Raw genomic sequence first — 144,179 nt, forward strand, 5'->3', positions numbered from 1 at the left:
GTCGATCGAAAAATTTTTCCAAGAAATGACGTCAAATTCTCGGAACCTCTGAAATTCTTAGAAATGATGTCAAGTTCTCGGAATCTCTATATTTCTCGGAAATGACGTAGAATTCCGAGTATTTCTATATTTCTTCGAACTGACGTCACATTCTTGGAAATTTCCAAGTGAATTTCGAACGAACGAAACTTTCGGCCACAAATACTGCTTTTTTTTTAGGAGAAAGGAATTTTTACACATTTATCGCATATCTACCATGCTCCTACTTAATTTTTTACATTCTTTTCGTGTTGCTACTTTTTTTAGAGCCGTAAAGTTTTTTTCACAATTCACGTAAATCCAGATTCTTACTTTTTGCACACTTCTCCTACCATGAAAGCTATCATTTTTTATGCGTTTTTCATGATTTTTTTATTTTTGAAGAATTGAAGCACTGTATTTTTATTATTTGGTTTATCTCGATTGTTTTTAATAACCGATTGCATAATATAATCCACCGGGTTTCCGAATAGTGTTATCTGTTGTACATTTTTTATGAGTGCACTTACGAGTGCAGCTTTTTCAGTGATTCATCTTTTAATCAATGCATTTTTTAATATTGTTAAAAACGGACGAGATAATTTAAGGAGAGATTAACATCGAAATTCCTTGACCGATAGTAAAATTTTTGTCCAAAAAATCGATTGATTATTAGGAGAATATGATACGATAGGAGATTGCTAAAAAAATTTTTGCTTACTCACCTATTTTTTTATCGTCTATTTTTTAATTTTGAAACTTTATTTTAATAATTTTCCTAATTCTTGGGATACTTACCTTTTATAATTATTTCTTGCAATGAATGTTTCTACGTTTTTGCAATATTTTATATTTTTTTGGTATTATTTTTAATTCTATATAATTCGGATAAATATTGATTGTTTTACATAACGTCATATGGCTATTGATAGCAAAAATTCCTCTATAAATTAATACTACATATGATAATTTTAATGATAATTTTACATCAATAGATTTTGTTTTAAAAATTAACTAATTTTAATTTGATTTCTTGCAATATTCTCAAGTTCTATGGAAGATATTCTTGATTAAAAATCTATAGAATCAAAATAACCAGCGTACAATTCTCCGTTTAATATCATCTACGTAATAAGCAGATGAAATTATCCAAAGGATAAAAGACTCTGAATCGTAAAGGCTGCAATATAAAAAAGAAATTAAGTTTCAGTAACGAATATTTCCATATTTCTGCAGTATGCTCAAAGTCTCAATGACCGCAGAACAGCCAATGGCCAATTCCATCGAGCGCCGCAAAGTGCAGCATCGTATCGCCTTCCAAAGCCGAACGTTTGATTCATCCGACCGCAAACAGTTCCAGCCTCCAGCCACAAACCATTTCTTCCACAATCGATAACCCCACTGACAAAACGAAATCGAAAAATATCTATCCTGTATGGCTCTCTCCTCTTTGTGCGCGTCCAATATATTGTACACCGTGCACTTGTACATTACAAAATCACTGGCCGTTAGAAATTGTTCGTGATAGAGTGAAGACTTAGGTCGTTTGAAAATGATCCCAGTGCACGAACCAGTCGATTTTCGTGCAACAGGTGTGCTAACCTAGATTCTTAGGATAGATGTGGAAATAAAGCGTAGTAGATGATAAGAAAGTGTTGTTGTATGTGTTTGTGTGTGAGAATAGATAATTTTGTTGTGATTTATGCGAGTGTGTGCGAGTATTATGTGTGTACAATATAATAGCAAGAATCGATGAAAAATAAAAAATTTCTAATCGAATTTTTCATTTTTTATCGATTTTGACTGTGGTTGTATAAAATATATATGCACGAAAAAGAACTGTAAAAAAATTATTTATAATGTTGAAAATTCGATCCCGTGTGATTTGTGCATGAAAAATTGTTAATTATGAATTATGTGTCTGAAAATAGGAAAAACAGGAATATTAAGAGGGAAATAACAACAAGAGAAATAAAACAAAATATAATTTATTTTTCAAATAAATATACATACAATTTTTACATTTAATTTACATTTAATTTCGATTACATGTATTATTTTACTTACATATTTTCCACATTCTTCAAAAAAAAGGATATTTATTTATCCAATAAATTGCCGCTTCCCAAATCCAAACGTTCCAAAAATTCTTCCGTAAGTCGTCCATAAGACAATCGGTTTTCCCATAAGACAATCCAGAAAGAGGAGGATCTTGCCGATAAAGGGATTTCCAGCGAAAAATTTCGGCGAGGTTCCATCTGCAACACCTGCTTACCGGTGGGACAGAGGTTGAGGCAAGGGGCGATATCCGGCAATTTCGGTAAAAGGGTTCGCCTATATAGGAGGGCGGTGCACCTGGTGACGGCTAAAAGCTATTTTCCCGTAATTCACCAGGCCGTCTCTCCCTGGTTCCGACGATCGTACACGCCAGCAGGCTGTTTCCATCAATTTTCCAGGCGACGCCGGGTCCGTGGCGACCCTGGTTCCGCGGCAATAAGTCGTAACTCAGCCGATTCCGCGTGAGAGGAAGCGGGAGAGAGGCTGACCCAGGATGGCGTGCGTTTACGACACAGGGAGGACGACGACCGCTTTTGGATGAATATTAAATTGCCAAGCATGCTCTGGCTTCGTCAGTTGAATTTGGCAGAACAATACAGACTGATCTTATTACGTTTCGAGTGGTTTGGGACGGTTTCGGATGGTGTGGGATGGAGGAGTATATATGAAATCTGATGATTTAATATATTTCCCCTCTTTTGCGTGAAATCTCTCTCTGAATGCCGTGATTTTGTTGTGTTTGAAGTGGTTCGGGATTGTTTGAATTAAAGATGGATAGCAGGTAAGTTTCATTTTTTGGTATTAGGGATTCTTGTAGATTCTTGTAGATCTTAGAGTGAAGATAAGTAGACAATCCTCTTCTTTCTTTAACACACGAATAATTTAAAATAATTATTATCATTAAAATACGATCTTGAATTTTAATAGGAATAGTAATCTATTCCAGTATTCGTGCAGTATGAAAAATTTAATAAATTTTCAAAACTTGCATTAAATTTCATTCTCGTGCATCATTTCATTAATTTCCACTATTGTACAGATTTTTAAAGTTCAACCAGTGTATCTTTCAAAGAATCACAGCATCAAGCTCAAATGATAATCGCAAAATGATAATCAACTCTGTTAATTGAAGTTACGCATTGCTATTGCTGAAGAAATCCACGAATACGTATATATAATTATCATCATTAGTTTCCAAATGATGGTTAGCTGACGATACGAAAAGTGTTCATTAACGCTTTGAACGTCGAATAGGGTTAGCGAACTTTATTAGTGCGGATGCGCTATAGAACGAGGGTCGCAATGACTTCCTCGTTCTCACTGATCGCTCAACTCGCCTTCTTCCCAAGCAGATCGACTAATTTTCGCACATGACCTCAAACAGTTCATTACGAAGAATTTCATTTTGTATGTATTTATATATATATATTTAAATAGAAATATTCATTTCAATTTTAGTTGCGTTATAATAAATAATAATTTCATTTGATAAATTTTTTCTTTTCGATGATAAGGTTTATGTTAATTTCAGTTTCCATTTCGATATTTGCATATGATAATTGGACTTGGAGATTTTCTTCCAAAACAAAATACATATATAATGAAATAAATCTTCATTTATTTTTCGCCTTTATACTTCCTGTTTTATAAAAATATTAATCCGATAAATTTACAATTCTACCAATTATTTAAATTGATTTTAATTTTTGCTTTTTAGATAAAGAGATTTATGTTAATTTTAGTTTCAATTTTAAATTGATATTTGCATATGATAATTGGGCTCCGATCTAAAGTTAAATACTCATTATAATATTTAATATACGAAGCCTTTATTTATTTCCATTTATTTTGCATTTTCATAAAAACAGTGATTTGCATAAATATCTATTCAGTTACAATTTTAATTATTATTTTTTAAAATCAACAATGAAAGGAAATTAATTATTTAAAAATTTCAAGGAGTCCACTTCAATCACCTGGAAATAATTTAAAAATCATTTAAAAATTTTTAGAATGATTCCATCTTAAAAATAAAATAAAAAAGAATTTTCTTACCTTTAATTCGATATTTATTATTGGCCACGAGCGAATTTTAACGAATTAAAATTGTGGTCTCTTTCCCTTAATCCAAATTTAATTTTCGTTTAATGCGGAAACGAGGGAAAGGGTTGGCAGATCCGTTTCGATGCAAGCGACAAAGCGGAATTAAAAGACAAAAAAGCATAGACCTAATTAAAGTCTGAATCTGCCTCCCTCGAATGGGACACGTTCAACAAAATGTCGGAGGCCATTGTATTGTTTCGTTAACCCCTTCCTCTTCAACGATCCTCCCCCTCCCCACTATTTTTCTTTACTCGTTCGACGAATACGATTTTCTTAATGGAATTCAATTGATTCTCTCGCAAGCCTCATTTTGTTTAATTGTACCGACGATTTCTTATGCAACTCCATTCCATTTTACTTTCTTGTTAGAGTTAACAACTCGAGAAGTTCTTATGAATTCCGCTCGAGAAATTATACGAGAACGATTCGTTGATCTCGTTTCTTTTAAATGTGGAGATTGAACGTGCGAGTGGAGACTTTAAAATTGATAATTGAATATGGAGAAGAATATTAGGATCGTAATAAATATGAATCTTCGTTCTTCGATTACAACGTCAATATTTTTTCCTCGTCAATTAGTGGGATAGCAAACTAAAATAAAAATATTTGTGTTAGTATAATAATACAGTGCGCGGTTTTAATTTGATAATCGAGAAATTGTTCGATTTATCAAAAAAACTACCTTCAAACTTGTTAATTTTCTAATAGCCAATTAAAATAATAAACCTTTTATATTCGGTATTATAATTAATAAATAATTCATTGAATCTTTTAGATTTTGGAAAGAATAGAAAAATAATTCGTTCGAACGAAAACAATTATATTCATCGTTTAATTATTCACGAGTGAACAAAAGATGTTATTATCTAATTACTCAGTTAAACCAATGATATTTCCCTACAAACAACCCCTTCGTCAACACTTTCCTTTCCTTTCTCTTCATCCCGTCTTCGCTTTCCCAACCTTATCCCCGGTAAGGTATAAACCATCCCCTTAAACCTTCGAAATTAATCGCGCAATCCTATTGCGACAAAAGTAAGATCCGACTTCGTGGAACAGTTGAATAGTTCCTCTGTTAATAGGTATCCGCTTAAAACACGTTAATACAAAGCAGATATTCCGTGACAGAAGGCGAGGGAGAAGGGAATGCTAGATTCTGAATTCTAATCGAGGAACAAAGACGAGGTAACCTGCCGCTTCGCAGCCTATTGTCAACGGCGAATGCAAAGAGGAACGAGGAGTAATTATGAATCGCTTAATCACGATTAAATAGTAAAGGATATGCGAAGGAATTTCTATTGACGTTTCTTCGATGTAAGATGTAAACGGATGTAAACTGCAAAATTACTTATACGAATTCGTATTTCAACGAAAAATTGTATTCTGATTTGATGCAAGATTTTTAAAATATCTGTAACTGTAACATACAAAGAATAAGAAATAAAATATATCTTAATAAACACAGATTGAAAAATTAATATTTAATACTTACAGTTTTGCAATCTTCTTTATGAACAGTTAGTGTAAATAATAATCTCGAATCATTTAAAGATCATAAAGTTGTATTAAATCATTAAACTCTTTTTTTCATTAATGAAATGAATTATTATACAAGATGAATTATTATATTTTATCAATGAAGTACAGTCTACTCGTAAATAATATAATCGTTCGTGGTTCATCGTCCATAATATATATATATATTTTATTTTGCGTAACGAGATTAGCCTGCGTTTGTTTTTCTTCAACCTTCGTTATTTCGATTCGAAATTCTTTCTGATCTCATTAATTCCACGCGAAATCCATTAGTCGCGTCGATACACTGGCTATGAAGATAGCAGAAAGGGCGGCAGTCAAAGGCCAGCCGGGTTGGTTTCAATGATATTGAACGAACGTAAAACGCGAACTGCCCTCGAGAGAGAGATCCAATAGAACCAAAGGTTGGAGACGGGGTAGTTGCTCGACGAGCCTTGCCTCCAGCGATATTTTTTTCCCTGATATTTGTCAGAATGAACGATTCTAGGGATCGAAGTACGTCTCGTTCTTCTTTTTTTTTTATGGATTATTAGCTACATACAATATAAAATTAAATTTCGTTGCACGGATATATACGTATAAAATTGTTTAAATTTATAGTATAAGTGGTATGTATAATTGTTTGATATTTTCTGATGAAAGTGTGTTCAAATGTTTGATTTCAATGGAGGAATAAAAAATATGAGAATAGATCCGTTTGTTTCGAAGTAAGAAGAAAAAATAAAAATTCGAATATTGGAAATTGAACGAAGACTTTGTTATTTTAGAATTTTGAAGTATAAAACTTGTTTAAGGGTGTGAAAGAATAAAAGACTCTAAAAGGAAAAATGTAAATTCGAATGATGAGAAATGGTATAAGACGATGAAAGTTCAAATACTTGAAAGAGGAAAAATTTGAATGTTAGAACAGTGGGAGAGTACGAAGATTCAATTGTGAAAATACGAAAAATTCCAACGTTTAAGAAAATGAAAATTAAAATGGTTGAAAGCGTGAGAAAATGAAAATTGAAATACTTGAAAGTGTGGAAGAATGAAAATTCAAATATTAGAAAGTCTGGAATTTTGCAGATTTATCCATTTTCTATTCTACATTCTCCTCTTCTTGATACTTATATACTATATATATTGCAAATTCATTTTATGTTTTCTTTTATAGATATCAACTTAATACGTTCTTCAAATCTTCAAAGAAAAATATATCTTCAATATTTCGTTTCATTTTTCTCTCACAAATAAATGATCGTACGAAAGAAACATGCAGGATAGCAATTTCCATTTTATCCGATAAGTACCTCATTATTACAATAAATCTCACAAATGGGACTAAAAATTAAAATAAAATTCTTTCATTAAAATTTATAAAAAATTCATATTAAATATTACTATATGTTCTTTGAATCTTCCTTCCTTTGAACAATAGTTTTTCACAATTTTTCATTATTCGTGCTTTCCTTTTATTTCTTAAAGAATTATCCAATCTTCACTTCTTTTTTAATTAATTTTATTTTTCCTGAATAATTTTATCTACAAAAATATTAAATTTCTATTAATTTTAAATAAATAAATTTCCAAAGATTATCGATCAAACTGATTTGTATTTTTCTTTTTTTACACGATTCTTTCTCGTTAAAAATAGATGCAGAATTTATGCGACCAATGATGGTTCCAGGACGGGAAATCGGTTAATGGAATGAGCTACGAATGAATTCGAGTCGCGGCAATTGTGTCGATGGTGGTACAATGCTCGTTCAGTCTCATAGTGACTGATTTCTCTGATAGTGTTTGCGTGCATCGGCCGGTAATTGTTAATCGCCAAGTGTCGTGAACGCATTAAATTGATTGCCAAATAAATGGATTATTTTGTTCGGTACAGCTCTGCAATCGTATGGACGACATGGCGAGCGGAATATTTGCGGTGGTGGAAATTTTTCTCCACATGTCGTGTTTAAACGTTGGATTTGTTGAAATTTTTGTGGAATTTAAAATGAAGAGGGAAGGAATTGATTAAAAGTGGTAATAATTTTAAGAAATATCGATAATATTTAGAAATTGGAAATAGTCTCAATCTAGTCTAAAATCAACATTTTACTATAGCTATGTAAATTATGTGAAATGAAATATCGATAAAAACTCGAATAAAAATTTCGAAATATTTTCATTGGAACACACATATAGCTAATATAAGTTGATGAGATGATTATAATTGATACGTGATGATTAATTAATACTTTTTGGATGATGAATAAAATCGATACTATCTAAAATGACTTGTAACAGAAATTTACTTTATAATATCACTTTAATGCATCGTGTTATTAACCGTTCAAAAGTTATAATGATGAAGATACAAGAGATAATTAGTGATATAGAGGCTTGAAATTTTATAATCCATCTCGAGTTACACTTAATGCACTCATTTAAAAGTATCATTGTTAAATGTTTAAAACATTGCAAATATTTTTTATTACTACAGATTTAACGTATTGATTCAATATAATTTATAACAAATTTTTAATCACGAGGTAGGCATCTCTCGTTAATTCAACAACAAATTCATTAAAAAATCACGTCCATAAAATAGAGTTCGCTTGATCGCAATTATTTAAGTGATCAAAGAAATCAATTCTAAAAAAGAAAAGTGACACCAAATAAAGCGACTAAACCTCTTTCAATATTTATGCGCTTTGAAAGCCCCGGTGTTGACAAAAAACTATCCGATAAACTATTAACAAGCCTACGAGGATACACCGTGCACCCTGTTTGCCATTATCGACGTTTCTACGTGGACCCACGCCCGGAGAACAGCAAACTTAATTAGGCGGGTATTAAATTAATTATCGTATAAATATGCTCGACGAGCCAGGTGCTCGACGTTGTTGGTGAAAGTTGTTACCCTTTTCTCTCTAAAAGTTCGGAATTTTGAAGAGGAATGTTGAAAAATCAACCCTCGACGATGACGTTATTACGACTAAAATTATTTCGAGAGAAATGGTATTAATAGGGAAATTGTTGACATTTTCTTTTATATATAAATTTTTCATTGTCAGAATAATCTGTGAGACTTTTTTTTTTCTTATACGTATTTAAATGATTTGTAAAATTTATTATTTTTTAACAAATAAATTGTTTTAAAAAAACAATAAAAACTGCAATATTCTGCAATTAACAATTTTAAATTATAAAATCTTGAATAATAAAATTGATTTTTGTTTGCTTGATATAATTAAAATTATTTTCTCTTTAAAAATGTATCGCTTCGAAGAAACCGTATAAGATTAAAAATTTTATTTCGAATATTATTCAAATCATGATGTTATGACAGCACGTTTAAAAAATTTAAAAAAAATTTAAAGAAAACTACATCCTAAACAATCATTTTCTTTTCTATTTTCAGATAACAATTTCTATAAAATAATAAAATTATTTTGTATCCATCGAATCTTGTAACACAGCGATAATTATTTCTTATTGAAATATGTTACGTTTCAAAGAAAATACGTGTGATTGAAATTTTTTATTGAGGATAATCCTGATATTTGAACAATTAACCACCGTCATACACGTGCCACGTTTATATTTCTATTTTTCTTTTCTATTTTCTCCTTTGATTTCGATCGTGATTCGCAATTTTTCTTCCCAGCCAATTATCAACCATTTCGAAGCTTTGCGCTTGGTGAAAGCAATCGTCGAACGAGCTTTTTTTTCCAATCGTCACCGACGTTCCGTTTTTGTTCGCCTTCGATTGCCATCGATTCGACTGCGATTTCGTTTCGACGACGACGGACAATGACAATAGGAAGAGCTCACTCCCAACCTATTTCCAATCCTCCACCATCCACCATCTTCGCTCAGAGGCCACTGTTTTTAATTGTTAATCACAAAAGCGTCACGTTACGTAGCGAATAAATAAATTTCTGACTGTTCAATCAATTCTACGATTCTCATATTTAACTGATCTCTTTCCCGTTTCGATTTATAAAATATGAAGCGAGAATATTATAAGATAAATTTACTAATTACTATTAAAAAATACGAAATTTACTATTAAAAACTCAAAAAAAGAGTTCAAAGAATCTCCAATTTTTCTCTTCATCTCAAAAATTCTCAATTTCTCCTCAATTCTTCGAAATTCCTTTTCTCAATTCGCGAATTGCAAAGGTGATCTGAAAAAATTGTGGCGTTACTTATAATTTTACAAATCTCAAAGAATTCCCCTAAATTTCTCCCCGCCCTCTCGTAATTTCCCAAACGATGTTCCCTTCGAGTTAGCTCAAACCTGCCCGCAAAAACAGCCACCAATTAAAAGCGGTTCGCGAAGAGTCACGCGCCTCTCCGCCCCTCGAACATCCCCCTCGCTGGGCGACGAAATGAAATTTCCTTCGTTTCCACGGTGGCGAAGGAATCAAGGAGAGGAGGTCGAGGAAAACCGGGCCGCGACTTAAATAATTCAGTCGCGAGGCCTCCGACAACTTCCTCCGCCCTCGGGCACGGTTCCGCTTTCGCCTTTTCGCATTCCCTCCCCCATCTTGTCCCTGAAGGGGACGTGACTCGCCAGGGGTGGAATTCAGATAAGAAAATCCTCGTTTTCCATCCGAGGGATATATATTCACGTGCTGCTGTCGATGAGCGGAAATATCAAATTCGATTTTCGCGGAGACGAGCCACCCTTGTGTCACGCTTATTCTCCGCCTTCATCTACAACCCCTTGGATTACGATCTTCTCTCTTTCTCTTTTTCTTTTTCGATCTACGGAAGATCTCGTGTGAGTGAGAAAGAAATAGAAGAAAAAAATGTATAAATTAAGCTGTTCGATTCGAGGCAGGATATAGTGCTAATTATTTTCTTGAAAGATATTTCAATAATTTAATATTGCGTGTTGAGAAGATGGCAATCGTCTGTGATTACTTTTGGATCGGGATAGTTGTATGTATTATTGTTTAGGTTGTGGGTTATATTGGTAGATTCGATAAGATATTCCATATTGTTGTAACGAAACATCCAGTATATTTGACTATCTAATTTTCTCCATCTATTTCGTTTTCTCTGGCGTTGTCATTAATGCGATCTGCGCGAGAACTGGCGAGCGTGATGGAAATTTCAACGTGTCGGGAAGCAGTCGATTCTGGTACGATGGCTGGGGTCGATGAAACGGAGAACATCATTTCCCTGTGAATACAAATAATACCGGGAGACGTCGAGTACATGGGCCCTTCGTTTGCCGTGAAAAGAGATGGAGGATGTGGTGTTTGCCTGTGAAAATTTATCGAGAATCACAATGGTTTTTGATCGATTGACTTGATATTGTTTGGGTTTGTTGAATTCGATTCAAATGTATCAATACTGCAAATATTTGTTGCCAGATGAAAATGACAGAAGAAATTTTTTTTATTTTGAGATGGCTTGAGAGAAATTAGGGTGGTTTTTTGATTAATTGGTTATCGCGTTATTTGAACTTGCTGAGAAGAGTTTTCATCAAATTGTTGCCAATTTATAATATAATCATAGTTATTATAATATATCATAGAAAGCCATTATAGAATATATCATAGAATCCATTATAGAAAGAAAGTCCATTTTATACTTCAAATTATATTTGCTGTAATAATATATAAAATATTTCCTTCTTTTTCATAAATAATCTTAGAATATAAATGCTGTGCTTGATTTTTATAAAATGTACCGGTTAAAAAGTAAATTTCTAAAGAAAACTCCATCTCATACTAGAAAATCTAGTTTCGTGAAGAAATTTCTTAGTAACATAGTTTCTCGATACAGTTTAATGTAACTTTCAATTACAGCATGTCAGTAGTTTAATTCAATTTTCCCAGCCACGCGTCTTCGAATGCTCCCAAAACTTGTTTCCACATCGATAACCTTCCAATCAATTACAAACACCAACTCGTACACCTTCTTCGAAATTCCACAACGCAATCCCAATCTTAATCCTATCAACAATTCTTCCATACCCCCCAACCCTCTTATATAAGCACTTCGCTTCATCATTCGATCGATTGAAGATTTAAATTGGAATTCCATCAGGTTTCCCGCCATTCCAGCCTCCATTTTCGTTCCAGTTGCGCTAAGAATTCATGAATAGTTGAAACAGCATATTCACAAACAATTATAATCGAAACAAGTTTCCAGAAAAATTCGTGGTTAAGGATTTTCAAGGAATAACGAGATTCGAACAAAAAATAAATTGATGTTAATAGATTGTATTCAATGAGGAAGAATATTATAAGTAAAAATATAAATCTTTCATTATATTAGTGATAATCTATTTTTGATTATTGCAATTGTTACAATTATTTAATTTTAATAATCACCAATCATTTCTTTTCTATATTACATTGTCTATGTATTATAAAATTATCAGTAGTATGGAATTGTTATTAGTATGGATTCATTATCATTTATCATTAATATCAAATCGTTATTATTATTGAATTATGGATAATATTATTAACGAGGAATCTTCAAGATATATTTAATATATGGAAAAATTACCAATACCGAGTTTTGATTAATCTGAAATTATTACTATTATTAGGCCCAGATTATTATTATCGAGTTATATATAACCAATATCGAACCACAGTCAATATTCAGTTGCAATCAATATCGAATCATCGTCAATATTAAAACGTCATCAATATCAAATAATCGTCTATATTGAGTCCAATATCATTCCATTCTGCACAATGCTATTATTCCCATGCACAATGAATCAAATAACAAAGAATTATTCAATAGAATAATTACTTAAAAAGTTAGAGTATTGCTAAAATCTTCAATTTAGATATGATTTTAAAAACATCTTTTTGAATTATATTTATAACTTTCTATCTCTCTTTTAAACAATTGCATATCATATATGAAATAATTTTCCTAACTAATATATTAAATTTTCTTGAAATACCTCGAATGACCAGACACTTTTATCACCAATTTTAAATCTCAAATATTCTATATCTGATGTATAATAATTTTTTCACAAAATTTTTCATGCTGCAGCATAAATCTTACATAAACATTATCCACTTATGAAATATTCCATCTATTTAATTCTACAAACGAAGCTCGAATTTGCATCTTGAATTAATATGGAACGCTTGACTCATCTCGCCCCTCTCAAATGACACAATGGACCTCGTTCTGTCAAGGGTCATATTGTAAGCTCGATGGACCGCGCGACTTTAGATTCGATAGGGATGCACATGTCGCGGATCGTGACGGACAAAGAGCGTGAGGGCGACGAAACCTGTTACCAAACGAAAATTACGCTCACCGAAATTTCTGCAACCCCTGCGGTTGCAATGTGTAATGTGTCGATGATAATTCGCGAGGGTAACGAGATAACAGGATTTTGCATTCATGCTTTGCCTAATTGAATAAGTGATCCATGATGGAGATAAACTTTATTCCGATTTAGTTATATCGTATATTTACGATATAAGTGAGTTCTTCTGTAAATATGTAAAATATTTTATTTTACACTTTCTCACTTTTAATCTTTTAGGAATTTATAAGTTCCTTTATAAATATTTAGTGAAAAAATATCCTTTATTTTATTTCATGATGAGAATATTTTTATTTTTTTGTTTAATTTTTATTCTGTACGTGAGAAGTAGGTTATATTGTTTTTTATTTATTTTTAATCATTCAGAAATTCACGAATGTTCAATAGAATTTGCGGTTAATATAAATTTTAACGCTCGATGTTAATGCATGTTAACATTTTAGATACGAAATATATTTATGGAATGCCGTTCGAATTGCTAGTATTTTCTGTTCAGAAATTATTCGATCTGCGTGAAATAATGGTTCGATAGATGCCTAATAAAATTCTAAACCAACAACAATCGAGAACAAAAATCGATATTAAATATCCAAATAATAAAGCCAAATAATGATTTAGTTTAATTTGAACAATTTTGATCGAAAAAAATAACAAATTTTATATTTCATCTTAAGAAAAGGAATACTTTCATCATATGTAATAATATACATGATGTAATAATACATGGATATAATTTTAAATATTAAAATCTTACACAATTATGTAAAAATGTAACTTGAAAAGTATCTAAATATTGATGTGGAATGTTTAAATATATCCATTTCAAATTTTGAGAGGAAGTAATGTACTTTATTTACAATATAACTGAATGATATATAACGACACAATAAAAATTGTCTATGATAATACTACTAATAAAACCAGCTGCGTCGCCGAACCACGGAAAAAGAGTTGTTTGTGATAATTTACGAGATGATTTATCTCTGTGCAACGAACATAAATCATACACGGTAGTTTATTCTTGAAACAATGATAACTGTAATTAAGTTTTTATCCAAGAACACTTTATTCGAAACAAGCAATTTTAACATGTAGTATGAACATTTCATCGTATACAAGTTCATTCAAAATTATTTGACTTATAATATGATTGTTCCAATATCTGGTTAAGTAGATTTTAATAAAAATATATAATAATAATAAAAATTTATTAATATTCGTAACTAAGTTAAATTTTAACTTTGATTTCAATTTGTGAAATCGACTGGGAACCATTAAATGGAAGAAGCATTATAATATGATGTTTTAATATATTCCGTACGTGTGTGAAACGATATATTAAATCGATGAACATTTAATTTTACCTAATTTACATATATGAAAATTAAATGGCAGAAATTACAGTCATAGAATGTTTAAAGAATAAATTATATTCCTCTTTACATTCTTCTTTTAAAAGAGAAAGAGAAATTTTATTTTTAAATTCTCAATTATATTTCTAAAAAAAAATCCAAGTCTAAAATAAATGATAACTATGTAAATTTTTTCCATATTTCTAACTTTATCGTCCCTTCTTCGTTAAAAAGAAGATTAAATTCTCAATCAAAAAAAATAAAAAAATCATGAAATTTACGAATATAAAAAGCATCCATATGAACTCTATATGAAATTTCATACTCAAAATTCACGAGAGTTTCACACACAGATTCACCGCACCTTCAAAATTGCAAAACATCATAATACTATATATTACATACTACATGTACATTGCAATAACAAAAAATATTATAACACATGCTACACATTACATAAAAGACTCGACACGCACTATGAAAATCCACGAGAACCTTGCACATCGAAAAATTCCACCACACTTTCGACAAATTAGAAAATAGCACAATATATATAATATATACGAAATCATTTATGAAAATTCACACGAAATTCGTCTCTCGACACCCGTGCACGATGAGAGTGGCACGATTCCATTAACGCCTCGAAAATGGGGTAAGAAGGCATATAGGAAACGACGCAAATTGAGCGCCGCGGCAAACTCGATTTCTGCCGGTAATCCAGGCTTCCGGTTTTAAAGGGTGGTTCACAACGGCCGGACTTACGCGTCGTTGACGCTCTCCCGTACTCGTGGACGGGATTAAAGGGTCCCGTGGCGCACGAATAATTTTCAACGATGCTCGCCACCAACCATGGGAGCCGGAAGATTAATAATTCCTCGGCCAGCCGGTGAACCGGCCTTAAAGACGAGCAGCCGCCCTCGAGATCGTTCTCCTTGAACGAGTCATTCTTCGAACGTGTATTGGTCGTTAGTCGATCGTCGATGACGATTCTATTGTTCTTGCGGATGGAGGAAAGAATGGAAAGTATTGTTCGATCGAGCGAATCTTGGTAATTGTGAACCTTGGATGATAATGGAGACAGATCCATTAAGAAAGAGAGATAGTTGCTGAGAGTAATTGTTCTTTAATAAAGTTGATTATTTTTTAAGAATTTTTACGTAATGTTTTTACATGACGGAGTAATTGAGCGTGAAATCTTATGAGAAAAAGTTGAAGAATTATCAAAATCCTTGTTTTCGTTTAATTTCAATAAATTTATATTTTTTTTAAACGAAATATATCTAATTACAAAGAACGAACTTGGATATTATGATTGAATTTGGATAAAAAAATTTTTTTTTATATACTCAATAATTTATAAGATTAAAAAATTTGTATATATAATACTTTTCCATTTTTGCATTAAACTTCATATCCATATAACGTTATAATGTACATATAAACTATTTTAGTGGTTTTAGTTGATTGAAACGGGTTCTTGTGATCACTGAATACGATTGCGAAGTAAATGATTTGATTGGCAATTTCGACGATGCAATATTCATCGACCATAGTGGATTTTGTTAAATTTTCCGCGTGACATATTCTATTCGTACTAAAACGGTTTCAAATTTTCCAAATTATTGCCACTCAATTCCAATTACCGAAACTCGTCTATATGTATCTACCGGTAAACGATTCCTGTTTAACGATTTATTACTCGAAAACACATGGCGATATCATTGACAATCTCTGCACTAATATTCCATATACCTTCCATCATGATATTCAGCTATTATATCATTCTGTATATTCATTTTCCTATTCCCCATTAGAATCAATTGTTTAAACGTACAATTCACAGTTGCATAAATAATAGTTTCAAGGAATTTAATAATAACTTAATAAATTTATTCCTTTTTTTTACCAAAAATTGCATTGATAAAAACAAATGTAATTACTACAGTATCAAAGAATCTTCGTAAAAATTTCTAAAAATCCTCCAAAGATCTGGAACGATAAATGTCACGATAAATGTTTGCAATATACATATACACATTGAGATCTTTGTCCAATTAACATTCACAACTTTTAAATATCCGAACAATTATTACTCAATCTTTTTTATAATAAATATAATAAAACGTGCCATCGAATCATCGTAAAAACGTTCAAAAATCCTGAAAAAAAAATCAGAACGTTTTAAAACACTCTTCAATCACAACGAGATCGATCCACCAACACCAATTCCATCATCACCCGGTCGGAAATACCATACGTTCCCGCGAAAGGTCACGCGACACCCAACAGCACCCATGACTCCAGGAGGATCTCCCCCGATCGTCTCCAGCTTTCCATCCGAGCGGAAGGTCAATCCCGACGGTTCGAAATTTCGGTCCGGCCCCGGACTACCACGAAATTAACTGTCAATCTCAATTCCATCCCCGCTCTGTGCCGCGAAAAGAGAGACAGAGGGGAAGAGAGAGAGAAAGAGAGAGGGAGCGCCTCTTTGACACGACTGGTCCCACAACGGCCGCGAGATATCATGGCGTGGCCAGCATCCCTCATCCCCGTTCGCGGGTGTCAATTAGAAAGCAGCCGGTGGTGTCTGCCAGAAACGTCAGTCCGACGTTACACGCCTCCTTTTCCCGTCAGGCTTGATTTAATCGAAAAAAATTCGGGATATATCGGGGTCATCGGACACGCCTAGTTTCGAACAGGGGATGATTTCACGAGATTTCAATTCTTGTCTTTCTCGCCTTTCTCGGGGATCTTTGATCGTCGATGAGGGATAGATTGTATGATGTAGATGTAGTAAATAAATGGGATGGTGATTCGTGATTCGAGGGGATGGAGGTATGGAGGAATCTGTGATTCGAAGCGTGAACTGGGATAGTATTGGAGAATGTTGATATTTCACCGAATGGTTATATTCTCCGTGTTTGCAAATGGATCATTTTACGTTATAAATTGGAAAATTGTTATTACAACGAAACAGTTATTATAATTGTTTATTATTATTATTGTTATAAGATATCAAGTATTGTAATTGCCTATTACGTTGTATAATGTTTGTTAGTTTATTCAATCTTTATTTAAATTGTTATCATTGAAACAATCGATCAGATAATCGAGCGATAATGTATGAAATAGGAAAGATATTATCTGGTGCTTTTAAAAGCGTTTTCAAAGATACTACAGACGTATGGATTCATTGGAAGAAGTTGAACGATGATAGATAAATAGTGAAGAGTCTTCGATATAACATTATTAAATAATAGTTATTAATATCCAATATCAGCACGATGGAATAATTTTCAGTAATTGTTATATCGAATAATAATAGTATTAAAAAAAAAAAATAAAGTAACAATTGATATTAAATAGATATCACCAGTATCGAGATTCGCTCAAATAATTTTCAAAAAGTCACTTATCCATAAAACGAAACTTCCTACAACGAAAAGTTATTCGACCATTTCGACCTATTTCGAATCATAGACTCCCTATCACGAATCGCCATCCACCCCCATACTTGACACGCAGCCACGCGTATCTCGAAATCGGTGACACGATTTATTTGGACAGAGAAGAGTCACCGTTGGTACAGATGATTGACGGAATTGGGATTTTGGGAGTTTGTTTTAGAAAGGATCGTTTTGAATGGCGCCAGCCTCGGATTAATAAAATCGTTTCATTGCATCGATTGTTGTTCCTAGACGCTTCCTGTCACTGCTAGATAGCCAATGATTGAATACCAGCAACACGAGGATGAACTCAATATTCTATTTCGAGATTATAAAACTAGAATTTCGTATTAATGATAATTCAATATAGTAGCTCGTGAAAATATTTTAAACGTCATTTTTAGAAGGAGAAGATTCGTTTAAAAATTTTATTTTTTAATGAAAATTTATATGTATGCAAAGTACATATAAAAAATGTATTAAAATAATAATACAAATTATTATTGAAATTTTGGCATTTCATCTATTTACAGTGATATTTCGATAAGAGAAAAAATTACTTTTTACAATATGATCCATTGTGTTCTATATATTCGCAAGATTTCATTAAAAATAAAAGATTACTCATCAATATTTCATCAAAAGATTAAAAAAAAAAAAACTTTCACGAAACGGAATAATATAAAATATAATTCCGTTCTTTATTTGTAAAGTATAAAAAGTCGAAGTTCATTTGCAATTTGCGATTTAAATTTTAAATTCTCGTTCTCGAGCAAAAGACAATTCAATTCTATCTTATACTGAAACGGTATTTTAAATTATCTTTTCGCAGTTAAATTAAACTTGGTTAAATAAAAAAAAAACTAAAAATTTAAAAAAATTCCTTGCAATCTGAAAGCTTTAATGAAACTCTGGTCATGGGGAAACTGTTCGCCCCACGGGTTTTTTTAAGTTTTTATTTAAACGGCCAATGAAAACATGACAACGTCAACAGCCAGATTCTGTAGTTTCCTCTCTGCTGAACTTATCGACAGTTCTAGATGAAATCACTAGGAATTTTCAAAATCATGGAGTTGAGATCCTGTTTTTTTAACGAAGTGACGTTTAAAACAACTTGATATTTTTCGTATGAGTTAAAATTGAAAGATTCTTCGCTTCGCTATCGAGAAAAAATACGTAATTGATTATCACAAAAAATGAATTTACCAAAAGTGAATTTTAAATTTTCTTCATCAAATATCCACATATTCTTTCTTTTAATTAAAATTTATTTGATTTTTTATCACTTTGTATTTCTTAATTAATTTATATTTTATCAATTAAATTATTTAGTTTATTATATTATTTAATATAACAACAATCCATCTTTCTCGAATCTTAAATCAAAACTCGATCATTTTCTCTACGCATTACTGTGACAAAATAAAATACCCAATCAATAATTCCCCATTTTCTTAGCCACATGACGTCAATCCTAAAAACACAGAAAGATCTACACGCTTATCATCCGTTCCACGAATGCTCGACTGGAGTGACGTGGATTCGAAACTAAAGAGAGCAATCAAATCCGAACAATAAAGAGAAGAAACGATGGTGGAGGGAGAGAGGTGCGTCGAGAGAGGCTGGTGCCTTTAAAGGATGTATCGAGTTAATGACAATGATGCCATTTGCATCTGGGGCTACGAGGAAGCGGATAAGTGCATCTCGCAGATGAGCACGTAGGCGATGGTTGGTGCGGGATCGTTGCACCGGCCGATAATTGAGACAAACCTCTGTCCTTAGGTCATCGTGGAGGACTTCCAGCTGAGAATGAATTGGCAAACACGATAACTAATGGCTCGTGGGTCCCTAATGACGGTATCATTTCTTTTCTCTCTCTCTCTCTCCCTCCCTCTCTTATCCCTTTTGAGGACGACAGGTAATTGGTACGGGCGTGGGTGGAAAACTACTTGCGAAACGATTTATTCGAGTCAAAAGGGGGGAGATTTTTTCTTTAAATTGTCGATAGCGCTTTTTAGAATTTTTTAAAAAGTTTCTTCATATTATATTCACGATTTTCAAATAACACTGAAATATATGATAAACGATATTACGGCCTCGTAATTTTTGAAATCGTGCTGGATAAAAGAAAACAAAAAATTCTTCGCACAAAGTTTCTACAAAAATCGTTAAAAAACATGAAACTTACTCCCGATCGAATCATCAAATCCTTTAAATAATCGTTCAACAAATTTCCACATGGCAGATCCATTTTTTCTCTCTCTTTTTTCTTCTTCCAACTCGCCAAGATCGCGTCGATTCATCAAGATTTACCATGGACCTGCCTCGATCCACCCCCGCCTGTAACGACGACTGCTCGATTTTTCATATTCCCCCTCCCCCTTGGCCCTCACCCTTCAGAACAACTGTACACCTAGACAAGGCCTCGACCCCTTCTCGTTTAATACGGATCGACGTCAACAGCCTATTTGGAACGATTCATACTGGACGTAGGGCTAGCTAAATCGGCTCCGTTCCACGCTTCTGCGATAAATTTCGGGATGCAGCATATGCCGGAGGGGGTGTGGTCCACCCCTGACTGACAGTGTACGGGGAGGGACAACGGTTTGATACGGTATTCGACTCGAGAGACGTGCGAGTGACGAGTCCATCGATGTGGAATGATCGTCGTGACCGTCGTGGATTTCGATGGTTTGATTTGACCGTCTTTTGGATAATGGATGATGGGACGGGGTATAGGTTTATAGGCTTTGATATTGATTCGTTGCGTTAGACGATTGAATTATTTTGTTTGACGTATCGATCGCTTAGGATTGATAAGGGAATTAATAGGGGATTCACAGTTGGATGCAATCGGATGAATGCTTTTGACTTTTGTATCATTTTGGATATCAACTCCCAATGAATTTCTTTTTAAATGTAATGGAATATTTATCGATGCTGATATCGAGTCAAAAATTATAAATACTGTTCAATTTCTAATTTCAATAATTTTCAGTAATGATTAAATTAAACAAGCTTAAAATATATAAGTTGATAATAAATATCGACAAATAATAACGATCTCTTCTTGAATTTTTTCCGAAGAAAAAAATAATATTAACAATTAACTCACTCAACATCTTGCTTCGATAAATTTCGAATCCACTATACGTATTTCCATAACGTAAAACGAATTTCTGGTCGAGAAAATACCAGTGGAATGGATCACGTCGATTTGTCACGCTGCCATACGATTCCAGGATAGAAAATATTCGACAAAGATCGACATGTAAATCGTGACGAATCGAGAAAGGCTCGAACAGGCTCGTACGCTCGACGAGATTCCCGATATGGGCTGATAAGTACTTGAAATTGGGGAGAGACAAGGGACAGTCCCTCCTGAATTACCAATGCTCGAGGATTAATCGTGACTCATCATAAATTTCCATCATCAGGATCTCTCCCCCTCCTCTCTCTCTCTCTCTCTCTCTCTCTCTCTCTCTCTCTCTCTCTCTCTCTCTCTCTCTCTCTCTTCGTATTCTCTGGAATAACATAGAGGAAAAGTTTAGTGGAAGTTCGAGGTTCCTCAGCTGGCGACGATACAAATAGGTCGAATGTTAGGACAACCCCCGTTTTGGAACAGGGTGGAGTTCCTTTTAAGAGTCGAATGCATTGGTAAGTTGCGGGAACGTCTGTTCGCCAAGTTTCTGGTGGAATTGGACAACTTTTGCCTCTGCATTGTGGAGGTTTCGTCCGAGACCAGAGATGAGCCGGATATGCTCGCGAATGGGTTTAATGGTCTTCTCTGTTCTCGATTTATGTGATATTGGGAAATGTTGCGGGATTGTTTAAAACTAGAATGACTCTAGATTATTTTTACGTCGACGAGTTTGAATTTGTTCTCTTTGGATATGAGTTGAATTGATTTAATTTTCATATCTTAGTAGTAAATAAAGTGGTAATGAAATAGTATATTGTTATATGATATAAATATGTAAACATAATACATCGTAATAATGTACGATGCATGATACATAGTATTATAATTAATATACAATGGCAAATAGATCAATATTTTGTCAGTTTCATATAGTCTTTAATATTTAAAAAAAAATTAGATTTTGATTATCTACGGATTTATACTTCATATCTTGATATTTGATCGTATCAATACGAGTAAAAAATATCGAATTTCATTTTTTTCGAAACATTAAAATAACATATAACTTCTCTTTACGTAACTCACAGAACGAATCCACCGCAACTTCCATCTCTTCCATCTTTATGGAAAAACATCTCTCGATACGTCAAAGAGAATACAATTTCCTTGCAAACCGCGTTCCAACTCCGACATTGCACACATCAGGTAGCCACTTCTCTGTAAGCTTGAAAACGCATCGATTCGCTACCGCTTACAGTCGATTTCCGGGCTTTGGTATTATCTCAAAAAGTCCTGTTCTCGAGAGAAAGGTCAGAGAGAGAGAAACAGAGATGGAGAATTTCGCAATATTATCGGGAAAACTGTTCGAAGTGGAACGAGAGAAAGAGGGTTTGGAAGCTTGGAAACCCTCGTTCGAGCCGATATATCAAAATTACTCGTGGGCCATAGCCCTACGCTCGATCTTGGCGAAGGGTGGCCTTCGTACGGCTGATGGACGTCTAATCCCTAGCCTGGAATTAGCTGGAGACCGGTGTCGTTGGAATTAACGCGGGAGAAATCTGTTTGCTGGGAGAATAAAACCGTGTGGAAGGAATGAACTACGGAATTTTATGAGGCCAGTTTGTACGAATGATCCAGAGGCTATGGTAAATGGTCCATTTGAAAATGGTAATCTCTTAAACGGTTATAAGAACGAGATAAAGAAAGTTTTTACAAAATGAGAATGATAAATTTTATAAATTAATCTTCTTTGAAAAAATTGAGAATAGATTTAAAAAGAGATTATTAAAATATTCAATTGCTTGAATAATTTGTGTATTTTATATATATTTTCAATTTTCAAAATTGATAAAGATGAATAAGAAAGGAGTTAATTATTGAAAAATTTGTCAAAGAGAAATAAGTTTACGATTAATATAATGAAGCAAGATCAAGCAAGTTTGAAAGAAAAGTCAATTTCTACAGTTACAAAAGTAAATTGCAAATGGGAAATGAAGTTTAACGTAACAATATATTCAAGGGAAGAAAAATATTTCTCTGTATAATTCTCCACCTTTAAAGAAAGTTTCCTGTTTAAAGTGAATCATAAATTATCAGAAATTCAGAATTTAAGATAACGAGAAGTTCAATATTTGCTTCATATTTTTTTCGAATAAATATTTTTTCTAGAAAAGAAAACACTTTTCTAATAATAAATGTTTATTCTTTATGAAGGAAATGAAGACTTCTTCCCACATAAATATTTTTCTTTAAAATGAAAATCGAACCGATATTATGTTTAAAGTGAAACTCTAAAAGATTAAAATTTCCATCTATTCAAGAAATGTAATTTTATAATAAATTCATATGATTCAATAATTATTGAAAAGATAGAGTACAAAAAATATTTAATAATCTCTTTTTAATAAAAGATTACTTATTGAAATTTAATTTCACAGCGTGAAACTAATTAAATAATTAAAATTAATTCGTAAAAAAAATTGATAAACATCATAGGAAAAAAATCATCCAAAATTTTATTTCAATTTCAACGAGCAAATTCTCCACGCAAAAAATTCCGCAATCTGGTTTTCGCAACTCTCGTTATCAATTTTTCAAATAAACATTCATAAAATGATGGACTAGCTCATATTCGTTTTAACGAGCTTTCAAAATTTTTCCACTCTATAGTAACGAATACGCGTTAATCTTTGTCCTATAAAAAAAGATGAAAATGAAAAATGTAATAGAGAATAATTCTGATTATATTTCAAAAAATATTGGAAGTTATTGAAATAATCTTATTGAAATGAAATAATATTTTAAAATTTATTTGCCAAAATTTATATTGCTTACTTTATTTATATTATTTTTTGCAATTACTTTCTTTATTTAATAAAGAAAATACATAAAGCAAAAAATATAGAAAAAAGAAAAACGAAAACATTTGTTTCAGGAAAGTGAGTTTTTATCCTTTTTTGATTGATAAATGAATATATAATTAGAAGGTTATTTAAGGGATAAAATATATATATACATCTAATTGAAATACACATAAAATCAAATAAATATTTGAAATAGTTCATATAGAAACAAATTATTTATGAAATCAAATGTGGTACAAGAAATAGCGAAAATCGATCTCCAACAATATCGAGATATCGATTAAATATCAGATATAACACGATTTCTAGTACTTCACACCGATCAAACCGTGTTGCTAATAATATGTATATATCGTTATACAATACAGAAATTATTAATAAGTAAATAATTACGAATAACCGTACCTTTCTCACATTATCTGACAAATAAGGAAATATTTTCGTTCGAATATTTTTATTCCACTTTCAAATTACTAATATCCAGAAGAAAAGAAAAAAAAAGAGAAAAATAAAAGAGATAGAAACTCGACACATGAGGATGAAATGTTATCAACATTTACGATGAACTTGAGCGTGAGCTGATAGATATCGAAGCGTTATCATCGTTGTCTGGTATCTCGTATAAAATAAAATCTGTTCTACTCTCCCCCTCCTTCTCCCTCCTCAACGATATCGAACCAACCCCCTTCCTGAAACGCAACAAACAAAATCTCCACGATTCGCGAGGCAAAGAGCATTCTCTATCTGGCCGTTCGCATTTCACAAATAAATACATTTTCCCATCGACGCGTTTTACCCGTGTCGTTGAATATCATTAATGCCATTCGACGCCATTTGCCCGTGTTCCGTTTCGTTTGCGTCATCGAGCGAATCGTAACGTTATCCATCTCGAATTACTCTCTCTTTCTCTCTATATCTCTTCTGCTCTCTTGTTGCATGAAAACGATTGGATCGTGTAAACGATTGAACGTTAATTACGGGGAAAAAATTAACTGATGTTTTTGGTAGGGTTAATAGATTTCTGTTGAAATTGAATTTGAAAAATCAGCCTAAAAAGTATGACAAGAAAAATATATTTTTATCAAGAAATTTTCTTTAAAGAATTGTTATAAAAATTATTTTATTCTATTTATCTTCCATTTAAAATTAGAAAATCTAGCCTGTTTGTATTGCTTGTTCCTAACAAGCAGTCAAGAAGAGATATTTATTAAGAAAAAATTATTGTAAATGTTATTCTATTCTTCATCAAATTATCGAAACTTGAAAGATGATGCTCGAACATTTCTCAAATTATTTATCAAAACGAATATATATCTTTTCATCTTTATAAAACTCCAATACATTTCAATTCGTTCACGTACCAATCGTTCTCAATTTCATTCACCATAAACTGAAATTTCGTTTAACGGGCGTAATATTTCCTCGCGGCACTTTAATACAATGACCACTCGTCGAAGACGACACGTGCACGAATACATATTCGACGATTTTTCGCTCTTTGAACGAAGCAGTGACCCCATGTTTGCCAATAATTTTCGATCGGCCGTTGAAACGGCTACGTGCCGTGTATATCGTTAAAAGTTTATCAACGATTTTTCCCGTGTCGCCTCGAATTTCGCCAGCGATACGAGTGTTGTCGCGGCGAGAGAAAAATAGAGCGCGAAATTTCCACTCGTTGCTTCCTCCAACCATCTCATCCCTATCTACATTCATACGTGTGTACATCCCGTGACCAGTTAAAAATAAAAACTGGAAGGAATAAATATTAAGCTAAAAATGTTTGAAAATAATTTTGCATGAAATAAAAAAAGTTTTATTAAATATCGTTAAACTAATATAATAAATGCTTGAAGTTAATCCGTGTAAAAAGAAAAATCGATAGATAAAATATTCAAAATTTGATTTTAACTTGTACTCATCTAAAATTTTATTGTAATCTTCGTAGAGAAAAGTAGAATAAAATTTCAACTTTGCATTGTATCGATGAAAACAATGGAAGATAAAAATAAATTTATTCTACATATTCTTAATTTTAACTGAATCTTTGTCCATGAAAAAATAAAAGCATTAATAAAGAAACTATATCTACAGCAAAACAACACCGTGTAACTACGTTATCAACTTTTAAAGGATAACATAAAATGAATAAATAAAATAAATAAAATAAAAATAAAATAAAAACGAAGAATTGGAAAAATTGGAAAAATATGGGATAAAAAGAAAGAGAGAAATTACAGAGCCGCGAGAAAATTCATATCGAATCAAACGCTCCGGGACAATCCATCGAAATGACATTTGATCGGCGAAGCAAACAGAAAATGGTCTCTGCTATCGACCCATTGTTTCTATACGTGTATATACGTATATACGTATTGCCTGACTTTTTGGGAGGGTTCAAGTCGATAATTCTTCGTCAAACAATGACGTCATCCGAGATACTGTTCTTTTGCTAACGTCTCTGGAGCAGGACGGTTAATTGGCCGACCGTTATTGCACCGCTTGACGACCAAGGAGGACCGCCTTTCCGCTTGCAGCTTTCTTTGCGCTCTGATTACGAGCGGACCGGAGGATTTGCCGATGGGAGTCGTTTCAGGACGAGATTGAAAAGATTGATGAACAAGATTCGTGCTGGTAGGATTCTTTCTTTTTTTTTTTGCTCCTTCGAGATTTGTTTGCTCCTTATTAGGTTTGTGACTCGTATTAATTAATAATTATAATTGGAATTATATGGAATCATTATTATATTCATCTGTATTGTATATTGATTGTGTTTACTCAATAGATATGAAAATTGTATCTATTTTTTCAAATGATGAATAATTTATTAATGATAACGAAATATATTATTGGAAATATAGAAGCTCTATGAATTTTATGTTTATTATGTTATTGTAAAATATTAACGATAGAATCATTAATTTATCTCTCGTCGTGCAAGAGATTTATCATTTTGATAAATAAAATTTTTATATCTATAAAAAGTATTGTAGTGTAATAAATGTTTTAATTCTTCGTTTCACAGTTCCATTAAAAAATTACAAATTTTTCCACGAATACTATGTCACTTTTAACAAAAGATGGAATAAAAATCGCACGTCTGCATAGTGTTTCGCGAGTGAGCGCGAACAAAGGATTAATACGCAACATTTTTTCGGTGGAAATGTTTCGTGTGCTTCAGAGCAACGCGAAAGTGGTGTAATATAAAAGTCCCGAGCGTGCGCTCGAGATAATAACAAAGGCCGAATTAACCGTTTGCGCGGAAAAAAAAAAAATCCATTTCTCCTTCGAACGCGTCGAAACAAACGAGGTTTCCATCGTGCCAATCCAACAACGTTCTAATCGAAATCGATTACGCGATTTCTCCATTTCGCTCGAACGAACAGGAATGGGCTGATAACTTGATAATTCTTCGAATAGTCTCTCGTTAATTATTTATCTCCAGTGAAGTGATCGAGATTTATTCTGATTCATTTAAGATAAATAATAAAAATTATATGTAATAAATGTGGATAATAATTAAACCACGATACTCGTCAATATTGTATGATACAATTATATTTTTTGTGTATAAAAATATATTCTCATAAATGATTTTAAAGAAATTGGATAATAAATTGGAACATAGAGAATCGATACAATATTACCATAATTAAAATTTTACCGAAGAGGAATTTAATCAAAGAGAAAAATGGAAAACGCTTAATTCTCTGTAGACGCGAAGAATTAATTGAATTTAATTTAATTTTAGAGAATCATTTATACTAATTTATTATTATCAACATTTATATTCTTATTTGATTTAAATTACGTAAAACTTAAAAACTCGAAACCAAACTCCATATCGTCAAAGGCAGTAAATCGTCTCGCTCCCCAAAATCAAAATTCCCGTTTTCGACGATAAATAAATATTTTTTTTTCATGATTCGTGGCGAATGGTGAAAAATGGAAAAGTTCGTTCAAAGAGGGGAAATTCCGAGCAGACACGAGGAATTAATTTAATTTAATTTAATGAGAGAGTCGAACGAACGCACGAGTCGTAATTCACGCTCGTTCCACCGGTCGAAACAATGGCGGTTAGCGAAGGAGAAACAGAGAGAGGTAACACCGGTTACCTCCCGCGAAAATCGTCGTCTCTCGCTTTTGACGATGTATCATTTGGCGCGTGGAACCGGTTGAATTTCAAATCGACTCGGTGTCTGGAACATTTCGAGATGAATACCGATGCGACCATGGTAAAAAACGTTTTGAAACGAGTCGAAAACGATACGAAACAAACGATGACGCCGATTGGAAAAGGAATATATTCTGGAACGAGTGGTGAGGACCAATTGAAGGAAACGGTGTCGATGATGTGAAACGAATGTGAGGAAGCGAAGTATGGAGATTGAAATTGTAGGATTTGGTTTAATTCTTTTTATCTGGAATTATGTTTGAAAAGGTGAAAAGGAAAATTTTGTTTGAGGGATTGAAGAGTTTTGATTGAGAAATGAGATTTTGTTTGAAGAATTGAAACGTTTACATTGATAACTGGTGCATCGGAAATTGGAAAATTTTATTCGAGTCATTGAAAGGTTTAAGAAATTGGAAAATTTTCGATTGAAAAATTTTATTCGAATAAAAAATAAATTTGAGAAAATTTTGTTCAACAAATCAAGAGTCGGGAAATATTGTTTAAAAAATTGTGAGATTTTATTTAAAAAATAGAGTAATATTGGTAGATATAGAAATTTCTAATGGAAAAAGAATGATAGAAATAAATAAATAAAATCGACAAATCATTTCTGGAAAGTTTCAAAATGTCTACCTATAAGTTTCCGAGTTGAAATGCACACTAGATCGGAAAAACAGGGGTAGTATTTACCCCAAGCCGCGAACACAGGAATAAACTCAAACAACCGAAACTACTATCATTTATTAGTACACTACTGTACTACTTCCAAAATACAATTTTACGGTCCTATTACTTATCTTAGAAACTTCTCCACTTATGAACACGTGCCACCATCGAAATAAACGAAAATATAAAATGCTAAACAATTCTAACACAAAATAAAAAGGAAAGAAGAAACTTTCTTCAAATTCTATTATTTACGAATTGTAAAATATTATTTCAAAAATTGAAAAATTCAAGTTATTCGAAAAATCGATAAATTTCATTTCAATGAGAAAGATAAATTAATAATGGAATAATTAATAAAAAGAAATTAAACAAAGAAAAACCAAAATAAATCTCGAAACTATGACACTACTTTTAAAATTGATGAGAAAAGAAATCAGAATAGTGATGGATAAATAGGGTCATCTGTATGTAGCAAATTAGGATACTCATTCTCCAGCATGTAGTAAAAGGTGAAGGCGTGTCTTCTTCGTTAAGATAACGCGCCAAGAGAATATATATCGAATGTCGCTTCCTCTTTGCATATGGGAAGCTCGCCTTCCGGCGACGTTTGCATAAAATTTCACGTGCCATTCCTGAGAACAGCTACGTAAGGATGTGCCCTCGCTAGTTTCAACGTTTCATCCATAGGGAACAACCTTCCATCGTTTTCATGCAACCAAGAGTGGTGATGCGTATTCCAGTGGAACATTAGCCCGCGGTTAGACAGAAAATTCGATTTTCGAAAATACGCTTTTATACCTCGAAACTCGAGATGGTAATACGGTTGATTTATGTGAAACTTCACGTAACTGGTGAAAGAAATTTTATCCGTGGTTCAATGGTGAAATTTTAAGAAAGAACGATGAAGTGGCAAAAGGAATAGATGTCGAGTTTTGAAGATTTATCGATATTTTTACACCAAATTATCTTAGAAACAAAGGAAATTACTTATGTAAAATAATATTATTCTAATGTAATAAGATAATAGTAGAAAATAAAATTTTTTTCATTGAATTACAGTAAAAAATTTAATGTTTCTATCAAGAATTTAAAATAATTAGAATTGGTTAAAATATGTTTAATAAATATCATTTAGGAAAATTCTTTTTAAAAAAATTCTTCATTAAACAATTCTTCATTAAACAATAATGGAGAAACAACAATACGAACGAAGTATTGGAAACATAATTAGAGAGAGAGAGAGAGAGAGAGAGAGAGAGAGAGAGAGAGAGAGAGAGAGAGAGAACTTAGAATACAGATAATCTTGAAAAAATTTGGTATTTTTGTTACAAAAAATAAATTCTATCTTTTACTAGAAAAAAAAAAGCAGAAAATTATTCCAAAATGAAGATTAAAAAAAATAACAATTGGAATTTTACATTGAAAGTTTGGAATTTAATTCTATGTTCTGTAAGAATTCTCTATTCTACCTGGTACAAAGTTACAGAACAGAATTCTATTCTAAAATGAAACTCGAAAGACAAAATTACATTCCACGTTGCATCTTCAAATTTTCACCCTGATAAAATTCTACCTATTGAGAAGATATAAGTTCCCTTCGTTTCGTAGAACACTCAAAGAATGATTGAAATTAAGAAGAAAAAAAAAAAATTCGAAACTAAAATTCACGGATCAAATATTTCAGAATCAAAAACCCCAGACTCCGATCCCGAAAAATATTACTAAAATCCACGTATCTGGGTCGACCTAGCAAACAGCGTAGATTGCTTCCCCATCGATCCTATCGGCTAATACTCGTATACATCAAGGAATAGTCGAACAATGTCAGCGTGAAATCCATGAGATCGTCGAAGTCGAATACTAAAAAATCTCCACCCACTGGTTATCCGATTCGAGGAGGAGAACGTGGAGGTCCCGCAGCTTCCACGAAATTAAACTTTCCGAAGGGGAGTGAGAGAGAAAGAGAAAGAGAGGAGAACCGAAAAGTTTCCGCCGCGTTTGCGAAAGAAACTCCCCCTATCGCGATTCGAGCGAATTCGCGAAACAAATGAGGAAAAAGCGGTGGCCGTGTTCAAACAACGACGAGTACCCTGATAAACAGGCTGGTTAAGAAGTAAAAAGAATCTCGAGAACTGGTTGGAAAACAGTCGTTCCTCGGAAAAGACGATTCTGTCCGTTGCAGAAGATTTACTACGGTTGTTAATTTCCCCAATGACTCGTCCACCCCGCTGTGAAACGATCGTTCAACAAATGAGTTTTTCATTGATCTTGCAATTTTCTTTTATTTAACATTATTTTATTTCTCTTCTTTTCAATTTGTTTCAATAGCACGTTATATGATATACTCTGGATTTTTATTAATCCTTTAACTAGTGTAACTGGGTTAATTGGTTCCTTTATTTCGCGTGGTTTTTATTTTTGTAATAAAACTTTGATCTGAATTCGATTAGGAAATATATGAATAAACGTTAAAATTCTTATCTTGTGCTTTTTAAACGACGAGCTGAGTTAATTGAGACATCTTGTAACTTTTTATTGAGCATTTCATCCCTTTTAAAGCAATCAAAAAATTATGAAATTTAGTTTCAATTTTACCATTACTTGACTTGACTGATCTTTTATCGTTGTATATTTTTATATAAATTTTATTTATATTTTATTTAAATTTTTATATTTCTTTCGAGGTATCCACTATTTATTCGTTTGATTCATGTTCAATGTTTATTTTATTACCGATATCGACAGGCGTGTTTTATTTCTCTTTTCTCCGAATCTTTCTATCTTTTCTGTTCAAGCAATTTAAATTTATATAAAGAGATTATCTAGATATATTGAATAAGTAATTTAAATCGAGTCACTGTTTTAATAATATGTATACGTATATCCAGATAAAAATTACGATTATTAATATTTCCTTAACAAATATTATTTTCTCAATTGATTCTTTCTTAAAAAACAATCGATAATTGCCACTGTATATTTTCGAAGTAAAAAGAATTACACGCGAAAAAAGAACTCGATTGTCTAAGTTGTTTAATTACTTTAATTCCTGTTCGTTTTAACTTCGACATTATATATTTCCGCGCTTTATCCTTTCTTTTCCACGTTTTTCATACGTTGATTCTCCGCTTCTGTCGCTTTCTTCGTTCCTCTCCGCGAAACTTCGTTACTTCATTAGTCCCCTTTTCGATCTTCCCTCGCGTTTAGTCAGCGTTTCATCTGTCAGTGTCAATTAACCGTTTAATTCCTATCCCTCATGTCCCATTCTATCCGTTTCCCTTTAAATTTCACTTGCTCTCTTTCACTCTTCGCTAATTCGTTTTTTTCTCTTCCCGGTTTACCAACTTTAATATACCTTGGACACACATGGATCCTGTTATTTGTTCAATTTTCTGAAAAATTCATTATTTCTCGAGTCATTCTAATTTAATTTCAATTTTCTTAATTCAATTTACTTTAATTCTCCTATTTATTTCTTCTATTTTTAAATGTTCATTAATTATGTAACTTTTATAATAAACAATTATCCCCATTTTATTTATCTCTATAATTCTCCGGTGTATTTTGCTTTCATTTTCCAGTTCCACAGGTACACTTTTATCTCTGGTCTATATTTTAACTCCGTTTCCTCCGACTCTTTGAACTCTCACTTTCAGTTTATCCGTTCCAACCACCTTTTTCCAGACCTTCCCACTTATTACGCTTTTTCCTCCCTTTGCTATAACTTCTTTTCTCTCTACTCATTTCATTAACCCTTATCTTTAATCGCAGTTCATCTTCCCCATGCTCTTTCTTCGATGCCGTTCTCAACATCTTAGTTTCTTAGATTTACTTGATAGATTTTCTTTATCTTTCAGATTATTTACACTTCCATTTTCAATAGTAATTTGTCTTATCTATATATCATTTATATTACAAGTATAAAATTGATGATAAATTATATATTTTCAACTCCAAGAAATAAAAATGATTTTCAAAATGATTATACGTATAATATTGTGCTCTATCCCTCTCTATCTCTATGTATCTATCACAATGTAATCCATTCTTTACCATTTCTTGATGTTTCTCATTAAAATTAATACAAGTCATACATTTTCAATTACTTTGAGAAATTAAATAACAATATATATAATAAAACATAGAACCCCTTTCCACTTTCTATCACACTTTTAAAAATACATTTCTGCTCTCACAAAGAATTGAACAGAAAAGAATAATTTCATGAAATACTTTTCCATCAAAATCCTCCAAAAAGAAACAAATGAGATATCCAAGACGACACTTCTTCCCTCCACCCCGCATACATAATCGAGGAGGCCCAGTAGCAATAACGGTCGATCAATCATCATTTACAGCACACATCCTGCCACGCGCTTGAAACTGCGGATTCTTTCGTCCACGCAAAGAGACCAAAGGTCCCTAGAACGCGTCTAACGCTCTCGATTGCGTCCTCGGCGTCCATTACGCCGGATCTGCCAATCTTCGGCCCAATATATAAACCCGGCCCGCTTTATTTGTGTACACACCGTGTGTGCACACGATCTGCTCTTTCTCTCATCGCGGACAGTCGGCTGCAACCACGCCCTTACATAAACAGTATAATTGCGGGGGCGTTCGAGCGAGAATACGACTAGCCATTCGACCCCTCTTTTATAACGTTGTCGCGACGATACGACTCGGCGATGAGCAGAGGGGAGGATACCTTCCGCCTCGATTCGTTTTTCCTTTTAGATCCTAGTGGAGGATACATGCTCACGATACTGCTGACCGAGCATGCGATGATCTATGAATTTCTTCCGAGGGGTAGAAGATGATATGGGGATGATACGTGGGGAGTTGATACGAGTTTCTATTTTCTCTTTTCCTTTGGCAGAGAGATTTTTACGGTGAAGTGGTTACGCGATGATATTTAGGTAATTTTTCCTGGCCTTCTTCAAGTGATGGATATTAAAATATTGATTTTAATAGAAAAATAGTTATAAATTGTTACATTAATTTCTATGCAATATTTTTGGGAAATATAATACGTTAAAAGGATAAATCAAGAATCTTCCAGAAGCTGATCTTCTCTCGCCACGCGGTGTAAACTCTAGTTATAAGCTCTTCATGGAAATTCCCTTGATCTTGCTTGTCACGCGCTACTTGAGTCTATGCAAGAGAACTCACTCTCGCATGCAAGTATCTATACGAGCTTAAGCTGATATACTTATTATCTCCGTGCTGCTTCCGTGCTTTTTAGATGCCGTGTTCACACGTCATTAAACGATTTCTTCGCACCTTTTCTTACTCAACGTTTTCCCTTATATTTCTTTTTCAGCTTTAGGATTTAAAAAAACTAAATTTTTTAATTCTCAATCAAATTTTAATCCTGTAGAATTTCTTTGTCTCTACATTTTAATAATAAATATTACGAACAATTAATCAATTATAGATTGTTTACTGATACGAAATTTAACGATATTAATAATTTAATTCAATTTAGTTATATATTATAATTATTTTTAAAACTTTTTACTTATCCAATATCGATATTTAATATTATTCGTGAATTCATATATAATTCATAAATTAAATCCAATAATTATATTATTTATGTTGTTGCCACAGCTAAATAAATCACGCATAACTTTTAAAAGAAAGTTACTAAATATAAACCATTCAAATAAAATATGAAATATAAACTTAAATCACAATGGATTAACTTTCTCGAATCAATCACTTCGATTTTATACGTTTATATTATACTTGTTCCCAAAAACAAACTCCCCATTCATAAATTCAGAATCTGAATATAATATATACCAAAAAAAATATAGACCTATCTCACAGTGATTTTAAGACCGACAATAAATACCAATGGAGCGTAGAGCAAGATAAATCATCGACGAATCGACTATAAGCGCGAATAAACCCGCTTTCATTTTTAATTAAAACTGGCCACGAAATTTTCCATGCCTGGATAAAATCGCGTTTCAATCCTTTCAGACCCGATATACAATATTAATCATTCCCAAACATGATTTTAATTATACTATGAGGTGTCTGCACGACGGACGACATGTAAAATGAAAATTCGTACTCGAGTTTCCGCGTATAAACGTTTATGCAAACACACGGTTAGTCCTTCGAAAAAAAAAAGAAAAAATTGAAAAAAAAATGCGAGAGTGGCGCAGAAATTCAAACACAAAAAATCCGGTGTACGTAGCAAAGGGAAGCGTGTCGTCCCGTAAAAATCGCGTTTCATACTTTATTCAACTGTATTCATGGTGTTGGTAGTAGTAGACGATCGAAACGTAATTAAAAGAGGAATAATTAATCGTCCATAAATCGTCGATATTGATGGAGTTTTTTAATACGATGATCGAATATGACGGTTGATTTCGAAAATTGTTTTAAATTTCAAGGGAATGGAGAGACTGTTCACATTACCAAAATAAGGGATTGAAGTCTTCGTAGTTTGGAATAATAATGACTCACCTGAAACAAAAAAAAATTTTTAGTTAGTACAAAATGTCAAATGATTATTAAATTTATGCGTGTTAATGTGCTAAATATTCGTAGCAAACTATTTAAAAATAGTTTGAAAAAGAGCTGTTTATAATCCAATTACGTATTTTTCATTTTAATAATACAAGGATATTTTATTAATATAATCATTATTTGAATTTAATTTCAAAAGATCTCAAATTATTTTATTTTACTTATACCAGCATTATTCACTTTTTGAATAATAAAATTCCTCTAAAATATAAATAATCAAATCTTGAGTAATTTCTTCACACTTACCATAAATTCATCCCATTCTTTTATTCTCTTTCCCACCAGTATATAATCTCTTTCAATTATAATAATTTATTTTCTCCAAGATTAATAATAAATATCCTCCCAATATCCTTTCCACATTTATTTCCATTTTTCAAATACCGTTTTTCACAAACGAGCCAATGATTTCCCCATCCCAACCACATTCTTCTCTTCTCGTTTCCACCCACTTTCCACCCATTTTTCTTTTATTTATTCCACGTCAGAAACGTTTAAAAAATCTTAATGGAATTCGAACGTGCACGGGATACCTTGAAGGTGTATTTTACGAATCTACAGGTTGTAACCTTGTTCCTCGATTAAACCTCTCCCTCGGGTGAAACCGCGCGAGGACTAAAATACCACCCCTTTCCAGAGGCTGCCTGTTCCAACGTTTCGCGTGTACTTATCCCCGTCAAATCTGTACGAGATTTTATTTCACCTTCTTTCACACCGTTTCCTTTATATCTTTCCCACCTGGTTTATTTATTTATTCCCCTTTTGCCTCGAACGAGGGTGGTTTATCGTTTCACCTTTTATTGTCGCCTTTTTCTTTGAAGTCGTTAAAAAGGCGTTTAATAAGTCCTCGAATTATTTATAACCACCTTCGAGAAGAACTTATAAAAGGAGAAGAAAAAAAAAAAAGGAAGAAAGTAACGACAAAGTGGGATAATTTTGATCGCTGTGTCTCAATTTTTCTTCTCTTTTTCTTTTTTTTTTTTTTTTTTTTTTACGCTACGTTTAAGGCTTAAGATTTTCTTAAGAGGATTTTGCCTATGTGTTTCTCAGATTTTTGAATAAAAACGAGTTTAAAGGATGAAGTTTACAAGATAGTTTACAGTTTGGATGAAGAACATTCGAGAATCTTCTTGTTATTAATGTCACTATGAATTTAAATGTTATTTTATAAGTTTCAGAAATTATTTTGTTATGCTTTTCCTTATTATATTATTATAACTGATATATTATTTGATACTGATAGTACTATATAGATACTGATTATAGTATTAAATATATCGTTGTAAAATATAATACGATGTGTATAATTTGGAAAATTTAGATAAAAAATAAAATTAATTGCATATTCTTGATTATTCGGAAACTATTACTAACATTATAATTTTTTATAAATTATAATGTTTATTTAATATCTTCGTTTGATTTTATGCCATGTTTTATTTATTCGTCTTCATTTCTGAAGCTAGAAAACTTTCCTAGAAGATACAAAATAAAGAGAATATCAAACAGACGTGGAAGTAAACCAGGATAGACTTGTTAATTTTGCATAGTTGGCCCGCCTAAGTAATCAACAACTTTAATCGCAAGTTATGGCGCTATATAATGCAGTTATTCCTTTTATCTCTCTGAAGGCGTTATATTGCTTGGGTGTAATAACGTTATCTACTCACAGCCACCTCCATGGAAATCGTAACGCTTCCGTAATGCTACACCTTCCGTTATTTAATTTTATAACTTTGTTCTCATCGAGGGAACGTAAGTTGCCATTTTGCTTTAAATTCGCTCTCCGTCGAAGAAAATTATCAAATTATTATTACGTTTAATATCAATTACGATGATATTTGTATCGTGGTGTTAAAATTGAAGAACTTTTAGAAAATAGAGTTTTAAATATAAAGTTGGAAAAATTTTAATTAAATATTTTTATATTCCAGCAACATGAAATTTCATATGGAGTGATATTAAAATGTATCTTTTAACGTGTTTTTTCCGTAATATTTTCGAGTTGCTTGTGAGCAAAAATATATATTAAAATCACGTATACTTTAGATTGTAAACATTTAACACAACATCAAAGAAAATCTCGAGTGTATGCTTCTATTAAAAAACAAGTTATTATTTATTTTGGATATGTTTGAAAAGAATATTTTTGTGTAACTTTATTGAAAAAAATTTTCTAAGAAATACTAAATCATACAAAAAATTTTAATGATCTTGAAAATTCGATATAATAATTTTCAATCATTCCTAACATTCATAATTTTGAACAAAAATTTATTTTGAAAAAAATAAGAATATTGTGTATTATTACTTCAAATTAATCTCCAATATAATGGAAGAAATAGTTTCACGTAAACATATTTCGCCACTTAAAACATCCATCGACATCCACGCACAGCACAAAAGAGCCATCTCCCCCACAAAAGAGTCAAAACAACAGTTACTTTCCCCATCAAGCCTGAAAACTTGCAACGAAACTTGTCAAAAACTACCATGGAACAGGACTATTACTTTCAGCCGTAGCTTCAAAAACACCCGAGAACAATGCACCTCCAACCCCCCCCCCCCCATGTCAACCGGAATAAAACAGTCTCCAATTACCCGTGCACGTTCACTCCGCCAGTCACGAGTGAAAAGTAAAAAAAAAATAAATAAAAATAAAAAAAAAAGAATTTTTATTCCACACGTCGCGTATTTCATCTTCGAAGCGACCCTCCACCCGCCAATAAAGCGAAATAGCAACGCCACCGGCCCCCGTGCAATCCCGACGTTACTTGAAACACCTGAATTCGCTCGCCGATCTCTCTTTTTTCTTTTTTTTTTTTCACTCCCAACCCTTCGCCAAACTGCACACGTCGGGATTAATAAATCCACTTTCTCCACCCCCTCCCCTCCCCCTGCCGCGTGCATTGTTTCCATTTCGCGGTAATCGTGATTCATGCGTGCAGATATTTCGACGAGCAAATCCGATCATGCTCTCTCGCCCCGTGGAAAACGGACACGTCTATGTTCAACTCGCTCCTCCTTTTTTTTCTCCTTTCTTTTTTTCATTTTTTTTATTTTTTTATCCACCACCCCCTGATATCTCTCTTCCTTTCCACGATTTCCGTGACGGAGGTTTCCTGGAGGGGGTGGAGGGATCTTCTTTGCCCAGGAAACGGGGCGCCAGTGGATGGTAATTAAGGACGGTTACCTCGAGGAGGTAGGGTTAACGAGCATCTGGCTTGGTGGATGGGCTTCGACGGATTCTGTACGGGCCAAGGTAAACTCTGAACGGTTAATTTTGTTCTCCAAAGGAGGGGTGTGTATGTGTGTGTGTGAACTCGATCGGAGAAGTCGAATTGTGGAGTAAGGTTTCGTTGGAAGGTTGATCGAATGGTCTTATGGGGTTGTGGGGGTGGAGATTGAGATATCGGTTGGTGGTATTGTCGCTGAGGAAAGCTCGCTTTTGAAATGCTTTGTGGGATATGATGTATGAAGCGATGGTGATCGTGCGGAGTGTTTTGTGACAATGGGGGAAATTTATTGGTTGTGGAAAATTGGTAGTAGAATTTGGTATATTTCGAGCGAAATTGTGATCATTGGGAAAAATATCGTGTTATTATTGGGCATGAGTATGGAGGAAATATTGTTATTGGGTACGAATATGAATACGAATATTGTATTGGGAGTAATTAATTATCAGTAAGTGTTTATTAACGTAGAAATTGTATTGATATTGGAAATAATAAGTGATAGTTTATGAGATGTAGAAAATATTTATTTATAATATATACGGTTGTACGAGTTATGAAATGATATAGTGATTTTTTTATCGAAGCTAATTATTTGAAAATGTATGATGCTTATTTTTAGAGAACATTAAGTTTTATTATTGGCTAGAAAAGATAAAAAAAATAACAATGTATTTAAAATATGTGTGTATATATATATAAGTATATGTAAATTCGTTTAAAATATTATCTTAAAATTTATCATTTTTTGTGACTAAAAAAATAAAAATGAATATTTGAGAGAAACGAGAGACACGAAATTTCCAAAATATCGTTATTGAATAAATATACTCGAGCAAAATGAGGATATATATATAGTGAAAAGTTATAATTTAATATCTTTGAGAATAACAATTTTAATCAGAGAATTTTTACCATATTTCCAAATAAGTTTCTTTGTTTTCAATGCTTAAGCATGCTAGTCTGTACTACTACGAACAAATTTTTAATTACATTCACAACATTTTAATTAATGTGAAATTTAAGAGTAAATTTCACATCCGAGATATGAATTTTGCTTATTTTTTAAACATTCCAAAACTGACAAAACAATACACATCAAAATAATCTATACAGAGTTGTCATTAACATTCTATTGAAATATCTACTGAAAGATATATGATGCCATTATAAATTAAAAATTTAAATAACATAAAAATTTTGCATTTTAATTTATTTTCCTTTTTACATTATTTGGTATAATTGAAAAAAAATTGTACGATATTAAGTCTGCTAATACATTAAACATTCTATATCCAAAAGTAATACAAGCTATAGAAACCAAATAGAAATAGAAGGCACAATTGCAATACTCAGACACTTCACTGTCACACTTTTAACAAGAAACCAGCCACCGAATCGAAACAATTCCCCGAAGTACTTCACAAGAATGGAAAGACAAACTAGAAAGACAAACCATTCTGCCCTTCTGAAGGAAGCACTGTGATTTTCTACAAAGGTGGTGGAGATACGATAGCATGGTGCACGACGGCAAAATGGTAGCAAGTCATTTCTGCGGCGATACTTCACACGTACAACCACCTATTTTATGTGGCTCTTGCAAAGGATTGAAGATTGAGAATCACGAGAATTTGTAGTTTGAAAGACACACAATTTTATCTTTATAATTTCAATCGAGGAAATAGAGTGACATATTTCGTATAAAACTAAATAAAAAATATATATATTATATATATATTTTCAAACGATTCTAAATACTATTATTAGATTTTTAAATATTCCATTGTTTACAAAAAAATTTTTTTAATTATTTATGTTACGGAATATATACATCACAGTATATTAAAGTATAATTATATCTATTTTAAGTATTGATATTTTGTGGCTTTTTACAATTCAAAAGAAAATAAAGAAAAAAATTGTAAATATCTAAACATATAGTGAAATATAGTATAGTAGAAAATACTATGAAACAAATGATTAAAAAATAAACTTCTTCCTTTACTAAAAAAAAATTACTACAAAAAATAAAAAATTCTTTCCCAATAAAATTATTATCTTCAATATAATTGAAAAAACTACAACCACATTATTTAATCCTTATAATTAATTCAATCAAATTCTAAAGAAATAAATTTTGATAGAAAATTATTTCACGCTAATTAAATTCTGAATAAATACATTCTGGCTAATTAATTAAATTCTGAGAAATGAAGTAATTCAAATATACTCCTACATGCTTACATTCATAAAATCAACATGATTTCCGTTTCGATGGATGGTCCCCGAGGTTCTTTCACAATACTGCACCGCGATATCGAATTGAACTCTGACCAAGCACAGCGACCCTTAATTTCCTGTTCGACTTCTTAATTGCACGCTCGATGCTCGATAACGGTGCTCTTACAAAACGAAGCCTAGCATTTCCATCTTCAATGTGTATAATCCACGTGGGGACTTTGTGTTTCTTCTATTCGAGAGAGGAAATTCTATACGCGAGATCAAAGGACTGATGCATCTGTTCGCCGGCGAAAAACTACCCCCTCGAGTCGAGCGCTCGATTTCTGGATACGAAAGGAGCAGATAGAATCTCTACGAATCGTGAATGTTTCATGGCCATTGCATGCCCATTTAATTAGAAGCCGCATTCGAACGAATCGTAATGTTACGGAGAATGATGATAGGGTGCAATCGTTGTTGCGAAAATGTAAGGGCAATTGAAAGAGAATCGTGAACATGAATGACAAAGTGGTGTGATTCTTTTGAATCAGTAAATAATTCCAAGTGGGCTTTGATTCTATATGTATATATATTTATAAATTTATTTTTTTACTTGAGGAAATGTGAATTTTTTATTTCTATCGTTTTATTAAAATTCTTTAATTTTTGCAATCCTTGTTTTTTGAACTCGGAGAAATTATTATTTATTTTTGAGTAAGGCGATTATGCATAGGACGCGTTTAATTAAAATTCTGCAAAAGTTGAATGCGAAATATCTTTCTTCGAGAGAGATTGTAAAAATTAATTGTATGTTAAGAATTTAATTACAAATTCTTAATTTTCGTTTTGAAAGAATATAATCGTTCATTATTTGTTTTTGGAAAATTAATTGCATATTATAGAATTTGAGTTCGTGAAAAGAAAATTACAAGTATAATGATAAAAGAGAGAAGTAAAAAAAGTACATAAGGCAAATCCTGGAATTCTGAATACTTTCTTTGAAGTAAAATAGCAAAGTTAACGTAAAACTTAGTTTTCATAAAGTTTTAAAGAATATTACATAATTAAATATTGCTATAAAGCTAAGAAAAATGTATACATATAATTTATGAAACAAGGAAAAAGATAAATTGAATACGGACATAACTTTTTACAATCTTCCTTTTTAAATTATAAAAAATTCAAAAATTCTGGAAATTCAATTGAAAAATTGTTATATTAAATTACTATATTAATTTAAGAAAAATTTTCAACGATATAAATAAAGTAATTATTAAGAAAATAAATTCAAAGAATGTAATAATTAAAAGATTTAATTACCATTTTTTTCAGGGATATTTAAAAGGAAATAAAATAGTCGATAAACGTGAGAGGATCAGTCGAACAAACGGATGAAACTTTATCTTCGTATGTTCTAGGTTCATTTAATTTAGCTCGTTATAATGTTTCATACGCGATATACATGCGTTTCCTCTGTTCTAACGTACACATTTAATATTGCATTCATGCTAAAATCGACTAAGCAATGCCACTACACAAATGAACATAATTCTATTTCACCAGTAAGATAAATAGTATTTGCAAAATTTACAAATAGATTTTAATTATTATCAAATTAATTGCAATTAATAATCTCTCATAAACCATGTTCACATTTTCAAAAAAAAAAAAAAATTAAAGAAACAACAAGTTTCGTGAAATAATTGAATAACCAATAAATTAAATTTAATTTAATATTACATACAACGAGGATACTTAATTAAATTTTATTAATTAAATTTTCATCATCAAATTGCAATCCAAATTATCTGTTATCTTCAAAACAACCAAAATCGAACGAAACAATCTTTTTCGAATTCTCTCTAAACAACCCTTAAACAAGCATCCAAGACATCAAACCAACCTTTCACAACCTTTCACTTTTCCTAAAAGACGTCCAAATAATTCGCGATGTCTCGAAGAAGATCAAAGCGAGTCGAAGCCACCTGGCTATCCTGTCGAGGCTTTAATTAAAAAATTAGCCTCGCCTTGGTGCTTCATCAATGAAAAAAGACAGAATCGACGCAAAGAAGTACGCTTCCTGCCCCGGTGGTGGAGGTACATCGATGTAAACGGCGGCCAAGGGCACTTTCATTTAAAACGAACTGTATCCACAGTGAGAAAAAGAAGAGAGAGAGAGAGAGAGAGAGAGAGAGAGAGAGAGAAAGAGAGACGAAACAACCCAGTATGGGACGCGAGACCGCTAATCCAATTTGTGACGAGCCGTTCCTTTAATCCTTTGCCACACACAGCTTCCGGCGTAACCAAGTTTTTCAATTAAATTTCCTAGGCTCCCGCAAATCCCCGCTCGACATCGTTTCACCCTCGATTTTCCCTCATTTTCGCCTTTTTACATCCTGATCCTATGATAGGTATAGTAATCAAAACTCGCTTTACACATTTTCCAAAAATATCCATCGCGATCCGTTTTTTCCCAAACGATTTCAGTACAATAACTGGAAATAATATTCAACACGATCAATCCTTCTTATACCGTTGCGAAAACACATGCAAAAATTGCGACACTCCTTCCGTAATACAGTTTAATAAACGTAAACAAACCTCGTATACTCGCTAATGATTTACATCACACTGTTTTTGTTGTCATTCTCCTATCGTAGATAAATTTCGAAAACTATTATAGAACGATATATACTCTATATACTTTTGCTGACAATCGTATCTAAATTTTCACTTTCAAATATTCGAGAAATAAAAATTCACAAATAAGTATGTCCAATTTTAAAATGAACACAGTTTTCATATCATATATATACCTCTCCATATATATACCTCTCCACGTTTGTCCAAAGAACGGACACGCGATCGTGTCACCACGATCAGACACGTCTCGTGTATATTGCACAATGAGGACGGTGATATACACGTGGTCGATTGATCGATCGTCTATCGTGAGACGAAGAGAGAGAGAGAGGGAAGGACAGGTGAGGCAGAAGGGACAAGATACAATTAAGCCCAGTTTACATGCACGCGCACCGGAACCGTTCCGGGAACTGGCCCGTAATTACTGACCAGGAACAGTCTTGGCCTGCTAACTCGAACAAGATAGCATTATAGGAAGGCTCGTGGAACAACGTTAGTAACTGGTGCTGGTAAGCACAAACTGCCTCTTAGAGGCAGGAGCTAACTCCCTAACTCGTGCTGGGACGTGTATGCTCGTTGGTTGGAGACAGTGGAAGGGAGGTATAATTTTGGGTGGAGAAATCCAGTGTAGGGTAGTGAACAGTTAACGCGATACATTGGGAGAGGATTGTTAGATGTGTTGTAGAAGGCTTTCGAGGAATCGGATGATTTGTTTGGAGTCGTTGGACTGAGTTTGGATAATGAATGTGACTATTGTGGAGAGAGAGTTGTGAGAGTTTGACTGTGGGAGTAAAAGGAGGGTGTGATTTTTTATGACAGGTTGGAGGATTTTAGAACTTAATGAAATGCGAAAAGAATTAAATTTTGAAGAATTGAAATGGCTGAATAATAAAATAATAAAAGGGATGTGAATGGTATTGGAGAAAATTGGATAAAAGTGTAATTTTTTAATACGAAGAAGTTACATCACGTTTCTTTTGAATAATGTTTGAAGATTCATTGAGAAATGTGAATATTATTAAGAATAAACTTATGTTTTTGTGAAAATATAAAGTTTTTAATCGAATTGATCAATTGCATAGAAATGTCAATGAATTTTTATTTCTATGATAAATTGATGAAAGAGATATATTTTTATATATTTTTTAGAGTATCCTAGAATAAAAATTTATTTTTATTGAACATAAAAATAACATATTATTTGCAATGAATGGAAAAGAAACAAATTGTAAAATCAGATTTGTGGGTTTTTATTCGCTAGCTTGTTTGAAAAAGTGGCCGTAATCCAGAGGGATTCGAAGCCCTCCCCATCGCAAAACATGGACGTTACTCACTTTCCTGGCAGAACTTTGTTGGTGGTCTCAACTTTTTTCGAACATTATTACCACCAGAATATTTGTCGTTTTTTTATCAAAGGAATTCATAATATCAAAATTTCTTGACGTAATTACTTGAATAATATTTCGTGAATTTATTTTATATTGTAATTTCGAAAGTATATATATATTAATTCAAAAAAGAAAAATATCTGAATTCTTTCACACCCTCAAAAATGAATATACAATAAAGATAAAACAAATGAAATTATATAAAAATTTACTTTCGAAATTACAATATAAATACAATGTCTAGAATATATCTCTCGATGTATCACGAAGATAAAATATTATAATCGATATGTAGAATTCATAACTTTCCATCAATATTCCCCATAAACTATTTATAATCCCCTTGACCAAAATCATGGCTGGCGTCCAAAACGGCGATAATGTCGAAGTTCATGTTTGGCCAAGTGAACGCATCAAACGGAATCCTCGAGGAGCAACCACGAAAAGCCCAAAGGACACGAAGTCAGCATTAACTGCTCGACTACGTCCTGTAAGTACAGATACGGTCCCCACGGCCCAGTAAGACATCGACCACCAATTTTCGAACCCCAACCTGGTTTATTTCATTTTATTCGGCCAACTTCGGACCAACTTTGTTCATTATATTCGACGTGGTTCACCGTCCACCTCGTATCATTTAATGAAACTTTTAATTCCCCATCTCTCGGCAACTTGGTACGCCGCGAGCAACCAATTGATGTCGTCCACGTGCGAGAAACGTATTTTTGGACGAGGATATAATGGGAAATTTAATTTTTTGAGAAATTGAAATTAAATTAAGTTGGATATTCCAGGAATTTTTTTGATGAAACTTTTAATACGTTAATTGGGAATTGAATTAAATGAAATATTTTTGATTCTCTTTGATAATAATTCTTGATAAATTGAAGTTGAATAAAATAAAAATTTGATACGTTGAAAATTTTTCAAGAATATTTTAATTTTTTTCATCGATCAAATAAAATAACGATTAAGTTAAATATGAACACTGCTGTTAGAATTTGAATGTCAAAATTCGAAGTAAAATAATCATCTTTCTCGAAAGAATGATAGAAACATTCCAGATTGAAATTAAATTATGCAATAAAAAACTACGTATAAATGAATTAACGAATTCGATATAGATAAATCTTATAAATGTCTTGATAAGAATGAAAAACAAATAAGAAATTGGTATTTATAAATCTAATAAGTTATTCAAAAACTTCAAAGTAAAATAAAAGAAAGAAAATGATAAAATAGAGAATATTCTTTTTTTTTTTTTTTTTTTTTTTTTTTTTTTTTTTTTCATTTTCTTTTTCCTGTTGAATTTCATTTGGTCTATTAAGAACTGCGATAGTTCCAGATAGGCTTGTGAAGATGGAGAAGAAGCCGAGTGAGCTGGATGAGAAAAGTGACTCAAGGTTAATAGAAAGGCTTGGTTGAGAGCAAAAGAACTTTGAAGAAAACTTGTTGGAGCTGGCTGAAGAATACTCGCGGCGTTCCACGTTGTGAAAAACATTGGTTCTCGGGCTTTGCCTTAATACTTCGACGATCCCGAGATCCAGAGAAGACATATGGCTTGTTATTTTAAGGTATATAAGAATTTGTAGCGATTCCACTTTCTAATGTTCTGTATATCATCAGAATGGAGCAACTTTTATCACGTTTGACCATTCGTTTCAATTTCGAGTTTTCATTTCATTTCTCACAATATACGCAAAAAATATTATTATTTGATATTTGCTAATTAAACGAAGAAAAAAATGTAATTTGTTCCCTATTTTCAAACGTACTACAAATTAACCAATTCAATTTTAATTTCCAACGCTTATTAAAATCCTTTACGACGCTTTTGAAAATATCATTACGAAATTTTTAAATTAAAATATAAAGTAACTTTTTCCTATTCTACGTAATATACAATTCTATAATAGTAGCTGTAAATCCATATCATAATATCAGCAAAACGTGTTATTGCATAACTTTTTTAAATAAGATTAAAATATAAAACGATATATATATTTTTCCTCATCCTCTATGCAATCCATAACAAATATAATTTTATATTATCCACCTCGCCAAAACCAAATTAACTATCAATTAAAATATCCAATTTTAATATCATACAATTTTCATTTTAAAAATAAAATAAATTTATATGATAAAAGTGTATGTTATAACAATACAATCGTTGTAATATCATATAATATTATACATCATTAACAACCGTAATCCTTAACATCACCCATCCCCTGAAACCTGACACCATCGAAAAGAAAAACTCGTCAAAATCCCGTAATACACATCATTTCGAACATCCCCCAATTTCACAGCTAATTGGTAACACGATCTCCAAAAAAAAAAACTCCCCACGAGTTGGAGAAGGGCTTGGAAAAATTAGCGTCGCGTTCAGATCTTGGCAACAGTTGTCCGCCCGACCGGAAGCAAGAAGTAAACGCGGAAACTCTCTTGTTCCGTGGCGGGAACAAGCGGCCATAACCGGTGGCGCTAGAAGCCTGAGAAGACACTAGAAAAAAAGTACAAGTGGAAACGTAATACACCGGCTTTGTGTCTGCGCCACTCAGACTGTCGGCCAAAATCATCCCTCTACAACATCCCTCTCTCTTCCTCTCCTCTCTACATCACTCTAGATCTTCGCCCTCCTTGTCCCTCACAAGATCCACGTCCCTGCGTACCCGAAAGCTTCTCTCGGCCAGATTTTCCCTCTCTTTCCCTACCCTATTCTCTCTACCTCCCACCACCAAACCTCCTTCCGTTCCAACAACAATGACACTATAGAAAACCGCGAGGGATAATACGCGAGACCCTAGACAAAATCGATTTCACCCCTGGCCATGCCCATAGACAGGCCCTTCCTCCTCCACCCCCTACACATAACTCACTCTCTCTCTCTCTTTCTCTCTCTCTCTTTTTCTCTCGATGCATCACCTTTGATTCAGCGAAATTCGAGACGTCTTTCCACGCCACTCTCCGCTATTGTTTCACATGGGAAGAGCGGACGAAGGGGTGGTTTTATCGAGAAATTCGAAACGACGCTCTCCTCTCTTCAACCGCGGCCACCCTCCTCTCTTTCTTCTTCCATCGTCTTCCCTCCCCTTCTATTCGCGCCTCTTTTCCTTTCATCCCCTTTTTCTATTCGATTCTATTCCCTCTTCTCAGTTTCCACGCTTTCCTGTCACGTCACTTCCTATATCCTTTTCCATCCCCGCATATAGCGCACTGTTCCTTCTTTCCTCTTCTTCTTCTTCTACTTTTTTTTCCTTCCCTGGAACTAGGTCGATCCTAGGAGAACAGGATCGAATTTCCACCGATGCATTCGAGACGAAAATCCTTTTCTCGTCTCGTTGCTTCTCTATTTTATCGTCCTGGACAGGATGAATCGGGTTGGTGGTGCGGTTTGACCTGTCGCCGAGGAGAACAGGATCGGTTTAAATCGAGAAAGTGGTTGGAGAGGTATCGTGCGAATTCCACCGGATATTTCACTCCTGTTCGGGTTGAATTTTCCATTCCTGCCTCTCTTTCCCTCTCTTTTCCAACAACCGACACATGTCGCGCGGAATCTCGAACGATCGGAAGTCGATTTGTGAATCGTGATCGAGATTGCCGTGGATTTTATATATGCAAACACGTCGCGCGGGCAAATTTCGCGTCGACTGCTCCCGTCAAGTTCAGTCACCTCGAATTTATTTTATCGAGGCGAGAATTCATGGGTAAAGATACGTTTCCGTGTTTGGATGACTGGAAGATGTAAACGTAGGATGTATCGATTATCCAATTGAGCAAAGTTTATTTTTTTTAGCATTTAATTCCTTTCAAGTACGCGATATTGCAGCATACAAGGAATGTACTGTTTTAGATAGTTATTAAGTAGATAAATGTATATTTGTTTTGCGTGGAATAAGAAAAATAATTTATAAATATTGTTCACTAATAATTGATAAATAAGAATTTTTTCTTTACACCTAAGAAATTTAATCACGAAGGTGTTGAAGTTGTATATAATTTCACTGTTTACTTTCTTTATTTACTTTTTTAATTAATTAGTCTCTCCTAAGTATCTTATGTATAATTTATGTATAACATCTATCTGCGTATAGCACATAGGGAACTATGGGAAAACTGAATTATGCTAATAGATTATGATCGTCTACAAACAACTTGTCTTCCCTTGAAATTTCCACTTTAACAATTTTGCAAAACTGTGTCTTTGCTGGCAACTTATTATAATATTTATCTCTTTGTATGATATAACATTATATTAATTAATTCGAATTATTTTATTTAATGTTAATTTATATCGAATTAGTAAATAAAATTCAACTTTAAATACAATTTTGCACCACTTTTGAAGTATAATGAGATAATGGAGGATTACGTGAATTTTCAAATAATTGCATTAACACGTATTAAATAATTATTAATTTATTATAAGCATGATTATATAGCAGAGAGTCGCAGCGACATCAATAATGCATTTGAAGATTACGAGCTATTTTCATTCTTTACAATTTACATTGTAAATTTTAAAATATATGGAATCATCATTATTAGATAATAATTTACGTATACTTTTGTATCCTAAATTTTTTATGGATACATTTTCGATATTATTTCTACTTGTTTATTTTAACGCTTTCGTTTATTTTAACGCGTCATGGTACGTGAAGCTACTGCAAAGTAAATGAATTTTAAAAAATGAGGGGAACCGTGTGAAACTTCTCCATTAAAGCTTACACGTTTTATAGGGCGAGTGAAAATTAAGGAAAGCTTTCACAGTTTAATTTACCTAATAATAATTTGATGTAATTACTCGCGCAAAGATAGGTGATTGTTCATAATATATTTTTCATAATATAAAAATTTCATGGTATAATATACATATTTTTCACTCATCTTCTAATCAACGATAATGATTAATCAATCATCGTTCCCAATATATGTTATACAATACTTTAATACAACATCAATTTATCGACTTATTTTCATTATTCCATTCCTTCAACTATTCGAAAAATCCATTTTTCAATTTCTTCCTCTCTTAACGCCTCTATCTTAACCTTTCAAAATCTTTCAAAATCGATCTGTCAAAACGCCAGCCTCGCAAAAAATAACGAATCACGTCACTTTGGAGAACAATCAACATTGTCATCGAATATTATAACTCAATTTATACGCAACTTTCAATCCCCCACGCGTCAGTTTCCCTTCTAATCTTTCCACACAACTTTAGACACAACACGGCCAAGTCGTATCCCTTCTTCTCGATCGATTTCCCATCGACAAAACCTATCCAATAACTGAAAATCAAGGAGTGGATCGAGGATGCCCTCTACGGCCACCCTCTGCCACGAATTCTCGACAGTGTAAAGGTCATTATCTGGAGATAGAGTCCAGTGTCGCATCGTGTAACAATACGTGCACACCACCACCAACAGTTTCGCATCACGCGTGCTTGATAATACGCGTCATGGGACAACGAGCGGCTTTTGCAGGCGTGAATCGAGAAACTTGACAATGGAGCGGAGAGAATATAGCGTTTGCGTAAGAGAGGCTGTTATACGCGTCGGAAATAGACGTATTATGCGATGTATTCGAGTGTGAATTGGAAATGAGAGAGTTTCGAGGGCCACTCGATGGGCTATGCGTCAGCATATGTATGATGGAAAAAGTGGCGAGAATGGTTGGCCGGTTTCTTGAATCGTGAGGGAAATTCTTTTTTTTTTTTTTCGTTATTGATATTGGGGTACGTTGTATCTATATGGATTGTACGTATTTGCTCGGATATTTGTTTGAAAAATATGACACGGATGGTGGTTTATCGAACACTTTTTTGATTATTGATAATTGATTGGACGAATTTTTGATGAATATTGTATTTGTTTAAAATTTGTTTAATAAAAAAAAGAATCGTCTTTCTCCCTCTTTTTGATATCTTCTTCCTTGTGATACGTAAATATTTCGTAAGAAAATTGATTAACAATTGAATTAAATCGTAGTTTTCATTTCATAAATATAACGAGGATACGTAAAGACACATAATATTGTATCAGGTTATCTACAATATAAAAGATACGTGATTTCTGCAATTCACGAGGAATCGCACAATTCACACGAAGGGAGAATTTTTCTCCAAGACAAGAAAATATGATCTCATTGCTAATACTTATAGAACAGATTTTTAACATTTGCGCTACAGTTCATTCTTATTGTTCATGAATAAATGTTCAGAGCGAATGGAGAATAGTGATTTATTTATTGAATATCTTTGCTACCTGCGAGAGCAGTTGTGCAGTGTAGAATGGTATAAACCTGCGGTATTAACGATCCTCTAGATAGTACTATGGTTAAATTTATAGCTTCGTTGGTTCAAGATAGATATCTCGTGCAAGTTTAAACAATATTCATACAGTATATTCTGACGAAACTCGATTACAAAGGCAAATTCGATATAAGGATCAAAAATTTTAATAAAAATTATAAATATAAAATAAAACGTTGAATTTTTAAAAACAAATTAGACCCTCATTTTAAAAACATTAGAAATCTCTGTTTCTTTTTTTTTTATGTAAATTGGTCGAGGGAATTAAAGCAGTAATTTCAAGAGAACAGGAAATTCTTGTTTCTTCGAAAGATTAAATCCACCTTGCCGAGGCATATATATATACTGATTCTCTCGGTTTTATCATGTAAGAAAGATATTTCCAAGCATAAAATTGCACTGTCACGCAAACCAAGCACACATCGTTCAAATAAATTATGCAGTTCCATGAACAAAGAGCAAGAATAAGGAAGAGATAGCTTCGAGTGCATTACACATATTCGCATCAAGATCAGATCCATTTCCTATATCTTCTTTTCAACCTTAGAGAAGAAGCTCTACCTGATTATCATTTTCGAAACCGAAAGAAACAAAAAAGAATATTCGAACTAACGGTTGTGTCAAAATTAAATATTCAAGAAAATATAAAGCTTATCCTATCTATTTCGAAAAACTCAAGATAAATTCTTGTATCTGGTTTCAAACTCTAAATAGTTATATTTAGAACAAATGTAATTTCTGTAATTTAAGCATACGAACCAAGAAAAGTTCCAATTCTATCCTCTTTAAAACCGAAAGCCAATCAATCATTTAATTCCAACGCATTTCCAAGAATTCATCTTTCGTATTAAATACTCTAAATAGATGGATCGCTCCACGGATAATTAGATCAGATCCATCTCCTAGATAAAAACCTCATCAACCAGGAAGAAATTCTTCGTCTAAACCCTCCTCGAAACCAAACAATGACCCAACTTCCCACTATTATCCTCTATATTTCGAACAAAACATCCACTCGTTTCCATCACTAACGCAATTACTTTTCACGAACCGCCAATTCTCTCACTCCATCCGAACTTGGACAAACCCGGCATCACGAATTCCTCCATCGTCAAAGGAAAAACAGACTAATGGAACAAGGTCCAGAAAACTCTCGGTCAAAGGATTCGGAAACGAGTTCACATCTGAAATGCGTGAGAAGGGAAAGGGAAGCGAGAAAAATCCTCGACGAAGGAGGGGGGGTAAGAAAAAGAAGAGGAGGCTCTGCTTTTTGACGTCACGCAAGATAGACCACCCCCTCGTCCTCTTTACCGTTACCAAGGATGTCCTCGAACCATCCCCTCCAACCCTTCGGGAGCAAAGGAGGGAGAAAAGGAAGGAAGGAAGGAAGGATACGAGCAGGCAACCAACCAAAAGGACACGCGGAGGATATCGTTCGCTGCCTTCTTCCACCATCCGCCAACCGGTATTGATCCTGTTTGCCACGTGGCTTTAGTATTCGGCGCGCAAACTTTCGCGAAAACGTGTCCCGCATGCCTGCGGCGCCCCATAATTGTAGATTCAAAGGATATAATTCGAAAGAGAGACACGAGAGAGGGCGCGCAAGCTGGACCTGGAGGGTTGTGCGGCGGGAAACGAAAACGGGGAACACGTTGGATCCCTGGGGATTTTCCTGGATCGAGGAGGAGGGGTGGATATCGCGGAGGGTGGCCGGAAACGGGCGAATCACCAACGCCCTCGGCCTCTTAACGAAGTGAAAATTGCCGGTAATTTTTTTTTCACCCTCGATCTTCGATCCTGTTCCGTCTAACCTTAGGACAGGCGATTTTCTTGCGTGGAGGAGGCTCGGATACGTACGTGTTTGATGTGGGTTTTCCGGGTATGTGATAGATGAGAATGTTTGCGTCGAAAGAGAAATTTTGTGGCGACCAAGTTGGTTGAATCGACTCTGATTAATTAACGCTGGGATTTCTAATGCTGGAATGGATAAATATTTTATTATGTTAGATATAATCGATCGGTAAAATACAATAGGATTGGTCGAAAATTTTATATCAAATATAATATTCCAAGTAGAAAAATAAATAGTGAATCTATATTTCTTGAATAAAATCTAATCATATTAAAATAAATTCCATCATAAATTCTATCGACTTCAAATTTTTCAAAGAATTTGGAAGATTGAAAGATTTTCTGTAATTCTACTTGCAAATCTATTAGGTAAATATTTAAATTTTTAAATTATGGAGCTGAATTTCTTTGCTACCCATGCATACCATCGCAGATGTCTTTTTCCAGGGAATTTGTAGGAACACCCCTGATCAACTAGATGTTCCACGGCGTCGTCCACTTTTCCGCCTGACAAGGTTGATTCTTAATTCGCGCGTCGTCAAGGATACGCCTCGAGGAGGATGTTCTTCCCTCTACGCTATCATCCCCGGAAAAGTGGGATTATTGGGCCGTAATTAACGTTCAAACTCTCGAGCATGGACTTATTGGCTTACGGTTCGATAATATACAAGGGCTTCTTCTTGGATTGGTTCTAACTTCTTCTTAAAAGGATAATGGAATTGGATGTATCACTATTGCTCGTGTCGTTAAAGTTACAGCAATTTCAGCACTAATATATATATATATATATATATATAAGAGATTCTCTTCAGAGAAAAAATTTTTATATCGTTTGTTTTTAATTACAAGTGCTACTTTACATAATAATTTACATAAATTAATATGTAATATGGTTACTTAATTTCCTGATCTTTTAATTAAATATATTAAAATTATTTAAAAAAGAGATAGTACAGTACAGTTTTCTCTAAATATTAATCCTAAACCATCATCTTTCATATTCATATCAAAATATTTAAAAATGCACAAGTATAGAAAGCAAATAAATCATACAAGAGCTTCGAACCAAAACATTTAATCGTAGCAACATTTAAAACGAAAACAAGTTCTCTATTTAGCTTCCATTTCCCCTCACATCTCTAAAAATACAAATTTACATAAACCTCTCTCCTCGGTTACACACATCTGTTACTAGCTAATACTCCCTCTGAAAAAGAAATAGAGTAACATTTCATCCGACTGGAGACAAGCCGACAAACGGTTTGTTTAAAAGTGAAACACTTTCTATGCAAATGTTCAGCGGCCAGGAGATTACGGGATTACTCGCGTGTGAAAGCACGAAATTTCGCGTATATCCAGGTGATATCCAGGTTGCGCAAAAGGAACACGTGTACACAGGCCACCGGTGAGCGAGCCGGGGTTGTCGGTGCCCGATAAGGCGAGTCAGCTTCTTTTCGACGATGGGGTACACCCTTTTGTGGAAAGCGCGTGGCTCGACGTTGAAAAAAATGGAAAGATGACGGTGATACGAGGCGGTGGGTTTACGAAACAGGTAGAAAAAAAAAAAAAGAAAGAAAGAAAAAAAAAAGAAAAAGGAAAGGGAAGAAGAGAAAGAGGGAAATCTGAGGGAAGCTGACGGGCATTGTTCCGTGAAAAATGGAGCCATGATGGAGGCTGGTCGCTGGAATATTTTAAGGAGATTATTCTGCTACTTTTTCACGCCAAGGTTAATGAGCGTGAAATGTGCTTCTAGATAACCTTTCTCCTTTTTATATTTTTATTTTTTATTTATTTTTTTTTTTTTTTTTTTTTTGCGTGCTGACCTTTGTTCGAAAATATGGAGCTTTAATTATGGCAAGACCTTTGTTTTAAAATATAGTTAAGTTTGTCTATGGCCGGGATAAAATATTCGAGGAGGATGAAGAATTTAAAAATCCGAAATTTTAATCCATAATATGGAACTTGTTTCGTATTATAAAATAAATAAAAAAAAAAAAAAGGAATAAATTGAAAAATGACGAGACAGTTTCATGACATCTCGCGTAAAATGGAATAATTTTACAGATAAAAAATCTGTTGGCCGATAATTCGAGTGATATGAAAAGTGATATGAACATTAAATTTCTGTTTTATAATCCCTGATCCATAAATAGCCTATCAGTTTAATCGTATTACACGTTCTCTGTACCAAAAACTTTTTATAAAATTACCTTACTTTCATTCATGAAAATAACCTATAGAAAAACCTATAGAAAATAAAGAACCTCGATCGTTTCATCTTCATCCGACAAGTCTAAAAAATGTCATCATCCTTAATAACCTAACGAGATAAATCATCCGATAATGCAATATATTACACGGCAAAGCGGTATGTTCTAATGACCATCCCATCCATATAATCCCTAATTAAGCCCATACCTGTCATACCACCGAGCAATTAACCCCTCTTGCTCTCACTCCACACACGGCCTTGATTTTCACATCTATAAAATAATCTCGAATAAACAGACAGCACAGACAGCGTGTCGCAGACATTTCCCTTTCCCTTAATTTAAATGAATATATCGAGCCTAGTTATATATACATACACCACCACTCATACCGTTATTTTACACGTGCTTCCATCAGCTCTATTTATGGACGAGGAGAAATCTCGAGAGCCCCTCTCCCCCTCCTTTTCTCGCATCTGTAAATTTCTCTTAACTAAACCTCGGAAAATTCGATTTGGTCGGAGGCACTTTAAACCAGAACTTACGTAAGTTTGGTAAGTTGGGGGCGAGTAATGCCGCGGGGTTATGCAGTCAGTCGAGATACTTACTGTGCTACTTTGTTTTCACAAGAGTTGCAGTTTTGCAAATAATATCATCTCAGACTGTTAATTTACCCCGCTCGCGCGGAAAAGAGCACAAGTTCTCGTTAACCGGCTACATTTCGAATTACATCTTCGCGTACTACTAATACATAGGATACTATCGAGCAAAATAGTTCTCGAATACGAATCGTTTTATTTGTGCACTATGTGAAATTGTATCTTTCGACGATGATATTAAATTCCGTTTTGTAATTAATATAATATAAAGATAAACTTATATTAAATTGAACATGATCATCGATCAATTTCGATCAACCGCGTGTTTTAAATATCAAATTTATTTTAGTCATTTATTCGTATATACGTGAAATTTGATTCCTTGTTGTCTATGATTATGTGTATTAGAAGATTTCGTTCCGTAAATATTGATATTCATTCATATTAACAATAACGATTTTAAAATTTCTGGATCAATACATGATATTTCTGCTTAATTATATTCCTGGGAATATTGTTTGTTTAAAATTGAAAATTGCCTCTATTATTATTATTATTAGAATATATCGCGAAAGAAGTTGCACAATTCCCTTGGGATATTCTAAAACAATGGAGAGTTAACAACTGTACCCGAAAATGGTAGAAAACGCAAGAAATATAGATCTTGGAAATTAAATGAGACGTAAAGGAGACAGAAGCTCGAGTTCCTGTTTCAACGGCTTAGCAAGAAGTAGTAAAACAAACACGAGGAAGAGAGGATATCCATGTAACAAGGATAAGTCGAACAAAAGGACATTTAAATCTTCCCCTTGTAATTGTGAATTGCTACATATCCGGTAGAGTATAAGCAATTAAGCTGGTTTTACAGGTGTGCGTTCGACAGTGACGAACAACCGCGCCCAAAACTTGACAGGAAAGTAATTAAAGATCACGACGAGATTTACGATATTCACGGTAGGACCGACTAACTGGCCTCATAAAACATAGTAATCGAACTTCGTTCGAATCTTTGTCAATCACCATCGTCAAATGTCGCGGGAAATGCCATCAAACGTCAGGAAACGCCTTCCAATTTTATTGGATATCACGAAATGTCTCCAATAAAATCTATATCTTTCAAAATTTCGCGTAATCACTTCAGGAATCGGTAAAATTTATATAAACGCGTTGAAACATGATTGTTAATAGATTGTACACTGTTAAAGTACTATTAAATTGCCCTGAAATGTTTTTAACGCGAGAGAATCCGCGTGGATTGAATCGAATGGAATCAAATGCCGTGAAATCCATTCAAACGCGATAAAAACCTTTTCGAAAACACGGGAGATGAAATTTTAATAACAAAATCCTTTCAAAAACCAACGAAATTCCTCTAAAAACGACGAAATCCTTTTCAAACGCTGTGAAATCTTTTTAAAAATAGAACGATATTCCAAAAACTGTTCCCCAAAATCGATAGAAATTCTTCAAAATTCTATTTCATTCGAATCGTTACAAAAAAAAAACGCTATCAAACGTCATCAAACATCGAAAAAAATCAATCGTTCGAACAAAGATCCACTGTGATTAAGATTATCTCATTTCAGATCCTCAAGATCAGATCGTCATTGAGACGTCCCCTCAAGGATTTGTTCGCTTTCATCCTCGCTCGATGGCGTTCGAATCATCTCGAATCAACGCACATCATCCACCAGAAGAGAAGCCTCGCATGATTCGACTTGCTAATTTCGCCAGGTGGATCGGTGCAACGAACACGGGGACAAACATTGACTCTGGCCGGGAGCAAACACATTCCGCGAGGGCAGCGTGTCCTCTTTATAAAGGAAAGGAGCAGATAAAGCTGGGGCTGAAAGCTGCAACGGTGGAAGGGGTCACCGGCTCATCACCGGGAACTTTTCACGGGGGAAAATTCTTTCTCTCATCCAGGAGAGGCACAAAGCGAGCCTTCTCTCATTTTTCACCGATCTCTTCAAACCATTCGAAGACGTTCGAGTGGGAGGGAGAAGAGGGGAAGAAAGAAGACGTTGGAGAAAGAATCGCGATGGAATTAGACGAGAGGAGAGAACAAGGGGACCCGTCGCTTGTAATTCTCTCAATTACCAGCAATATCTCTCCGTTATCTCACCGTTAGAGCCAAGAAAGAGGAAGAAAAAGAATAAAGAAAGAAAGAGAGAGAGACTAAGGAAGATGACATCGTTCGATGAAGGAAGAACCTGGCGAGAATAAAAGACGCGTCCAGGTCAAAGAAAAATTTCATTTCTTTCTTTCTGAGCCGAGTGGATGCTTCCTGCTGAGAATCCTTGGCTACTCTTTCTTCGTTCTTCGTGAGACGATAAACGTGAGACACGAGAGGAAAAAGAGAAGGATCTCGAGGGAAAGTTTTAGCGCGCTTGTGAAAGAAACTGTTTTCTCTCTTTCTCTTTTTCTCTATCCTATCGTGCAACCACCACCAGAGAAATTCCTTTTCACCTTTTCACATCGGTCACGGTATCGCCACCTTCCTCGTACTCGACGATACATTAATTCTATTTGTTTCTGACCGGATAAGGGAGCAGGATAGGAAGTTCCTTAACGAGAGAGACACGAGCAACAACCATGCCACTGAACAACCGAGAAATCTCACCTCTTGGGAAAGTGGTTCTTTCTCCCTAGGAAGTGACGAGGACTTTGGTTGACAGATATAAATGAAATTGAGAAGAATCCAGAATAATAATAACGTTTAAGAATTTTTTATTCGCAAATTTTTATTCTTGAACTTATTCGATTCAGACAAAGAGAAAATAAACTCATTCGTTGAGATTCTAAATCGAAAGTGAATCATGAATGGAAGAACATCGAGAATAATCGATTCTAATTTTAATTCAAAAGTAGTTGAGTGTATCAAGTATACACCCCCATGCACTCGAAACGCGTCAATAGCCTGAGCGTTTCAAGTACCTTACGAAGAAATAAACTGAACGACTGCATCGATGGTGTTTCTCAAGATACATCGAGCGTGCAAGCTAAATCTATACAATTTTACCGACGAAAATAGTATCGCGTAAATATATATTAATCTCGAAATTTCACTCCGAATTCTGTGATACTATTTCTGTATATCGAAATGTTGTTGCTTTGTTATTTTGTCAGCTGAAAGAAAGACAATAACTTAAAAAAATCGAATAATGATAAAATTGTACACCTCTGTGATTTATTACTTAACGATCGTTCTTCGGTTTATAAATTTTGTTAGAATTGTAAATATTCGTGATAAATATTCTGTTCCAAAAATGTGAAATATCCAAATAAAATATTTGGATGTAAAGTCAATCTACGTTGAAAAATATAGAAATCAAATTATTTATTAAAATTTTTTGAATTAAAAACAATAAATATAAAAATAATTCTTGCATGCAATTAAATTCGAAAAATTCAAAGAAGATATTAAAACATGGTAGGAAAAAGTAAAAAAAATTTAATTAGTTGAATAAAAATTAAATCTTTTAAATATCAAATTTAATAGATGTAAAAAAAATTCCTACAAAATATTCAATTGAAAAACACTTTTTGCGTGAAATATGTAAATGTGAAAAGTGCGAAGCAATTAAATAATTTAATTCAAATTAAAATATTCCAAATTAAACTTCGATATAACTGAAAATTGTTGAGAATTTTCAAAATTCCACGAAACATACAATTTTTTCATCGAAAGCAAAAAAATCTCTGCGAACCTTTGATAAAAAAAATCAATAAAATCCCAAAGACTATAAGAGCCACTATAAGCCATCGTAGGTATAAAAGCGAGACAGAAAAGAGAGAGAAGAAAAAATTTGAAAAATACCAAACAATTAAAACCAAAATACTCTAAATTAAATACTTAACAAAAAATCCAACAAATAACACAAATAAAAAATTCTAACCAAATTTTAACAAATCAAAAAAATTCGCATTAACGAATATATCTAAAATTTCGAAAACGATAATAAAATCACTCAAAGAATCCCGAAAATGGATGAAAATAAAAGCCAATAAAACCGCAAAGACGATAAGAGGCACGTAACTTGTGGTCACGAGAGCGAGACAAGACAGGAATAGAGACAGAGAGAAGGGTTGAAAAATTTCAATTTTTCCCTCGGTCGAGATCTCTCGAGAGTCAGAGCCAGTTCCTCTTATACACGGAAATGCCTCTCTTCTTCACCGTGTCAGGGGCCACGAAGGAGACGATTGCAGAGGGGGGGATAGGAGGGAAAGACGGCGAAGAGGAGGGCAAACGGTCATGGAATTGCGAGATTTCCTGGTTGCTCGAGTTACAAACGCTTTGTCCCAGCTTTAAATCCAAGCGGTTAGTGTCATGTTATGGAAGCAACACCACCCGTACGCCAATTGTAACTTTTGCGTGCACTGCATCTCATCTCTTTTATTTTACACCTCGTGCCTAAAGAGGGCGTCTCTCTGATGAAGAGAATGCGTTTGACCCACCGCATTCTCTTTGTTTTTTTTTCTTTTTTTTTTTTTTTTTGCAAATAACACCACGCGTTTCACTTGGATTTAGATCGTCCATTATTCTTGTGAGTTATTCGTTCCCCTGATATTCGAGCTTAAAAATAGAAATTGTGTTAGGTTAGAAAGAGGATTTCTCGGTTGAGTGTTTTGAACTTTGATATGCAAAGTGTCTCTACTTATTTTTGGCCAAGCCAAAAAGGGAAAGGTTGTATGTCAAAAATAAAACGTAATGTTCTATGTAAATAATCCAAGATATAAAAGATGAATAGAAGAATTTCATTAGAAGAAATAATTAGATTAATTCAAATATTGTATCTAATCGAAAATTTCAAGACTTTTTTTATTTCTTTAAATTAAATCATATTATATCTCTTTGTGTAAAACCATTATCCAACTTTCACGTTGTTTACCTTATTTTTTTAAATAAACAGTTTCGTATTCCGCTTTCACTTTGAACGCAACTAACTTTTAACCATATAAGAACCATGTAAAAACTTAATGATTTCCATACAATGGAACGAGCTAGTTTCTTCGAATCTAATATAATTAAATTAAATATGGACAAGTGATTAAACATCTGGAAACATTTTCAAAAGATATCTGACGAAATGGTATTTATAAGACTCGAAGATTTGCAAGATATGAAAGTAGAACACGTGTGCTCGTCTTTCTGGGGTGCAGCATAGAGCGCAAGACACCCCTATGAAAGTAACGCTGATTTGTGTAGGGTGCTCGTAGTATGCACACGTCCTAGAAAGCACGAACAAGCGTTGTTACGAGCTCGAGTAATTTTCTGCATCTCCACGATACGAGCATTTTATACACCTTGGCTGTATTCGAGAAGAAAGGATTATCATTTTGAAGATACGCGGTTATGACACGAGTTCACAGAAGAGTGACTATATACATACACGTGTTATGCGAAAATCATCTAATCTGTCTATTTTTAAAAATTACCAAGAATTTTATTTACTCTTTGAAACATTTTTTTCTTTGCTATACACTTCTGGTTGAACTGAATGGGATTTTTGTTTCAAGAAATAGATCAAAAACTGATAAAGAATTAATCTTGTCTTAGTGTTTATTAGAGCAGATAAAGATGATAAGATAAAAGAATTGGCTGTAATCAATTTATGTAATAGATTATGATGTATCGAGTTAAAATGAAATATATTTTGTATATTTCTGATAGATATTTGTCCTAGAATGGATGTTTTTGATTAAAATCTTGACCAATTTTGACTAGATTTCAATTATTCCATGTTGAATCTCTATTATATTTTCTATATAGAAGATGTTATCTTAATAAATATCAAGGTTGATTGGATCTTGGTCAATTTGCAATAAATCTCCATATCCATGAATGCATTACACAGTGATTCTTATTTATAGAGCATATTCTATTAACCTATTATTGCATATTAACTTACATTACACACGATACTCATTTTAAACTAAAAGAAATACGACGGTACACAATTATATTTCATAATAATCTTTCGTTATCTGGATAAAAGGATTGGCCATATCTATTCGTACCTATCAAATTAATTAGCTCTCCTCTCCTTCATCATTCAATTCCTTAACTCCTCGATATCCAATAATACGATCTAAGGAGCTGTTATAATACTTCGCCTATCGAAAGTCGACGACATTTTTATTACGTGAAATATGTAAAACCATCACGTTTCACGCGGGCAAACCTCCGATATCCTATAACGTCACTTTCGTCCATTAAAGGAGAGAACCTATCGATTCTCGATAACGTATTCCCGGTCCGGGTAATTTGTTATTCATATCCACGTTGAGACGAGAAGCTGCCCGCTCTCGAGTACTCGTAATTTAATACATGGCGTTCGTGGCGAAAACGAAAAAAATCAATCATGGATAACTGAAATTTCCCCAGGTATAATATCTAACGTTTCAGGATTTTCTCTCCTCGTAAATACTCTTAAATTCGATCTACGATCGAGAATTAAATTTCATATATAATGGATGATTCTTCTGCATCGATAGCGTGGAAAACAATTTGAGAAGAAAGTGTAATAGGGATTGGAAAGTGAGGATAGATTCGAGGAATGCATTTTGTAAGCATCGATATGGTATATGGACGCATTCCTAATGCGATAGAAATAGTAGGCGGGCGAGAGTTTAGAAAACGGAATATCGCGTGAGTATCGCGAACGTGCTATGTTTGGAGAAAAATTCGCGGAGAAATTAGAATACCTCCGTGTAATGTTTTCTAGCTGATGATGAAAGATTGTATTGTTTAATCCTTTAATCAAAAGAAAATATCGATATAATAGATCAAAATGATTTCGATATCAAAATGACGATAATATGAACTATTTAATTAAATTCAGAGAAAAATATTCTCTCGAATGTTTAATTATATAAAAATTCAAATATTTTTTCGAATGAACATTTAATTAAAATGTATATACACATATTAAACACAAGATATGATATATATTTCACAAGCTGAATTGAATATAATAAAATACGACATCTAAACGATTTAACAAAATATCTGAATTAATATTCTCGTTCAAAAATCATTTAAAAAATAGTGAACGAAATAAAAATCGGAATCAATATAAGAAACGATCAAGAATCGAGGCCGTAAAACAACGAATAATCTCAAACGTATTCAATTCGCAGGTCTTCCACTTCCTCCATCCACTTCCTACTCAAATCTCGACGAGATGGCGCACTTTTACGGCGCCATCTCGTCGCTCCATTTCTCACAGACCATTCCAACCCAGTGACAAGAAAGATTCTCCTTTGCTATCGTCGCTATCTCATCCTCCACATTTTCAAAAATTCACTTCACAATGGCCAAAAGATATAACAAAAATAAATGAATAATTAAATAAAAGTTAAAAATAAAAAAGACACGTTTCTACAAAAATTCTGTGGATGCATCAAGCTACGTGGCAAGCTATTCATTAATTATTCATCCCGCGTTTCGTAAATGCCGCGCGTCTAGCTGCGGGCCTGGTAATTTCAAAAACGAGGAAAGGCCGCCGTTTTTCACAGTTTCCTCTCTCGAGCTGCACCACGTCGACCAGGGAAATCGCGTAAACGATGCGCCGTGGCGGACGCCAGTGTCGCGACGCGAGCTCGTCCGGATTTACGCAACATGAATATTAAAAGCGCGACCAACACCACTACTCGCTCGAGAAGCCACTTACGATTTTTCCTCGTCATCGAGTCGCCTCGTGATTTCTCGACCGTGTTTTCTCGTTAAGGAAAATCGAGATAGTTTTGAGAGTTTTGACTGTTGAGATACGATGGAAGAATGAAACTGGGATGGATGAACGGTTGTCGGATGAAATTGGATGATTCGGATTGATAAGATGTGGTCTTGTTTTGAAGCTTATTCTTGTTACCTTGTTCGAATTTTATTATTGAGTAGTTATAAGCGAAATTAATTTCTATTCTAGAAAAAATATAAAATGAATGAAAAATGACGAATTCGAAAGAATTTTCTTTCGAACTTGGGAATATGTTCAATAATTTTAAATATAAAAAATAAGAAATAACTTTTAAATGTATGAAGGAAGCTTTGAATAAATGATGAAAGATTTTTTAGAAATAAAGTTATCCAAAAAAGAACATCATAGGATATTGAATTTTATGAAAAATTCCAAATAATATATATTTTTATATTTTAATTTTAATTTGAATTGTTCCTAGTGTTTCTGAAACAAACTTGTACTGCTTAATTATCTGCAGTAAATATTCGATTGCATGAATTATTTGTTATTTGACGAACTCTTGATATATTTATTTCATTTGGATATTTGTAAATTTACATGTCTGGCTCTGTAACGTTTAAATAAATGTACCATTTCATCGTTCCTTGTTTAAACGAACGCCATTTTGTAAATACCACACGAAAATAATATTTCTTTTCTCGTAATATTGTGAAAAAATAAAAAAAATCGTAAAAATCATACTATATTAATATTGACAACCCTTAAGATATTCTAACTTGAGTAAATTCTGAACCACAATCATTTTATTATTTGATCAATAATTATGCTCGAATTAATACGTATCTATTATTATTTATTTACTTGACTAATTCATCTCAAGTGATTGTTAAATATTAACTTTCAATATTAGTTTCAACACAAATATTTGATTATTTCTTAAATAAATAACTCAACTAATCAATTTAACAATATTAAAAACCATAAAATATCCACAAATTCTAACTATATTTTAAAACATATTTTAAACCAGGATACCAAAATGGCGTCGAAAATGACGATTCCTCAGAATATTTTTCCAAACCTTCTACCACGCACTCGACAATTATTTCGTTTGTTCTATCGCAACAAACGAACACGTTCGACGGATGAACGTACGAGATACAAAATATCCATAATTAGGACATCAAAATGGTGACGAGAATCCCTCGAAAATATTTTCTCCCAACAACAATTCAGTTGTACCGATTAAACAAAGCTACCCATCAATTATTTCGTTTGTTCCACAGCAATCAAAGCGGCCACAAAGTTGCATAATAAACGCGTTCGATGAAGGGTGCGGGATACAAAGGCGAAACGCACAAAGCTGCGGGCAAAACACTGCGGAATTATCCGCCAGTGTTTTTCCAAGCGCCGAAGACTTACAAGGGATGAACTCGAGGGACGAGTCCTACACGGTGTACACCCCGCGGGGGTGGAAAAAGGGGGATGAGCACGCGAGAGAAGCCTGACAAATTAATTGAGAAAGCGAGACGACTCGAGGAGGAGACACCGCCACGGAAACAACCCTTCAATCTAAATTCAATTATTTGCCAACCCCCGCCCCCGTATCATCGTTCGAAAATCCTATGCAACAAGGATGGATGGAACGATATTCGTGATTGAAACTGATTTGCCCTTCCAAGGATCAGGAAACGGATGACAATTGTTTTGATTCGAACGAAATTTCGTGCGATTTCAAAGGATTGCGCGTGTTTGCAAACTAGGCTAATGCTAAAGTTATTTATTCAATATTTACGTGATTATTTTGCGATGGTCATTGATGGTCATTCATTTACTTTTATTTAAAAAAAAAAGAAAAATGAAAATTAAAAAAAAAAAGATTGTACTCTTGCATCATATTTCTTATTTTTAACGTGTCTTTCCAAAAAAAATTCGAATCAACTTTATAATATATTCGTTGAACCAGAAAGAGCGTAAGAAAAAATTTGTAGAAAATTATTACCCCTAAATTTCAAATTTATCACGACTTGCATCGAAATACCCGCGCGGAACAATAGAGAATGGATTGCTCTATAAAAATGAAATACGAGCAAGAAATCCTTTCATTCTACTATTTTAAAAAATTTAAAAGACCGGGTAAAATTATTAATGTACAACCTGTTGCCATTCGATCAATAATAAACACTTTATATCTACTTTATATTTATTTTTATATGAAGCTCTTTTCACGATCAATATTTCAATACTTCTCTTTACCGTTTCCAATTTTATTGATTGCATTTGCTTTTTCATATAAGCTTTCGAGAAGAAAGCTGACGATATTATTGACGATACTAAATAAAAATAAAAAATTCTGATAATGTACTCAACTTGAAATCATTTCGACAATATTTAAAAAAAACAATATAAAATCACAGATATCTTCTAATTCCTAAAATTTCCAATTTAATAAATCTTTCAAAGAAAAAATAAGCTCTTCTCCAACCAATTTTCTTTCGATAATTACAGATTCAAGAAAAGGGAAATGGCAACAGTTCCATCCAATATGTTTCCCAAGGGAATGGAAAAATTTGTGTCCACACAAGCGTGGCTCGTTAGCGTCGCGACGTCGACAGCCGACGCCACCTCGAACACGTGTTCTATGTTCGCCGTTGACATAAATATACATGGATATGGTAAACAGGAACATGTGACGTTCTAATCTGCGTGAAGACACTCCATGTCCTATATCGCGGGGTTTACAACTTGCCATGCGACTTCGCCATGGATCGAAGTCGACGAGGAAGTTTTTTAATCAGCGAGGTAACATATAAGTCGAAGCCAAGGCTCAGGATTTACGATCGTCCTAATTCGGGCCATTACTCTCGCGAAATGACGCGACTATGGCCTCAATTGCCAGAGTATATACCCTGTGGTGTAAGTATGGATCTCGTTCGGGGATACGTCGATTAAGAAAATGCCTCTCGAGTATACTTCATTGAAAAATTCATCGTGGTCTATTAAGATGATGAATCTTTAATGGTTATATCGTGTAATAAGGATTATGAGAAGGGGGGGTTTGAAGGGAAATTGGAATATTTATTGGAAATTTGATGGACTCGTTTGTATTGCTTATTGAAGTAAAAGGAAGATTTTTAAAAAAAAGATTGTCTATAAGACTATCTATAAATTTATGGAATATAGATGTATAATATTTCTAAATTGTTCGTTCAGTTTCAAAGAAACTGAGTAAGATAAAACATGAAATACGAAGTTGTTGAGTCTATACGAAACCGCAAAGATTTAATTTGCCCAGTTCAGCTTTTCACTTTCATTATTCGTACACGGTAAACACGTTGAAAACAATTACAAAGCAGTTTTCCCGACTCGTGCAACTCTATCCTTTGTAAAATTAATTGCTGGAGCCTGGTAAATACTGTGTTCGGATCAAAAGAATGAATCCACCAATTTCCATTGCGATTATCACCAAATACACAGATATACACAGTGTTTTATATTAGGATTAAAATTATTAATTTAATTAATCGATTAATATTTACGCTTGAAATATACTCACTGTCAAAAATTGCTTTCGATTTAAAAAAAAATTAATTTCTTTTCTTTACAAATACAAACTAAATATTAATCGTTAATATTTAATCAATGTTAAAATATTGAATTAAAAATTTATGAATAATGGATAATAGAAAATTCAATAAAGTGAGAAATACAAATTTATATTAAAATGAAACAAAATTACTATCGAAGATTAAACTATTGATCCGGTATCCTAATATCAACCAGTACTAAACTGAATCGTTATATGAAACAGGTTATACCCTACAGGGGAGTTGAAGACCTCCTGCTAACTTCATAATAGGGAATAGGGTAGAAATTACGTATTTGTAAACTGTACTCCGTAAAAATTAAACAACCTCCTAGCAAACACGAAATTACTTTGGGGTCTGATCATAGGAAATTAAGGCAGACAAATTTTTATTCTTATAAAACATCTCGTGAAAGATAGAAATTTAAAACATACATTTCTTTCAATTCCTTAATATTATCGAAAGAAAAACAATACCTAATCCTCAAATTAAACACCCCCTTTTCAACATTATAAACTTGTTTTACTTCTTCATTACTTAACTAAGATATCCTCCAAAGAATTGTCACGAATTTTATTAACACTTTGTGACACACAGATTATAATATAAGTTTAACACTAATGAATCGAACTCTTACCAAACACTAACATTTATATGACTATACACAATCAAAAAGCTAAATATATCTCATATCAATCGAGGTGTCACATAAGAAATCAAGCAGTATCAAGCTAAAAAGATGGCGGGAAAATACAAAAAAAAAAAAAAAGGCTTGAGTGCATTTCTCTGTCCCGGATGACAACAACACGAAGCGCATAGACGATCGACTCCCATGGGAGAAAGGTGGCTAGAGAGATCCGACGAAATTCCACGAGGTAACGCGCGAGGGGTAATCCATCAAAATCAACCCCCTCTTGCTGGACTCTGCGCTCCTCTTACCTCACCAACCCCTTTTGTCTATTTCTCTCTTTGTCACGTGGCGTGACAAGATGACAGGGTGTCGCGAGAGGGCAGGAATTAAGCCTCTATTCAGAAGAAACGAGCCTGTGTCCGAATTACGACCCATTCACCCAACGATGACTGCTAGCTTTTTGATCCTGGCCCACCGACTGCCTATTAATTGTAATAAGCCGTTCTTCGACTTTCTTCTTTCTTCTTTCTCTCTCTCTATCTATTCGCCCTCGTCGTCTCTCTGCTCTCCGCTCTTTGTTCGGTAAATATTTGCAGTCGAGTTCAAATAAATCATCCCTTTCACGGGGCGTAAGTATTTGGGTTTAAAACTGGGCTGGATAGAGGGTGTTCTTGTCTTCTCGCTTTAATTCCTTCGATAGATGTTGATGGCGCGGGGCACGGTGTTTACGAGAGGAGTGTTTGTGCGAGTGATTTGGAGAACGACTGCTTTTTTTTTGAGAAAGGGGAGTCGAGAAGTGGCGCAAGTGTGAGTTTCCAAAGGGATTCAGGTGTAGCGAAGGATGAAGGAGGATTCTTTATTTTAAGAGTTGAATTAGAAAATTGAAATACTTCTTGGAATATATAATAATGTTGGTAATGCAAGAGTTTTGGAACATTTGTTTTGAAATTTCGTGATTCACAAATAATATTAAAATTGTGAATATCTTTTGGAATAATGAATGTTTAATTATTATGTTTGTAAAAATAAAATTTCCAAAATTAACGAATAATTGTTTCGTTGGTAATTAAATTGAAAGTGATTATTCCCGTATGACAATTGGGCAATTTTTTATCGTACACACGCCTCTCTCATAATTCCATCGCACTCGCTTCGAATTAACACTACGTAAGTGTCTTCTTTGCATAACAGGGCGTAAAAACGTTGTTTCAAGTATCACAGCTTGAATAATACGCGTTTACTCGTGTCGTTGGCCCCGATGTTTTGTTTCACGCCGTACTTTTTCTACTATAAAAATGTTAACGAGAAACATCGAGTCGTAAAACTGTTTGATTATACTATCTCAATGCCTGCTTTATTAGCGATACGTTAATTCTGGTCACATGACGTTGCCGATGACGTAGCTTCAATGCCGATGCTGTCTTCTTATCCTTGCATTTTTTTTTTATTATCGTTGCTAGAAATAGATTATTTATACTTTGATTTTATAGATAATTTTCCATAAGAATTGTTAAAAGAAAAAAATAGGAAAATTAATTTTTAAATAATGAGATCGCGTTAAAAACAAATTTTTCAACATATACGTATTTCTAATCTAAATCTAATATTTCTAATAATAAATATTAATTACGATTTAAAATAAAAAATTACAAAATCGTGGATTAAAACTAGCTAATCTCAACGATTTTCTTGTCGATACGAGACAATCCACCCCCCGTTCTCGGGCCCAATCTTACCAATTATCGCTACAATCAGTGAAAACTATTTGTTTTCAAAGTTTCGCCATTAATAAATTCGCAGATTCGAGAAACCTTTCGGAAAACTTTAACCATTAAACGAATTTATACCGGCTAAAGAGCTTTATATTAAACGCGTAAAGCAACAGGAGTTGGATCGATAAAGCGAAGATATTTCACTCAACGTTCACCCCCGTTTACTACGAGGCCAATTAAATACCGTTCAATTCGCTATATAACGTGATATAATTAACATGTTAACGGGAATTATTTCATTTATAATTCAAGCTTTTGTTTAACCGTTCGTTAACGTTTCATTACTCCTCGTATGGATTCATTATCGTATTAACTCATCTATATCACATGTTGAAATGTATAGTGTTTAATTTCCCATTGCATTGGATTATCGAATATTTATATTATATTATCTATGAAAGAATTGAAGATTAATTTTTAATTAAAATTATATTTTTTTGCTATTAAACAATTTTCTAATATTTAATATATACTAAATTCATCATAGATACGATCATAGACTTAAATGTTGAAAAGTATTTCTCCATTTTTCGAAAAATAATCTTAAAACGATTTAATCATAAATTAAAAATATAAAGAAATTTGTTTTAATAGATAAATCTTTCTCTCATTTGAATTATCTACATTAAAGCTTTTGAAGATCAATTCGAGATTTTATCAACTTTTAATGGAATAAAAAAAAAACATTGATCAATACCTACAATGCAATAAAGTAATTTTGATTTAAAAAAAATAAATAAATAAACATTCCTCGAATCGCGCCAAACATCAATTCATCCTTTAATCACACGTCTCCAAGCATCTCGACGAAAAATTCACGCCAACAAACATCAATTACCAAGCTCCCTGTGCATTAGTCAAAGGTAATCAGTTAAAGGCACACCTATAAAATCTTCGTATAGGACATAAAACACCGTCGAAAATCAATCCGCTTTGCCCGTTCGCGCGTTTCCGGTAAACCAAAAGCCAGACACCCTTTCAACCCTTCACCACTATTCCACTCTAACGTAACAAACATACACATCGTCAAACACTCGTTTCGCTCTACAAATATATATATATATATATATTATATAAGAATAATTCGTTTCATTTATTCGAGGATTATATATCGCGATACACCCTCCAACCCCTTCGTATAGCGGATACGGCGTTGTTCATTAAGCGAAATTTAATCCCCATCGCGGTGCAACGATGCAATTAATGCGATAAGCCTCGAAAAATACCGCTGCGAAATTAACCGAACCCAGGAAGGGAAGAAGCGAAAGAGGGATTATGGGAGGAAGAGGAGGAAGAAAGAGGGTGTAGAGATCCGGATGAACGTTTAACGAACGAGGTCTTTTTTCTTTTTCTTTTCTTTTTTTTTTTTTTGCTCTCCTTTTCGACGAAACCGGAGAACAAGGGGTGTGTTTCGATGCAGAACTGGCGCTCGATGCGTCAAAGGGAAAATAAACGATTTTACTCGATGCGTATGAAAGAATGGAACTCGAGAAGACGTTGCACAGGGGTTGTTGTATATGGGAATTTGATTCTGATATTTCATACAAATCCTTCTGTTCTTCTATGCAGAAATTTCGTTCTTAAATAGATGAAATTGATATAGAAATTAATCTGATAATTTTAAGAAATTGATTTTATTTTATATAATTTCGATATTTCGTGAAATGTGTCTATTGTAATGATTTCGATTCTTTCATAGATGGAATTGAGGAATAGAAATAAATATATATTTTCTAAATATAAAAAATATAACAAATTTTCAAGAATCGCAAAAATAAAAAGTTTATCTTATAATTTCTCCAAAACGAAAAAATATCCATCAATTCAAATATCGAATTTTATTCTTTCGTATTTTCTAACTTTTATGTGTCTCGCGTAGAACACATTCGAAATGGACAATCGTCTTTCACGAATTGCGTGCCCGTTCCATTTTTCCCTTGGATATCGAACGACCGGCCAACACCGGTCGATTAATCGGGCAACTCGTTCGCGAAAAAAGCACGTCTCTAATAGAGGTTGGATCTTGTACAATCGTCGAAAGCGGGACATGGTTAACGACACGTGAAACGCGAACCGGCAACGATACTTGGTGGAGGTAAATCGGCCGGTCTGAAGCAACCAGGACGTAGGAAAACAAATCGTCCGGCAGAATAGAAACTCTTAAACTCTTTTCTAGCTAGGAAAGATTTACTCCGAGTTCTTACCATTTTTTGCGTTATGGTTATGACCGGTTACTTGAGAGAAATATTTCATAGAAATGCATCGTGAGAAACCGTTTATAGTTTGATGTCGCTGCTTGGAGTTTATATTTTTTTAGATTCTTCTTTTCCTCGATAAAATGGTAATAAATAAGATAAATAAATAAAAATTCAATGAAACGAAGCTCTCTAGGATATTTTGGATAGTTTTATATTTTAACGCGATTCGAGGTTTGTATGAAATAGCTAAAGGAAGGGATTTAATATTTTAAAATTGCAAAGTTGAATTTTCCTTTATTTGGCATTTAAACAAAAATGCATTTTTAAATATATATTTTTTTATCTTATAAATTTTAAAATGGAATATTTTATTTTTGAAGAAATAAATATATTAATATCGATAAAAGGAAAAAAGGAGACTAAAAAATTTGTGTTGTACATCAAATATTTACTATGAATTTTTAATATTTTTTGTTTCCATCGAGAAACACCAAAGTCATTTTTCATTCATTATATTTTTATGTAGTCAATATTTAAAAAATATCCAGAGAAAGGATACGATACAATTTGAATTCGATAAAGAACTTGAATTCAATACAAAACACTTTCATTAATAAAAGAGAAATTAAGAAACTCAAATGTATATTTCAATTATAAATCGCTGTATATTGAGAAAGGAAGAATAAATAATCATCATCGCTTAAGTTTAAAATTAGCGATCTTTCTTTGATCGTTCTCTGCAAATAAAACGATATATTATAAAATATCTATGTCATCTCCATAAGGGTTAAATTTCCTCGAGAGCAAAATGATTTATGACAATAGTTAAACATAAAATGAAAATATCCTATTTACATGTTTTACATGTAATACAGCATGTACCATGCTTTATTAAGTTTTACAGCGTAATTCAGTTTTACGATGCAACAAACGTTTCTTATTTCTCGAAAAATTAGGGGTATTAACCCGTGTTAATACCTTCGATTCAACTTAATTCCATTGATAAATAAAACAAGGATTAAATGTTAATTAGGATGAGGAGTAAGGTATTTTCTTTACTTGCAAATGAGATATGGGATAATATAAATTCTCGAGAATATCAGATATCAGGGAATCACGTTGCACGCACTATTGCCTCATGCAGAAACTATGCGAGCAGGGCGTATGCAAAATTCTGGAAAGCCGAGAAATTCTCACAGGTGCCCTCACATTCCTCGCCACGCCTATTTAAGATATATTTAGTTGGAGAAATCATAGCTGAGATAACCATCTTAATCAATAAAAATTTTTAGAATCGTAGAAAACATGCTCCTTTTTTTTTTGTAATTCTTAACTTATTATTATTATTTAAAAAAATTTCTGTAGAAAAATTTGTTAATATTAAAGTTGAATGTATTTTAACAGTGGAGAAATTTTGAAATATACCGTTCTCCTAATATTTTGAAGTATTAGATCCTCTTCAAATTTGGATCTAGTTTCAAACTTCAATAAAATATTAGAACTTCTCAAAATACCTCCTCTCTAATTTTGGTAATTTTGAAAGTTTGAAATATTAAGTTCTCCATTTTTGAAATATTAAGCCCTCTTTAAACTTTGCTATAATTTCGAATTGTAATAAAACGTTATGGCCCTTGTTAAATTTGACTGTATTTTCACATGTTAATAACGAAATTTTGAAATATTGATCCTCCGCAAATAATGTCAACGTAATACAGTTCGAAAAATGGTATATCACATAAAGCTTAAAAGTTTTCCAAAGACCATCCATTGCATCGACAATTTCGACACATTTTACACCAGTAAAAAGTTTCGCCACCTGTAACATCGGCCGATAAACTGTCTACAGTCTGTCACGCGCATATTGCGCTAAAATCGGCCGCGGCGAAAGGGTTAAATCCGTAAACTGAAATGCACTTTGAATACCATCAACTTTCTAACACACTACACGTCCGAGCTTTCAAACTATTCAAAAACCTGATGTCCATGAAACACAGGACTTTCAAACTTTCAACTATTCCAATCTTTTTTTATAAAACTTTCGCTCCACTTGTTGCATCTCATTGCACCGGATAAATATCAAAAATTGTTTGAATTTTCTTATTATATTTGTGAAATTTTCTATCAATTTAATGTAATAATGATAATTATGATAATTTGAATAAAAAAACCTTTTAGATAAATTTATTAAATTAAAACTTGATTCATATTCTACAAGATTGTATTTTCTTATTCTTATAATTACACAAAAATATATTTTTGATATAGATTGAAGAACAAACATTTTACCTATATTTCAACCGCAACAACTCTCTTAACAAGGTAAAAAGAAAAATCAACAAAAAGCTAAAAACAACAAAGTATTAAAAAATCAATTCCAAAAAATACAAAAAATAAAGAAAATTGTCACGACAATGATTAATAATAAAAACAGATTCGAATCGCGAAAAAAACAATAAAATACAAAAACGATCAAAGGATCAAAAATTTCCCGTCCGATAATCGCTCCGAGAACGAAAAAAAAAATAAAAAAAAAATAAAAAAAAAATCAGAAAGAAGAAACAACGGGAGGAAAATGACGAAATAATTCGTTTACAACGTTCCACGCGCGTGAGCTTAATCATCGAAGCGATTGCAAGCTGCTTTCGCGCCCGTTGGATTTTCGATAATTGCGAAACTCGTTCGACTGGCTTGTCGACGTTAATTTATTAATCGCGTGGATAGGGGTGCGCGCGGGCCAATCGCGAGGCCCACTGCGAGCGATGTACGGAATACAAGTTGCGGTTTCATCTGCACTGCTCGATATTAAACGAAATTAGGGGTGGAAGGAGGAGGGTGGAGGCGCGACCGATGGCCGTCCAGAGGCTCACGAATTCCATTTCGACCGATCCGCTAATCGAATTTTTCCCCCGCACAATGGTCTGGAAAGGGATTTTAATGATATTACATCGAGCATTTCACGGGGTGAAGCGCGGGGTGGTTGGAAACAGGATAGGGTTTAAGGATCGTTTAAATTTCCGCCTAGACTTAGAACAGAGACTTACAAGCGTCCCTTCTTACTCTGAATATTGATTTTTCTGTAATATCGATTTGGATGAGGGTGATTTATCGGGCTTCAAAGGGGATGTGGTAAGGGTACAGGTTTGAATACCAGTGAACTGAGAAAGAAACTTGTGGAACTTGATGATAGAAGGCTTTTGATAAATGGGATGCTTGTTTTTGATCCCCGAGTGGCGGGTTGAATGGTTAGGTTTTGAGGCCTTCGAGGAGCGTGTTGGAAGATAATTTAAAGCTCTTGTAACGTGTCTTATGACTTGGAAATTGTGTAACTTTTAATCTTGAGTAATAATATGTGATGGTTGGTTGATTTTAATAGGGAATAATGCAAGAATCGTGTTAGAAAGTAATTTAAATTTACGTAACATACCTTGCGATTTGAAAATTCTATGGTTGTTAATTTTAATTTAATTACCTGTTATGTTGGTTAATTTTAATGCAGAAAAATGTACATTACTTTTTATAATAATAACACGCTTAGTAGTTTAATTTTAACGTAGTTTTAATAGAGAAAATATAAGTTAATTTTCATATTAATAACAACACTGTGAAATTTTCAAGTTTTATAGTTTTTAATTTTAATTTAATAAAATTTAATGTAACGTTATGAAAATTGTTTAATTATACTTGAGCTTTCCTGAATCTCCTTGAAATTCACTGTGAAAGAATTAATTAATTATTTATTTCTTGTTTTTAATTAATCGAGAAATATTAAAAGTAGAATATTGTAAATTGATATATCCTACATTAATAAATTAATAAAAAATATAATTAATAATTATACTATTTTCTCTTGCATTCATTGTCACAATATTTACGTATCTAATTTTAAATTAAACTTCCCCACAAAATAATATTTATTATTCCTTCAGCTAAACACTGTATACATTATATGACACAGGATCTCTACGAAAGATGGACCAAAGTTTGTTTTATCTGGTTGTTTTGAAGAAAAATAATTTAAGTAATTTAGATCTGTCTGTTCAACCGAGAAGAGAATCGTTGGAATAATGATAACAAAGGGCGAAGAAGCTGAGGAGAGACGACATAAATTCGAAAACTTTCTTACTTTCTTTATCTCCGTGACTGATTAACCACGCAGATTTTAATCCAACGATAAAGTAACGACCGATAAATTATAAAAAAATAAGAAACTGCCGCTTAAAACTTCGATAAAATAAAAACTTCTCGATGGGATCAGAGAGTAAGATATTGAATTTGCGATTCTTCCTTCGAGGCCAACTTTTACCAGCCAACTCATGGTACAATACTACCATTCGAAACGGGATTCTACAAACAAGTTTCGGCAACACGAATCTGTTACAACCTTTTCAATAAGATTAAATCCAGAGATTCTTACACACAGAATAGTTTCCTCGTGAAAGTTCACTACTACAGTTCGAATCTGTTACAGATGCTTTGATCAAACGAAATAAAGAATTCGATGTCTGCGTTACTACGTCGTTGAATCATCTACAAACTTCTTAACAAAATTAACGACCTTCCTTTTATAAAGTGCACTTTTAAGATTTCTGTAACGTGAATCAGTGTAAGGGAAGAATTTAATTGGAATAATTCGATTTATTGGAATGAAATTTTCTTCCTTTCTTTAAAATATAAGTAGTTTATGACAAAAAATGCAATTTCTTACGTCGACGACTCTTTGAGGAAATGAAATCAATCTTCAACGTTTCAGCATCTTTTCGAATACAATTTTCTCTTTTCTATTACAACAAAATAGATAATAGAGCACTAATTTTTAAACATTTTACGATTTTATTCTATCCATGTATCATTTTAAAATTATAATAAAAAAAAAACGAAACTTTGAACGTTAAAAAGAAATTCAAATAATCACAAAGAATCAACCTGATCAATTCAACGAGAAATCCCAATCCCGTCCCCCAATAAAACAATAAGATAACCAAGAGAACAAGAGGAATACACGAAGAAAAAAGAAAACTATCCTCTCTCGAAACAATTCTACGCAATTCTATCTATCCCGTTCCAGGAAAAGAGAAGAAGCCAAAAAAAAAAGAGAAAAGAAAAGAAAGAGAAACACTCGTTCCATTCTTACCATTCTTAGAGAATAAAAAAAACAGAAAAAAAGAAGAAAGATCCTCCTTGCATCTTTTCACGAGGACACAGGTACTTTGGAGAGATCGTAGGATCAGTGTCTGTTAGGAAACACGCAAAAGCGTGTGGGCCGAAAGGGGTGGCCCACGTGGTGGCAGAGAGCGAACGTCGCAATTTTCGATCGATTCGCGGACGCGCGAAAACCCCTGTTTTATGCAAATCTCGCTGCCCGGTACCAGTAATAAATTATTCGCTCGGCTGAGTCCGTTTATAGGTACATAGGTTCATACAGCGCGGTAGGGAAGAGCCCCCGGTATTATTTGTCGCTGTTGGCGCCGTAAATGCGACCAAATATTTGCCGGTAATAGCCCCGGGCAAAGGATAAATATTTATTGGACGTCACGAAACCTTCGTTGCAACCCGATGCGCTCGATATCGCTTTGGGGGGAGGGAAAAAAAAGAAGAAGAAAAAAGGAAGAGAGAGAGAAAGAGAGAGAAGAAAGAGGTGAAAAATGGAGAGGGTGGAAATATACAAGGTGCTGTGGCACGAAAAAGAATTCTACGTTTGGCCACGTTTTCGAGATAATTTGGAGATATGAATATTGCTTCCGTTTTCTGGCAGTTATTGTGATTTTTCTTTTTTAAATTGTTTGAACTTTTGATGTATACTTCTATAAGGGTATCTTAAAAAATTTTAGATTATTAGTAAAAATCTAGTGGAAATTCTTTTATCTTTTTTTAACTATGGAGTTATAACTAATTTTATAAGTAACTGTATTAAAATTCATTTTAATATAATATTTTATTTATGAAAAATCTCACTTCTTTCAAACATTGAATATTATTATCGTATTATGGAATCGGCGAGTACTTCGTATTTATTATTATTCCATACATAATTCTGTATTTGATACATGAATAATCGATAAGCCTTTTACCTAAACGATGTACATTTCAGATTAAACAAGAAATGTAATTCAAATTATTCTGCAAGTACACGCGATATTGCATTAAATTCTATATAAATAAAAACAGAGTATTTATCAGATGTATTTTAAACGTGCACCTACTCAACTTTTATTTTAACTAAATTATTCATCAAAATTATAATTCCATTTTATCTTAACCTATTTTATGATTTATTTTATGATTTGTGTATCTGCCTCTTTTAGAGATTAATTTCTATTGTAGAAAGAACGTAATAATAAAATGAAATATAATACTCTTGGAGATTACAGTTCTTTCCACGCTTCGATCATCACGTTGCTTTCATATTTCGCTCTATTTTCCTTTTTTATTCTACTCTTTCTTCGCCGCATTACACGTATTATCTAGAACCGTTACCTTGCCATCAAACCGCTTTAATTATATATCAAAATACTTCGCTAACAAATTCACAAAGAACTTTTAAGATATCGATTTATGTAACGTATCAAATATACTCAACAAAAATTATCATTATTTAAACAAAAAAAAAAGTCATTTTTAAATAATCATATTTTTTATTCAAGCGAGCATGCGAAAAGCATGCTTACTTCAATTTTAACAATAAAGGAATAATAAAATGAATTCGTTAATTCCAATATCTATAATTAATTTCCAATCGGTCCAATAATTCCAAACAAAATGCCGATTCGGCCACCCTTCAATTCAAAAATCCCCACCTTCGATAATCCCCAAAGAAACAATATCACCCCATTAAAATCTCGAAAAAGATTTAGCCGCGGAAATCACGAGTAAGCTCATTATTTCGTGAAATTCTCCAAGCGATCGTGAAAAACCAACAACCCCACAACACGCGCAATCGTTAAACGGTTCTCTCTTTATGGAGGAAGTAGGGGGAGAGAGACGAGAACACGAGTAGGAACAAGCAAAGGTAAAAGAAATGAAAGGCGGGAAAAAGGAAGAAACTTGGATCGATGGAAAAAGCACTGCCGTTATTTCCATCGGATTTCTATCGCAGAAGCTGAACGAGTAACCCGTGGAAATTCCATGAATCCTATCGCGCGTGACTGATTCACGAGAAAAAGAAAGAGAGAGAGAGAGAGAGAGCGTGTCTCCCTCTTGTCGAGAGATCGATCGTCGTTGGATTCTGCATGAATGAAGACACGTCACGTCGATTACGACGATCGTGGATAAAGAGAGACGTATACATGCGTAGAGAGATTGAATAAGAAGAAGAGAGAAAGAGGATCGGTCACTTGTCCCTGAACAACAATGTGCAAACCGGTGACATTTACCAGCTCGAGTGGTATCTCGCCATGTACTTTAATTATCTTGACTAAATGCATCGACCAAACATCTCTCTCCTTCTCTCTTCTACGCTCGATGATAAGATGTCTCTCTTTCTCCCTCGTGTATCTCAACCAATGAACAGCCTCGAGGCGGCTTTTTATCCATATATATACGTTCACTGGTGCGCGAACATAGAAGAAAAACGGAGCGAAATTCAACGTGATTTCCTTCTTCCTTCGTTTCCTTCCCTCTTTTTTTTTTCCCTCCCTGTTCGGTTGGTCGAAACGAGAAAAACTTCTATTTCCAGGCTTTTCATCAGATAACCGGTGGAACCGTTTATTACCGGTTCCCTGCTAATAAACGATCCTGATTTAAAAGTCCACCCCAGCTGCTATCTTCTTTTTTTTTTTTCTCCCCTGGTTATCTTAGTATCTCGAGATAAGAATGTAGAGAATTATGGAGGGGCCACGAAGATCGCAGATTCTACTTAGAATTTAAATAGATCTTCAGACAGTGGCGTGAGCAGGTTGGGAACAAGTCGATGCGATGGTATTAACCATACGATTTAAATACGAAGAGGAGAGATTGTCTGAACGAGTCATCATAGGTCGTGTACATTCTCTCGTATTTATGAGATGTATTGTTATGTAATGTCGTTTGGATAAATAAGATAAATGAGGTATCTCGTATGTATTTGATCGTTTAATACGAGATATTAGATATCGTAATTTAAACAGAAATAGAACGAAATGCACAACAAATTATTCGTTGAATTTATTTAATATTTCTCTAAAATGCTGCAAAATAAAAAGTTACAAGCTCTCGATATGATTATAATATAATATAATATTATAATCAATATGTCTATAGAGGGAAAGTGATAGCTAGATTTATTTCCGAAATTAGTTAAATTATGAAGAAATTATGTAAAATTCATTTTTAAATTTGTAAATATCAAATGTTAATAATTTGAAAATATACAGAATTTCTTTTATTCGTGTTAAACGTCTATCTATCTTTTTAAAATTCTACAAATGTAAATCACGTCACGTAACAAAAATAACCAAAAAATGTTACACTTTAAAAATACCTGTAAAATATCCTATATTTACACGAGATATTTTGCGAACTGAGTTTTACCAGAATCTATGGCAGACATATATTCTGCATCTCAATGGAAAGACACGCGACATATATATTTACATATCTCGCTTACAATGTCGTATGAACGTTATACACAAGATACCTGCTCCCAAAGCGTCACATAAACGACATTGCATCGCGAGATATCGCACTTGTAAATGTAAAAGAGTTAGCACGTTTATTGCCGACGTCGTTCTTCCTTCCATGTGATAATAAAGCTATAAATTCTAAAGCTCGAATAAAGCAAATTAAAAAGAATTAATAAAAATAATAAGAAAATGGTAAGATAAATAAAAAAGAAAATAAAATAAACACGAATCGAAAGAGTTAATATTTTCAAAATTATGAAAAACTTCCTGAATCTTTTCTCTTGTTATTTTATACGTGTATAAATATATACTTAAAAAAGTATATAAAACAAAATAATTTATAATTGATTACCAAAACCAGAATTGTACTAAATTTTTTTATAGAAAATAAAAAATAAGTATAATATCCTGATAGCATATTAGCATATTCTATGAAACATTGTGCCTGAAAAAGTGTGACGTGCCACTATATCACTTAAGGTGTTAAATATAAATCCTAACGGTCTAACTATCAGGTATTCGTGCTGAATCGCGATAATCTTAAACATCAAACGTTATCATTTAAACGTTATATCTAAACAGATTCAGAATTCAAAACCGTGAAGAAAACCAAACGTGTGAATGACACGATAATTTCACACAAGAATTTTGAAGATTTTTGATTATTTATAAAAGAAATAAAATGCAAAGTAACAAATAATAAGAAAATCTACAAGATATAAATGTATTCGTAGATTTTTGGATTGATAAAACATCTTATACATACACAAAATATAAAATAAATATTTCCCTACTAAAGAAAATTCACAATTATTATCGAATAAGGAACACTAGAACTATTACATACTAAATTATCTAAATTCTATCAACAATCCAGAATATCTTCTTACCTAAATTACAAAACGTACTAATAAATTTCACGATGCACTATTACGATCATCTCGACGATCCAACCATCTTAAAACATCGATCACAATGTCGAGGAGGATCCAGAAGATCGTAAATAAAAATAAAAAACTAAACGTATGTTTCGGATTTCACGGTGTAACAAGCAGTTTTAACGAGTCGCTGACCAACTCATACATACTCACACACACATACACACCTGGTGAAAAACGAGCACAAACAAAAGTTCAGGCTTGGCCAGCTCGTTATCGTGATCTAGCATTCTCCATTGATCTATCCTTTGGCTCGAGGCCCCGTTATTCCGATTCCCATGGATGGTTCGCCGCGGACAGAGGCCAGCAGCCCAGTTCGTTTTAATCCAGTTCACGCGAAAACGAAGCTAACGGAAGTGGAAGGGGACGAGAGCATAACCGAGAGGGGTGTCACGGGTGACCTGTCGTTTTAACAACGAGCCCTGCGTGAAGTCCCATTACCGGGCAAGGTGGATGGATCTATCTGGCTTCGAGGCATCCCCGACAACAAATATAGACGTCTTATAATCGTTCGACATTATCGTGTACCGTGTCGAGGCGAGGAGGATTCAATGGGGAGAAGTCGGGGTAGACAAGGTCGCTGGACATAGAAAGATTGATGGACGGGGTATAAAGTGGTTGACGTTATTTCGATTTTGATAGATTTAATGGTAGAATTTTCCGCCTTTAATGCGATTCGATGGTTAAATATTATTACTTGTTAACGCTTGTTTATATTAATATTGTGTATATATAAATAAGTTATGATTGAAATATGGATGCAGCGTAATTGTGTTGTTTAATTTTAGATAAAAGTTAATTTGATAGAATTAATTTGAGAGTTACTAGAAATTTATTACCAAGAATTTAATCAATTTTTAATCAAGAATAGGAATAAAATCTTTACTTTGGACAAATTTATTGCTTCTAATTTTATCGAGAAAATTCTTGGAAATTTTTTAATCACGAACATTTTTGTGTTACTTGCATAACAACACTTTGAAAAATTCTATTTTACATTCTGTCTCTCAGAGAAAGAATTTTAAAAATTTTATTTGTTTATATTTTTTCCATATTTGAAGAAAGACTTTATTATTAATATAACAATTGTTTCGAGTAAAACATTTAAATAACGATGAAAATCCAGAAGATTATAAACGAAGTCATCATCAGATTCAATCAAGTTTTTGAAAAATAACGGGAGAATCTCGTGTTCGCAATATCTTTCCAATTTAAAGAATTACGACTCCGCAGATTAGCGTTCCTATTAATGGCAAAGAGTCTTCGAAATCGATTCGAAATCGTTTTAACAGCGTTTGCGGTTAGCTTCATCACAATAGGATTACTACGATGGGAAAACTACGTTTATCCACGCTCCATTTGGTCAAAAGAATCTTCACGCAGCCGGTTGATTGCGAACACCAGTTATCCAAACTATTGTCAAACGATGTTCCAATTACAACGGGAACGTTAATCACCACGGTGAACGAACGTTAATTTTCTACGATCCACTTGAGAGTGTAATTGCAACTGTAGGTAGCCACCACCATTTTGGAAGATAGGCAAATTAGTTTTCATGGAACTCGAATAACAATTGAACTCGTTTGTTTCTCGATTGTTTTGAATTTCTATTTGAGAGAGATACTAATTGGATTAAACGAGTGTTTCTTAACGTTTTTTGAAAATAGAGAAATAGAGAAATATAACGATGTCGCAATGACGAAGTTAGGAATAGGAAGTAAATTATTTATTTTTTGAGAATTGAAGATGAAAGTGAAGAATTTGCAGGAATTTTTGTTTTAAAAAATAAACTGACAAAATGTAGATCAACAACAATATAATATAATGAAAATGTATCGAATTTTAAAGTTATCTTCTTGTATTTATTTAAATCGTTATTTCACCCTATGATCTTCATTTTAAATTAATCATTTGAAATTCTAGGATATTACTTACAATGCAAAAATATTGGAGCATTAACGATGCTCCATTCGAAGATGTGATCACTTGCATTCATGAGGACAATATAAATCAAAATGAAATGAGAAAGGTCCGAGGGTGTGTTTGGTTTGGTAGAAGCAATAATGTCCTGAGGAACTATATACGTGCACAAAGAATTTTATATTTCCGACTTTTGACTGCATTAGAGAAACAGCACGTGACATGAATAGAATTTCCACAAGTCCTGAATATATTTCGAAGCAACCGAGACAGAAGAAAAGCCGGGCCTTTTCTGCTCCATTTCACCAAATAAATCTCGCGTCTGACGTCGAAACGACCAAAACTCGTTCGCGTCTATACACATCTATACGTACCATGGAAAAAAAAGAACGATACAAAAGTGCTTTATTCGAAAAGACGAATTTCTCGATCGAAGTTCCAAAGCCACAAGTAACTCGATTTTAAATTTGCGTGGTCACATGGTTAAACTTCTTTAATTGAAGAATTACAATTTTGTTCGTTTCCTTTCGACCCGCTATGAAAATATAAACTTATTTTAATTCGAACTATCAAGTAATCAAGATAGTTAGATCATTTTATAGTTCAATCTTATCTATTAATTAATAAACTACAAAAGAATTAAGTTATCAAGTTTCTATTATGACAATGCACAACAAAAGCAAGATAGAAAAAAATTAAATAATCAATATTGTTTTAATTTAGCACTAAGGAATTTTTTCTATCGTAAATACAGACCACAAAAACCAACATTATGTCTTAAAGAAAAGACAAGGAATTTGTTGGAAAGAAAATTGCAAAAATTCTTCTTTCAGAATTAAATTTTTGAAAGGATTCACGTTACCCAAGTGAATCATATTCACGTTGCTACAATTATTAAAAAAAACAACAGCTCTCCGAGAATATTAACCCAACCACTAACGAGAGATACATGAGACCAAACGTCTCACCAAGCCCGTGTTGTCTCGACTATACGCCATAACGTGGAAACGGTAAATCCCGATTTCCGTAAGATAACTGCGCACAACGTGGCGCCGTTTCCAGATACGGAGAAGCGCGACAGAAATGTTAATAATAGGAGAGAAAGCGAGAAGCAACGATATAATTTATCGTAGCTCGTATAATTGCAGCGACCAGTTCAACAGACAGATAGCTTAGATGGACCTGATTTCGAAGCTACGCACAACTTGTACCCCTCCGATGAGGAGGGTACACCCGGTATACAAACGTCGGTTCAGGCCCAGGAGACTATCGCGAAGGAAAAGGCTCGAGGTGGTCGTTGAAAAGCCGGACAAGCCTCTCCCCTTCGAAACTCCCTTTGTCCGTACAGGTGCACGCGGCAGGTTGCTGGCAGAAACCCAAAACAGGTTTTCACAAAACCCATGGCCCGCCCTCCCTCCCTTTTTATCTATCCCCTATCTCTTCACCCCCTTTTTTCCTCTCTTTCCAGAGAGATGGACACGATTGTTCCCTCTCTTTCCCCCCCTCTTTTTCTTCCGTCTCCTTTTTATTCCGAGTTTCGCGAGTGTACGTGCGCGTTCACGTATGCGTCATCCGACCAGACCGCACCGCGCCACTTTGACGAGCATTCAAATTAACCGGGCCCTGAATCTCACGCACGCGGTCTCCCGCACGATTAAGGGGATAATTAATTTTACATTCGTTGCGCGGCACACATCTCGGTTGTGTGAAGGATCCACCACACACGACATTGTGAACACGTATTTTTTCGATTCGTCGTTTGTGATTCGTGATCTATTGTCATGGATGAGAGGTTGCGATAGGAATTCTTTCGCTTTTTGAACGATTGTTCGTGAATAATGCCTCGAGGCGCATAATGGGCGCATTAAAGGCTATATCGGTTGACGAGAATTGTCGGTGTTGAATGTAAATTTTGGTAACCCTTTGTGGAAATTTTTCAAACCCTTTGTTGCCGTTTCTTGTTCTGTACTTTACGAATTTTGTATATTCAATGAGCCGTCTTTTCACAGTTCGTAACGTGCTTGGCGTGTTTTTATTTATTTTTTTTTTTTTTGTAATGTTGAATGTTCTTGAATAATGTGAAATTGTTAGTATTCAAGCAATTATCTCTTCATTATAAAATAATATGCTCCATTAACACTGTAATGAAATCATCATGGTGATACAATGGAACATATAACGATAAAATATATTAATTTTCCTGATCCAGAAGACGGATTACCTATCAACTATGCAATTTCCCTTTCCTCAACCAGATAATCACAATAACATTATCTCGATCTACAAATATCTATCAAATAAGAAATCGGTATCTCCATTACCAATTCAACAACTACTAGATTAACCGCGATCATTGATATGCAAACAAAATTCCAATTAAAATATTCATCGATCTATTTACCAATACTACGCATTTACTTGTGGCTATCATTATTTATTAATATTCGAATGGTCCATCAATTTATCCGCAGAAAAAGAAAAGAGCAACGGCGGGAGAAAGAATTAAACGAAAGTAAGACACTCGACCAATGTCGTCCACTCAATTCGAGTTAATCAACCGACCCAGACGACTTAATTCTCTAAGAAAATATTCACGAGAGATTTCTCCTCGTCCTGTCGAGATATTCGATCAAACTTAACGGCAACTATCCACGATCTTTTGCGGAAGAGAGGTGGTGGATAGCAACTGGCATCGGAATTGCTTTGGAAAAATGTAATATCGTTTCTCCGGACGACTTTCCACGGGCGACGGAAAAGTTCAACGAACCCTAGAAACCCGTGCGTTTCGAACAAACGCAGCAGAAGAAGCAGAGGAGATGGAGGAGAATGCGCGAGGAGACGTCATCTGGTCGGAATATTTTAATTAAAGCCTATTTCTACGATAACGATTTTTCCTCGCGGAGGGGTCCACCAGTGTTCCGGTCTTCCAAGACGTCGAGACGTCTCTTTGGAAGATGAGGAGGAAGGAAAAGAAGAAGAAGAAGAAGAAAATAAAAGAATCGTAGAAACGTCTAGGAATGTTTCATCGTAATTTGTTTGTCTGGTGGACGCACTATCGTGAAACGAGATGCGTAATTTGAAATGCATTTTTAAGATGCAACGTTTGTACTTTTAAATGGATATTTTATTTAAGTTCTAATATATTATATTTGTATAATATATAATAAAAATTAATCCACTTTTAATTATAAGAATATGAAATGAATGAAGTAAATAGATATTTCGAACATTAAATATCTACTATTATTCTACTAATTTCTACTAGTTCTAAACATGCCTATCTATAGATTTACAACAGTATCGATAGATTTATAACATGGAAAAAAAAACTAAAGAAAATCAACAAAAACGGCAATATACATGTTTAATTATTAGAATTTTATTACAGTATTATTTGTGATAAGCAATAAGGGGGATCGTTGCTCCATGTGTTTGTAATGGATGTTGTTAAATAGCGGGAACAACTGATGGAGAAGAAGTTTGAAACACATTTTTATTGCTGCTGAACAAGATGGTTTTGCTTTGCTTTGGTAAATGGAGTTGTTACTTCTACCTAATTTAAATGAAGAATTTTTTGTTCGTTTGTTTCATTGGATCTTTCTCTTTTTCTTCTTCTCTTATATTTGTACCGCATATCCTGTTTAAGGATTCAATCCCTGCACGTATTTTAAAAGTTTTTTAATTTCAATGCAAAAATGTAATAAAATATAAATTATTTATACACGAAATGTATAAACATTCCTGATCCAATTCAACATCTGATTAATCCCACTTATTTTTTAATATTCCTTAATATCGAAATACGTAATTAACAACAATTAACTAAAGAATGGAATTTTTTTTACTTCGACTTCTAACAATAAAACGACTCAAAAACTAAAATCCTATAGAAACTCTAACGTCATCGTGAATTCTTCGAATATTCACAAACAAAATACAACCACGTGCAACCACCACCTCAAAAACCGATCTAAAGCCAATCCAGAATCATAAAACAAAGAGGCCCTATATTCTTCTTCCCGGATAGTCCCTGAAGCTCGTGATTAAATAACACGGCCAGCTGTTATTTTAGTAAAGTAACTCGGCGTAGCCCTTGCACGACGAGCCGTGGGTGGGCGTCGGGCTTAATTCACGTGAAGTATTTAGCTAGTTAATCCTACGGGCGGTCTAGTGACGTCACCGAATCCTTCGCCTCGTTAGAGAAGCCTCACAAAGTGGATCCCTCCGTGTGTGGCGTGGACAAAACGCGTGCAACCGATTCCACGACTGCGTAACTGTAATCCAACCACCACTTTCATTCCTTCATTCTTTACTGTGACACGCGTGAAGGAAGATGCATCATCGTCGTCATCATCGTGATACACTTTCTCTCTCCCTTTTATGCACCTCCTTGAACTAGTCGCTGGAAGGAGAGAGAGAGAGAGAGGGAGGGAGAGAAGAAGCGCATTGAAACTTTTGGAAACTTAATAGTCACGAAACGCGAACAAGAGTCAAATGGAGTCGCGTGCTTGGTGGGTGCACAAAGGCGTCGTCAGGTTCGTTTGACGCTCTGTTATTCGCTGACAATGTTGCAACATTCGGTGACGAGAGTCTTCGTGTCGGAAAGACGCTTCAGTGTTCTCGAGAAATAGGTGTAGTCGGGGGTATGGTAATGAAGTACCTCGAGATTTGAAGGAATGGAGATGAGGGGATGAAGATTGGAGATTTTTGGGGCGGGGAACAGGGAATCTTGGATTGAGATAGGTGGATTTAATTTTTGGGAAAGTTGGGTGTTCAAAGATGAACATTGAAATAAAAAATGAGATTTTTTAAGAATTATTCGATGTCGAGTATACGTTAAATTATTTTTCGACGCATTCTTGTATTCGATCTTTTTTATATTTCTTTTTTATTATTATTTCTCAAATTTTAATAATCAGAATCGTATGTGAATTGAAATTTAAAAGAAAAATTGTTCACTCACTGAATAGAACAAAAAATAAAATAGACAAAAACTGTTATTTATCTATATAAACTATAAATCTGTATCGTTCAAAGCTGTTCGCTAATAGCCACTAGATATTCGCAAATGGAGCTTTCTATACGATTCGTGCAAACAGTGGGGCAATGCTTTCAGCAAAAATAACAAATTTTCACACGCCCAACTTGTATACACATCGTATGAACCGGCAATACCACCACTCGATATTTCGTCCCATTAATAACAATACAATACAAGAACAATATTCATGACAAACGCGTTAGCACAAATCTCTTTCTCTCTCTCTCTCTCTCTTTCTCTCTTTCTGTATTTCTTTTTGCGTAGTTTAAATAATTCAAATGCGTTATTCAATCTCTTGTGTTATCGAAATCTCGCGGTTAGAATAAAATTCCTCGAGAAAGATTACAGAGAACGATGATATAGGGATCGGTATACTTTAAATGTAAGACACAAGCGAGAAAAGAGAACGTGTCGTGAGATAAACACCTACGATCGCGAGATTAAATTGTTACGAATGTTATATAATTATAAATGTCGAAAATAATTTTGTGATTATGAAATTTATTCGTACAAAAAATAAAAATTGAAATAACAATGTTAGTAACATATATCTGTATGTTCTAACATTTATTATTGTCATTTTTTGATGAATTATTATTAAAAATAAAAAAAAAAGTTAGTAACTATAAAATTACATTACATTCTCCTTTTATATCCTATTTTAATCCTGGAATGATTTAATGGAATTATGTACGAAGCTAATAAAACCTACTAAAAAAAGTTTTCTAAACCTTTAATAATTTGCATCTATTATTTTACTGTTCAATATTATTATTTTTCAATATTTTCAAAAAGACAAAATGATATTTTCAATATTTTTATATTACACTAAAAATGATTTTTAATATTTCCTCTCATATCGACAGAAAATAATCCTGCCTTAAACTAATCCTAAATCTTCTAAAACCACATTCTAGTTTTAATCGATAGAAACAGATGATCGAAACTCGAACTTCGAAGAAATTACACACAAACGTCAGCTTAATAAAAGACCATTAGTCGACGAAAACACGCTCGTAATTCTACCTCGAGCCTTGATCGCTGATTAAGAATTATCTCGTCGCGATGCACACCTACTCTTTCTCTCCTTCGCTCGATAAGATACGAAGTGTGAACACACTTGACTTCCATCCAACAGCGCGATCGATCATTCTCTCTTGTCTGCGAGAACAACGCACAAGATGAAAATTATTTCTATTCGACGATTATTCGAACGAATCACGCCACTATTATTGTCCCTATTTCCATTTCACTTTGTATCTTTGTTCCACACTGTTTCTCTTCTCGTTTGTTTCGACGTTCCGGTTGCTTGATTAATGTTTGGTACGCGCGAATTGAACATTCCTCGACGCTCCATCCCCCTCTTCCACGCGAAATATCGATTATGGATATCAGAAATCGTAATTAAAAACGTGTCCCTGTCAATCGACTGACTCGTTAAGTGGTCCACGCTTAATCACACGAAAATTATCGTTCTTTGTTCGAGGGGATCGATGTCTTCTGCTTCTTTTTTCCTGTCTCTGCTCTCGCTCTGATCCGCTTTGGATGGATTCGTGTAATTTATTCTTACTTTTTAATTCTCTTGCAATTTAATTAAGAGTAATTTGTTAATGCGATCGAGTAATTGGGATTATTATCGTTGGTATTATTAAAGTGATTAATTTTAGAGAGAATTTGCATTTACCGAAATAATTTTTTCTTTCTCGAGTCTCAACATTTTGTCGAATAGAGTAGACGATGCTCTGAGATACTTTTAATTAAGACACTTTAATTTCCATTGATTTTTATTTTAATGATTATTTTATTTATTTCATATCGATTCATGTAATTCAATTATGTGTCATTTCCATTGTTGATTAAGTAAGATAATATACTAATAAGTACAAATTAAAATTGAATATAAAATTAAGTAACCTAATTCAATACCACCTGATCTAAAATAATAAATAAATTGTCACGAGGATAATAATTTAGAAAGTGTTGTACAGGAGAATGTTGTACTTTCAAATGAATAGTTCTCTAATGCATCGATAAAACTATCATTTTTCTATTCTCTCTGGAAAACACCTTCACTCGAGATTTACTATCTCATTAAATGTTACAACACTCAATACCGAGAATCGTAATCAGTATTTCATTTGAAATAACTTTTCATTTCGAACCAGGGAAAAAAAAGCGATGTATGAATGCATTCCAGTTCCCTTTCAATTTCAAACGAACGCGAGAAACATATAATTTATACAAGAATCAAGAATGCAGATCACTTGGGTCATTCCATATCTAAATTATTTGAAATACGAAAGATTTCAAATTATTATTGATTAAATATAACGCGTAATTGAATTATAATTATTAAATAATAGATCCGTTACACGTGAGATATAAATCAACTTTATCAGTTTTAGAGTATATCTAACTTCAAATATGCACGTGACAATTTTATTCTTTACTTTATGATTATGATTTTTATTGCAGTGGAAAAAAACTTACTATCATCACCGATAGCATAATAATTATAATCATTTATTATTTTCCCCATCCTTTCTATTCAGATTAAATTAATCTTGTCTTTTATTTATTTTATCCGCTTCAAATATTAATATAACCACGTTATATAATTCCATTATATAAGTTCCATCTTTAAAGATTTCTAAATTCTAAATCCAAAATATTCAATTGTATTTCGATCGATTCTCTTTGCGAACATGTTGCATCGACGTCAGAAGTACACGCGTAACCATCCATGGTCTCTAAATTCCATCGAAATTCCGTTGTTCGAGGCGATGAAACCAGAGGCGAAAACCAGATCGTTCCCTCTGCCGGTGGATCCTCTCTCAATTTCCCGGTTATTTCACCAGAGAGCGTTGTTGAAACGAGCCACGCGAGTGCTTTATGTTTGTTTTTCATTTCCTGTCGAAAAATCGCTAATTATCGGCCACGGAAACGCGAAATGGGCAGACCAGAGGGATATTTCTCTCTCCTCCGTATATAACACCCTCGCACACTCGACCAATCCCTTCATCCTTCCCCCTCCAGTTGAAAACTACCTTTTTTACGAGGACGGTCGCCATATTAGTCTTGATAAAAAAAAGAGAGGAAAAAAAAGGAGAAAGAAACCACGAGGACTCATTAAGTGGCGCCAACAATACAGTCCCTCGGTTTCCCCCGGAATATTTTATCACTGAGGCCACCGTAACAGCCATAATCAACGGCTACTCTCGCGAGTAAACTCTGAACTTCCTCCTCTCGCCTCCATCTTTTTTCGCCACATTCCCCTAACCGTATACCCAACTTTATTGCATTCGCTACTGTTTCTTCCCGGCGTAAATTCGAAGAAAAATTCCACACAGTGGTGCCTCAAGTTCCGCTACGTTTCCTGTTCCCGTTCGTTAATTTTCAGACACGTTTCGAGACGAGTTTTATGCCGGATCGAGGCAAGCGTTTTCGTTCAACACGGTTGCATCGTTATATTTATGCGGCTCGATAATGGTGGGTCAAGCGAGAGAAAGGAACTTTAATGGCCCCGGAATATATCTATGGGTCCGCGGCAATGGGTCACCGCGTAACAATGCGACAGAGAGAGAGAGAGAGAAGAGAGAGAGAGAGAAAGAGAGAGAGAGAGAGAGGAAAAAAAAGAATGAGAAAGGATCGATGACCCGAGCGAATGGATCGTTCTCTCTCGTGCAATGACGAACTTTGGAAAGAGGAGAGAAAAAAAGAAAAAGAAGAATACACGAAGAGGATGTTCCCTTGCACGCGAAAGAGTGGTGTGGCATCGCGCGTTTTACAATACTGAGACGAGAAAAGGTCCGTTTATCTTCCAACCATCTAACGTTTTTCTCAGAGTCTCGATTGCCTCCTTCCTTTTTCCTCTCTCGAACAACTCTTAAGGTAATCGCGAAGGATTCTCCGGACAGAGCACGCGATACAGAAGAGGGTATTAAAGAGGTTTGACAACCTCTTCGAAGGGTTGTTTTGAATTGCTGAATTTTTGAACCTCTTCGAGGTTTTTAATAAGTCGTTGAATAAGTATTTTTAAATTATAATAGTTTTTTGATATGTAGTAAAATTTTATTTTTCAACAGTTCGATTTTTATTCCTATTGTGAATGTCTAAAATTTTCGATAACATGACGGATAACAAAGATCTAAATGGATTTAAAAATGTTTTGACGGAAAAATAAAAAAAAAATGTTCCACTAATTAATATTCTTCTATTATTGACTTTCTGCCAATAATTAACAGTTCATATTAAAACTTGATTTAAAAAAAAATCTTCATTTCCTACAAAGAAATGTGTTAAATAGGTCAATCAATAACTAGATAACTGAGAGATAATTAATAACAATTCCAACCAAAATGAATCTTCCTAGCCTTTCATCAAAAATGAATTTAATTTCCTCTTTTCTCTTCTCTTAAAAAAAATTAATTTCCTCTTTTCTCTTCTTTTAAAAAAAAATAAATAAAAAAAAAAAGAATAAAACGAATAAAACTCTTCAAATTAATATTAATATCCCCAATAAAATTCATTCGAGCAACGAATATTCCATTTAGATTTCTCGTGTTTGAATATTTATCAGACTATAATAAAGCTTGCGATTTTATTACATCTGCCATCAAATTTCAAACGATCCGTGTATATGTACTTAAGTGGCCATTAATATGCTTATAAGACACTTTTATCTTCATAGAAGAATATTTCAAGAAAAAAATTCGTCAAAATTTCCACCTCCAAGCGACCTGGATCGCCTTCTCTGCATTGTCTATGCATTATATCCTCGCTCTATTCACGCTTGGACGCGTAGCATTGTCGTTGCGACACTTTCTCCCTGGAACCGATCCTCTTTGTACCTACCACAAACCGGAGGGGGCATTGAGAGAAAAATGTAGATGCGTATTCTCCTTGTTGTAAGTCATAACAGAGCCTCGAACAATGACAAATAAATTTCAGACGAAACAACTAACGCCTTCTTGGAACTTATACACGACTCACGAAAAGTATACTCCATTTATACGTCGGGGGATAAGTAATTCATGTAGCCAGAGTCCTCCCAATTATGCATTATTAACAAAATTTTAGAATTACAAGTAACAAGCCGATAAATTTTCTCGACTCAAATAATAAGTTTAATAATGAAATACGTGAAATTTGAAAAAAACCTTACAAATCCTAATGCTATTATTAGATTATTCTATTTGTATGCCTCATTATCGTGGTACTTCTTTTTGTTTTCGTTCATAGCGTCCTGTTACAGCGATTTCGAAATCAATTAATTTAATGGTTCTAAGGAACAAATTGAAACAACTTCTATTATTTATTAAACATTGACACGAAATTTTGAATTCTGATGATAGCAGATTGTGTTATCGATCGAAGAAAACAAAGAGAATTTTTAATTTGATAAAATTTATAATTAAATTATAAATAAAATTATTATTCCCGATTATAAATTATAATGTCAGAAGAATAAGATCCTCAACATGATACGAAATGGATACAAAATTGAAGATGTTCAAATAAATACTGAGCTACAGTCAATTCAATCGAATGTTGACAAAAAATTTCGTTCTAAAAAATGAAGTTCAGATATGTAAATGAAGTTCCATTGTATACAATCGCATCTTTTATCGTGCTCTTATAACCGCGCTGCTACGAACCGCTTCGAAAGTGAAACGGTCTATCGAAACGGTACCGTTCTACCGTCTTTCTCTCTCCCACATACACGATGGCCATTTATAAATTACAACCGGTGTGCGAGCGGAGGCACGCTTGTAGAAGCGAAGGGACAACGGGACAAAAAGAGGAGGAGGGAAAAAACAACGTGATTCCGAGGCGACTCGACGAAACCGGACTGAGCTAAAGCGAGAGCGGTCAGATGGATGAGGATGAATGTAGGAGGCCACGAGACGAAAACGAACGCGAAAGAACGGTGGAAGACGTGTTATATTAGATTGTTACAGATGAAATGATCAAACTCTCGAAAAAATTTTGAAATTTTGTAGTTTCGTTGAACATTAATCAAAGTTTGATTCAATATTCGATACATCTGATCAATCGAAGAATAAGATTAAAATTATTATAATTAAGATAATAACAATTAATTGTTCTTAACAATTTGATTTAATTTTTGTTGTATTCTCGTTAGTCAATTTAAATTTTTTTATACTACGAAGGATTGATTTGTAAAAAAAAAATATTCGAATTAGATTTCAAAGTGCCTAGTTTGTTCGTTTGTAACAAAACAATTTATAAACTATTATTCAAATGAATTGAGATGCAAAAAATTGATTAGATACTTTATAGTGATCGTTTAGTCACTTAATTTTAAGTGGTTTTATATGTTTATGAAATTGACTATTTCATATGTAACAATCTAATATGTAGGGACTATTAGTTATGAATATATTTAAATACTTGAAATTTAATGGTTACAGTAGAATTTGTATGAATTTTAGCAAATTAATGAGAAATTAAATATTAGATATGATAGAATCTTTTTAATTAGAAGAATATGATATTTGAATCATCTTGTTAAAAAAACTTAGCTAGAGCATATTTCCTTTCTTAAATTAAATGATGAGGTGAAGACGAAGGTCGAAGAATAATAAAAAAGAACATGCAGACAGACTTCATAACTATTCACGAGTGAATTTATGATGATAAAATTTAAATTTTAGCAGAATGACAAATTAATCTCTTGTGTTAATAATATTACGTCACATTATGTGTATCGTAAAGATTATTTTTTAGGGAATTTAATTTGAATTCTGAATAAAATACTAATTAAATATTAATTAAATATTATTTGTCCATATTTTATATCTAAACTATGTTACACAAAATGATTTAAAAATAAAATATTAACTTAGGAATTCAATAATAAAAATTCATTAATTATTTAGAAAATCTTAAAATAAATTAGAGAGACTATATATATATAATAATTAGAGAGAGAAACTAAAAGTAAGCTATCTTTTTATCTTTTTATGAAACCAATAGACAATAAATTTAAATATACGGATGCATTACTTGACTCTTAATCTTTTACAATTGTTAACTCTAATTCTATTATTAATATTCTACTACGTATAACTACGTATAACGGTCACAAAGAAGAAAAACAAAAACAAAACATATCCCCTTATTCATATAATTTTTTCCCTTAAATTTCTTCCTAGTCAAAGATAAACAACTATCCGAATATTTTGGAATGATAACATACGAGGATATCATTGAGTTGAATCTAATGGACAATGGAAAAGGAAAAAGAAAATAAAACTACGAACGGATCACCATCATGACTTTTCTTTTCACTAACGACAATTTGCACCATTCGAGAATTGCACCGGCGAGGCCATTGCTGTAATTTTACGGAAAGTGCTCGAACAACAAAGGCGACGCAACAGAGCCTGACTTTCAGGTAACGTTTCCCTGATTCCCTTGGACGCGACCAGAGGGCCCAGACGGTCCCTTGGAGGTCAGGTTATTGTTAGCGGAAAGCCGACTCCGCGCAAGGTGCACCTTTCTTTTACTATTGCCTAGACGACCGTACAGGTGCAAGAGGATCGTTTGCTCAGGTGTCGGTCTCTTTGCTTAAGCCTAAGTTCATAAGATGTCTCTCTTTCGTTCTTAATACAACCCGCTATTGAGATTATACCTGGAGTACAAATCTGCTCTTTCGTACAGAATATAAAACGGTAATTGGTATTTGCAATCTTTAGAACAATTAGAAATTGAACCGTTTGATACATCAAAAAGCAGTACCGAAAGCAGTACTAAAAATAGAATATCTACTGCTAATGAAAAATAGAAAATATGATTGCAAAAAATGTTGAAATATCCTATAATTTCTTGTTAATAATTCTATATATGAAAGATAGTGAATGAGATTTTTTTTTCACTTGTAATATTTTCCGATACGTATCAAAATATGATTCATGGATCGATAAATATTATCTTTCAATTAAGATATCATAGATTAAAGTTTTGACATACTAACGATAAGTTAATGAACTTTCTTTTCTAAGTAATAAACTATATTTATAAGCACTTGTGAATATCACAGGTGTAAGCAAAAACGTTAGTCACTCATGCGGTATACGTAGTCACGTAAGTAGTAAAAAATGTGTCCACGTATAGCGCTGGTGCATCAACGACGGTTACACATTCGCGACGCTCGAAATATTTGAATTCATGCGAAGTTACCGCGCTTCATCGATAACGGAGTAATAATAGCGGCGCTGTAATAATATGGAAATCTTCGCGTCTCCTACACGATTTTAAGAAGCTTACGCGAATTCGATCGTACGTATCACATCGAATTCCAACGTACGATATCGCGACAGACATTTCTCTCGAATTCCACGGCACTGCGCAATGGTTAACCACCTGCTGAGCGATCGCGTGCCAACCGAAATACCGCGGTGACTTTGGTGTTTCGGTGAAAGCGTAAAAAGTTCATGGGAACATACACGTGTCTGAAAGCGATCTCGCGTTTGATTTTATTATTATTTAATAAACACACTCACCTATAAACGGTAACAATGCGAAAATAGCAAGAGTAGAACCAGCAGCAGCCCGATGATGCTCGTGGGCTGCCATCGTGACAACGGAATTTCTTCTTCTTACACTGGACGCCGGATTTGACTGAATTGTTTCTCTTTCCACAAAATCTCTTTCTTTTTCGACACTGACACTAACACTCGGTTAGCCGCGGTATTATTCAAATCAACGATGTACCGATATTGAGAACTAAACGATATAAGACATCGGGTCTATTACTATTAAACGACTGTTGCCGCACGTCGTATCGTCACGCTAGCCGATTTCAGACTGTGGCGGGGAGCAACTCGTACGCTCTCGGCTCAGCCTTCGGTCGAGTTCGGCTAGCTTCGGCTACCACCGGTGCGCCACTCGGCACGCAGGTACGACGCGAAGCAGCGAGTGGGAAAGCCACGATCTCGCGGAGAACCGCGAGATCAACCGATTCTTCCTCTTACACGTTTCTTTTTTTTATTCCTCTTTTTTTTCTTTCCTTTACGCACATCTTTGCATTTTTATACGCTTGTACGAGAATACGACGTCCTTGCGCGTAATTCTTCTTTTTTATCGTTGAATATTCAACGAAGGAATGCTTCCGACTTTTTTCGAAACATCAGATGTTTTTTATATTAAGAAATATCATATATATACTTGTGTTAATGGCGGTATTTTTAAACGATTTTTCATTCCTCGTAAATGAAATTTTGACTAATTGATCCATTAACTATTAATAATTTAATCTTTTTTATATGAATTAATCATAAATAGAAGTAACATGTCTAATATGAAACATTATATGAAATATATTATATTAAACGAATTATTAGCAAACAAGTATTATTATTATTATAAACTTTTTTATATAAAATATCATAGCTATTATTTATCATGTTAAATTTTGTATATTTTTTATAAATATACTGTTGTTAATTGCTATGATATTGTAATATCCATATATAATATTTATATATATAAAGAATGAAATTATTTAAACGCTTTTAAACGATATAATTGCTATTTTACATCGTTATTGTAATATTATAAATATTGAATATAATATATAAATATATAAATATTGAAATTTTCGTGAATCTTTAATATTATTTTTAAGTAATTATAATTCAATTAATTAAACTTCAATTAATCATCCTTTTGTAAATAAAATATTCACGATACATTCTTTTTATGGGCAAGATGTTTGAAATACTTGATTTCTCGATATTCTCAATCAAATGTTACTTCATATAGAAAAAAATAACAACAATTCATTTTTAAGAGAATATATATTATATATTCAATATTTCTGTAAATGAAATGTATCGCAATCTTCTTAGGTATTAGGTATGTGAATCTAAAGACGTGAAATTAGGCGTCTTAATGAGATATCGATATAATGATTTATGATTATATGTACTTACTCTCCTACGTCGCATTAATCTTGAGAGACATGTTGGATTAAGTGTTGAATCATAGATCGTTATTTTACAATAACACGTTCGTATTTAATAAACATCGTTTTTAAAAAATATTTATAACTTATAGATAAATTTTAATATTCTCGTTACCAATAACTTATTTATGACACAGTAAAGTAAAATATTTGCAAAATCTATATATATATATTCATTTACACGAATTATTAGAAATTCGCATAAAACTCTAGATCTGCAATTCTTCCAATTCTTCCAAATAACAACGATCACAAGTTAGTTGTCCTAACTCCTCGATATTTCTTCAACAATCTACCACGCTAATTGCAATAGAATTACATCATTATAGCTCGCGTATAGCACAGATAACCTCGTTAATTTTACAATCCAACGACTTTTCCACCCGAGAACGGTCCAGGTACCGTATGGAAAACACATTACGCGTTTAATCAAATTCCACGTATTATCAAGCAAACACAAGAGCAAACACGGAGTGATAAGGGATTTACATTTTCACCTTGAAGCCTCCTACTATAAAACGTGACGAGAACGAGTGTGGGATTATCTATTCCCTCCACTTCGACGGCAATTAACACCCTTATCACGCGGTAACCAAAGAATTAGTAATTTAAACGATCTTCACGGGGTTGGTTTCGAGTCGGTTTTCACTCCTTTATCACGTACGTCTACACCATGGTTGACGTAGCCTCGTCGTGCTCCTCCTCGTCGTCGTTCTCCCTCTTAAGGGGGGCCATGGGCCGCGTTTTATGCCACTCGACATCGGAGCTTTCGGTTCACTTTCCACCGGTCGACGACGATTCTCGAGGATACCGGGCAAGATTAATGGCACAGGTGTACGTTTCAAAGCCGTGCAAATATCGCTGTCAACGCTGGTTCCGCGGTAATGAAACGCGCGATAATGCTACGTGTACATAGAACCATCCGCATGACGAAGCAGCACCATTCGCAAACCGTTCGAGTCTCTGATTCGTGCAGACGTCAGGCCTTGTTGCAGCTGGTCCGCAGATTTTCCGGCGTTTCGTGATAAATTACTCCTCCTGTAGATCGGTTGACCGACGAGTCTCGTTGAATCGTGGTCATAGGTGAAACAGTGTAATGGAAATGGAAAACTTTTTTATTTTAAAAATTGTAGAAATACGGTCTGACATATAAAAGTATTCAACGTTAAATGTAAACGTTGTATTTGAAGATTGCTGCAACGACTCGAACTTTGTTCTACAAATATTAATTTTCTCTCTCTGATTTCACATTTCTGTACGTTAATCTCTGTTCGTAACAGCATTTAGCCTCCTGTTTCGTAGCTTTCTATTGATATTTTCGATTGATTGGAATTATATAATTTATCGTGTAACTCGTGACGATAGATTCGTTCTCCATGCTAATTTCCTATCCAAACATGTAGACCGTTTCCTTACAAATATTTATGGAGTTAGACTGCGATATCAAGCTTCGTTTCTCTTCTCTAACGATTCAACTTCGTTAACACGACATTATAATTTGTTAAAGACTTCATTTGAATCCGGGTAGCTAGTGTAACGTGGAATAAAAACGAAGATGAAAAATTCGTAGAAGGCGTAAAAAACGTCGTTCGTGGTCGCTTGGTACACAGCCACGGTTTCGAGTGGGTCCCTCTCTTTTTTATTTAGGAAAAACACACCTAAAACTCCCCTTCCCACGGAGGATCGTTGTTCAAATAAACCCGACCGACCCCTTGGCTGTTCCTCCCGCGTCTTTCGTGCGGCTGGAAAATGTGGTGACCCCGCGAGAAAGAAGAGAAAGAAGGTATAACGATACGTATGTACGTGTTTGTCGTTTGTCATTGGCCCTGTTTACCAGGGTCCAAATGAATTACGCTCTACCCCCTTCCTCGACAAAGGAATTTTCTTGCGAGCTTTTCACGCGAGAGAACTCAGAGACCCAGGTTGAAAGATACAAGCGAGCTGTATTTGTTTTCGTAGCATCGGTTGACCGGGTTCGTACGTCACGGATCCCAAACAGATAGGTACTAGCGAGAGAGAACGTTTTCTTAATTAAAAGTCTCCACTCGAGGATTCGTGGAAACGGATGGAAAAATCCTGCGAAAGATTTTCATTTCGAATCCTTGTGTTACGTATACTATATATATGCATCGATTGTTGGCAGAGGCTATGAGGTTAAATGCTCGTGAATGGAAAATAAACTTCTTTGGAGGTCTTCAAGTGGGCGAGGTCTTTGAAAATTTTGAAAGATTAAACGTATATTTAGAGATTGACGATATATTTTTATTGTTAAGCACGATACCATATGTTAAATTAATTATAAAAGTTTTGTTTTGTTTTTATTATCTTGATTATTTTAATCTTATGAGATTCTATGATTAGCTTCTTTAATTAATCGCCATTTTCAATATTATTACAGGATTATTTCTGTATATTTATTTATTTGTAATATTCACGTAAATTGAATTATCACTACAATCGTTTGGATATATTTATTATTGTAGATTATTGTAGAAACAATCAATTATATTTAATCAATATTTCAAATGATATTAAAGACTGTTCATTTTCTTTTCTCAACAAAACTTTATCTTATTTCAATTTATTCCACGATAAAGATCAAAATTATATAACAAATCCACTGAAAAGAAAATCCATCGAAATCAAAAATCGACGTAATTTTCTCATCAACCTAAATAATCTTACAATCTTAACAAAATAATTATAAGCCTGGTGGTCAAAAGTACTTGAAAAAGAGGCTTGGAGAAAAGTAGACGATTCAAAGGAATGAATCTTCACTGAGCTATCACAGTAACTTACTCTAAAACGGCTCGAGAGATTTCCGCATTCCATGGATTTAGGTTTTTCGCTCGGAGATCACACAAACATCGAAAGAGGATCTCGATCCGCCAAAGGAAAGGCGAAACTAAGTCGGAACGTATCATGCGTTCTGGTCTGCTTTAAAAGCGCCGCTCTTCCAACGGAGAACGGAAGCGAAGTGAAAAAAGGAAAAATATTCTCCTACGACTTTATATTTTCTTCCTCCTCTTCCCTCTTATTCCCTGTTGCCCATTGTTTCTCCCTCCTTTTCATTTCATTCCGTTTCATTTGCCATCGTCGCGCGTTGCACCGACAGCCACGATTAATAAACGTTCCTCTGTCTCTTTCTGCAAGTTCGTCGATTTACGAAGACGCCGAGCAGACAGAGAGAACGAAAGGAATAACGGGAGGAAAGGAAAGAGAGAGAGAGAGAGAGAGGGGAGAAGTAAAAAGACCTCGAAGACGCGAAGCTGAATGATGCTCGAGATGCTTGTATCTTCTCTTTGCGAGGGCGGCCGTTATTAAACACTTAAATCTTCCTCGATGGACCAGAAGGAAAAAAGAGGAGAACAACTGGCAAGAGGAATAAACAAAAATGAATGAAAACGGGGACGGTGAAGGTTGCTATGGGATAAGTAAATTTATGAGAGACAAGTGATACGCTGTTCTGGCCTCTCGAATTTGGTAATTGATCCGCCCTCGTTTCTCAGGGTTCAGTGAAAATTCACGCTTTCGTCGTATAAAGCGCTATTGTTTTTTATGAATGAGATTATTTAAAAGATTCTATTTTTCTTCGTGTATAATTATGTGAACGAAAGAAACACTGATGTATATTTTTACTTTATTTCGTGTGTGAATGTATATTTTATTTGGAGATGCTAAACTTTTTAGATCAATAAAAATATCTATTCCGTAAAATTTTATAAAATTTTCGGAACCCATTCTTGAAAAAATTTCATTGTTTGGACACGAAACAATTCGTTTTAAAGTGAAATGTAAATAGAAATCGAATTTATCTTTATTTTATTTGACAGCGGAATGAAGATTTTTTCAAACATAAATAATATCAATCGAGATTACAAAAGCAACAGCTTATAATCAACGAATATATTACAATCTCACGTATCTTTTTAATAAACGCGCTATCTCGATTTCACGGATATTTTATCTGTCTCGATTTCAAAACACGGAACAGTACTCGAATAATTCTCGAGGATCGATTCAATAGCTCTACCTTCCACAAACGTGAAGATAAAAATCTTATTTTCATACGTAAGAAAAACATCAATTGAATTTTCCGTCGAGTATATACGGGAATATACACGGCGGGGGCAAATGGAAACAAGGAGAATGAGTGTGAAGAAACGGGGAAACAGATGGTGAAGAGCTCGAGATAAATCATTTCCAAGATCGATCTCGAAACAGGCGAGTGGGATCGGATGAAAAAAGGTCTTGTATCCAGAGAAGCGTTTCCGAGGCTACCGCGAACTCTTCACAGAGATTCCACGAACGCTTCGCGAATCCCGTGTTTCGTTCTTGAATCTTGAACGGGCTTGGCCAGTGGAGAAATTTAATTAAACCTCGATAGAAAACTCGAACTTCGATCCATCGAACCTCTCCCAGTGATACAAGTTAATTCGAGCGAAATTAAAAAATTTCAGCTCCTCTCTCCTGGTACAGGTGTATCTAGCTGTTTCGAACGGTTCTGGAACAACACTCTGCAACGAAGCGAGAGAATGGTTTATCTCCAGAGGCGGATAAAAGCTGCGAGGAGAAGAGGAGAGGATGAAGCGCGAGACGAAAAAGAAGAAGGGAGGTAGATTTAATTAAGACGCGATAGAAAATTTCATCGTGCGGCTCGAAAATGTCTTATGTAACGGGCAAAGCAAATCTACGAAATTAAAAAATTCCTCCATTATCGCGACTCTGTAGCATCTTCAACGTGGTCTACCGTCCACAACAAGGCGCGTCCACCTCCTTGGAAACGACGGAATTATGGGACTTCTTCCCAAGGAACGGACTAGATGAACAAAAACAAGTAGAGAGATACTCTACGAATTTAATTAAAACTTCATACAGAGCTGGCTGTTATCACTACTCTTGAGCAAGCCACTCTTTCTTGTCTTACTTGTTCCAAAAATCCGTCGTTCGTTTACCAATTGATTTATTTTATTCGATAAATCATAAGTTTATCGGTGAACATTCGAATGCTCATTTTCGTATTCAAACAAATAAAATTCATCTATCTTATCGAATGACTTTTTTCGATAAATATAAAATGAATCAAATTCACTGCTTCCAATGAATAAACGTTTCAAAAATATCGAGAAGGAAACGATCGTTTCTACCGAAAAATTCGTCCTCTTCGTTCGACAAATATAAATTACGTCATTGAACCAAATTACCAATTTCCGGAGAGAATATCCGGAAAGAAACAATCATTCTCGCCCTCAATTTCCAAATAATTCATTGCCACTTTTACCCACTTTTTCAACAAATAACTCGTTCCTAAAATATTCAATTCGTCTCCATTCAACAAATATAAACTATCTTATTAATCACCGATACCAGTGACACCAATAAAATAATCATTTGCACATTCGAGCAAGCATGAATCGCTTCGTTAAACCAGCCCACCATTCCCGAACGAACACCTGGAGGAAAATGATCGTTTCTATGCTCAACCTTCGCTAGATGGAAAAAAAAAAAAAAGAGAAGAAGAAGGAAGAAATTCAAGGAGAAGAACGCGGAGAACGAGGAAGAGGGAAAGGTCGCGGCGAGTTAGAAAATGAATGATGAACTCCAGTTCTCCGTCCTCCGCGTTCGTGTGCAAGCGTATTGGACCAGGTTTGCTGGCGCCTGGAATGCAGGCAGCCAGGCGGGCGCCACCGTTCGAAAGGGTTTCGCATAGCTGGAACAAGGATGGCGTCGGTCGGGTCGCCGGTGATCCGAGAGAAAGGGTCGATCGGTACGGCGGGAAAGCAAGAAAAAGAGGAACTAGGACGGAGACAGCTAGACGAAACATGGACGCAGGCGCGGGCGGGGAAAAAGCATCGTTCCCCTTCCTCCCCTATTTAGCTTTATGCGTGTGTCTCTTGAAAATCGTAGGCCAACAACCTGGATGTCCTCGAGTGTGGATCGAATTGGATTCGAAGCTGCTTACATGCTAACGACGAATCAGTTTCAATCTGTGCGGATGGGACCCTGGTGGGGCAGGATTCGTGGGACTTGGATGGTGAATGGAGGAAAAGATTTTGGTACGAGGGATGGGATGACTATTCGATGGGATAAAGATGTTTGTTTGTGGATTTAGTAGACTCTTGGTAGGTGTGGATTGGTTTATTAGGGACAGATGTGAGAATGTTGAAGAGGATAGTTTTGAAAAATGTGTCTTGGAACGCTATTAAAACTTATGGGTCTTTTTAAATTCTTAATTTTGTTGGTTCACTTTGGATTTGGTATGTTGGTTGTTCGCGACAAATAGAAAATGGAAGAAATTATAAGTATAATTAAATTACCTCTTTATCAATGTATTTGTTATAAAAGTAAATCATTGAACTTTTGGTTGATGTAAAACAGAACAAAACAGAGGATTCGATGTTATAATTATACATTACTATCATAAATGGTTCTACGAAATTGAATTTCATAAGTTATTGTACGTTTAAATTTCACAGTATGGAGTTTATTATATAACAAATAGGATAGAGTCGATATCGTTTTATCCAATTAAATTTTCATCTACTCGTGCCAATGTTAGATTAATTTGTTACGAAATTGTGAAAATCAATGTAATTTACTACCAATGAGCAATCAATTTGGCGGCTACAATCTATCATGTATGACGTGTTGCTGATGGGGTTACCAAGGGTGGCCACCATAACTATATCAAGAAAGATTATGTTTTCCCGATAATATGACACAAAATGGGACATTAAAACACGCGAAAATTAATTAATTCGAGTAATTTTGATTTAAAAGAATCGAATTTTTGAATCTTTTATCCAATTTATTAACATTATCTCGTATCTTTTAATTTGAAATATTAAACGATCTAATAAAAAATTTAATATTACTTTGAAGAAATAATAATAAAATCGTATTTCGTGTACATAAAAATTGGACATCCTATAAAATTAAATCTCTGTTCTCTGAATGTTGCACGTCAGATACCGATTGTTTGCAGTGTAAGAGTAAACGAGAGCGAAATAAAGGAAGCGGGGATAGGGTTTGAAGAGGTAAAAAACGAAGCGAAGAAAAGAAAGGCACGAGGGCGGAATAGAGTTAAGAGTAATTAGGAGGAAGTGCGATTGTGAACAAGTGAGTGACTTGAGAGAATGAAATAAGAATTCTTAATTACTCGGGAATTATATACGACAATTTACAGAAGTGCTTCTTGTTTACAGCTAGAACTCGGATAATATAATCCGGATAATAGCGATAAAGTTTAAATTATCGCGATAAAGACTTTGTGATTAAAGTAAAAAAGCGAAGAATATTTAAACGTCGATCCACGATATTCGAAATGTATTAATCCTTGTCCATCTTTTCTGACGAATTGAACGAATAACGATGAATTTCAAAAAACAATATATTTTATAGATACACGTTTTATCTGTGAACGAATAACGTATGGAATATTGAATTTTTTTATATCTTTTTTTATTCATTTTTCACCATTCTATTAATTTGATACAATTTTTTTATCTCAAATTCTTTCGATATTTCAAGCTTTCAAAAATATAGGAAAAATCCGGGGTTATATATTAATAATATCTCTACTCTATCGCTCAAAATGTTTTTAGGTCGATTAAAGATTTCTTTTTCCTCAATGAGAATTACATTATAATAAAAATAGGAATATAATTAATGTTCCGGAAATTGAATATTCGTAAAATTAAAATTTTAATTGCGGCAAAACGAACTCAAAGCTAATAAGAACAGTTAACTTGAGAAAATAACTTGAAAATAAATCTTTGGAAGATAAAAAAAGTAAGTTTTTTAACTTGTAAATTTGATAAACTTACACACAAAGTCGCAAAAAGTTTTATCAAAATTTAATTTGTCTTTCCCTACAAGAAATTCATCATATCTTCACTCCCAAAAAATAAAATTCTCTTTTCAAAATTAAGCAACAAACAATAAAACTACAATGCCTTCCCGATATCATTACTCGCAGCTGCACCTTACTGCTCAAAATAATACAGAATTAAAAGAAAACTTTCATCCACCACGTCTCATCTTACACGCAACTAAGTACAATACACGCTTTGATCAAAATTTCATTCTTCCTTGCAGAAACAACGTTAACACCCTCCTACTCTAAAATTCTTTCGCCTCGCAAAATTAAAGGAAAAAAAAAAAAAACAGATTAAACCGCAACATCTTTGCGATATCGCGGTAATACCAGTAGTAGCATCTGCCGTCGTTCAAAAATAAAAACCTTCCATCCCAAAAACAACACCAAACCACGTCTATCGACACTCACTTACTTACACCCAAACCACCCTCAATTGCTCTTCCGTTCACGCTTCCTTTTTCCACATCCACTTCCCTCCCATAGCAATATCTCGAAATACCTAGCAACCTACCACGCCGTTTTTAACAATTGTGCACCGCCCCCGCTTATGTCGCGAAAATTTCATCGAGAAACAGCACGCGGCGAGCCAGCAGCCCTATGAACGTCTCGCAACACGATCGATGAACGAGAACGTGCGTCGAATACTACGTCGTGGAAAAAGCGAGCCGTCTTCATCGAAAAGGCTTGCCAAGCATACCGAAATAATACTCCGAGTACAAATCGATATTGGTGGTTGGTCGATCGGTCGTAGGGGCGGTTCGAGTCTCTCGAAATATTGCTTGAACGAGGGAGAAAGAGAAAGAGAAAGAGAGAGGGAAGAGAGTTTTCGGTTCCCTATCGAAAAGGAGAGGCAAGTTTCTCCGGAGGAGAAAGGAGAGCGGAGGAATTCATGAAGGCGTAGACGAGGAAGCGGAGAAGCATTTATTTCGCCTCTCTTTCTGTCCAGGTAGTGGGGGTGGAAGGAAGGTGATATTTTTCTAAAGGGAAAAAGTTTCAAACGCAGACAGTAACTGCTTTTTATCCGTGAAAGGGCTCCATTGTCTGTCCTCGTGGCACGCCCCCACCACAGGTTTGCCCAACCGTTCTTTCGCGCGTTTTCCTTCCCACTTCTATCCTTAGGTATACTCGAAAGCATAAACACTTCGCGACGGGCGGAAGTCAGAAGTTTGGTTTGAACCTGCGGCTGGAAGGGGTGTTGGAAGGGATGTAGGGGAGATTTATTCCTCGTCCACGTTCCTCGCGCGCGCCGATAAGCGGCAACAACAGCATGGGATTTGGCAAGTCTTTCCGGATTTTGAATTCTTTCGTCCCGTAGTTCTCAAGACTTTAAATTGTTACGGAATTAACGCTTTTGAAGATTCAGAATCTTTTGATTCGATACTCTTTGAGATTTTCAATCCCCGCTACTCTCCAACCTTTGGAATTCTGAAACAAATGGGAATTTAAAATGTTAGTGCGATACTTTTGGAGATTTCGAAAGATTTTTCGTGTTTCCTTTGACGAAGGAGTTTTGAACATTTTTAAGAGAAACTTCTGAAGTTTATATAATATCATTTAAGAGAAAACGTATTACAATTACAAAGAACTGATGTACTAGAGTGATTCATTCAAAGACCCTGATTTCTAATTTACATCTCTACGATTTAAAGCTGTTGAGTACCTCTAATAAAGATAGATAGATTTTAATGATCTTTAGATTATTGTTTCTCTTACCGATGAATCACTCCACTAATTTTCTGCTTCCATCATTCTCCTATACATTAAAAATAAACAATTATAAATTATTCCTCTCTATTACCTAACATATTTTCTCATTTTCCAAAATATCCTAGCAATAATAAAAATTCCACGTCTTTTTCACCTTTCAGTAGTAAAATAACAAATAAATATCCAGAGAAATATTTAATCCATTTATCACAATATCGAAAATAATAGGTAAATAATAAAATGTTCGTGTTTCTCGGATAATATTTTCCACGATGCTGGAATAGCTGGTGTGCATCGGATAAACGCATTTTCATTTCACGGAGGAATCGCGGTAACACCTGTCGCACCAGGCTCGCAGAAATGGAAAGTGAGCGAGTCGCGGTAGAAGGGCACCGGTGTGAACACACCGCTCCACGGTCGATCGATTGTGTACCCGGGTTTAACCTTCGCTCAGCCGGAGTCTTTTTACCGGTTACGCGTGTGTGAAAGCCAACCCTTGCTTGTTAGTCATATGTCGGGTCAGTTCGTAAATTTGCCGGTAATCTTTTTGTGGAAATTGTGCAACTGGGGGTGGATGAATCCGGGGGGATGTTTAATGAAGTTATCGGAAAGTTGATTAGCGTAAACCGGTGTGGGGAAATAACTCGTGATACGAGTAACACGAAGATCGATTGATACATTTGTTTCTCGGGATGTGAAGGGATTATATTGAAAATTTTATCGCCAAAGCAATGCAGTGTTTATGCGCTCGTTGTTGTTCAAGCGATCGTGAAAATAGATTGGATCGAGAGATGTTGATAGAATATCTTTGAGATAGAGTTTTATGAGATACGTCTTTTAAGATTAATCATATAAGGATTGATTTGATAGTAGAATTGTTTAATCGATATAGTTATTGTTACTTTAAGCTTTCAAAAAGTTTGGAATGTTTATTAACATTATATAAGGATTTCAGAAAAAATTTATAGTATTAATTGAATCGCAAAGTCGTTTTAAAATGCAGATTAATATTACATACGAAGAACTATTTTAGTTTATAACATAAAATAAGCATTATCATTTTCAGACGGAACGTGAAGTGGAAAAATGTTATTACGTTATTACGTTAATTGTACAACTATGTTTAATCGCTAAAGCATGTACTTCTACTACACGAATGTGAACGAAATAGAATATTAAACGGCACGAAAATAACTTTGTTCCTTGATACCAGATTGGTACCATAAATGGTTTAACTTTCTATAATTTTGAATTTCAGCATGCATTAAAAGACACATTAATATAGTGTACATTTCAAAATGATATGAACCGTCTGATATAATAACACAGAATATTGTCTTATAACTATTACCAATATTAAATAAATTAACCAACAAGAAAGAGAAATGAAGAATTTCTCTAATTCAACTTTTATAAATTCTATCATTTGTTTTATAAATACGAATCATCTAAATAAATAAAATGCTATTTCCATTTCACAATTCATTAAAAATATTCAATTCCAAGACTCTCGTTCGCACCAAAATCTTTCGTAACCCATAAGTGTCGCCTACGCTTTGTATATAACAAGTACACGCGTTAAAACGCGCAAAGATCACGGACCGGAAGGGCCGATAAGCAGGCCAAACATATGCACTCAGGGTTCGCTCTATCGGACTAGATCCGGCCAGATGGAATCGGCTCGAAAGGCAGGAGCGGTGTGCCGATCCTAATCCGATTACACGGCCCATTGAAGTCAGAAGTGCGATCTTTTAAGGGAGAAGGAGGAGGAGGAGAGACCCCCCCTAGATAACGCGCTTGTTAAACGCGTGGACACAGCGGTGAAAATCGATATTTTCCGCGACGGCCACGATACACCAACGGATGCCAACAACTCACCCCCCCTGTGCACGCTCGTATTCACCGACCGGTAGATAATCCGGCCAGGAACCTCGTTACCCTCGTATCGCGGAATTACCGTGGTCCTCGAATTTCCACCATGAATTCCACACACCCTGCGAGCCCTGTGTCTGGAATTCGCCAGAACTCGTACGCAATGCGCCGTGCTCGTGTCTGAATCTGCTGCATCTTTCGATTCCAATCTTTTGTTGGAGGAAACAAGCGTTTTTCAAGAGAATGCGTTTGTCGAATTTTTAGGATGAGAGGAGAGGGTATGATCGAATTACTTCAGTTTTTATAGTTAATAGTAATTTTTTAACTACCCTTAACTTGGTTTTTGGATACTGGACTGTGAATTATGGTAAATTTCGATTTAAAATAGATTTCAAGCGTGCAGAATGTAATTACTTGCTGTATGAATTTTTTATATAGATGTTTTGTTGATATGAATTTTGGATTTTGCTTTTGTTTTTATTTGATTGATTTTAGTGAAGCTTCTAGATTTCTCTTATTTTTGATCATTTAAAATGATCTATGAATTTTCTTGTTGCGCGAATTTTCAATATAAATGTTTAATATACAAATACAATTTTTAAGTTAATTTAATCAAAACAAAATTATAATTTCGTCGAATTGATTTAGTTGGCAAACTTTGGAAATTCCTGACAAGAAACAGTTGGAAAATATATTTTCTATTATAATAAACTCAACCCTTGCTAAGACTGTTACTAAGATTCCAACAATGTGTTGAATCGTTGGGAGATTGTCTCACAGTTTAAAACACCGTTGTCCGAGCTAAGCTCTGAAATTTAGGAAGCTTCCAACAATTTGTCTCCATTACACTAACATGGAAATGTTAACTAATTATACACGAAAGATACAGCAAACAAATTTACCACTGTTTGCACAATTTCTCCGCTCTCAATCATGAAAATACTCTTTACTACTAATTTAAAATTTTTGTATCAACACTCCACCACAAGTATCAAGATGATGCAATAATTTTATTTATCGATCCATACATTCAAAATAAAAATCCAAATAAAATAACACCAGGAAAACATACTAAAACTCAAACTTGTCTTCATTAAACTCATCTTCATTTCCAAATAAATCATCCAAATCAAACAAAAAGTATATATATATATATCAATTCCAAAGACAAACTCGTACCATTCCAATACCAAAATCTCTCAAACCGTTGAATATAAATCGTTTAATCTCGCTACCTTTCGATTCCTTCCTGACTGCCAATCGACTTTATTAAGACAACTCCATCCGTATCCGACTATGATCGAATCTCCCTTAAACGATTCTCCACGAGGATCGAAAAGAGATGGACAAATATAGACAGAGGAGGAGGGCAAATAAGTTTGTCGAGTATCCCGAGCCGACCCGTTCGATATCTGTCGATCGGTCGCGGATGGAAGAACACGGGCCAGGGGTGCACTTAAATAAAGGGCAGCCCCATCGCTCGTGGACGTCTAAATAGATGGGCAATGGGTTCTTGAATTATGAGCGAGCGTACACAACCCGGGCCCGGTGTAATGTAATTATTGCTCTCCGAGTGTATTGGCTCCATTTCTGTATTAAAATCGGCCGCCTCTATGCACCAGTTCGATTAAATGGACTTTAATTCGCGTAAGAGGCGGACCGTGGAAAAGATCCCGCTGAGGGTGGCTCCGGTTTTCAACCGCTGCTCTATTTTTCCTTCCGTGTAAATTAGTTTGTAAATCATACGGCATGCCTCCCCTTTTCGCCTTCTAAATTATGTATATTCCAGGGGAAGTATCGACGTGCATTATAACAGTTTCTGACCCGAATTTTATTTGCTTCCCACTTCCTGGTACGAACTGTTCGGTTGGAATTTTATTAAAAAGTTTCGTTGATAGTAACTAGTTTTTATAGGGGTCAAACGATGCGATATTACGAATACGATTTGTACATGGAAGCGTATAAGTATGGGCTTTAATTTTTTAATTTTATTCGTAAAATAAGAAGAAATCCTTTTTTCAATTCTTGAATCAAATAAATAACAGATTCTTCTATCTTGATGTCCGTATACTTGTGGAAAAATTTCTTATAAATATCAATGGTATGTTAACCTCCAAATTATTATTTCTCATAGACAAAAATCAGTGTTTCCATGATCACAGAAGAATTCAACCCGGTTAAAAAAAATTAAACACACGACGACTATTTACTCGACAAATTTGGTATTTTACTCCTGACTGATCTACCCCATCCTCAGAATTCTCTCTGGGGGATTAGTTTCGTCATTACCAGAAGCTGCATTTACGTAGTAAATGCAGAGTCACAGAAACAACGATTCACTTAGTCCACTGTTCCAACACGTGTGCAAGTAAGTCAATGTATTCTCCAGTGGCTCGCCTCCACCAGAGAACAAGGATTCGTAAGGTCGAGTATACGTGGTAACAACGAGCGAGTAGGAAGCGAGAAAATCGTCGGTGATCCCCTTTACGGGAGACACGTCGACCAGCCAGAATCCCCTTCCAGGGGTAGGCGACAAAAAGCACCTCGTCTATTTTCCATGCCGTAGTCCGGCTCCGGGTTTCCTGGCAACCGACGTCCCGACAGGCTGGACCGATTCCAAGGACGACGATCTGGGTTAACGTCGCGAAATTGTGCCGGCCTCGCGTCTTCGAAACTCCCTCTCTCCCTCCCCTCCTCAGATGAGAATCAGCTTTAAAGCTTAGCAGCGAATCGATACCGCGATAGCGGGCAAGGATTTGCTCCTCGTCGACGATGGCTGACCCGTCGCAAGCTGCGTTCGGGACAAGATTATTGGCGATTTATAGCTCAACCTCTTCTTTTTTAGACATTGTTCGATAAACGAGCGTTGCCATGGGAGAAAGTTGGGAGGGATGCTTCGTGCGTTTTGTGTTAAAAACATGTTGTCGTTTAATTTACGATAATGGTATTCGATATTTTCTGTAGAATGAGAAATATTGTAAATTGTTGAATATGGGATGCTAAAAGAGCTTGATGATGTTGAAGGATTGTTTTTTCGTGATTTTTTGTCGTATTTTTGTAGGTTAAAATTGGAAAATGTTATGTAGATTTGTTATTTAGATTGTTCGATAAATTTTGGTTGAAAATAGGTGTAATGTATTTTTCTTCGTTGTAGGATGAGAAAGATTCTTATGAAGCTATTATGTATCGATAATAATAACAATCAATTGATCAAAATTTCTTTCTGTTTTAGCTGATAATTTTAATATCACGTAACTTATGTACAAGTCATTTAGAAATAAAGCTTAAGCGAAATTTTTCTTTATTAACTTTAAAGAGTTAATAAATTCGATTTAGTGATTTAATAGGAAAAATTTTTGAGAAATGAAAATGGACATTACTTTCGGATAAATTTTTGGATAGATCACACACTCGACATGGACGGATATTTCGTCTTCTTGAAAAAATCGAGATAATACTGGATCAAACTCTCGAATATAAATCCTCAGCTATTATAATCCGACTGGTTTAAAGGCGAAAAATAAATCATACGCGTGGTAAGATCTTTCTTTGCTGAATTCCTAGCCCTGAACATACATTTCTCAATACATTTTTCATTTCGTTCGTGGTATGAATCATACAAAACCTTCTTTCCTTCATACTAGCTATTAGATCGAAGATTATTTATTAAACGTCAAACGTAATTGGTCGTCGATATTTCTCGAGATCCACTATTTATCACCGAAACTTAAGAGTGATACAATTTTCTATTCTACGATTACAATATTTTTTTACACCTCAAACCCTCTACACTTTTCTTGATATTTCAAATTTTTATTCTTAATTTTTCCTGTTCTAACTTTTCTCAGAAAGTTTTGAATAAAATTTCCAAAACCAAAAGGATCGATTTCATTCTTCAAAATATATAAAATACACAACTATTTATCTATCGTATAGATAAAGCAACGTTATTTATCAATCCATCTAACGTTCGATTAGTTTTCTTTCTCACGTGTAAACTTCATCGCATCACAAATAAATTAGCATCGAATGATGAAGCGACGATTCTGTGAACCGAACGAATTGTACATATGTGTCATCGAGGCGAAACAGCGATAACGTTGATATCGCGATTTAATTTGTTGACAAAGCGTCATGCGATCGCGATACATTGGTGTGCTTACATGTCATCGGTGCCAGAGATTTCACCGATGAATTATAGTTCAATTTCGGCGTATGGTATCTTTGTCTGTCGTTATCGCGTTGCTAATTAGAACGTTAAGCGACGATGCGACGTTCCTAAATGCCACCAACATTATCGTTGCAGTCTTAATGAAACTATCGCGTCGCCAATTATACCTACGAATTGTTCTCAGCCGCGATATGTTAATTGGTTACGTGTGTCGATGAAATGTCGCTTTTATTGCATACGGTATAAACAAGATGTTTACAGTTTGTAGTAAATATTGTACACGAATTGTAGTTGGAGTTATTTAATTAAATATTTTAAATTTAGAATAATAATACGTGTGCGCAATTGTTTTTATCAAAAAATAAAATATATATATAAAAAAAAAATGTAAAATCACTATGTAAGAAGACAAATGAGTATGCTTTTCTTTTTGAGGAATTTTTTTTTTTTTTTTGTTAAAGATTTGAATTGATCACACGAAAATTTGATCGATATAAATTCGAAATAGATAGGAATATCTATGAATTTTTTAATTTAATTTCTACAATAATTTGAAATCACTGTTTAAAAATCGATAATTTCAATTAAAATACAATAAATTAGAATTGGAATATAATTAATGTAATAAAAAAAGAATTTTAAATTATATATATATATATTTGGAAATAATCAATTATGGTTTGATCTTAATTATTTTTAGACAACGTAACGAAATGAACGACCATAGAGAAATGGATCGAATAACGAACGGAAATCTATTCAAAGCATACGTTGGAACGACAATCAGAATGGTCGAACAATCGATTTAACACAATACAATTATAACTCTAATTCAAACGTAATGAACACTATCAGTAATTGCTATGAATTATTAGTCTATATTGTCGGACTAATATATTATTCAGTTGTATGAATGCCTGGTTGTCGTGCACAGCTTGTTCGAACCTCGTAAAAGCTATAAACGACGATTGTTTGGTTAAACTCCCATTTGATATACAAATAACTTTCTGAAAGATTATTTACAACAATAAAAGTAAAAAGATTTTTTTACTTTATCAGAAATATCGACACGTTCTTTTCTCTGAAATTAACAAGATCTCAAAAAGGAATCAGAAAATCATATACTGCTTAAAAATATCATACAAATTTCTACCTTTAACTTTCTTTAAAGAGTTAAGAGAGTCTCGAAAAAAAAAGTCAAAAAATTGTGTAATATTTCAACACATTGCACAATTATCAGCTAGACAACCGTGTAGCAGTTAAAGATATTTTTATTACGAATTAAACACAGATGAATATCCCCCAATCTCCTTCGAACTCACGTCCAATCGTAAAATAAGCTATAAAAATGTGAACAAGCCCTCCAATACATAACCCTCCCCAATTTACTGAAACACCATATTCTACTATTTCCTTTACCCACACGTTTACACGTACCCATATAGAATCGAGTTAATCACTGAGCACGATCAATTTCGTTTGCGAAATGTCGAAATGAACGAGAAGCAATCGTGACAGAAGGCGTATCATCAGCTTCGTCTTTGTATCACGGTTCATTCTATGGAACGTGTTGCATCGTACACACCATTAGCCATCGTGTATTATTATTACACTTCGTGATGCATTTATAGATAGTGATGGAATCAAATTCAATATGCACTATTAATCCAAATCGAATCCAATATAAAAGATTCATTTCGTAGGATTCGAAGATTAAGAATATTTCCTTTTTGCATTGAATCATTTGGAATAATTTGAAATTATTGTGAATTATAGTACTTGATAATTTTTGATGTAAATATTTTTTTATGTGAAAAAAAATTGAAAATGTCGATAAACGATTTAAATTTTATTATTACAAATATATTATTGATTTTATGCAATAAAAATGAATCCAGAAATACTTTCTCTTGCATTCAGTAGAAAACAGCACGTCTGAGTAACAAAATAACAATAAATCGACAATAACAATTACTAATTATTGTATAAATATACAATTTTTTCCATTAAATGTATTCGTGTTCTTTTCATGTTTAGCCAATACAATAATTTTATATGCAATTTCTTTAATTCCTTTAAGATTCTTACAGATAGATCTACCTTCCTTTTGCTGTAATTATTTTCAAGATAATCGCATTTTTATGATTACATTATAGAATTTGTATATAATATATTCATTTCATCATTATATTTATAATATATAATATATCAGCATAACGTGACAATTCACGACAAGTCAATATGACTGTGCGTAGTTGGGCAACCAGAAGGGGTCGCGTTTCATCAAATGGAATTATGCCACTTTCTGTTTGCGGAAGGATAAATTTGATAGATGCAAGGTACGAGTATCGATTACGAAGAGATCATGCTTATTACGAGTATTTCGACATTTCGAAATGAAATCGTTCGATCAATCTGAAACAACCCTTGATTGATATCCTTTGTCCAATGTTTCGTTTCTCTTGTACTCGAAATCTCGTAAAAATTATTTTTCTTTCTCTCTTCTTTTTTTTTTTTTTTTAAATATTCATTTATATTAAGTTAGCTTAGCATCAGATCGTAACGTCGAGAGCATAAAAGTGGATGTTAAAAAATTAACCAATAATTTGATTTCACGGATTTTTGAAGTATTTCAAAATGAAGTTGATCGGTGTAGTGGCCTCCATTTCGACCGATTTACCTCCTACGTTTGTTTTATTCACTTTTGAAAAATAATTTGACGACGTGTTTGGTTTTGTAATTATTTGCCACGTGTAGATAAAGCTATCAATTGCACGCAGAAAATATCTGTTTTATAATGGAGGAATGATGAATCATTTTACATTTTAAATTGCAATTTTTAAATAAAATATTAACGATATCCCGTTCGATGCATTTATATCAATCCTGTAGAAGATACGTGAGAAGAAAATTGAATGATATTATTTCGAAATATATTATTTTCAAAATAAATTACAATCTCAATATTTAACAATAAATTGATCCAATTATATTTAATGCAACGAAATTCTGCTTCTGATTGCTATTATAGAATAGTATTTCAGTCACAGAATAGAATAATATTTCTCTGATATTTGATCTGTGCCAAAGATACTGATTTTAAAACTAATCAATATTTCTATTTATCCAACTACGCGAAATAAATAAATAATTCAGAGTATGAACTAAAATAGTTATTAAAATAAGTTATTAAATTAAGTATAGAATAAGAAATCAGCTCAAATTATTCACATGTGTGACATATGTATACATATGTATTATACATAATTGTATATAACTTGAGAATTCTACACAGTAATACTTGTATTATTTGTGAAAGTCTTGAAACTTTGCAGACAATGTTCCTAAGTAAGTCTGGATGAATGTTTATCAATAACTTCACTACTTGACGTGGACAAAATGCTTTCATTTCTTTTTCTTTCCTCCTTTTACATCCATAACAGAAAATAAGTAGAATAAGCAGTATATTACATCACTTTACAATTTCACTTTACAAATTAGCCATTGCTTTTATTTTTAATTATCACTTCCTAAAATTATCTTTATATAATAAATAAAACCTTTTATTCCTCTCATCTCTTTATTCATTGAAACAAAATTATTATAGTCTCTGTTTTAGAAATTGCCTAATTTCAATTTTAATCAGTTACAAAACACTATTACAAATATATAATTAACATATAAGAAACAAATTTATTTTTCACTCGCATCCGGTCAATGATCAACCACTCACCCATACTTTCAAACTTACTTAGAAATCATCGCACAACACCCACAAACAACCCACCCAGTCCAATTTATTCAAATCACGGACTTGCAAAGAACCTAAATTCCAAATAGCGCACAGAAAAACCTGGATCGAACTAACCGGAAATTAACGTACAATGTTATCACCGTCAATTTTCCTCTGGAACCAGTTATTCGTGTCAGCGTGCACCGTCACGTTGCACCATTCCAGTTCTGGTCACGGCTTCCAGGGTAGCAATGCCTATTTTCGCGAGCCGGATTTCCACATTCGCGCCAATTAATAGACTAATTCTCCAAGCGTGTCGTAACGCGACGTGATACTCGTTTCGTTCGGGAAGCAAAAGGACGTTAAAAGTCTCGTAATAAAAGGCGGCACACGGCAATTAGCATTTAACGATGCGTTATTACAATTTAAGTATTCGTGGTAGAACAGGCGATTTCAGTTGGCGTGTTCCCCCCACGTTTATAGGTTTGAACATTCCACCACCAATGCTGAGCATTGTGGTCAGCATTAATTTGTCATTATTATTCGTTATTCAAACGGTATCGATCGCTGTCATTAACCGGAGGATCTATAGTTTGCTGAATCATCATTTGTTACGTGTCGAGAAAAAGAGAAGGAGACAGAAAGATATTTATTTTCGTTCGAATTTTGTTTTGAAAATTTATAATAAATAATTCTTCATTTATTAATCCAATATATTAAATATATTCTTTGTAACTTGTGTAATTCTCGACTCACGTATCAAACGATACTTTAATTTTCCTCTAATTGTAAGCTTCGTATTATTTTTAATTACACGTTATTGTGATAACGATGTAATAATAATGTAATTAAAGAACAAATTTAGCGATATATTACAATGCTCTATTTTCTGTTTCTAAATACGAGGCAAAAGCTACTCGATACACGTTTCCAAGCGACTTGTCGACAAGCGCTTTTACGCAAGATGGCGCATCAAGCGTTTTTGCGGATCTTGGTCGCGAAGAGTCAGAGACACGTGCTTCGACTGAAAAAGGAACGAAAGGGAATCTTTAGGGGGATGAGAAGTTGAAAGTTCCCTGTCGTGGGACTGGAACGTGTGGAACGGTATTATATTATTTACGACCTTTGTGGAATATGGGTTATCGATATTGCAAAGTGTTGATGCCGGATATTTTTAAGAGAGAATTATATTTGAGAGAGAAATCTTTGAGGTGTACTTTTTTAATTTTTGGAAAGAAATTGTAAATGGAAGATGAACCGAAAGGAAAAATGCAAATGCATTCGATTGCCAATTTGGCAAGCAACCGATGCGCATTTTTTAAATTCGTCTCTTGAGAATATTGGATAATTGGATTGAATAGAACGAAGAGAGTGGCAATGAATAAAATCGTAATTTTTTAAAAAAATTTGAAAAATATCAGTTTTCTGAATATCATTTTTCCAATTTGTATAATTTTTTTTAAATTCTCAGCACTCAGAAACTCTTTATTTAAAAATTCAATCTCATTATCGAATAAAATAACTATTGAAATATTATTGTCTCGTTTTTATCGTCTCTTCTCTAAAATCGTTTTTCAATATAACAAAATAAGTAAAAGTTAAAGTGTTCAGAACGAAAAAGTTGATTCCATTCAATAGGAGAATAATTTCATATCAATTTATAAATTCTCACTATATTCCGTTATATCCATTGAATTTGTATTCAAATAGAAGATTAAATTCCGCACGTTTATATTTCAAAATTCAAAAGCACGAACGATAATTTTGATAATACGGAAGATCGCGTGCTTAACACGTAGCAATATTTTCATATGATGTACAATTCATATATGCAGCATGTTGCGCTCTTATTACGCAATGAAGTCATTCGAGGAAGTGGCCCCCCCTTTTTCGAGTGGACGCTTAATATCGTCGCACGCGGCTTGTACATGCGCAGATTTGATCATTATCGCGCATTTCGTATGCTAATTGCACGCGAGATTTACTCGATGCAGAGGGATGAAGCCCCCTTTAAAAATTTAAACGACGACTGATATCACGGCAATATAATCTCAATTTTCATTCACGTGGATCGATGATCGTTTCATCCATTATTTTTTTAACAATCGAGAATTGAAAATTGTAAAATACTGTTGCTATCTTTAATCACAACGATATTTAATCGCATAAAATATAAAATAAATTTCTATTCGATGGAAAGAGATAGAAGGATATATTTATTTTATCTAAATAAATTTCAATTCGCACATAAATAATAAAATATTATACGTTTTTTAATACCTCTACTATTTTAATACAATGTTTATCGATATTACTTTTTAATATTCTATATTTTAAAGATTTAAATTTATAAAAATATACTTTATTATTTATGAAACTTTACTTGTTGCATTATCAAATTTTATCGGTGTATTATTACGAGCCCAAGTAGCAAAAATTTCAAATCTTCCACAAAATTATTAAATTATTATTTTTATCCACCTTCTAGATTAATGTTTTTCACACTACGTATTATCTGCACCAGATCTAAGAACAGAAGAAACGCGATGAAAAGCTAAGATGAGATCTCGCCTTGAGAAGCGTGCACTTCGACCACCCTTGTCACCGTCAGTACACATGAATCGTGACGTAAAACTGAAGGCGGCGCGTTTTTCGTGTCTAATTTACAGCCTGTCAAAGCTACGTGTCACCCTATCACTCAGCCACTCATATCGCGGAAAATATGCATAATTCATAGACTCCAATGCCGTATATAATATTTCGTCGAGGTCGGCGAACGCTGATCGACCACTTGAAATTTCACCTCAGCCTAAATATCGATTTTTTGATAAAAATTATGATGGACCATATGTATGAATTGTATGTACGTCTCATGAATGTTCAAATATTTTGAATTATTTCACTTGACAATCGAGAAGAAATTAATAATAATACGGACGTGCATTTGGAAATTATGGAAAATGTTCATCCCTTTTCTGATCTTCTGGATCAGAAATCTAAACAATAAAAGAATTTGAAAGAAAGAATCTCTCGTCTAGGAACCTATGATAAGATTCTACATAAACTCTAATTTTTCACGAAGTTGAAAAATATTTGATAGTATGAAAAAATCATGAAATTACATGTTGATGTTCTTCATTATTTTAGCATACTTATTTTCATTACTGTATATGTGTAATGTATAGAATTTTTATATCAAATATTTAATCAATTTCGAATTATTAATTTTCAGAGTCTAAACAACTTTCTCTTCTAAGATCCCAATTAATAAATATTTTAATAATAATAAAAGAAACAATTTGCAACTTTTTAAACAAATTATACAATACCACATATACAATACGAATTATTCGAGACATTCCATAAACTGATTCTCTGCTCTTTTCATTGTTTAAACGGACACGTATCGACCGATTGAATTCTGTCGATAAATGCAATATTACATTAACGTGAAGCAAAACTGGCCACGTAACAAAATACAAATGAACAAATATCGACCTCACTGTTAGCAAATAGTTCTCTCTTTTTTTTTTTTTTTTTTTTAGTTTTTTCCTTCTTTTTTTATCAACATACCAGAGAACGTGGATACACGATGCAAATATCAAGTAGTTTCGCGAACAATGTTACGAATGATCCTTGTGTTTTTCGAAATTTATCCAGTTATGGTTCCTTCACCACGATAAATTTCGATGAAAATTGATACTTGAATAATTGGCAACACAAATGTATATAGCAAAATTTAATAAAAATTTAAAATCATTTAAAAAATTTAAGAAAAAATTGTATTGGATAATACAATTGATTATATTAAAATCATTTGATACGATAGAATAATTTATTTATCAACAACGATTCTATTAAGGTCGCTTAATTATCACAAAAGCATTTAACAAAACATTTCAGCTCGACATAATCTCTAATCCATCTTTAACGATCAAAAACACGTAATCACGCATGCAACAAAGAACACGCCCTTAAAAACGTACGTATCCAAGCGTATTAACGTAAGACGAGTAATTCAACCCCTTTGCATACGCCCTAGCCGCTTTTTACGATTCCACATACGAAACCCGCCCCCTCTTGCAAAACTTGACATCGTATAAAGAGAATAGCAGGCTGGACGACAGTCAAGCACGACGACTCGACGTCGCGGTTATTACACCGAGGGTCAACGAGTTTCCCGGCGTCATCCCCGTGAAATCCACGGGGAAATGCGCCAACAGCAGGCTGCACACCGTTCGATACGCGGCCACCCTCCCCCATGGTGCCCCTTCGACGCAACCTTTCCCTGTTATCCTTCCCTTCGTTTCCTCTTCCGCATTATCCTTCCGTCACTTTCGTCTTCGCGTAAATAATGTGTCACGCCTCTCGTGCAACCCTTTGTTGGAGTTATTGAGTAAGGAATGGACGATGATTGTATTCAAAACGATACATTTACGGCGGAACTTTGTTTACACCAAGTTTAATAAAACGATATATAGTTTGTATTTGGAATTCTTGTTATTTGAATTATTATATATCGAGTTTCGATCCGCTTATACGATTGGAAGTCTTTATACGAATGAAAAATTAATTTGTGAAGTATAAGTATTAGGTAGTTATTATTCTTAAATTTGCAATATTTGATACTATTATGGATTTTGGAAAAAATCTCATATAATTATATGAATTTAAAATCATAATGGGTGAAGAAAATTTTAGTATGTTTGTATCCCTCTCCCAAAAAATAATAAATGAAGTTCCATTGTGCATTTAGCTTAGGAAAAACAAATCTTGTAATTGCATGGATTTAGAAATTAAGTTTGGACGACTTTGTCGAAACGTCAATGTAATTTGAAAAGTAGGGTATATCCTCCATGATGAGATGGACCATGTAATTACCGTATAACTTCTATTAACTTCTGAAATATCTAATTGAAATTACAATTGGAGAATAGAGAATCATAGTAGAACAAATCCAATTACTTATTATAATTTCATTATTTTAAACTTTAATCGTTTAATATAATTTATTTCAATATATTATTTCGAATGAAATTCTTTCCTTTTAAAAAAATTAACAATTTATAAATTTGAATTTCTCAAAATATTTCGTACATATAATTATAATTTGTTAATTTCCTAATATTATATCAGTTGATAAATTGAAAAGTTAGAGGAAAATCGAATATTCCAATGTTAATGAAAAATAAATCGATACTTTTCAAACCACCAATGATCACCAAAATTGCACGTGCAAAAAATGAAAAAAACTTTTGGAACAACCTAATACTTATTGTCAGAGTACTCGACGATTCAACTGGTAAGCGATTTACTTATCCAACAATTTTTCCCTCCTCGTTGACGACGAGACGTGAATCGAGCCTGCGTTCGTTCGCCTTTAAAAAGCTCCGCGGTAATCGTGGCTGACCTACCTACTGGGAAACTTACCCTCTGCTATGCTCGATGTTGAATTTTTAATCGCGTGTCGGCCGTGTAATCGCGCTACCTCCTATGAATATGTTAAGCTGGATAAGAGGTTGAACGAAAGCTACGTGGATTTAATTAACATTGGTTGACGGATGAAGGGATTGAGTCGTGAAGTGGTGATTAGGGTGTGCTGCAATAGGAGATTTTCTTGGATTTCGGTTTCTTGGAAGAGAGATTATCGTTTAAATCGAGATTCTTTGTAGCGAATGGATGTTTCTTGAGGAATGGATCGTGGTGGATGTTGATCGATTAATAATTGTCATGAAATAGAAATATTGGTATTGCAATACGATGTGATTATTATGTTTTATGTTGCAATTTATTATTTCTTATTATTTTTTTCTCGAACAAATTGTCTCGTATGTGCATGTTATAATTTTATGTATGAATATTTTTAAAAAGTCAATTCTTGGCAATCGTTTTTCGTTCTAAAAAACTGTTATGCTTCTATAACATGGAGAGAAACTTGCCAAAATGTATTTTATCCTCCAATATCACTCGATATTCATCATCTATTTGTTCAAACTGCAATGCGTATCATAACATTTAGAATGGAAATTTATGTACGATATTCTTGATTCAATGTACATTTCAAATATATCTTTTTTTTTTTTTTTTTTTTTTTGATTTCTAACAAATAATACAAAAATTCTCTCAAAATATATTTTAATGTTTTATCACATCTATATATAAAAATATTATGTATAAATATAATAAAAAAAATATCATGGAAAAAATTTAATATGATTTTTTTAATGTTTTCATCGTGATTATTTATCACCAGTTTATAATGCAAACATTTTCTTCTACATATCGATTGTCTCATCCATTTCACAACAATAAATAAATAGATAAATTAGTAACAATGTTAAATAGGATAGAATATTCATTCTCGTATCATTTCCATTATTGCACCTTGCACTAGCAAAGCATCATTTAATTAATTTCACTAACGATAAATATTTTAAGATTAATAACGAAATATCACATTTCGTGGGAAACCAGATCTACTAATTAATATCTCGCAACACGAGATATTAATATACCAGTAATATTTCCTCTCCTATGAGATATTTTACTAGAAAGAAATCAAATACACCACATTGAACAATAAAAGCTAACTATAAAAAAAAAAAGAAATATACCTATTTGAATAATCGTTTCAAGTTTAAAAATATTCAATTTATTTATTGACTACCACTTTATTTTATCAAAATAATTATTTCGAAACTATTAAAAGACTATAGGTATTTTTATTCAGAATCATTATTTCTTATTTTCATTATATATAACTTCAATTATAATTATATTATTGTTATAATACTATTCAAATATACTATTTGATTAACACTGAAAAATCTCAGAAACAGAAGGTAAAAATATATATATATATATATATTCAATATTACTTATCTCGAAAAATGAAGAATAGAAAATTTGCCAGATTTCTATTCCCAAAGATATTATTATCATTGCTCTCGTTTCAACAAAGAAGATAAACATCGTATAACAAATGTACAAATTCACGAGACGAGATATATTCGTTTCATTTGATTCGTCGAATAGGAAACGTTTATCCCGATTCACGTGGTACATCGCGGGACTTCAATGGAAATTATACTTTATAATGGATACTAAACGAGGGAGGCATTCGGTACGCTTTGCCGGAAGATAAACGATTCAAGAAGAAACGTAGGAAATATTTGGCCACCGTCCTTCCTACGGCCAGATTCAAGGGGGCACGAAAATTGAATAATGGAAGGGACGGGGTGAAGTTTCACCGGTGCTTTCAACCGAACGAATTTTTCAAGCCGTTTATTCGCGGCACCCCTTACCCCTACGATATTCCATCGGTATTGGTATAAGATGCCGTTTATCGATTGGAAATCGATAAGGGTTGACTTATTGAGAAATATTGTTAATGGACGGCGATAGGGTGATCTACGTGGCTATTGGGAATTTTTGTTTGACTTTCACTTATCGGATAAACCATTATCATTTATTTAATTTTTAATTAAAATTTCGCGTTTTATAAAGATTGTTGAATGTTGGATGATGAAATACAGTGTGAAAACTGAAATTAAACGTTTTGATATTCGATAAAAAAATTATTAATCGTCCAACGATGATTAGAATTTTGAAAAAAAATGATATTCTCGATAATGTGAATATTTTTTTAAAATATTCAAGAAGGTGTGAAAATAATAAATTCCAATATTTTCTAGAAAGTGAGAAAACATATATTTAATTTTCAAATTAAGTAAATAAATAAACAAATAAAAGAAGATTGGTTTGAAAATATAGGATACTATATTGAATTTTAAAAATGGAATTCTCCCATAATAAAAAAAAAATGGAAAAAATGATCTATCATGTTTTTTTCTCGTGCCAATATGAAAAAGTTAAAAATTACATTTATTTTTTATTCAAAATGTACAAAATCGATAAGAACGAAACGAGGTTGGACTTATTTCATTAAATACTTTGATATACCTAGTTCCATCTTCGAAAACTGTGCTCCGAGTAATCTTAAAGTTTCTGCAAAGCCATAGAATTCTGAAGTTCATACTGAAGCCACAACTTAGAACATGGCTTCGAGACAAACTTTTGTGCAAATATTGTAAATATAATTCTAATTAACGTATTTCCATTAAATATACAAGAAAATGAAATTCTAAATGATTAAATTTCGCTCAAATAAGGATATAAATATTTTTCAAAAGATGTTGCACAAAAATCTGATAAACCATCACGATACAACTAACAATATCTAATTACATATCTCCATTAAAACGAATGATTTCAATGTCAAAAGAATACCCACAGCCTAACAGCTAGCTAAAAGAATTAAATCAATTACTGTCGCAAGAACTTCTCGCCAATATCATCCACTAATCCAATCATCATCTCCACCAGATGATCGAATCTCGCTCCATCCAGATTCAGTCCATCGGAATCACGGCGCTGATCGTCTGACAGTTATTAAAATGGACTCCCCGGGACTCGCGTGATCGATCAGGAAGCGCGTGTCGGCCGGCCGGGACAACCGCAAAGGTGGAATAAAATTCATCGAGTCCCATGAGCCACGGACTACATCAAAGCCAATGAGAGGGTGCACAAGGCCGTCTAGTCGCGGAGGACACGAGGGTTGGCTCGACTAAATGTAGCGTATAATTTAGACAGCAGCTGCGCCGCGCGACAAATATAATTCGACGCATCAATCTGCGGGTTTAGGGTCGAACTTTGCCGCGGCAAAAAAAAAAAAAAAAAAAAAAGAAAATAAAAAAACGGTGTTACGAACTGTCAGACGTCGTGTCACGCGCCGGTGAAAATTTGTTCGGCGGAGGAGAGGAGGAGAGGGAATTCGAGAAGGGTTCGATAACGTTTCTCTTCGAAATCGAATCGCGGGAAGGGGGAAAAAAGGGTGTCCTATGGGTGCGTAAACGTTTTTTTTTTTTTTTTTTTACGTCCATGAGAATTAGCGAGTCGCGGGGTTGAAAAACGGTTCTCTGGATCCGTGGTGATAAATAAGAAATTAAATATCGGAGCCTGGGTGCTGCGAGAGGAATGTAATTTATAGAGAAAGTTTCGCTGCGAGGGAAAGTGCGAGTTAAAATCGTAACGCGAGGAAGGAGAGGGGAAAAAAAAAGAGAGAAATAGAAGTGACGAGGTTTCGGTAGGGAAAAAGTAAATCGAACTTTTGGAATAAATTCCGTTCGCGTCAGGCCATACGCCATGGTTAAAGCGTTCATTTGGATCGCGGTAAGAAAAGACTTTAGCGATCCTGTTGGAAACTTTGGACGTGTTTTTGAAACTCACGGTGAACGAAGTGGGTTTTTTTTAAGTTTTTTTCTTTTCTTTTCTTTTTTTTAACAAGACGAGTTAAGTGGTCGAGGATTGATTGAAATTTATAATGTGTATAAACGTTTTCCCGATTTTTTTATTCTTTTTTATTTTCAAAATGAAATGGCTCGCGAAGAAAAAGTTTGTTGTTGAAATATTTTCCGTTATTGAAAAACGGAATTTTTTTTTTTTTTCTGTCGAGTCACGTAGCTGATAGGTATTGTTTTCTGATACTAGCTCAAATTTCATGATCGTATAACTTGTTCGTGCACACTTAGCTCTACTAGTTGTAGTTACAAGTGAAATGGGATTTCGATTTTTCAAAAAAATATCGAATTTAAATTGAAAAACAAGTGTTTCATATATTATTGAAATATCGAATAGTATAACAACCAAATAAAATGATGAACGAGAATATGATTTTTTAAAGATTTCTTTAAGAATCGTATCTTTTGAATATTAAAACATTCGAAAACGAAATTGAACGAGGATATAATTATCCCAAGATTCGACAAAAGATTCAAGATCTCATCCTCTCGAGTTGTACGCGTAAATATTTGAAACGAATCGATCTGAAATAAGCATAAGTCTCATACACCTATGCATGCATACAAGTATTAACCACGAGAAAAAAAAAAAAAGAAGAAAAAGAAGGAAATGAAAAGAGTACGTCGACTCGTACGTTTGGTTCGTTATGGTAATAATTTTTCTTTCGTTGAAAGGAGGGTGCGAGTGTATACAAAACGCAGCTATGCGTCTGATATCGAGAACGTGACCAGCCTCGTCTTTCGAAGTCTAAACAACCGGCAAGAACCACTCACGCAGCACTCTACCATCGATCCCCCATGGCAAAACCGATGACGCCATCCGCCGAGTGTCGAGACTTCATTGCTTATCGTCCTTTCGATAAACTTTCCACCACGGCTCGAATAATGCACGAAGCTCCTCGACGCCTATCCCGTTTCAACCTGTGAGTTCAATAAAAGTCTGGAGGCCCCCCGTTTATGAAACGAACGATAGCGCTCCCGTTGTTTCTTGGAACACGAGAAGAATCGAGGACGCTGTGAAAATTGACCATTCATAGTGGCAGCGTATGGCAGCTAATAAATTATGGGTGTTTGAAGTCTAGTAGGCCTTTTGTTTGGGTTTTGATTAGTGTTGAAAGAAATATTGGTATAAGTAAAATTGAAAGAATGCTGCGTATTGTAACTATTGTAAAGTTTCGTTTGTCAATTAGTTAAGGTAATACAAATTATGATGTATGAATTTCATTAATAGAAAATGCGAAGATATTAAAAAAATATCGTTTTAGATAAATATCTAAATTGATTAAATTGATTTATTTCTAAATTCTTCTTTGTTACTTTTTATTTTAACGAAAATAATGAAAAGTCATTTAAGTTTAATGAAAAAGATTTAATAATTTCAACATAAAATCTCAATCTACGAATTTTCTATTTTTATTATCAAACTTCAAGTTCTTATAATTAAATTATTCATTGAATTAAGAAATATGAAAATCGTACTTCGATAAATTATAAAAATAACATAGAAAATTTATTGACAACCAATTTCTGAAATAAGTTAATGGAATCATGAAGACATTTTTCACTTTTCAAAATATTCGAATCCACTTCTATCTACGTCTTCAATTTTTACAAGTGGCGGAAACCGACATGCACTATCCCAACTAACCCTCGAGTACCTGTCGTGGACAGTGTCCACTTTGCGGTCAGTCAGTGGTCACCAGTGGTTAGCTTCTCTAAAATCATTCTTACCGACTATCTGACAATTTTCGGAATTCTCTTCCGGCTTTAAAAACTTGAAAAATCTGTAGACAATATCTGAGATAATTGGAAATAAATCTATCATCCTTGGAATGTCGCAATATTTTTTTAAATAATCTTTTGTGATAAAATTAAAATGTAAGAAAATTTCTAGGTTTATAGAAAGAGAAAACAAGGACGGAGAAGAATTTTATTTACTCTAATAAATGAGGAATTTCAACAACAAAAAATAGTAACGTATAGATATAAAAAAAATAATTCAAGAGAAAAGGTTAAAAATTGCCGTTTAAAAATATTAAGAAGATGTATTCAATAGTAAAAGAAAAATATAGAGAAGAAATTTTAGTAATAAAAGAAAAGTAATTTAACGATACAAGGAAAATGGAATTGTACAGATAAGAAAAATAATGCAGAGATATAAAAAAGAAAATATTCTATAATAAAAAGAGAATATAGAGGAAAGAAATTTTAGATAGATAGAAGAAGAAACCCAAACAAGGAAAATAAAAGAGGAGTTGAAGCAGAAGGAAAAAACAGAAAAGATATAAAAAGTGGGATTTACATATGTATATGCTGGAAGATATGCCATCATATAGTTGATTTATTAAAACATACATCTGTATAATTCAAATGAGAACAGAAAATTAATGAAAGATTAAAAAGTGACGGTAAAGAAATTCTTACATAATTCTTCCATAATGAAAATGCAGGTAACGTTCGTGAGATTTAAGATACAAGAATTAGTAATCGCAGGCAAAGAAATTTGCTGAACCTAGCTTAATAACAAAAGCAACAAAAATGTTTCCTGATTTTGCAAGGTGACTAGCGCGTTTTGCCCTAAACTAATCTATTTTCCAGCGAAGTAATCGTTTTTTATACGAAAGTTAATTAACAGAGAAATTTCTTCTTTCCTTTTTTTTTTTAGAAAGAAGAAAGAAGTTATAACATATAATATATAATGCTAGTATTAGACAACTAAAGGTAAACGAATCATTCTTGATTCAAATTTTTAATCGAAATTATATCAATGTTTTCTAGTAAATAAATGAAGGAACTATTACACATTTCAGAACAATATAACACGAAGAATGAATTAATCTATTGAGTTATTAAAACTTCTTATTTCCCATTTAAAACCTGTTATTTAAATTTTTAACACGCATGCAATAATTATAAAATCATAACTGTCGATTGCATTATGATATTTATAAAAAGATATGACGATATTATCTTTCAAATTTCGCGGAAGATTCAAAGATATATGGATCGTTATCTAATTAAATTGTTTGATGTTGACATCGAAAGACTTCGAGATCAGAGATAAATTAACTCTACACAATAATTATCACTTGTGAAATACATACATACCTTCGATTCTAAAAACAAATTCTCTACACACAATAATTATCAAAATAATTACTTTTGCGAATCTTTTCAATCCCCACTATCCAACGAAACTTATTTTACATCAAGCATCGATATCAGCGATATTTACGAGGATAACGGAAGAGGAATAATGATTCGTTTCCCTTCAAAGTTCCCGCGAGACCAGCGTGACAGATAGAAGTCGGTCGAACAAAGTAGGAAAACCGTTAGTACAAAATTAAGGGTCGTCCAGGGCTGTTCGATAAAAGGGAGACCCTACAGTCCCTCGAGACTTATATACTTGAGGAAGATCCTTCTTGGATAGCATACGAGCGTGTATCATCGACACGAGCCACATCTTGTCTACTGCAACCCCCCCGTTTCGCGTGTCTCCTCGCTCTTTTCTTCTATTTCTCATGTATATTCCATTCGCAGTTGCACGCACCCTATAAAAAGGAAAACACGACTCGTCGTCTATTATACGAGTTTCTCGTTCCGCAATAAAGAGCGCGTTACTCGTTATATACGCACGTTCTACGAATAGCCCAGTGTTCCCCTAAAAATTTCAATATAACCGGATAAAGGAAATTCTTTCGACGTTGTGCATATATTGGCTGTTTTTCGACGTTCTCGTGCAGAGTATGATTCGTCATACGAGAGCTTCTTCCTTCCCGAGTATTGCTATCTATTTATAGTTCGCTTTGTTATGCGATCTCCGACGCGCGGGATAAAAAATCTGCCTCTCATCCCGAGTGTGGATGAGAGACAGATTTTTTTAAACTCATTAACCTTTGCGATTATGAAAATTTTTCACAGCATTTTTGAATTTTAATAATTTTGGAAATCCAAATCAATCAGATGATCCAGTTGGATTCGAAAATTTGCAACGTTAAATAAAAAAGGCACTCGAGTATTATAACTTAAGAAGAAAAATACTGTAAAAACAATATTAATTATAGAAATTGTTATTTATATGGAATTTGTATTCAAGATTACTCTGTTTTATATAAATTCCAATACGGTCTAGAATGAAAAAATAAATAAAATATACAAATTTTACTATTTCACGCCAATCCCTGATTTCACTTAACTCGAACTCCATTTTTATCCCAAGAATTCATTTGATACGCGAGTTCAAGCAACCGAGACATGCGTGTTCGAATAAACGCCTCCACTTATCGCTTCGCAAGACCTCTGAAATTCCATTCAACGCGCAATTCTCCGAATCGATTTTCGACACATTTTCGATACACGCGTTCCATTTCAACGTTCATTGGTGAAATAAAAATGTTTTGTCGTTGTTGTATGTACAAAAATATGCACAAAAAGGACTTCGTGAATGCTTAATGCTCACAATTGACGTGACTTAATGCTTGAAATGCTTTTTGACATTTAAACTGATTCATTTGGTATTGAATATTGACGTGCAGGTAGCTTCAATTTTTATATATTCTTTTTCATTCGATGTGACAAGGTGTAAATAAATAGTAAATAGTATGTTTTTTGTATATTTGTACAAGTAACGAGAAATCGTGGTGACAGATATATTTTGATGAAATTTTGCACGATTGTTTTAAAGGATTAAATATTTAAAGAACGAAATAAATATTATTTTACGATATTTTTTTGTCATTTATGATTTAAAAACATTTAAATAAAAGAAATAATTGATGTTTTGATTTTTCGCGAACAAGTATTTTATGGAAATCTCCTTTACATCTACGAATATTTATTTTTTTATGAAATCGCAAAAAAATCAAAAAAAATTTTTTTCATTTCATTATATTATTCATTTAATCAAAAATTTGAAAAAATTTATCAATAAAATAAATGATCCAAATTAGGATTAAAACAAGAAAATAACATATTACTAATAACATATATCTAATAATATATCTTATTAATTTCATCACTATTACATTCAATTATGTTTTTTCTTAAAATAAAAAAAAGAAAAAATAAAAAGATATTTCACCGGAGAATTTGTCCGCATAAGACAGAAGATTTACTTTTACTATTATTCTCGAAATCCCTAAGAGAGAACTTTTGCATTGGAATTCGATTCTATCTTCGATAATCTACTTCGTCACAGTTCAAACAGTCGTTTTCACAGTCTACTTTCTACTTTTACAATCGTTTGATCTAACTTCTTCTACCTTGATTCTACAAACTTTTAGCTCACGATTCCACCACCTCGTTGCGTAATGAAATAGAATTCTTATCCATTGGATTAACTTCGACAATCTCTTAATATCGATAATTTTAATATTTTAGTCTGACTATTCTACCTCTATAGTATTATTCCTAAAAAATATCATTTGGATAAATCTTCATTTTCAATCCTAAAAATTATCTTTTGAATAAAAAACGTAACTCGCGATTAATTCTTCAAATCTAAAAATTTCCCATACATCACAATTAATAAACAATATAATTTGCACTTAATTAATCACTTACTCATCCTCTATCTATCCACAAACTATCCACCAACATGGTGGATACAAACACAATAAAACTTCAAGCTTCTTATAACTTCTCTTAAAACTCAGAAATCTCAATCGTTTTAACCAATCAAAAATATCGCAATACCATTAACCATCCATCAAACAAACCGTTCAAACTTCGAAAGCAGAAAATCGGGCTGGACATTTCTACAGAGTATGATGTTTGGACAAACACTCGAAGGATCGATCTCTTGCTCTTGTTTTTCCCCCGTCGTGGAACTTTCAGTATCGCGCGGTCGATTCGCTTTCGCCGGAGTTTCTCCACGAGCAATTAGCCTCGTTAAGGAGGCGGGAAGGGCGAAGGAGGAAGCGGAATCCAAAGGAAGGGAACGATTGTTCCGGCTTTGTTCTCGAGAAAGGGAAAAAGGTGCCAGGGACAAGACGGCTGGTGCCAACACAGAGAAGCCACGCGGAGGGTACTCGCAATAAATAGCTTAATTTCCTTAATTAAAATCCCTCCAACCGGGGGTCCAGGGTCCGCGTTCGATCGCGCGCCAACAGGAATTATTCAGCGAGAGGCCTGTGTTTCCTGTCCCATTGGTGGCCGGTAAAATGCCGGGACAATAGCAATTCCACGATGGGAACAACGAGTTCTATGCTTTCAGCCTGTGATTATTGCACGAGTAAATTCTGACGCGCTTTTAGCGATGCAAGCGTGGCGATTCTGTTTAACTCGTAACGAGATTTGTCTTTTTTAGTATTCGGTACTATTTGTTTTAATGAGAGTTTTCGTTTCATTTTTTGATGTTTTTCTTCTTCTTGATAAGAGTATCTAATAAAAATATCATTTATGAAATCGCCAAATATTTATGAATGTTGTTCACTATTAATTTAATCTTCTTGTTCTTTTTTTTAACTGAAGCCTCGTGGATTTGATAATTAATTATATATGTATTTCAATAAGTAATTTTTATAAAAGAAAAATAAAAATTAGCTTTTTTAAGGAAGTTAAGAACAAAGTCAAATAAGAGAAATCTTTTGCAAAGATTCTTTTATTAATCAAATACTTAACGTATTACTAAAGAAACACTACTTTGAATAAACCAAATAGTTTTCATAAAAACCAAGCAATATATTTATTATTCAACTTTCCATCGTGGAAGTAATAATAACAATATATTGAGCTAATTAAACAAAGATATCAAGTAACTCCCTCTTTTTCTTTAGCAAAAAATTTTATCAATAATCAAATAACAACATCCTCTCCTCTCTCTGTTTCGCCAGAAAATTTTTCCAATTCCAAAGAAACAAATCAAACACAAAATCTCTGAAAAATAAATATTCCAATCGTCATATTGACGATCCCATTATTTTTCGTACTACTCACGTAGTACTTACCATTCGTCCTACTCGAAACACCCTTTTTCACGAGCAATTATGCGTTCGACGAAACGCACAATCGCGTGGCTAGGTTTGCAGAAGGGAGAACATGCGACGAACGAGAGATGAACGGGAAAAGGAAGCGACGAGACAACGAGGGCAGAGAGTGACAGAGACGTTGATGATTATTACAGAGTTAATGAGAGAGCAGTAATTGGTTGTGGCAAGCTGGCCACGCGGGTGACCAGCTACCGATCGTTCGCCACACGTTCACCCTGGTTTCAACCCTGGCCACTGATCGTCGCGTTGAATATTACAGAACCGAGGCGGGTGCGTAGGCGCACGTGTACAACCGTATACATCTATGTATCGCGGAGTAATTGTCGGAAAATACGCTGGTTTAGCGACACCTCGGGCAGGTCAGGGACGCGTGTCAGCCGGCGTTTATTAACGGAACTGGATCCTCGATTGCGTAACGGGTTTGCTTAATGGAATGTGGATGCAATCGTGGAAGAGAGAGAGAGAGAGAGAGAGGAAGGGATCGATCGATTTTGGATTTTAGGTCGCGTTTCGATTCGATGAGATCTTACGGTGAATTTAATTCTTGTTATGCGATTTGGATCGTTTTATCTCGATAGATTGTAGTATATAGTCGATCGTAATTTTATATTGTGTTTTATTTTTTTGTTGGTTTATTTAATTATTAATTTTTTTATTTTTATTTTTTTTTTAGAATAAATATATATATCGAATATATTTCTCCACGTGTACTTTTGCGCAAAAATTGGGAGCTGCGGTAGATATAGAAACGTTAGAGATATTACCCCGACCTCGATAAAGAATGATTTTCGTGAGATGGAATAGAGGTTGGGGTGGTTATAAAGATGAGAGGGAGATTTGGCCATGCGAGAAGAATCGTAAGAACAGAAAAATTTAGGGATGACGATGAATCGGATGATAGGGAAATTGTGAATGCCAGTTTTCCTATTCATAATTCACCCTTCGATGTTCACGCTTCATCGATGAATGCGACAGTTCATCCTGAGTCATAGTCAAGCTACGATATCTGAAAATCTCTATATACAACTATATTTTGAATATAATTTTCCACGACTTTCAAAACTTTCAATGTATTTTCCACAAAAAGAATATCCTTTATTAAAAATTACAAATCGATGCTAGGAAGAAAGGAAAAATTCTTCATCCCCCAAACATTTACATAGAGCGATATTGAAAACTAAAATTCAAAAAATCAATGACATCATAAAAGTTCTCCCTATAGTATAATTAAAATAGAAAATAAAGAAAAAAATACGTTAATTTCTCAAATCACTTTTCCTGGCCATTGACCAGGAACGAAATTTCCCTCTACGAGATATCATCGCGAACGACGAGCGAACAGCTCGCGTGTCGCTCCGGCTGATTGCATTAAAGCGTTGGGCCGCGTCCCCGAGCGTACGCGACGAAATTAAAATCTCTGACGCGTGTCGCAAGGCTATAACAGACTTTTCGTGTGATCCTCAATTAACCGGATTAATGAGGGAACGGTAATTGGCTGCGGTGAGAGCCAGCCATCCACTCGCTCTTCGGGCCTGGACCGCACCCTTACAAACTCGGACGTACATGTCCCGTGCGTATGACGAGCGACACCGCAATTATTAATTTATTATAGGCAATTATGCGACGTGCAAATCGTATTCTCGACACCTTTCGCTCGCATTGTGCTTAAAATCATATTTCCCTTTTTTTTTTGAATCGTTTGTAATTCTAATCATCCTCTTTAACTTTCAAATTTCATCTTGATTCGTTAAATCGCTTATTCGTGTTACGAATATGTAATATTAAACGTAAAAGCCTTTATTCTCGGAATTCTCTTGAGTAAGAGTTTCAAGTGCATCTAATTTAAAAAACTTTGTTTAATGTATTTTATTAAATTCTACGTCTTTGGCAAAGATGTAATATCGAATGATTCGAATGAATGATGCAACTCCAATTTACGATTTTATTATATGAAAGTTATTTATTATATGAAAGTTGTTTTTGTCTATTCTCCAAGTCCATTCTCTAAAAGAATGGCAAATTTTTTGAATAAAAATGCTAATAAAATGCTACTAAATTGTTTATATCAAATTTGAAGATATTTTTCAATATTAATTTAATGAATACAAAATAAGTTTTATTCGTGAAAATAATTTAATTAAAAAAAACGATAATTTCCTTGTAATAAAATAGAAATGTTTTATAATATGTATATGTTTCAGTTTACTTTTTTGATGCAATTTAAATTGATTTACGAAAGAAAGTTCCAGCTTTATCAATTAATTTATTTACGAATGTAATTTTGAGTTTTTTTTTTTTAATTAAAAACATTGATTACATTTACATACAAAACAATCTGGATTGTTATAATATTGGATTGTTGGTTTTAATACAACAAACGTACGGTAAATAATGCATTTCAATATTTCAAAATTTAAAAATAGATAATATAATTAAAAAAACAAAACAATATTTGAATATTTAATTATTGTTGCACATCTAATTGTTATGAAATTTTAATAACAATTTAATAATAGAGAAATTTCATTCATAATTTAATATCATTATTTATAAATAATTAAAATTTTACACAATTGAAATACCTGTATGTGAATGTAAAATTAAAAATCTTTCTAATATCTAATTTTTTATAAATTTAGAAATTTAGAAATAGAGCTCGTTAAAAATAGATTATCAAAAAATTGCACTAATTTTAAACGTGAAACATATCCTTTTTTACTTTCAATTTTTCTTGTCAACGAAGAATCTATGAATCCAATCTCTATCCATCATTTTTAAACGAATCATTCCACAATTATATCTTTGCGCTTTCGAGAAAATTTCAGATTATAAAGTGAGATTGATTTCGCAAAAAATTTTCCAGATGCGATTAAATCGTAACCTTTTCACTTTTATCGAGAAACTCATTCTTAAACACGTCACATTATAATTGGATTATTGCATTCTTAGAAGAATATTATAAAAAAATTCTATAAAAAAATTTAATTATTTAAATTTTCTCTTACGTATTTACGCGTATTTACTTTCACTTTCACTTCCTTCGATCAAAAAAGTCCACTACGAAGAATTTATTCACCACCCTGAGGCAATTTACTCTACGACTACATCTCCACCCAACATGAAGATTCTCCTTAAAAAGCCAATAAACTAGGATTGATAAAATACCACGCTGTTCACAACCATTAGTAAATTGCTTATCGTGCGTTTTAAATTTATTTCTTTCCTACTTTTTTCAATATACTTTAATAACCCGAAATTATGCATCCATTTTACACAAATGAAACGAATCTTATAGACGAAATACGATTATTTATATTTATTATATATTAAAAATTCAATCGAATATAGAAAATTTCTTCAACTCAAGAATGTATCGAAAGATAATTCAACAAACTTCATTCTACTTTAAGAAAATAAAATTATTTCAAAAATTATTTCGCTAATATCCTATCTAAAATTTCCCTCTTCCAAATACGCGTTTTATTTTACTTCAGACCCCTTCATAAGTAAAGAAATCCATCACTAAGAATCTATCCACCACTCCCGAGCAATTCCACCCCATCTCTCCAAGCCATCGAGAAAATTCTCCTTAAAAAGCCAGTAAACTAGGATTGATTCGCGACATTAGACCGATTTCACTCGCGCGGTATATGAAGCGCGACGTTAAGACGATAATAGAATTTTCATGTAATCCTTAGTAATTCCCTTGCGGTCTCGCAGGAACCCACGAGCAGGGGGACCCTTTGCAAACCCCCCCCCGGGACACATAAGCGAGAACCGGGCTGATGCCCCGTTTCCACCCCCTCCCACGTCGCGTTTAAATCCCCTCGAGGGTTAATTGCTCGGTGTTTTGACGCGCGAGTTATCCGCAAAGGGTTTTTGCGGCGAGCCACGGCCGCCGGCCTGGCCCGAACAATTTTGCGCACCGTTGTTTTGCAACGCGCAGCACCGCCACGTTACGGTCACCCGCTGGATATCCGCGCTGGATGAGCTTGTTCAGGTGCTCCTTTTCGCCTGGAACGTGGTTTCGAGAGCGAGGAAGTGGAAAAACCGAGGAAGAGTATATTTGCACGATGCTGTACATCTCTTTTTCTTCCCCCGCCCCCTGTTTTTTTTATTTTTAAGGGATGGATAGATGATTCAGGTAAAGAGGGTTGTATTTTTCGGACGAGATACTTTAGTTTACTTAGATGCATTTCGCGGAAATTTTCGCGAAATTTTTTGTTTTTTTTTTTTTTTTAAGAGAGATAATCGAGTGAAATTAGGAATATTTGTATTTTGTCGATTTTATTTTTAAACGTGACGGGGAATCAGTAGTATATTTTTATGTTTAAGAGAAGATGTCCGCTATATAATATTTTTTGATATTATAATCCTTTTCAAGGTACGGATATTTTTTATACAGGACTATATACTTTTATTATATTGATTTTATAGATGAGATCAAGATAAATCCCGGATTTAATATAACTTTTACGAAATTTTAAATAGAAAAAGATTCAAGAATGTTAAATATGCAAAACAACAATGATCTTATGAAATTACGATAATTTCACCAATAATAATATTACAACTGAACAACGAGGTTACAAAAATTCACGATCGAAATTAAACAAGTCCCCAGCGTGACATGCCAATTCTTTCATTATTTCTTCTTCCTACGTAAACACGATCTTCCGCGAAACGAAACCGAGCGAAATCTCTAAAATTTACTACATCCTGAAACTCGGGTACACGCAGAAGAGAAAAAATAAAAAACGGTCCAATAAATCTTGGCGAACATCGACAGTAACAAAAATATGCCAAGAATCGATCCGGAAACGACAAAGCGACCCAACCCAATGGCGAGCACGTGTGCTCCATCCGTCAGTTGCTGCGTTTCCCATCGCGAAAGCTGCTTTCCATTCTTTCATCCGGCACCATTGTCGAAAATCTAGTTTAATCTATTATGTCACCGAGCACGGACAACCGCTTCGGCGTTAATAGACGAGCGGCTCGCGATTGTAACGCGATTCGATGGTCGAATTATAGACTGGGCCAGCCGAGATTGACCGGACAACCGTAACACCCATCGACCAATTATTCCCCTGGATTATTGTTTCGCAACAGGCCGCGTAAGCGGCTTCCTCGATTACATACGCGCGTCACGCGTATCGATTCCATCCCTCGTGCATCATCGTCGAATTATTATTACGACGTTAGTATAGTGAGTGACGAGCGTTTTAGTCTATTTACAGTCTTCCCTGTGACGCGCGTTTCATCCCTCCATCCCGAGGACAGATAAATGCTATCCAATAATTTTGCTTGAAAAGCCACCCCTTCTTTGCTTGCTCTTTAAATAACTTGGAGGGAACAGAAGAGTGCTATAGGAGATTTTTACAAGTTCGATCACAAGTTGTTCGTGATAAGCCATTTAAAATAAAAGGGATAAATGTTGTTGATGATATTGTGTTTCTTCTAAGGCTGTAAATCCAATTTTGCGTCTTACTTTAAAGTTATCTATGATAGCAAAGATAAGATAAAATTCGTTTTAAAACAAGTTAAATTTACAACTCTTCTTGTTGAAACATCCTGTAACAGAATCATAAATTAAACCATATCTCGAAGAGTTGAAAATCTAGAAATTTAAAGTCGTATATCAAATTTTGTTGATATAGAACTTTTTCACATTATTCTTATCCAATTGAAAATAAATATCGGCCGATTATCCATCCATTCCTCTTACTACTACACATACCAATTACATGTGCAATCGAATGACGATATTTAAAAAACGAGCAATAATATCAATAATCAAAAAATTATCAGCCGACAATTATTTTCAATCAGATAATGACCAGTCGGAAGGAAAAGACTTTCTATTCGATTCACAAATATAAAAAAAAAAAAAAAGTAATAAAAATTGCAATTATACATTACCATCTCGATGAAATAACGCGCTCGTTCGTGCTGAAACTTACGCCACAATTTCCTCTTCCCCCTCCCCCTTTGGATTTAACTTCCAACATACGCATGTACGCGCGAAGAAAAAGGCTGAAGGATGGGTGGCGGCCTCGTATCACCTTTACGCTCACAGGATCGCGAGTTATTTATTTTTATGGGGTTTCTCTCTTTCCAGGGGCGCGAGCGCGCACGCAGCCTTCTTCCCCGAAAGTCCTCGAGGATTCGGAGCACCCCACGGGATGAACGAAAAGCAAGAGAGAGAGAGAGAGAGAGAGAGAAGAGTCGCCGTTTCCACGCGCCAGGAGACCCTCGCCAGAAGAGAAACCCTGTGCCCGGTTAATGGCGTTACGGGGTTGCCATGGCTACGAAACCCCATAGAAGCTGTGCCAACGACGGCACCGCGCCCGCTGGAAAGCCCATTTATTCTGGAAAAACATTATAAGAAGCGGAGAGGCACGAGGCATCGCCATCGCTACACGCTGCCACTTGCATCCCCCGATGTCTGTCCTTGCACATCCAGTCTTCGACCCTGGGTCACTTCCTTTCGACCATCATCCCCTTTATAGGGGATGATTCTTCGTCGTGTACTATCACCTTCTGCCCCCGTTTTTCCATGGCGATGATGGAGTAACCCTCCGTGTACGGTACAGATTGCCGGGTGAGAAAAGTGCCATGTGAAGTCGGAAATCACGCAAGATGGTGAATGCAAAAAGGGAGGGGATGTGGGAAGGCCTCTCTCTCTCTGGTCACCTAGCAGAGTGGAAGGATGGTGCTCGAAGGGATCGATTCGTAGGGTATGCGTGAATCAGATTGAAAAGATGTTGGTGTATTTATTTCACCGTGTCCTTTGAACGGAAGGGTGGCTTTTTGATTAGTGTCAAGTCGATAGACGCAGTTTGGACGGCTTGGGGTGAAAAATGATCAGGAGAAGCAAGTTTTACGGGTTTAACGTAACGGGGAATTTCCACGATGCCCTTTTCTTTCTTCCGGATGCTTTGAGATATTTTAAGGGTGACGATTAGATCGCGATTGAGGCTGAAACGTTAATTAATTGTTAAATTAATAACATTAAAATTGATAATTTATAACTTACCGTACCTCAATTTATACTTTACCAATTTTTTCTTCGTTCTCTTTTTATTATTCCAACTTTTAAAAATACAATAATTTGTGATTATTCGTATCACATATAAAAGTAAAAGTTTTATCAAAAGAGGGAAGCAAAGAAAAATGTAGCATTAGTTGGCTTTAGAAACGAGCGGTAGCGCATGATTATAGAACGAATACGTAAAATGAGAGCACAGAGGTTCATGAGGGCAGCGGCTGAACCTCATGACGGTCGTTGAAGCACGATATACCTTGACGAGCTACTATATATATTGCGTGAATGGTCGAGATATCGAGATCACCACGAATTTCATCGCGTATCGACCCGCTTATTTTTTATTGCGCTCGGCAATGGCGATCGTGATAAAGGCAAATGAGAGGCTGTATAGTGGTTGGTTCTTTTTATGAGACTCGGGTCTGCGGGTAATTAAAAGGATCGTGAAAAAAGTATATTACAGGAATAGGTAAAATATAATAGCTGGATTCGTAAAATTTGTCGTTTGGAATAAGTATAATTTTCCGTTTTCCCGTTAAATTTAGTGAAAAATCTTTTTCAAGATTGTGACAAATAATAGAAATGAATACTTTCTGATATTCGATTTAAGAAAGGATATAAAGGATTAAGAAATAAGGTTTCTACTTAAAAACTTATTTCTACAAAATTCGATAATGACACGAGCATAATCGAAAAAGCCTAATGTAAAAATATATACGAGTCAGTCGTTCGAGGGTAAATTCTATTTTATTACTTTTGTACGAGGATCACTTGGTATTGTTACTTGTTCCTTCTCAAATATACTTTCTCCACTAATCCAACATTGATTGATGGCAGTTCCATTCACGTGGAAACTTTGTAGAAGACTCTCAATTAATTAATCAATATCCCTTCTTGGCAAAAACATCAGAGAAATTTTCTTCTTCTTCGAATAACATCAAGTCTTACAATAAGTGAATTCTATTGTAATATTAGTAATGGTATTTTTATAAATCTTTCGTTCCTCCTTTCTTCCCATTCACGTCCCTTTCCTTATCGTATCGGAAAAATATCGAAGAATCGTAACATCAAAATGTTGACGCATAATCGGGTACCTTATCAACGAATTGAAATGATTCATTCGAAATGTTGTTTACGAAACACAGTCAGCAAAATTGCACACGAGATTGCAATCGAGCGTTATTCATAAGCAGTTAAACGGATCCAATTGCATTAATTTCGCATACATTTCACAAGCGTTATTTGGCTATCGGTCGAATGAAACGGAATATATTATTTGTATTTATTTAAGTAATTATCTTTAAAAAAAGAAGTAAAAAATATCGAATCCTATAAGTTTATTTTTCGTGTAAAGAAAATAGTAATCTCACATTAAAATACATAAAAAAAAAAGAAAAAAATAATATTTCAAGAAATTGCATCGTCTGAACGATTTGTAAAGTATTTTTCTAATATTATAGAATGATATCCTTATTGCCTTAAGAATAGAACAATATATAATAATGAACCAACCGCATAAACTCAGGTTCATTGCCCGTTCCTCGCGAAACTCATCAAATACCGCATAAGAATACATCCCTTTAACATCCCTTACAACGATATTCCATACCTTCACACCATCCCTCCTCGAATTCAACCGAGGACGACGCCCGCGCAATTTTGACCCCTTGTTTCTTAAAATCCCCACCACCCATTTTCCAGCAACCCGGTGGAAATTACACAGCAAGGATAACAATCCATACACTCTAAACCCCCCCCCCCCATCCAATTCCACGGTATACTCAAGCTTCCGAGCAATTATTTTCAAAAAACACTCCTCTCTGTTCGCCAGCCCGCCTATTGTTATTCCCTTAAATGGGAACAAGAGGAAGAAGAGCATCAGGCACGCCTAACCGTTTAATTTCGGGAAGCTGCGTGCGCTCGATCGAAGGAACATTTATTTCCAGACACAGAAGAGGGAGAATAAATCGATGGAACAATTACAAAAGTTTCGTACGAGACCCGAACTTTCGAATCACATTTGCCGATCTTTCGTTCAATAATCGGCCATCAAATTCCCCAGAATCGTTTGTAAACGAACTTCTCTATTCGAACGAGTTGTTGGTGAATTCGTTTATTCGTTGGGAATGATAGTTGTCGAGATATTTGATCTTGGATAAGGGGAATTTTCTTAATTGCGAGAAATCGAGCGGGGTTAATTTTAATTGGAATGACGAGAGATTGGGAAATTTGGAGGTGGAATTGTTTAAGGGATGAAAGAAGAGGATCGATATGGTATTTAATATGAGTTAATTGATGGCGATTTCTCTTAGAGAGGAAAAATTTTTTAATATTTTCCTGTTACAAACAAATTAATTATTAATTCTCATCATCTTCTCGTAATCTTATCCATATTTTTCACCAATTTTATCTTTAAACAACTCTCAAGCATCATTTCACAATTTTTTCATAAAAATCATGAAATAAATATTCCCATCGCGTTTCTACCAACAACTTTCCAAATCTCGCCCATCCAATTTCCATCGACATTCTGGAAAAATTTCGTGGAACAATCGCGAGAGTCCTACTTTCTTCGCGTGGAACATCGGAGCCAAGATTCACCCTCGCCGTTCTGCAACAGTTAAGTAGGTCGATGGGTGATAAATTCGATCCGTCTTCCATACGGAAACAACCCCCCGAAATTCCGGCGGTTATCTGGCTGTCCGCCTTTATCTTCGAGATAATCTCGTCGGCGCATAAATCGCGGGGCCCATTCTCGCCTAATGGGGCGGCCGGGAACGCAACACCCTAGGAAACAAATTAAATAGCTCTTCGCGTATACACACCCTATTCTTTCTCCCATTGCTCGCGTTCAACACTATTCTTCTTGGTCCTCACCCTATGACGCATCTTCGCTAAGGGAATAAACCGTAATTTCGAGGGAACAGTAATGTTGTTTTCTTGAAATAGTTTGTTTCAGTTTTCTTGTTAAACTGCGTTTTTATCGGTGAAAGAAACATTTGCATTTGTGTTTATTATAAAGCACGTATAATAATTTTGCCTAATATTATAATGTACAGATATAAAGAGTGTAAATATAAACGAGGAGAATGACACTTTATGGGAGGGATATCGAAATGCAAGTGGAATTTATGTGAGATTAAATTGTTGCATAATAAATGAAATTATTTAATTCGGGAAGAGGTTTAATTTGAAATTTAATTTCGAGTTTATTAATGTAATTTGCTTGTGAATAATAATTTTTGAATAATTTTTGAATTAAGAAGAGATATATATTTATAATTCAAACGAAATCAATAAGAATAGCTTGTTTGAAAGTAAAAATTTTTAATCGAAATAAAATAAAAGACATCAAAATGCAAAATGTTTCTGCAA

General features: G+C 33.9%; 1 long non-coding RNA gene across 1 annotated transcript; it reads right to left on the reverse strand.

Moving 5' to 3' along the window:
- Positions 1-1,990: 1,990 nt before the first annotated feature.
- On the reverse strand, positions 1,991-97,012 carry LOC147656080 (uncharacterized). Its single transcript, XR_015295093.1, has 2 exons — positions 96,587-97,012; positions 1,991-2,940 (listed from the first exon to the last, which is right to left on the reverse strand). It is a non-coding gene; the product is annotated as an uncharacterized LOC147656080 (long non-coding RNA).
- Between the last annotated feature and the right edge of the window lie 47,167 nt (positions 97,013-144,179).

This window comes from Apis florea, unplaced genomic scaffold (genome assembly GCF_048593485.1).
Source record: "Apis florea isolate Af1SG1 unplaced genomic scaffold, ASM4859348v1 contig_6_pilon, whole genome shotgun sequence".
NCBI classification, from domain to species: Eukaryota; Metazoa; Arthropoda; class Insecta; order Hymenoptera; family Apidae; genus Apis; species Apis florea.